Consider the following 144,179-nt stretch of genomic DNA (forward strand, 5'->3'; position numbering starts at 1 on the left):
TTCTGCATACTTCATTGCCATTATCATTATCTACAGTTCCAATACTTCTGGTATTATTACTGCTGCTATGCATCTCTGCTTGTGTGCTCCTTCTCTCACGCCCCACCCCCCTCTCCCTCTCTCTCAACCCAACCGGTCAAGGCAGATGGCCGTCCATCTTGAGTCGGGGTCTGCTCCGAGGTTTCTGCCTTCTAAAAGGCAGTTTTTCCTCGCCACTGTCGCCAAGTGCTTGTTCAAGGGGGAATGTTGGGTTCTCTATTATACAATTTAATTAAATGAGTTTGGTCTAGACCTGTTCTAATTGGAAAGTGTCATGAGATAACTTTTGTTGTGAACTGGCACTATATAAATAAACTGAATTGAATTGAATTGAAAGTTTATGCCATGTTTTCAAAAAATATTTCCTAAGGTATAAGGTGAACAGGATGGGCCAATACACTGAACCCTGTGGAACACCGAGATTAACCCTTATATGTGAAGAGGAAACATCATTAACATGAACAAAGTTAAATATATCTGATAAATATGATTTAAACCAGCCTAGTGCTGTCCCTGTGATCCTAGTCTCATGTTCTAATCTATGTAACAAAATGCTGTGATCTACAGTGTCAAAGGCAGCACTGAGATCCAGTAGAACAAGTATAGAGACAAGTCTGCGGTCTGATGCGATGAGGTCATTAGTAATTTTAACCAGCGCTGTTTCTGTACTGTGATGGGCTCTGAAACCAGACTGAAACACTTCAAACAGACAGTTCCTCAGTTAACTGACTTGCAACCACTCTCACCACCACCTGTCACATGAAGCATTCACTGCACCATTTCTTTTTGTCTTCTCTATTTTTCTTTTGGGCTTTAACCTTTATTTGGATACACTGCATTTCTTGATCCAATGTAGGAGGGGTCAGGGATATCCGAGAGAAAAGAGGAGGACAAGTTGCTGATGCCAGACAAGTTCTATCTGACCAAAATGCTGCATTTACTTCGGTTTCCATTTATCATAACAAAGCTACCTCATGTTAGTTTGAGTTGCACTGATAGAATAAGATCATTATAGCATCTACTATCTTGAATCCATACCAGCTGCAGTCATAATATTCATCCATAGTAAGCTAGGAATATTAAACTATTCCTGTTTGTTAGAAGCTCAGAATTAAAATCACAGTTTATCATGGAAAGTCTAGAACAGCAAATTGATTCTACTTACCTATAAAAAACCTTCATTGCTCTTGTCATTTCATTGTAAACTCTGTAAATTTGTCCCTGATAAGATCCTGTAGGGACAATGATTTGATCCTTTGAAGCATGCAGCATAGCAATCAGCTTTGTGATTCCAGTAAACATGAGTTAGCTGCCTAACTTACTTATCTTGCTCTGGAGCAGGAGTCTATGCTACAAAGCAATCTGTGGTTGTCACTTCTAGCAAACTTCTCTTTGCTTTCCAAACATGGGAACTGGCAAAAGTCTTGTCTTGATGTTATCTGCTGCGAATCCTTGTTTAATGACACACATAAAACCTACAGTAGATCATTGGTGCAAAACAATAGACCTGGTAAATATGGAATGTTTATAGTCCACCAATATGTTATTTCACAACATGCAATACTAACATTTAGGTCAGTCTTCATAATATGGAGGAAATACACTATCTGTCTAAGCCACTTCATTCATTTCATGAATAATAATCTATGTGAGCAGACTTGCAACTATACTGCAAAACCATTTTAGGCCTATGTCTATCAGTGGGTTATCTTTTATTATAAATCACATTCATTATGCCAATATGAGGAACTATGCTGCTGGTGTCTTTTGGGACACCCCACAGTACTGTCAACACTGCTTGAGTAATTTCAAATAGAAACTTGCGATTTGCATAATGACAATAGACAATTTATTATTACTCCAGTATTATACATTTAAAGCTCAGCTCATTATGATGTTTTTCATCCTGCTTTTTTTCACAATAACAGAGCATTTGGCAGCTCATTTCAATTTCATTCTTTTCTGTATTCTGTCAATGACATCACAGTTTTTGTGTGTCAGCAGACAACAGCCAATTATTGATTGTCTCCTCACTGACCCAAGCAAGCATGGTAACTAACATGATATACTTTGTGTATTTATTCATGTGTTTTTAGTTCTCCATAGTCTCCATAGGTATTTTCATTTTCCATAATATGAACTCTGAATGGGTCCTATAGGCAGTGTAAAGGCACAATAGAAGCTGAGCATCCTGTGTGACTTGTTGGTGAGCTTCAACACCTCATGACCACATGGAGTCATGACGTGGTGGATCAGATTAGTAGGAAGAAAAGCGGAGATCTGATGTTTGTTTGACTTTGGTGTGCAAAAGTATACTCTTTATTCTTATTATATATCCAACTTTATTTTGCCCCAACCCCTCCCCTCCTCCCAGCGCCCACAACTGGTGGCATTCCCATGTCACCAGTTACCATCACTGTTACAATAGCCAATCAGAGCTCACCTGCAGAAAGAAGGCAACCAAACAAAGAAAAGCAGAAAAAGGGTTACTTTCAGTTTGTTTTTTCATGTTAAATAGTAATAAATACATTGAGATGCAGTGGTTCTTACTTTATCCTTTCTCTTAAGTAGAGGGGTTAAAAAGTTTTTTTTTTAGTTATTTCTGTTTCTACTTCTTTTTTATTTCTTTATTGATCTGTGTTGGATCTTTAGCAGCAATCCGGACCAGTTGTCATGGTGATTAGCAGCACAGAGAGGAGGAGCTGTCTGGAGGAGAAACACAACAGGAGAAGGAGGAGAGGAAGAAGAGAGCGGGGAGGCAAGGAGAAGGAGGAGAAGGAGATCCCTATGACCGCAAGGAAGGCATTGGTGTCCTGTCACCCCCCCCTTCTCTCTGTACTCTGTCACAACCAGGTAGAGAGCAACAGTGGGAGGACACAAACTTTAAGAAAAAGTGGGTTTAACACATATAGGAGAGAATCCTTGAGTCCTGCCTGAATCATACATATGTTTGACACCAGTTACTCACTTCTTGATGGAGCAAGTATATGTACACTAGATATATGTATGTGTGTGCATGTATCTGCAAGTGTGTTAAGACTGCTTGTCTCCAGGAGCTGCAAATATGAATATACGGTCATATGTAACCATTGTGAACATCAATATATGCTCTCCTTCTATCTACAGCCACCATATGGAGTAAGATGGAAAGGTATGGCTCCTCTCTCTTTCCTCTTCATCCTCCTTCTCCTCTCCAGGCTTAAACAATACCCAAGTAGAACACACAACTCCTCAAACCCAAGAAAAATCAAATAATATTAAACAACAACAACGATAATAATAATAATAATAATAATAATAATATAATAATAAAAACAAACTCGTCACAATCATTCCTTTCCAAATACAGTCGCAACAAAAGACAACAAACTAAAAAGGGTAAAGGAGAGCTTTCCCAGCATCCTCCTCCTTCCTCCTCCTCTCATGCAGTACAAACTGTCTCCTTCAGCACAAAGTTCACCTCTTTGTCTCTGAACTCTGGCTGTATGTGTGTAGTCGTAGTAGTTGTAGTTAAAATTGTATGGCTTTAGGGCATGGTTCAGGTTTTATCAAGAGTTGGCTGGCCCCTCCTCTGAGTCTGGCCTCCCTCTGCCCCCCGCAGCAGGATTATTGTTGTTGGAGGCAGGGTAGTAGTCTTCAGGGGGCGGTGCTTGTGGCCCTGGGGCGGTGGGGGCCGTCCGAGTCCGGAAGGCAGACAGTCCAATTGGCAGAGCAAGGGGCAGAGAGGCAGAGCCAAACTGAGAGGCCTCCATGGAAGACACCGCCCCCAGGTGGTGCAGCCCTAGGGACACGCCCACATCCATGCTGTCACTCATCTGAGGCGAGGATCCCTGCTGGCCCCCCCCTCCAACAATGCCTGTCTGTCCACCTTGTCGCGGGCCACGCCCACCATTCCCGTGGTGGGAGTAAGTTGGGTGGGGGTGGTGTGGCGGGTCAAGGAAATGGCGCTGGTGTTGTTGAGAGGCAGCAGGCTTGTGGAGCAGCAACTGGGTGTACGCTGGGTCCTGACCCCCACCTCCACCATCACTGCCTGGCCACATCCTCAACTGCTGCTGGGAGGGAGCCTGGTGTGGGAGAGTCGAGGGCAAAAACACAGAGGTGAGAGATATTCAGCGTAATAGCCAACTATAATGGAGGAACAAAAAGAAACCTAATGTAACTCAAAATATAACTCTTGTCTCTGCCTGTCTTTTGTTTCCATTATTCTCCGGTTGCTGCTGTGGTTCAGATGGGAAGATGGTCATCCACCAGCCTAAAGGTTTGTAGTTCGAGCCCCAACTCCTGCATTCTACCCCTCAAAATCTTTCAATATCACAAATAATGTCAGTGCCAGCTCTATTTAAGGGTGCTCCAATTGGAGGGTCACTGATCGTAATTGGTTAATAATCACTATAAATAATTTGATCTTTGAAAAAAAAAGGGCAGTGTGCCTCTTCTCACGTTGTACTATTGTTACACTGGTTGGCTATTTTGTGTAAGACCTATGAAAAACATGACTATTCTGAAATGTTCCAGAGGTATTGGTCCATCTATCCCCTCAGTCATAAATGGCTTGCTGGCAGGACTGCAAAAATGGCTAATAAATTAGTCATTATACAACACGGGGTTGTACAATGAAATGTAAGTTATAGTCATTTTATCCTGCTCTTAATTAATTAATTAAAAGTAATAAAAATTAAAATTATTATTTGTAGTGCCTGAAGGAAGAAGCTGTTCTGAGGTATCATGATATGGCAGCAGATACATCTGTATCCCTTCCCAGATGTCAGCTGGGAAAACAGACTGTGGCTGAGATGGGTGTTGTCTTTTAGTATTCTTTGGACTCTGTGGAGACACCTCACCTCACACTGATGCATTGCAGATGGGTACCAATGTTCTGTGTCATTTTAGCTACCAACTGCTTAGCTCTGTGCACCACATTGCAAGATTTCTTGTTAATGTGAATTTTCATTATTGTTTATAATCCAGCAAATGATGTGTCATCCACAAACTTCACAACAGAGTTATTTCCATATTGGCCTGAAATGCACTGGTGTTTAACACTAGTGTGGAAGAAGTGTGGCTGCCAGTCTGAAGTGTCTGAGATCTGTTTATGAGGAAGTTCTGTTTCCAAATGCAGAGTTGGTACTCGAGACCAGAGTGCTAAATTTGCAGTCAGTTTCGTAGGAGAGATCTTGAATGCTGAGCTGAAATCAACAAAATGCATTCTAATGTAGGTGTTGTAACTTCATATAAGTGTGTATGTAAGGCTTGTCAATGATGCAGGGCTGTGTGTACCTGAGGGCTGGTCATCTCATAGTCTGAATGTGTAACAGCAGAATTGTAGTAGCGGTTACTGTAGCGGTAGTTGCGGTTGTCATTGGAAGAACCACTAGAGCCACCTGGAAATACAACAGACCAGCATTAAATTTGCACTACTCACACTTCATTAATTTAGTCTTTTTTGATGTCTTGTTTGGACACTGCTTAGACCACTAGTGTGGGTGCCTGTTGGAGTAGGAATAAATCACAGTGATTTGTCATTCCTTGAAGTTTATATAAGCAGAAAAAAAAGAAATCGTTGATCGATCGAAATCGATCTTAATTCTGGCACATTTTGTGTTCACAAGACATTCCAAACAGACCAAGAAATGTAATAATGGACACATATGGACTGACAGTTAATTTATTCATTGGACAATTTGAGTGTGATTTGTCATGCTGCAGGGTGTTACTTTAGCTACTGAAAGCAAGTTGTGCATGCTGTGAGTAACTTTATTTAATCTGTCAGGTGTCACATTTAGCCCACCAAATAACAGTTGTAAAGTTATTAGCTCTGTCATGAACAAATTCACACTGCTGGAAAGAGGTCAAACACAAGGCATCTTACATCACAGCAATAAATCTATTTATTTTATGGTTCAAATTCATACATGTGTCTATCACCACAGGATTTTGTGGTGGGCTACCCAAGCACCACAAAGATACCATTAATTAACTGTAGCTGGGTACAGTTCTTTAAAGGCTCTTTATTGTCGGTTGCACCAGAAGATCAGATTGTCCTCCCTCTGGTAAAAAGGAATCCTCTCATCCCTGTTAAGCTACACCCAGCTACACACTCTTTCGATTATTGTTTACAATAATTGTATAAGGATAATAATTTGACTAAGGTCCCAGGAGACAAGGTCAACATGTGTACTTCTTATGCCAGCCATTTCACTGGACAACAACCTAATGGCACATAAAAGAGACATATTCCCTTTATTTTTCCTTTTCATGGCACACCTAACACTGTAGCAGCCTGAGTCATTTTCTTGCACATCAGTGAGGTAAATGAATTTAAATCATATAAATAAATTTAAAAATCTAAGACAACTAATGCCTTTTGAGGTTTAATCATTTTCATGGAGCTGGAAAACTATGTTAGAGAAGAAGAAAGAGATGGTGATAAACTGCAAAGAGTGGAAAAGTGTCTGTGTGTTGGGAATGTGTGCAAGCATGTGCACTTTACCAGAGCTAGAAACAGAGCTAGTAGTGGAGGTTGAATGAGAGTGGTCCATGGCAGGAGAGGTGGATGTAGATGAACTGGTATTGGTTCCTTCATCTGTGGTCTTCTTGAAAAAATTGTGCTGCAGGGCGTAGAATGGTGTGATACGGCTTTTTGGGTCATAGTCCAGCATACGCAGGATCAGGTCTGAAAGAGGACAAACAGGACCCTGATGATGTGCAGTTCTACTTAACCTCAAGCAGATGGCGATTTTGACCATTACCCTACATGATAATCATGTGATAAGACAAGATGAACTTTACCGATCCCACAGTGGGGAAATTCACTTGTCGTGGCAGCTCACAAGAACAGAAAAAGAGTTAAAAAGTGTGCAAAAACAGTTACAAAAAATCTAGAGATAAAAAATGAACAATTTACAAGTACAGTAAGCACAGTACAATATACAGCTATATATATGTCATCATAAGGGAGGAAAAGAGGACTAGACTGTTGAATTATATAGTCTAACAGGAATGAAGGTATGTGGTAGCGCTCCTTCAGACACTGCGGATGTAGCAGTCTGCCGCTGAAGGAGCTGCTCAGAGCCTCCACCGTCTGATGCAGAGGGTGAGAGGTGTTGTCCATGATGGATGTCAGCTTGGCTAACATCCTCCTCTCACCCACCTGCTCCACAGAGTCCAGTGGGCAGCCCAGGACAGAGCTGGCCCTCCTGACCAGCTTATTTAGTCTCTTCCTGTCCCGGACCGTGCTGCCTGGTCCCCAACATACCACAGCATAGTGAATAGCAGAGGCTACCACAGAGTCGTAAAAAGTCCTTAGCAGGGGCCTGCACACCAAAGGACCTCAGTCTCCTCAGTTTAGCCCTTCTTGCATCGGTGTTATCTAACCAATCAAATTTATGGTTGAGGCAGACACCCAGATACTTAAAACTGTCCACCATCTCAATGTCCGAGCCCTAAGTTTGTGGACAACACCACTGTGGTGGGTCTCATATCTAACAATGATGTGACCCACTACAGAGACGAGATCCAGTACCTGACACAGTGGTGTTCCAGGAACAACCTCATCCTGAACATCAGCAAGACCAAGGAGGTCATAGTGGATTACATTAGGTCCAGGAAGACTGAAAACGCTCCCGTCTGTATACTTGGGGAGGCGGCGGAGTGGGTGGACAGCATTAAGTTCCTGGGCATCCACATTTCCTCTGACCTCTCCTGGTCAGTGAACACCTCACACCTGGTGAAAAAGGCCCAACAATGGCTTTTCTTTCTCAGAAAGTTGAAGCGGACAGGACTTTTTTTCTCAGCTGCTGGCAAACTTTTACAGGGCCACAATTGAAAGCATCCTGTGCCTCAGTGTGACTGTGTGGTATGGCAGTTGCACAGCACAGGACAGGCAGGACTTACAGGGGATTGTGGGCTGCCGTTTACCAGATCTGGGCTCAGTTTATGCTGCCCAATCCAGAAAAAGGCCAGACGCATTGCTACAAATCCCACCCACCCGGGCAACGAACTGTTTGTATCGCTTCCATCAGGAAAACGGTACAGGAGCATTAAAATAAGCACAAACAGACTCAGGGACAGCTTCTTCCCCAGAGCTGTAAAAGCAATAGCCACCCTGCAGTGAAACACTCACATCCCATCCCCCTACAGGACACACATGCACCCTCCCCCCTGTTGCCATATACACACACCTTCTCGCACACACACAATCAAACACTCACAGCATACCATAGACTGGCACTAAGTGCACTTTATTTACTTTACCTTGTGTTTTATATTTTTATATTTTTGGTGTTCATTTTGTATTTTTTTTTGGTGCTATTTATATGTGCGCCTTTAAGCCGAGAATCTTTACAAAATTTCGTTATGCTCGCATAATGACAATAAAGACTCTTGAATCTTCTTGAATCTTGAATATTGAATCTTCTGGATGTTCACCGGTGTAAGTGGTAATGTCCTTCTCCGGAAGTCAATCACCATCTCCTTTGTTTTACTGGTGTTTAACTGGTGGTTGCACTCACACCAGTCCACAAAGTCCACAATGACTCCGTCTCATTCCCCTCAGACAGACAGCCAACAATGGCGTCGTCGGATAACTTCTGGAGGTGACATCTGCTGGTGTTGTAGGTGAAGTCCGAAGTGTAAAGAGTGAAGAGGAAAGATGAGAGCACTGTTCCCTGGGGGGCCCCCGTGCTGCAGACCACCACATTAGACACACAGTTATGCAGTCGTGGGGGCAGCCGTGGCCTAGAGGTTGGAGAAGCGGCTTGTGATCGGAGGGTCACCGGTTCGATTCCTCCACCGGACGGGCAGGAATAATTTGGGTGTGGTGGAGTGATTAATGCGATAAAATGCCCCCCCCCTTCATTAGCCGGCTGATGTGCCCTTGAGCAAGGCACTTAACCCCCCAATATGCTCCCCGGGCGCTTGATGCTGCCCACTGCTCCTGTGTGTGTTTCACTGCATGTGGGGTGTTGCATGTGTGTGTTCAACTAAGGATGGGATAAATGCAGTAGTAAAATTCAGTATGTGTATGTAAAAATATATATATACTGCCAATAAAAGTTGATTCGTCTTAAAAAAAAATGTGGCCTGCTGGTGAGGTAGTTGATGATCCAAGCAGCCAAATGTCTGTCCACTCCTGCTCTTCTCAGCTTCCCTCTCAGCAGCACGAGTTGAATTGTATTGAATGCGCTTGAGAAGTCAAAAAACATGATTCTCACAGCGCTCCCAGCACTCTCCAGGTGAGTCAGCGCCCGGTGCAGCAGGTAGATGACAGCGTCATCCATCCCGATGTTTGGCCTTTGGGCAAACTGCAGCATGTCCATCGTTGTACTCACCACAGGGTGAAGGTGGTTGAGGATGAGCCTCTCCATGGTCTTCATCAGGTGAAGGTCAAGGCAACAGGCCTGTAGTGGTTTGGCTCCGTGGGGTGTGCAGTCTTAGGAAATGGAACCACACAGGAGATCTTCCACAGGACAGGGACCCTCTCCAGACTAAGGCTCAGGTTGAAGATGTACATGACCACCTCACAGAGCTGGTCAGCACAGTCCCTAAGTAGGGGATGGGGGGGCTGATAGTGGTAGACGGGGCTGGTGTGAAATGGTGTGAAGACAGGGGGGTGATGGGAGGTGAAGTAGAAGACAAGTGATGGTCAGGTGATGGTGGTAGTGTCTGCTGGCCTGGAGATGTGTGAAGAGGGGAGAGGAAGGGTGGCAGAGGAGGTGGGGTTGGAATTAAACCTGTTTTTCAACACTTGCCCAGCGCTCGTAGCCTTCAGCTGTCCGTCTGGCTCCACTCTGTCCATGTCCTGAGATGGTCTTCAGGCCCCTCCACACATCTCGTGTGTTGTTCTGCTCCAGCCACTCCTCCAGCTTCTTCCTATAGCTGTTCTTGGCCTGTCTGATTGCATACTTGAGTTCACACTGAACTCTCTTCTGCTCCACTCTGTCCCCAGACAAGAAAGCCCTCTTCTTCTGGTTCAGCAGGGCTTTTAGCTCAGGGGTCACCCAGGGCTTGTTGCTGGAGAAACACTTCTGTGTGTGTTCTCCACACAGAAGTTAATGTAGTCTGTGTTGCACTCGGTAAGGCCATTGATGTTATCACCATGAGAGCTATAAAGTGTCTCCCAGTCTGTAGTTTGGAAACAGTCTCTCACTGGCCTCATCAGTCCACACCTTCACAGACATCTCTTGTTAATAAACACTGCCAGCCCCAGGCCTTTCTGCTTACCACAGTCCTCCACTCTCCGGTCAGCACGCACAAGTTTAAAATCATCCAGGGAAACTACAGAGTCCGGTATCAGTCCATTCAGCCAGGTCTCAGTGAAACACATAAGGCTGTGCTCCCTGTACTCCCTCTGCAGCCAGATCAGCGGCGTAAGCTCGTCGGTCTTATTGGAGAGGGAATGGACATTTCCCATAATAATGGAGGGTAGATATGGTCTGTACCTCCGATCCCTCTCCTGGATGTTTCATCAAGCTCTGCAGCCTCTCCTTCTCCTCCGTATTTCCGCAGGAATCTCTGGTTTCTCCACATAGAGAAGAGCAGGGCCGCATAGAGCTAACAGCTGATCCCTGGTGTAAACAATAGAGCCATGGCTGAAGCTGAAGTCCCTCAGTGGAGTGCCAAAAAGGTCAAAAAACAGCAAAAAGCAAAAACAAAACTGATAAAAGTGGTGTCCCTGTGTGCACATTTGCATCAGGAATCCATCACATTAAACAAAACAGGTAAAACATGCCAAAAAAAAAGTAGAAAAAAATAAAAAGAAGAGAAGGGGGCAGAGCTGCCACAACTTGCATTCCTGCAGCCCCATCATTACTTGCTGAGGTGTATGGTAACACATTTGACTAAATTAATTAAAACTTTTGTGTAAACTTTATAAACCATCTTGTTCAGCAAGTTCTGATGCCACACACAGTCTAACAGCTAGTAGCTATACTTAGACGGTTGTCTAAATGAGATGTAACCTTCCATTTCTTCATTCCCTCTTATCACTTTTACAAACTTTCCAGCTCACAGTGGTTATAATGAAACTTCACAAAGTGTTCGTAAGTGTGATATGTAATAATTAATTCACCATGAGACATTATAGCACAGGTAATTCCACCTAACCTTTACTAGTGAACAGAGTGAAGAAGGGCATCATTTTGCATGTTTTTTTTTGGACCGACTGAAAATGGAGCACACAGATGGTAATAGATTCTTTTGAACCCAGCCTGTCATCATCAAGTTGTTCTCATTGTTTGAAAGTCCATTTAGTTAAATACCACATATTTCAAGGGACTTTCATTGTCATTTCTATGGAATTCATCAGTATCATATTGTTGTATTTATACTGATGTCGATACATCTCAGTAATATAAATAAATTATGTTTTGACTGTTTTTGATAAACCAATATAGTGTCTAACCCTGAAGATCAATATCAAGTGTTGACTTACCTTTAAACTTCAGATAGTCACAGGGGGCGTGTCCTGGCTCCCCTGCCCTCCGCCCCCCAGGGCCACCAGTCTCAACACCCAAAATCTCATGAAGACGCCTTGTGGCTGGGGGCTTATACTCCTGGAACACACACACACATGCACACCTTTAGATATAGAAAAATATGACTTCAGTGAACTTGATGCTGATAACACTAATGGAGGATACAATACTTTCCTCCGTTATCACTATAAACAATCGACAAGAGACTTACTGCTCTGACATAGGCACACATTTGTATTTTAGCACTACTTATATATATATTTTGCTCTTAAGAGAGGTGACGAGGTTTTAAATTAGGTTTTTTGCCGCAAAAAAACTAAGCCGAATTAAAAGACAATACAGACTTTTCCTTCAACAGAAAGTAGTTTCCAATGGAAGATTAATAGTTCGTTTTGTTATACTTTTCACCCAAAACCGCAGAACCAAAACACCTTTAGAATTAGGTACTTTTCACTTTCACATTTACATATCAGTAGAGAAAGTGCTTCAGCTCGAGTAGACACAGAGATCACAGTGTCATTCGATGCTGGCATTCTACTGTTTTAAACACAAGTAAAAGTTGTATTTTTTGCCAGTGTAGCTTTATATTATATAGAATAACTGGAGATACCATGTTGGATTCTTGTGCGTCATGTTATGACAACAGTTAAAAGACACAGGTTTAAAGGTAAAAGTTGATGATTTAATAAAAAAATAAATGATTCTGACAACAAATACCTTCTTAATGTCCTTGTTCTTCTTCACTGTCCAGAGACCATCTGACAGCTTGTCAAAGTACTTCCTAGCTTTAGGAGCTGCATCCAGCATGTGGCTGGGTGGGACCCCCAGAACCTCCACAATCTTATTCATCTGATCCACCTACACACACACACACACACACACACACACTTTCTTTGAAACTAGAGGAGACACACAGAATCACTTTGTGTCCTTATTAGGGATGTCCAAATGTTTGAACGGGAGGTTTAAACTTAAACTAAGTAACTAAAATTAAGAAAAAAGAAAAAAATAATTGTACATTTAATCTGCAACATTAAATGCTATCCAAAATAATATTGTGTACATTATAAGAGCCTTTTGAAACTGTTCAATCACATTCTTCAGTAACATCTGAAGCATATTTCTTAAGTTAAAAAATCTGAATCAGGATCAGAATCAGAATTCCTTTGGGTCTCTCTGATCACTGCATGGTCCATCTCATCCCAACCTACAGGCAGAAGTTAAAATCAGCAAAGCCTGTGGTGAGGACAATTAAGAGATGGACAACTGAGTCAAAGCTGGAGTTACAGGCCTGTTTTGACTGCACTGACTGGAGTGTCTTCGAGGCTGCTACCACAGACCTGGATGAACTGACTGACACTGTGACATCCTACATCAGTTTTTGTGAGGACTCATGTGTGCAGACCAAAACCTTCTGCACATACAACAACAATAAACCATGGTTCACCAATAAACTCAGCAAGCTGCGCCAGGCTAAAGAGGAGGCCCACAGAAATGGGAACAGGGCCCTGTACAAACAGGCCAGGAACACACTGACGAGGGAGATCAGAGCTGCAAAGAGGTGCTACTCTGAGAAGCTGAAAAACAGGTTTTCAGCCAACGACCCTACTTCAGTGTGGAAGGGCCTGAGAGACATCACCAACTACAGGAGCATCCATCCCCCCACCCTGTGGGTAACAAGGTACTGGCAGAGGAGCTGATCAGCTTCTACTGCCGTTTTTCACACCCTTCTCCCACCCCATCCACAACACTCAACCTCTGTGCCATACCTGACACCTCCCCCTCCCCCCTCAACTCAGACATCCTACCAGCACTGAAGGTCAATGTGGAGGAGGTGCATCGGCTCTTCCAGCGGCTGAAGACCAGGAAGGCTCCAGGACCTGATGGAGTGTCCCCCTCCTGCCTGAGAATCTGCGCTGACCTGCTGGCACCCATCTTCACCTAGATCTTCAACAGATCTCTGGAGCTGTGTGAAGTACCCTCCTGCTTCAAACGTTACATCATCATCCCAGTCCCCAAAAAACCCACCATCACGGGGTTGAATGACTACAGACCCGTCGCCCTGACGTCTGTGGTCATGAAATCCTTTGAGAGGCTGGTGCTGAACCACCTGAAGTTCATCACAGGCCCCCCGGCTTGACCCCCTGCAGTTTGCCTACCGGGCAAACCGGTCGGTGGATGACGCAGTCAACATGGGACTGCACTTCATCCTCCATCACCTTAACACCCCAGGGACATATGCCAGGATCCTGTTTGTGGACTTCAGCTCTGCATTCAACACCATCATCCCAGAAATCCTCACAGCTCACAGTGCCGACCTCCACCTCTCAGTGGATCTACAACTTCCTCACTGACAGGAGGCAGCAGGTGAGGCTGGGGAGCATCACCTCTAGCACCAGAACCATCAGTACCAGCGCGCCCCAGGGGTGTGTTCTTTCCCCGCTGCTCTTCTCCCTATACACTAACAACTGCTCCTCAGGGGACCCGTCCGTTAAACTACTTAAGTTTGCGGACGACACAACAGTAGTTGGCCTCATCAGGGACGGTGATGAGGCTGCCTACAGACGTGAAGTAGACCAGCTGGTCCTCTGGTGTGGTTGGAACAACCTGGAGCTAAACCCGCTCAAGACTGTGGAGATGACAGTGGACTTTAGGAAGAACCCATCCACCTTACCTCCCCTTACCATTCTCAACAACACAGTGTCTACTGTGGACTCCTTTAAGTTCCTGGGAACCACAATCGCCTGGGATCTCAAGTGGAAGTCCCACGTAGACCTAATCAGGAAAAAGGCCCAGCAGAGGTTGTATTTTCTGCGACAGCTGAAGAAGTTCAACCTGCCTCAGGAGCTGCTGACCATCTTTTACACCTCCATCGTCCAGTCTGTTCTCTGCACTTCCATCACTGTCTGGTTTGGATCGGCCACCAAACAGGACAGAAACAGACTGCAACGGACAATCAGATCTGCAGAAAAAATCATCGGGGCCGACCTGCCCTCCATCCAGGACTTAAACCAGTCCAGGGTCAAAAAAAGGGCAGGAAGTATCACTGCAGACCCCTCACGCCCTGCACACAAACTGTTTGATCTGCTTCCCTCTGGTAGGCGTTACAGAGCTCTGTATGCCACGACTACCAGACACAAAAACAGTTTCTTCCCCCAGGCTGTCTCCCTGATCTCCCCGTAAACCAACTGCCATTGTGTGAACCATCACACTGTTTGCACTACATCATTCCACTGTTTGCACTACATGTATATATATATATATATATATATTATTTTTTTTTTTTTCTTTTTCTCCTTTCTTGTAAATACTTTTTCTTCATTTTTATTATTATTATTGCTATTTTGTATTTTGTATGGTGCACAGGACAGAGAAAAATCCGGAGTCAAATTCCTTGTATGGTCACACATACTTGGCAAATAAAGCTGATTCTGATTCTGATTCTGAAATTCTTTAAACTCAAAACGTATGCTGTCCACCTGAGTGGATATGTGGAAAATTCCTTAAAAAAAATGAAGTTTAAAAAAATATTTAGTTTTTCCTTTTTTCATGCCCTAAAAAAATAAAAACACTAAGGAAAAAAATACTGGCTGAAGATTTCATAATTCATACATGAAAGGGTTAAAGCCACTGAGAGGCTGTATAGACAGGCCAATAGCTGACATACTCATGGCAGAATCTGACTTCAGCTTCTTAGCTTTGATGGAATATTCATTGCTTACCTTGTGTAACATGTAAAAATCTATGACCTTTGTCCATAAATTTCCATACAGCTAAAAATTTCATCAATACAGCAACACAGCGTTCACCTAATGTAGCACTCAAAAAACTAACTGCACTCCTCCATCCAGCAAGACCTGTCCCCTGAGTGAAAGTTCATGCATGTATTGTAAGTGACCCAAAGCACAAGGGTTGCTTTGGGTTTATTATCCTACATACACTTAGCTCTAGAAATGGCTCCTAAATGTACATTGCTAGAATGACAACAACTGACAAAAAATTCAGGTGTTGACTGGTGAGTGTAGCAATATTTAAATTCACCTAAAAGTCACCTAAATGCACACATCACTAGTGCTCATCCATAGTGCTCACTACTTAAACAAGTCTTGTCAGAACCTGTGAATGAGAAAAGGCAACAAGGATGTGATGTCAAGAAGCAAAATATATTATTTTTTATTCATCTATTATGTAAAAAATTCAATAATTCAACAATTCTTCCTGTGATGTATTATGATATTGTTAACTATATGAATTGATAAAATGAAATGTACAGTACAGGTATATTGTAGTGGTGGCAAGTTCCTCTCTTTTTACTGAATCGAATCATTCACTCTCGAACAGTAAATTTAATGAATCTTTTTTTGAGTCATTTCGTTAATTTTTACAACAGGTGGCGCTGTAGCCCTCTTGTGGGCGTTGTAAAAAAGGTCGCGGTTCACAAGCACTAAATACAGAAGGCAACATGGTTTGCTTCAGCTGACAAAGTATACAAAATGCCACAAGCAATTCAAACTATGTGAAAACCTGGGAAAGCAAATACACACCACAATAAAGTGACTTGTGTCCTGCATCCTCTCTGCCATATTTGTTTAACAGCGCGACAGTGACTAGGCGCCTGTCAACAACTGAACGAGAGACTGATCCAAAAACGAACGTACTGTTCGAACTTACAGCATCATTCACAAACGATGAACAAGAACGATGAACGAATGTACTGCCCACCACACAGCCTGAGCTGTGAATGATGAACGAGAACGAGAACAAATTGCTTCTTACACAGCCTGCACTGCCTGTCACGTGACAGCTGGCAGAGGACAAGTGAATGTAAAACTCATTTTGAAAATTAGTGAGACAATAAAAACAAAAAGTAACAATTAATAAGTTCCCCAAAATGTTTACATGGTGCATTTATTGTGTCCAAAACGTGGCATTATTATTATTATTGTATTTATTATTGTTATTATTATTATATTTAATTATTTTGTGGCAGATTATAACAATCAATATGTTGATATAATTTTCAAAAGTATTTATTTACAAACACACTTTACATTATACACACAATAACACTATACACATCTACAAGAACAGAAGACCACTAATAAATTATGATTTGATGAATAAATAATGTATGTCGGGTGTTACGTCACAAATAGATATCAGACATCACTCATTTCCTTGTTCGTTTCTCAGTCCACAGCCCTGTAGCTGAGCTACAGCTGTCACATGACAAATGAACAAAAGAACGAAAGAACGATCGATATGAACGACCCGTGAACGAACTGTAGTGCTTGCTACTTGCCACACAGCCTGAGGATGCACAGTTGAATGAGTCGTGAACTAATCATTTCTGTTTCCTGTCCTGCTGACAGAGCTTATGCAGCTGCCTGTCAAGTAGCGAGAGAAGGCACTACATGAAAATGAACGAATCGCTCACTGAGAGGACTTATTACTCCCAAGTCATATAAAAGTTTAGTTCATACTGAACGAATTGTTCACGAACGAAACATCACTAGTCTATTGGCACATTGAATCAAATGTCAGTGTGAATAAAGCTACTTATTAACAAATAGTGCTGTCATTTTTACCTCATTAGAGCCACTGAAGAGGGGCTCTCCTGTGTGCATCTCCACCAGGATGCATCCTAGAGACCACATGTCGATGGCCAGGTCATATGGCATTCCCAACAGAACTTCAGGAGAGCGGTAAAACCTGCTCTGGATGTACTGATAGATCTGAGGCGAGGATGAGACAGAAATGGAGAGGATATTAGAGACTCAACAATAACATGCAGAGAAGTTGAGTTGAGTTCAGCTACTTTTGTTGCACCTTTTCTTTTTCTCATATCCAACCTATTCACCTATGATGTAAATCAAATATTTCACCATTAACACCTTCTTAACACACTTTATTACAGGTTCAATTAAATTAAAACATACTTATGTCAGTGTACCTGCCCACGCTAAGGAACACTGTTGCCCTCAGTGCAATGAGAGACCACCATTCTCCCTAGGTAGTTTTTCAGGCTGAGATGTGGTTTCTTCCCGTGCCAAATAAATCTTGAAATAGCCTTATCAATATCAGTTATTTATCTTCAAAGGGAGCATTTGCATTGGGTACAGGATTCTCGGAAGAACATTCATTCTGATCAAACTCACTCTACCCATCAAGGAGAAGCGGAGGTCAAACCATCTGAGCAAATCACTTTTAATGGAAGATAAAATGGGGAAAAAAATTAAGCTTACACATATTGTTCAGATTGGCAGAGATCTTAATGCCCAGATATATGAAACCAGAATCCGACCATTTAATGGGAAAACTGGGCATTGCACCCCTACTGCCAAAATCACCCAACGGCAGTGCTTGAGATTTGTCAAAATTAATTTTGTAACCTGAGAACGTGCCAAATGACTGTATAGTGGAGATGAGAGCAGGAACGGAAGAATGAGGTTGAGTTAGAAAGAGAATAACATCATCTGCGTAAAGTGCCAGTTTATGAAGAGTTCCACAGAGACTAACACCAAAAATATTGTCTGATATATTGTCTGCACACCTCATTGCCTCAGCCAGTGGCTCAATAGCCAAAGCAAATAGCAGAGGGCACAGGGGGCAGCCCTGTCTCGTGCCTCGACCAAGAGGAAAGGCCTCAGAAGCAATAACATTAACCAGCACTCTTGCCATAGGGGTGCTATACAGCAGCCTAACCCACTTGATAAATTCAGGCCCAAATCCAAACCTCTGAAGGATCTCAAACAGATATACAAATTCCACTTTGTCAAACACCTTAGACGCGTCAAGCGCTCAAGGGCACATCAGCTGGGGGGTGGGGGGTTGGGACATTATCACTCCACCACACTCAAATTTTTCCTGCCTCCCCCAAAGAAAGGAGAACTCCCTGTCAGGGAATCGAACCCCGGTCTTCCGCGTGACAGGCGGAGATACTGTCCACTATACTAACGAGGAGACAAAGATTTCGCCCCCGATGAGTTATGTGGGAGAAAAAGGTATAGTCGTTCGTTCGTTTTAGAGTTCACTATTCTCCAACCATCATATAAATTTAAATCACAGCATAGTGCCTTGGTGGCTATCACCATTCTAGATGGACATGTGGATTTCACAGGATGCTGGTCCAGTTCTGGTTCCAAACAAGGCATTCATGTCCCCACCAAGAACTGTGAGAGGTGATGTATTAGAAGACAAATCGGCTAACAATTTGGAATAGAAAGAGGCCTCAAGTGTGTTGGGGGAATATACACATCCCAAAATGAGCCTGAAATTATTACATATCTACCTTCCTGATCCTATTTCAAGTGTAAAAGGCAGCCTCTTATGAAGTAAAATCGCCACGCTCCTACTCTTGGAGTTAAAGGAAGAATAGAAAACTTGACCCACCTAATCTCTTCTCAATTTCACATGTTCAAGGTCACTTGGGGGTTTCTTGTATTAAAGCTATGTGGGCCCCCTCCTTTTTGAGGGAAGAGAGAGTTTTATGCCTCTTAACTAAATTCTTAATTCCCTTTACATTCCATGTAATCAATTTAGTGAAACTCATCTAAACTGTGTATTTCCCATGTACATGAACATTGGTGTCCACAAAAACCTGTTGTTCTTAAACACTGAAAAGAACAAAAAATGAAAAAAGCTGTCATGTGAAAAATGGGCGTCTCCAAACGACGACCACAAATTAATCCACCCAAAACAAAAAGACAAATTCAAGTAAGACCAGCAGGGCTCAAATACCCATGGGGTCTTACAAAAGGACGAGATGCTGAAGAGGGACATCACTCCAGAGAGGGCACAGAAGAAAAAGAGAAAACACAAACCCCCCCCCCCCCCTAAAAAAAAAAGAACCCTGCCCCAATCCCAAAGTGGCAAAAATGTGATTAGACAGCACCTGGACAAAGAAGCCCTGTAACCAGGTGAGCATGACCTTCCAGGCTGCTGCCGATTTTGTCCAGTGCGTCGGTTAGTTTCGAAAGCTTCTGCTCCATTATTTCACTTATGTTTTCAGTAACCCTCCGCACCAGCTTGGACATGTCCATACCGCTAGCTTCCGTAGAGCATGTAGCCACCATGCTAGGCAACGACGGGTGATCAGTAATCTTGGACTGAACTGTTTGCCCCAATTTAGCCGGTCTTTCTCTCTGAGGCTGCCTGCCAGGTTTAGTAGCCATATTATAGTATCGTTAGAGAAGTGTCAGGTTAGTTAAGAGGTGCCTATAAGATAAATATTGGGATCAGAGGGAGCTCTGCGAAAACGCAACCTTCAGCCAGCCATCGTCACGCCCCTCCAGCTTAATTTTTAACTGTGGAAATACGAACAAAGATGGTTTTGGCAAGTTTTTTTTTGTTGCAACAAGTTAACGAGGTAATTCAATATCGTAAAAGAGAAGCTTTAATTCAGAAAGTGTACATTTGTTCTTCTTCACTTGTTCTTTTTCTTCTCTTTAGTAAGGAAAATAGATCTAAGAATATTTAACTTCAATTTAAGTTTTTGTGACTTTGTTGTGTTGCTACAGTGGAAGGGGTGGGGGGGGGCTTTGTCACTATTGTCTTTGAATCTACAGGGCGGCATTATCAGACAGAAGGAGACTAGCTGATTAACATGCTCATTATCTCGGCAACACGATACATGGTATTTGACATAACTTGAACACTTTTAAATGTTTTATATTAAAATTATGGCCATTTCTGGGGGCTCTGTGAAGTGTTGAGCATGTAAGACACATCTGCAGGTGTTCCGCAGGAATGTGGCTGTTTTAACTTGTTTTTGCACCTTTTATAACGTTATTTTGTGACAGCGAGAATTATTAGTAACATCTCGAAACCACAGCAAACCGAGGAAAATACAATGCTGCTAAAACAGGTTGAAGCAAGCATCGCCTCTCACCTTGGCCCAGGCTTGCTCCCAAACCTGATGCTAACAAGCAGCTGCTAGCGTGCATCGAGGCAATGATGAGGACAAGCGCTCAGACATGGTGACCAGATTTGCGCAGGTTGTATCCAAGACAGTTAAGAGGGAGATTTATCATTGCGGACCTTGAGCACTCTGATCTCTAGCCTGGAGACTACAGTGGCTACGCTAACTGCCCTGGCTTACTCGTTATCCAAGAATTGTAAGGATTTGGAGGGACAGTCTAAAGTGAACAATGTGTGTCTGGTCGGGGCCCCGGAAGGGTCTGACGGACCCCGTCCAACCGACTTATTTTCTTTATTTGCTGTTATAGCCAGTCCTGTAGTACTACATCATGCGGTCCCTGTATGAATAAGAATTTCCCTCCAGGGATAAATAAAGGAATTCTGATTCTGATTCTGATTCTGAATAAGCCAGTTTGCAAGCCATGGCTGTTGTTACTGTGTATGATGGACAACAGTCAAATTCCTTGTTATTCAATTTCATTTATACTCATACAGTGTCTTTTTCTGGCTAAGGTAATGTTAAGGTGCAATTAGATTTATGCTTATCATATTCCTTATGGAGGAGTAAGGCTCTCTTTTCTTGTTGTTTGGTTTTTTTGAGCGGGGACGGTGAGGGGTGAGGGGTGTGAGTGTTTCTGCGAGATGTTCAGGGTGTTCTTCATGTTCTTTGTTTTTTGTTTACCCGTTACGCCTTTTTGTTTATTTAATGTTATCACTCTTCCTGTTCTGTTTTGTCACCTACGTGCCCAGATGACTCGTTACAATTTTTATTAGTAGTTATAACTTGTCATATCTTCATGTTTGATAGGATTGCATCTCCAGTTTACCAGTTTTAAATGCAAGGGGCTTAACAACCCTGTCAAAAGCAGTAAGTTTCTACACCATCTCCATCAGCTGGGAGCCCAAAAACTGAAGAAGGGCTGGGTAGGCCAAATATGCTATTCATCTTTCTCTGGTAGGGCTAGAGGAGCAGCCATTCTTTTGCACAAATCTGTTCCTTCTGTTTGCAACCAGATTATTCCGGACCCCAATGGCAGATATATTATTGTTACTGGTGTAATCAAAAGTGTCTGTGTTATGCTAGCTAACGTCTATGCACCTAAATGTGATGACGAAATGTTCTTTAGGCATTTCTTCTCTCTCCTCCCAGATATGTCATTGTATCATTTGATACTAGGTGGTGAAGTTAATTGCTGGCTCAACTCTGAGCTAGACTGCTCATCCCTGAAACCAGCTTTCTTTCACAGACAGCAATTCATTCATTCTCATTTTCTTAATCCTTTAAAAAGAGAATACTATTTTTTTTCGGCAATGCATCATACATTTACACATATTGATCTCTTTCTAAGTGATAATAGATTACTGTCATCCTTAGCTTTGTGTAGATATGAGGTCATTGTTTTCTCCAACCATGCTCCGCTTCTAATGAATATTAAATTATTTCCCTGACATCTGAACGTCCACTTTGGTGACTAAACACACGTCTTCTCTGATTGCTTCATTGATTTCATATCAAAACAGATTGACTTTTTTCTCTCCACCAAAAGAACACTGGGGATATCTGCTTCTCTTCTTCGGGAGTCAATGAAGGCTTTTATACCGCCGGCTCATACCGCCCTAGAAGTATTTTGAATGTTGATTTTAAAGTATTATCCAAAGTCCTGGCCCTGTGTCTTTAAACTGTTATGCCCACTGTTGTGGACCAGACCAGGTTTATTCAGAACAGACACTCCTTTTCTAACACCATACAGCTTTTTAACATCATCTATAATAACTCATCTAACAGTACCCAGGAAGCAGTTAATTCATTAGATGCAGAAAAAGCCTTCGACCATGTAGAATGGTCATATCTGTTCTACATGGTCAAAAAATTTGGCCTTGGGGACGCCTGTTTATCCTGGATCAAGTTACTTTATTCTAATCCACAAGGTTCAGTTAGGACCAGTAATACTACCAGTAATAATAATCAAATTACTTTTCTTTTTATTGCTCAACAAGACAAGGGTTACCACTAAGCCCTCTCTTATTTGCATTAGCTATTGAGTCTCTTGTGATCGCTCTTCATTCTAATCCATGTATTGTGGGAATACGGCGACATGGCTTGGTTGCAAAAGTCTCACTTTACGCCGATGAGTTACTTCTATTTGTTTCGAATCTTCCCGCTGCTTTGCGTTTACTTTCAGATTTTGGCCAGCTCTTCGGGTATATGTTGAATTTAGGTAAAAGTGAGTTATTTCCTATTAATCTGGCTGCTAGGGCTTTCCCCTTAGGTACGTTATCTTTTAAAATAGCTGACACCTGCTTTTACATATTTGGGAATTCAGGTTACCCATAAACTAGAACATTTATTTAAAGCCAATTTTTCTCCACTTTTATCAAAAGTTAAGGAAAATTGTGAGCATTGGTCTTTACTTAAACTGTCTTTGGTGGCGAGTATTAATTGTGTAAAAATTAATATTCTCCCCGTTTTCTTTATCGTCTTCCATCCATCCATCCATCCATCCATCCATCTTCTTCCGCTTTATCGTCTTCCGTGTGTCCCAATTTTTCTAACTAGCTCCTTCTTCAAACAGGTAGATTCTCTCATTTCAGACTTTCTTTGGAATAGGAAGGCTCAACTCAGGGACCCAACTCAGGTGCTATTTTGGTTTGCAACTTCTCTCTCCTCATGCACCTCTAGCAGCAAACCACATCTTTCTATCTCCTCTCTCAGAGAAGGCTTTTACAGCCTGGTCTAACCTTGGTATCAGGACTTTTAAGGACTTGTTTATTGATTATATTTTTGCTACTTACCAACAACCTACAGTTAAATTTGCCCTTACTTCTCAACATTTCTCAACAAGTCCACTGTTTTGTTCGCAGTAATTTTCCTACTTTTCCTAGTTTACTTTAGGACTCTGATCTAGAGGCTTTGCTTTTGCCCATTCCTAGACTGAAAGGTTCCATCTCGGTTCTCTACAATCAAACAGCTTCAATGCATACAGAGTCTTTAAGTTCAATAAGGACCCTCTGGGAGGGAGACATAGGGGAGAATATATCTGATGAGCTCTGGTCACAAATCTTAACACAGGTGCCTAAGTTCTCCATATGTGCAAGACATTCTCTGATTCAGTGTAAACTTGTTCACTGTGTCTACTACAGCAAGGTTCGCTTAACTAAAACATACAGCTTTGTTTCCCCAGCTTGTGATAGGTGCCATCAGTCTCCCGCAGACCTTATACATATGTTTTGGTTGTGTCCTTGGCTGCACAGCTATTGGAGTGAGGTGTTTGCTGTTGTTTCAGATGTGATTGGTAGGAAAATTGACCCAAACCCCCTATGTGCTTTGTTTGGGGTGTTCTCAGGATCATCACCTTTGTTCTCAAAAAGATTCTTTGTCCTTTATGACTATTTTGGTTAGGAGGGTCATTTTACTTGAAAGGAAGTGACCACAGCCTCCCTCTCACATACACTGGCTCAGGGATACTCTTTACTCTCTCAAACATGAAAGAATAAGAATGTCATTATGGGGGTCTTCCGATAATTATAAATATGGTGGCCATTCCTACAATTAGCTGGACAAGCTAACTTTTCTTCTGTCCCAGACTAGTTTTATTTCTTTTCTTTTTGTTTTCTTTCTTTCTTTCTTTTTTTCTCTTCTTTCTTTTTCTTTTTATACATTGTACTCTGGGCATTACAAGGAGTGAACCTTATTATGTTGTATAGTATGTACGAATCTAGTTGACACAAATTTACACAAGCTTGTAGTAGGAGTGGCTGGAAGATTTTTGTGTGGGATGTTTGTTTTCTGAAAGACTGTACAGTATATTTCATGTTTTACATTGTGGAAGACTTGTATGACTGTGCAATTTTTGTACAACTAAATAAACAAAGTTTGAAAAAAAAACCAGAATGCACCTTTAAATGTTTGTAATTCACAGATAAATTATTGTACTTATATGTAATTTTTTATTCCCATTTTATCAGCTTTGGCATTTTATCAGCTTTGGCAACAATGTATTGCTCAATCCAGATGGAGGAGCTGCGAAAACCATAGATGACTGTTAATATGTGGATTTATTAATCCTATCAAGGCACAGTTCTTGCTTTAGATCCCATAGCAGCAAAAAACATGGTAAATTATGTGACAACTCCTTGAGTAGGCCTCTCACTCCAGGAGCCTGATGGGTGGAGTAGTGTCATCATGGAGATTGAACCATTGTTTGGTTTTGTTGTATTTAGCTTGTCTTCATATTCATTTCCATTTTACTAATGTAATATAAACTTATTTGTTTTTAAAAGTGTCTTATCTTTCTTTATCTAACATCGGAGGCAGGTTGTGACAACTTTTAATAAGTGTATAGTTAACTGTTAATAAATGCTCATAAAGTATGTACTAACCTTAACAGCAAAGCTTAGTAAAGGTTTAACAATGGCATAATAGGTAGCTAAACTCAATAAATATGGTTGTAATGCTACTGTTAACAATCACAAGAAAGTCATAAGTTTCTTGCTATAAGTTTCTATAATGTCTTGAAATCCAACTATAAATGAGTCTATCAAGCTATTACTGTGATGCCAACACTTATATAGTTTTATTAACAGATAATGTTAATAAAAATCTTATAGGGACTTATTAGGGCCTTATTATCTATTAACTAACACTTACTACAAGGAACTTAGTATGTTGTGTTACCCACTTGTTCATCAGTCATCTCCTTTGCTCCACCCCGCCACAAGAACCAATTCACCAAAGCAATTCTCTTTAATTTTAAATGATGTAAACTGACAAGGGTGTGTGTGTGTGTGTGTGTGTGTATGTATGTGTGGGTTGATAAATGTGTGTGGATGCTGCTTACCCTCTGTCCAAGCTGGCAGGAGGATCCAAAATCAACTATCTTGATGGCAGATCTCTTGGGGTTACACAGCAGGATGTTTTCTGGTTTCAGGTCGCAGTGGATGATTGACAGCTCTGGAGTGGCCAGAAATAATAAAGCTGTGGACAAAAAACAAACCAACCAAACAAATAAAAAAAACAACAACAACATTATTTTACATTTACATTGTGGACTACGATTGAGACCTTAATAGTTGTTGTTGTAAAAATCTGAGATCTATTTTAACATTAAGTATATTACATGTTTCTTGAAATTCCAGCAGTAATAAAAAAAACATTTATTGACATAAACAAAGCACTCCCACATTAAAGGGAAAAGAGAACTAGTTTCTACCATCATCCTAATATGCACTGCCATAAAGACCATCTTATGTCCTTTGTTCTCCATATTACAGCTGCACTGATAAGTTTTGTATTGGACACTTTAGGACAGACAACCAGCCAAAAATTGAGAGTGAACTTTTATGCCGAGTTTAGTAGTGAACAGAAGAAATCATTAATTTTATGTTAATAATAATAATATTAATAAGAATAATTTAATAATAATATTCTCGAAAATCTGTTCATATTTGCATTAAATCTGGATGGAACGCTAGTTAATGTGAGCCCAACTTGACGGAAAGTATGGGTGTCAGATGCAACATCCTGCCAAAAAGCTAAGCATACTTACAAAGAACCCTGCAATCCTGAACAGATTTGGTGCGTGAGAAGGTCACTCACTTTAGATCTGTGTCATTTCTCAAGAAGAAACCCCAGTTTCTGAGGACACAATATTACCGATGTGGAAAGACAAAAAGTACCTCTCTCTAAGTCTTATTAAAAAACTGATGGAAATTCAACCTTCCTCTGCATTTTTTTCTTAAACACTTACAAATTAGACAATGGGTTCAAGAAATAGACAGACCTTTCCCCAGATATCCCAAATCAATTCTATTCAATTCAGTTCAATTCAGTTTATTTGTATAGCACCAATTCACAACAAAAGTTATCTCATGACACTTTCCAATTAGAACAGGTCTAGACTAAACTCTTTAACTAAATTTAATTTATTTAATTTATTTATTTTTTATTTATTACATTTATTTATTTATTTATTTTTTCATAAATTTCAAATAACAATCTCATTTTGAAACATACCTGAATAACAGTGAGAGGATTTACATCTTTTAGAAATGGTATGTTATAACACCCACAAAAGGAAAATGAGAAACACATTTAGGCTTTAATTATGATCAGAAGGATTGGCATAATCTATTAGAGCAGGCTGTATTAAATAAAAAAAACATGGTGAAATTCAGTTCAATACATCATATTATACACAAAACAGATTAAAGCCCCTACATGAAATTGACAGCAATATTTTTCCCATGTGTCAGAGATGTAAACTGATGAAAGAAGATCTCTCGGAACTGCTCAATCATAGAAAAATTTTGTTTCAGTTTTGCAATATGGTATCGCAGTAATTTTAAAAATAGGTAAGATAACTCACCAGGCCCCCAAACTATAGATAATGTGGTAATGTGTGATAAGTTAGCTCAGTTAGTATGAACCAATACAAGCAAATACTTTATTTAGTTATCTGGCACTGCAGTGGAAAAATGCATTCTAACCAATTTATTGCTATTGTTTTTTCATCTTAATTGCTGAAGGAGAAACAAAAATCATCTGCACTGAATTGAATGCAGATCACCTTGGAAAAAATCCCTGCCCATGTATGTTTTAACCATCTAGCTAGACCAGCTGGCCCAAGTGCCACTGATGGTGTGACCACTCTAGGAACAGAAGGAAGAGAGCCAGAGTAAGAGCCAAGATAACACAGTTTGGACTGCTTATGGGTCATGGAGATTCGTCTGTGTGCCTCAGTAGTTATAGAGTCTACATCATTGATGCTTAATGCTTGAAGTCAATGGAAATGTTTCATAGATTTTAATGTATAATGTTTTAACCTTCAAAGGCTAACCATATTAACACTATCTTCTTGCTGTTTACATTCGCCCAGATGCAAATACAAAAAATGCACAACAGAATTATTACTTTACTACATGCATATAAATAAGTGTACTCCCTCCATCCATCCATCCATTTTCTATACCACTTATCTGACAGGGTCGAGGGGGGACTGGAGCCTATCCCAGCTGACTACGGGCGAGAGGCGGGGTACACCCTGGACTGGTCGCCAGTCAATCGCAGGGCCGACACACAAAGACAGACAACCACACACTCACACCTAGGGGCAATGGAGAGTAGCCAATTAACCTAAAGTACATGTTTTGGGGATTGTGGGAGGAGGCCAGAGTACCCGGAGAAAACCCACGCAGGCACAGGGAGAACATGCAAACTCCACACAGAAGGGCCCAGATCGGGATTCGAACTTCGAATCCTCTTGCTATGAGTGCTCTATGAGTGCTAACCACTGCATGGTGCAGTGATTAGCACTGTTTATTTTATTCTTAGTGGGGCTATAACTTGAATCTCATTCTGTGTTGTAAAATAACAAATAAATAACCTTGATTTCCTGATATCAGAAGGTCCCCCATGAGGAACAGGGAACAGGTCATACTTTTTATTGTCAAATGTAAGAAAAAAATCTGCAATCTTTCCAAAAATTATTAGGATTTTATTGCTTTAGTTTTACCTCATTGATTCTTCCTTTACTGCTTATGTCTGGTGCATGTGTGTTTTAATGCATGTGTACGTACATTAGGGGAATGCATTTTTTTATTTTTTACTTATTTAAGGTAATATTTATTTATTTAGGTTTATTTATTTATGTATATACATGTTCATTACCACTACAGTAGGTTAGGTTATTATTAGTAATATGTCACATATGTTATTAACACGTGTTATGCGGTCTGAATCCAACGTCACTGTTTCCATGCACTCACCTGTACAGAGCTGCTGTGCAAATTTCCTGGTGAGGTTGAGCGAGACTCCTCTAAAGTTGGTGTTCCTCAGTAGATCATACAGGTTGTAGCTCAGTAACTCAAACACCAAACATAGATGGTTCCTAAACATAAAGTGACGCTTCAGGTGGACTGCAGAGAGACAAATTGACAGAGAGGCACACACAGAGAGACAGATGGGACATATCATGCCATATCATTAATAAAATAATAATAATATTAATAATGTTTTTTATTTAAACTGAAAAGATCCACACAATTCCATTCTTACAGCTGCCCATATTAATGAAGGTCTCACAGACTGTATATTCAAGAAACATGAACACAACCACGCACACAACCATTGTAATAAAAACTAAGTCATAACAGTTAAGTTGTACATGTCTCCAACCTCTCTGAAACATGTGTGTGTGTTGTCAGCGCTAGTGCCATGAGGGTGTTGTAAAGTCATGTCAAAATTAGTTTTTGTGCCCCCAAAAATTTCCTAATTCATTGTATTATAACCATCTATCCAGTGGCAGCAGGATCAGCAGGGAATTCCAAGTGTCTCACTTCTGCGCAATGTTTTCCAGCTCCTCCTGAGGGATCCCAAGGCATTCCCAGTCCAGACGGGATATGTAATCCGTTCAGTTAGTTCTGGGTCTACCTCGGTGTCTCCTCCTTGTTGGACACGCCCAGAAAACCTTGAAAGGAAGGTGCCCAGGAGGCATCCCTATCAGATGCCCAAACCACCTCAACTGGCTCTTTGTTGACACAAAGAAGCAGCAGCTATAAAATAATAACACTAAACACTAAATATGACAAAAATGTATTGATAAATAATGGAAACTATTAATTTTGAGACCTTAAAACACGTCCTCATCACTAAATGTTGAACATGATGCATGTTTCACGTTCAATGAAGATAGCTAGCAAAATTTAACAAAATGAACATGAAGAAATTATTCAAAATCTCATCTGCACCAGAATCTATACTTCAGTTTTCAAATCCTAGGTGACTTCTCACAATTACTCTCTCCCTGCTGCACAGCAAGCGAGCCATTAATTCCAACTCCAATGTAGCAACTTCCTCAGCTAGCACGTACAGTACCAACTCAACATCTGGACCAGAGATTCCACCACCAACAACTACTCAGTCTGAGAATCTGGGTTGCGAAAAGCCAAATCAGACGAAATCTGATAAGCCATATATGACACAGTTTGATGTCATATAAGACCTTGTAAACCCCAGATGCTGAAAGCCAAAACAAAAAAAAAAAACAAAAAAAAAAAAAGCTCATGTAGTCAGTAATACACTAATACAAGTAATAGAAGTTCTTGCTCATGGGGGATTTGTTAGGTCTCTCTGAACCAAAAGTTAAAGAATTTGGTCTAGACCTACTCTAAATGGAAAGTGTAATGAGAGAGTGCCAGCACTGTGTGTTGTCCATCTTACCAATGTAATATTTCATCTCAGTGTCATGCTTGTTCATGAGCTCCAGTAGGCGTAGTTCAATCTGTGCCTGGTTTAGAAATGCCTTTTTGTTCTTGATTATCTTAATGGCAACCCATTCCTGTTCATGGTGATCATAAGCCTTCACCACCTGTGGACATATCAATAGGCTTTGTCATCACATGCAATGACAGACACACATAATTTGAGTTTTTCATTTTCTATATTAGACGGGGAATAACTGTGACCTGAATAAAGACAGTTCTACAGTATATAGTATGTGAGTGAGTCCCAACATCCCATGCTTTTATTAAAGCTAATGTATAAATGTGTGTATATATACTGAAATGCAAAAGAATACAGCATAAACTTTAAGCATAAATTGTGCTTATTTACTTTCTGTTCATGTTCAAATGAATTTGAATTTCCTTCAGGATCAATAAAGTATCTATCTATCTATGAAACAAACAAGATACAACATGATATCATAACAAAGGAATTATATTCAGAATTTATCAGAAGAAAGGGTTACTAGCAACACCACAGCAGTGAATGTGAGAAATATAAAGTTATTTTAGTTTTCAAATTGTTTCATGGCAATTATATATATATACAGAATTTTGTGTGAATACAACCAAAGTGGACAAGATGAAACTGCATGTTTCATCTTGTCCACTGTTTGTCTGCCTTTTTCTGAAGCTGTTCATGACAGACCAGAGAGAGTAGACACCAGACACAGCAATATAAACAAAATAAGAAAATACTAAAGACAAGCAGACAGAGACACCATAATAAATTAATAAGTGATCGTGAGAGAATATTTTTGTCCATTATGTCAGTCCATAAAATGTCTAAATGTCTAATTCTAATTGAGTGCAGAGTGTCAGTTAAAGTACTTCCAGTTAAATTGTCTGTTCACTGTCCTAAATGAATGCACTGGCTGCAGATACCTCGATATTAGAAATACATTACATTAAAAAAATCTGAACTGCAACACTAGGTGCTTCATCTCATCACAGGATGGCGATGTAAAACACAAACTGAGAGCAACCTACATTTCCTATCTGAACTTAATTGCAGACTACTTTTGAGATTATCTAACATCCCATTCACTATTCAACTACTTCAGGCTGCAGCCAAGAGTACACATGGGCATCATTTTCTGATTTGACTGATTTGGGGACAATGACTTGGCTGGATAGGATTCTGGTTAAACTAAAGTAGTGGAAGACTGCACAGCCATTGGCTTATTCTGTTGCATCCCACAGATTATCGATCAACCGTGGAGTTTGCGGGCTGTTGTGTCCTTTTCGAAATATGACAGGGTACATTGTCCAACTGGGACTGGTCTGGTCTGCAGTGTTTAGGCGGGTGGTGTGTGTCAGAGAACATCCACATATTTGTCAGATCCAAAGGTTTTTCACAGAACATTGGATTGTAAAAAGATAATTAATGTTTGTGTATGTCATGGCTGATCAGTGTATATTTACTGTTTCTCAAGAGACGCACTTATATTGACACTAAATCTTGCTAGCATAACATTAGCTTTCAGTCTCACAGCTCAGACATTAGATGGACAGCCATCCTCTCATCTTACTCACAGTAACAATGCAAAATGTATTTTCCAAACTCCTGAGCCATACCTTTACAGGTTACTGTAAACTCACTGATTTCACTCACTCTAACCTTTTACTGGCTGCAGGAACAAGTGATAAACAGATCGATCATTATCTGCCAATATTTAGTAAAAATGTTGGAATCAGTGCTTTCTAGTCATGATCCCTGGTTGTGGATAGGGCGGGGGTCAGCGACTAGTGAATTAGCGACTACCCAGCTTTCCCATATATGTTTTAAGTTACCTGTGTTCATGTCAAAGAGAGGTTGTACCATTTGCTAATTTTTAGAAGTTAAGTTACTAGGCTGGTCTGAAAAATTGCTAAATCTAGCAAGAAGACATGGAGCTAATTACCTGAACACAACCTATTAATACATCATGCTGCCTTATGACAGCACACCTTATGAGAACAATTAAATATATATATTACGATACCTTCTGGGTGCTTGCAGCAGCTGCATCTATGATTTAAATGCAATTTTCCAAACAGGCAATACATGGATAAACTGAACACATACTGGGAAACTAAACAGTTATTTCCTTGACTTATAGACTAAGAAAGTGATACAAGACAGTCCTACAGCAAAAAATTACAGCTTCAGTCTGGCCACTGGTGCTGGCTGTTTGGTTTATGTGCTTCCCCCCTTAAAATACTATGAAATGATTAGCTGAAATAAAAACTTGTTCGGGCAGCAGAATGGTGAATTTAGTTTTTGACTGACAGAGGATTTTAAACCTCTGATGGGCCAATTCAAAAAGAGATACACAGTTACCCAGGGAAGCATGGCATAAAGATTGGGCAAAATATTTTTTTGTCATTAAAGGATAGATAGATGTTGTATATACCTGTAAAATGTGCTAATTTTTTTCTGAAGCATGATGTTGTAGAATTATGTACCAGCAATCGCTTATCAGTGTCGACTGATACTGCTTCCAGCGATTGGTGATCGGCCCTAAAAATCCTGACTAGTGCACCCTTACTTGAGACATCAAACAAATGAACTGCAATTTGCTGTATTTTTTCAGCGTTCGTCCATTGATCAATTCAGATTTTTCAACTCAGAGACAGCCGTTTCTTGATAAGACAGCTACAACTGTTGATGTTTATACGAAACCATGACTGTATGTGAGGAAGGTATAATAAACTAGCAATAAGCAAAGATTCTGTTTTCACACTGACATTTATTTTGTTAACTTCACCTGTCCAAAGGAGCCCTTCCCGATCAATGAGTCTATCTCATAGCGGTCCAGCCACTTTTCTCCATTTTTGACAATGTAGTCATAGTTGTCATCATCATAGCCATCATTGTAGACTTTTCTCTCCTTCTTGGTGCTGCTGTCCTCTGGAGGGACTTGCTGGGCCCGCCGCTTCTTCTTTGTATAGTACACCTGTGAATGAAAAAGCAGCTTCTGTTCCCAGCTCTACTTCATCATCCATTGAAAGAACAAACCCCAAGTCATCTGGATCCCAGCAACTATAACTCTTTCATTACTGGATATTAGGTGCTAGGAATTTATGCTAATAACAGCAAAACAGACTGACGAAGTTTATTACTGTGGCATTAAGTAGGGTTTTCAATTTAGATGTAAATTATTTATTAAAAAATATGTCACATCATCTTCCTTAAACTCCCCTCATCTGAGTCTTCAGTGATTTGACAGATGTTGTAGGAAGTTCACTGTCTGACACACCTATGGCCACTACAGCTGTTCCTGGTGTAAAGCAGAATCTCCTTATGTTCACACCAGTTATGCATAGGTACAGAACACCCAAATGTAATGGCCCCACAGAAACCTCTAGTGTTCAGGATCAGCTAACTCCTGCTTTCTCTACTCATAGAACTTGGACACTAAATCACAGAATGGCTCACAATTAGTGATAATCATCAGATAATATTAATAATAAATTCAATGACCTCATAATACTCTGATTTCAACTTATTCAAAATGCAGACAGTTTATGTGGTTACAAACTTTACTGCCGAATAACGGTAACACCATGAAGAAATTTCTGTTACATGGTGAATTTTACCTTTGAGCGAATCATTTCTTGGATTGCAAGGCAAGGCATTGGTATTGGAATTAATTTAAAATAATTGTTTTTAAGTATATTTTTATTTGGTTGACAGTGCTGAGTCAAACATGGTTCCATGCCCTAAAAACAAACCCCAAAATGATTAACCCTTCTGACAGCTAAGTATTCCTAAAGATGATTTATCCCAGGTTTGGTTTGACCTCAAGATCATTAAACATCACTAATGACAGAGAAAACAAACAAAAACATTGAAAACCAAAGTCAAAAGAAAAAAATGTGAACAGGTGGTATGTGAACAGGTAGTATGACCTGTGTCATACCTCATTAATGTGCTTGTAAGTTTTGATGAGGTCAACAGAGAGTTTCCTCAGTGGGGCGCTGGAAGGGTCTCTGAAACTTGGGGGGATCCTCCGCTGGAGTATGGTCATATCAGACAGCACCTACAGAGAACAGCAACACTTCATACACGTTTGAAGTTTGAATTATCCGTATGAAAATCAAACAAGAAAGAGTGTGGTTGTGTGAGACAAGTCACCCTGTAACATCAATGCTTTACTGCAGACATTTAGGGTTAGAGCTTTAAAATGGGGTTATTTAAAAGTGAAAGCACTGTGTATATTCTATAAATAATTTCAAACATACTTTATGCAGTTCACCTTTGCAGCAGCAGAGTTTATGCCAAATTATAATCAATAAAGTTGATACTATGAATGTTGCTACCATCACTAAATGGCATCAGAAATACTAGTAAGTTATTATTATTTTTTATTTTTGTAGGTGTAGAAGTCATTTCTAAAGCTAAGTGTATTACACTAAAAAGACCCAATGACACCATTGGACCACTTTAGAGTAATACATACACTTAGCTTTAGAAATCATTGTGCTTGGGGTCCCTGACATTATAGGTAGAAACTTTCTTAAGGGTGTTGCTGGATGGAGGAGCACAAATAGCTTTTCTGAGTGCTATGCTTGGCAAACACGGTTTTATTTTATTGGTAAAATTTTGGCTCTATGGAGATTTATAGACAAGGGTTATGGATTCTTACATGCAACACAAAGAACATCGAAGGTAAGCAATAATTATTCCATTAAAGACAACGTTAGACTCTTCCGCAAGTAAGTCAGCTTGCCTGCCTATGCAACCCCTTAGTGGCTTTAAGTGCCGCTACAGTACACAATTAAATTACATTCTGACATAATTTGCGCTGAAATGTCATGTATTTGTAGTCAAATGTTGATTTATAAAATACAAGTATCTGTTACCAATGTTACCAACATTGGTTAGCTGTTGTATCTAAGAGGTTATTGAAGAATGACTCTCATAATGTCCACAATATATTTTTGTTGGCTGTTTAATATTACAGATCAAATTGTGCATTTTCTTTTTCCACTAGTTGACTTGTCTAAGTTCAAATAATTTCAACATCAGGGAAATTAGTGAGAACATCCCTTGCTAATATTCTTGCATTTACCTCAGACACTACATTATATTGGCATACACATCATATAGATTATTAAATCAGTAACCAATAACAGTCCATCTCCTCTGAGGTAAAAAAAAAAAAAGCTATGCTACACATAGTGCAGCATGCCAGCTTTTGGGGAACAAAGAAAAAAAAAACAGGACAAAGAGATATCAGAGGTGCTGCACATCTTAGAGGTTTACGCTAAAGGGTGTGGAGGACGATTTAAGGACAAAGGCAATGAATAATGTCCGGTCTGGCCTAGGCCAAAGTGAGGATACCAAATTATGTCATTAACTGCTGAGTGGACACAGTACTCAAAGGGCTTGCTCACTTGAAATATAGTTGGCAGTGTTTGTCAGATTTGGTTGCTTGAACCACCTTGATCTGCTTTCAGAATAAGAAGGAGTCACAGCTTCTCACTCTTTCACGCAGTGTGTGGTTATTTGCAATTACCTGTACAAAAACATCATATAGGCCGTCATCATCGTCTTACTGTCTTATCCACCACCAAAACTTGTAAGCAGAAGTGAGCATTGGAATGAGGATGGACAAACAGAGCTTTGCCTCATAGTACAGCTATGTTGGGCATTGTTGGGCATCAACAAGACAATCCAATACTAAGACTGCAACCCTGCAGCCTATTTTATTAACCCACTGTAAGATACCATAAGTCCTGCATATAAGGCAGCTACCTACCCTCACCTGCAATACATGTTGCTATGACAGATTGTTGTTGTATGTGTGTTAAATTAAATTAAATTAATTTATTAAATTATTTCGGCGATTCTTATTCTATGTGTATGCTTCACCAATTGCTTATTTTTTACTCAAATAAGTTGAAATTTGTACTGAACATCCAAGGAACACTAAGAATAATTTGCAAAATGTTTGACAATGAACAAATTAATAATAATAAAAAAATATTTACCTGAAATTTTTTTAAATTTTCAATTCTGTCTACTTTTCACTTTTTGACTTTTGATTTTTAATTATGTGTAGTATCAATAAAGATCACATCAAGATATTATTTAGTCCTGCATAAAAAAATTGTATGCCACTGATCTATGGATGGAAGTCATGAATTACATTTACTCACATTACCATAATTAAGTCACTTTTGTGTACTTTTACTTTTCAAATCCATTTTTCCCCAATAATAATAATGATAACAATAATTAACATTTTTACAAGAAAAACCATCCGCAAAGGCCAGTGACAGCGGTAGTGGCAAGGAGAAGGAGAGTGGCTGCAGCTCTTGAGAACTGATACATCTCAACTTTTCAACTTGCCACCACAACTCTCTGTGTGACCAAGGCAACCACAGAAACCTGCGAGGAGAACAACATAGAGGCTGATTCTACTGGCATTTCAGTTTCCTAACTTAAAGACCTCTTAAGCAACAGAAAGCAGACAGATCAGTGAGGAGAAACAGACCAGATTATCTGGTCAGCAACAGCAGCAGTACTGCACCCTCCAACTGCAGATTTCAAATACAGAACACTGATCGTGCCAGTCATAACCGCTTACTATCTGAGGACCTTAAAGTGTACCCTAGTAGAGGAGCAAGGTGTGACTGGAGCACTTGCATAATGATGCTGGCATCTATTACTGCAGAAATCTACAAACCTCTGCAAACCCTCTGTTAAGGGGTACTGTCCAGTTCTGTTCAATTGTTTTTCTATTTTTCTTCTCGTCCCCCCCTTCTCTCTATGTTGTCTGACTGTGAGTGTGCATGTGTTATGGTTAAAGCCAATCCAGAGCGGAGCCGGGAGTTCCTGGGAAACTTACCTGTAATCATCATCTCCACACAACTGTGTCTCATTTACCTGCAATCAACTCCTCCTGCTTCAAAAGACTGGCTCTCCTGTTCATCGCAAACAGATTGTGTTCAGCTCTGTTGCGCAATCACGTCAGGTTATTTGAGAGATGAGAATCTGATGTTTGAAGATTTTTCCTGTTGTTACCTTAACTTACCTTGTTCTCTGCTCTGCTCAGGTTCACCAACTCTGTCTGCTTTTTGGGGTTCTTATTTGTACAATACAGTACAATCAGGCCAAAGAAATGGACCCTGAAGACACACATTCTGAACCATCTAGTTACCATCAAGCCTAGTTCGACCACGGTGTCCTGATGGGCAAGCACAGTCAGGCCTTAAATTCCAATTAAAGAGTTACCAACAACTATCTAATCAGATATCTGTACTGTCTCTCAAGGTGTCGCAACTCACCCGATCTCCATCAACATCTGCTCCGGTCCAGTGCGCCACCATGCTGGCTCAGCTCACCACTCACTCCGTCACCAGGGACTTCCACAGATACTATGCCTTATTCTGTTGAGCTAAACTGCTGTCGCAGCTTTCTGTTACAATGCTCTGTGGTGTTCAGATAAAGAGCTCTCACTTTTCCTTCAGATCAAACCAAAGTCAACCACTATGACTACTCAGAGGAAGAGCTTTGGCATGGACAGAGGCAGTACTTTCTGGTGGACCTGACTTACTCAATTCTTCTTCTTACTCAAGTCTTTTTGTCTCATTTTAAATCTGGTTTTGATCATCTCGATTTTCTTGGCAATATTTCTCAACTGATTGGTGTGCCTCTCACATTGTTAGTTGGAGCTCATGTTGTCACTCAGTTTGTCTCCCTTCAGCTCAACCACCTGCTTGGTGTAATGTTGAAACTGTTATCTCCTCCAATGAGGAGACTGATTTATCTAGTGTGATTGTATGTATCACAATCTGAAGAAGGTTTTGATAAAGAGTAAAGCCTTGTTTTTGCCCTCTCATTGGCCATATAATTGTGGCACTGACTGGAGGTTGCTTAGCATTCTAGTAGACTGTACAATCTGCTGAGGGATAAACCAGAGGCGATGGATAATTACATTAAGGATTCACTAGCTGCTGAGATTATCCGCCCATCCTCCTCACCACTTGGGTCAGGGTTTTTCCTTCATGTCTAAGAAATATGGCTCACTTCGCCCTTGTATTGACTAACAAAGTGTAAAAAACAACAACAAATACCTGTTACCACTCATAGCTCCACTTTTGAGCCTTTGCAGGGAGCCAGAGTGTTTTCCAAACTAGACCTTGGGAATGTGTATCATTTAGTGTGGATCAGAAAAGGGGATGAATAGACATGAATGGACACCTCTTGGGCACTTTGAATAATCGGTGAGGCCATTCAGCCTCACTAGTGTGCTGGCGATGTTCTCAGGGATTTTTTGGTTTCTTTCTGTATATCATGATGATATATAAATTTTTTCCAAAAGTTTGGAAGAACATGTCATCCATGTCTATTCTGTGCTTAAGAGGTTGTTGGAGAAGAAACTCTATGCGAAAGCTGAAAAGTGTGAGTTCCATGCTTCCTCAGTCAGTTTCCTGGGTTATATTATTTCTGATGGCCAGATTCAGACAGATCCTGCAAAAGGGCAGGCGGTTACTAATTGGCCTAGACTGCAGACCCATAAATGGTTGCAATGCTTCCTGGGGTTTGCAAATTTTTACCAACGGTTTATTTGAAACTTTTGCTTGGTTTGGCTGTAACTACGCTGACTTCAGCTAAGGTTTCCTTTGCTTGGTTGTCTGAAGCAAATCAGGCTTTTGAGAAGTTGAAGTTTTTGTTCTCGTCCGCCCAGTCCTGGTTCAGTCTGACCCCTCTCTGTAGTTTATGGTTGAGGTAGATGTTTCAGGTGTTGATGTTGGGGTAGTTCTATACCTACGTTCAGGCCCTGGTCAAAAGCTGCATCCTTCAAAAGCTGCAACCGAGCATACATACCGAATGATAAGAAGTTGAACCCAAGGTTAGGTGGTCTCTGTTTTTAGGACATTTTAATTTCCTCTGACCTACAGACTAGGACGTCAAGCCAGATGCTTTTTCCTGTCAGCAAACAGGGAGAAGCATCTGGCTTGACATCCTAGTCTGTAGGTCAGACTCTATGTCCATCCTCTCAACTAAGAGAGGATACTGATGGTTGCAGTGGTATTCTGGGAAATAGAGTCCGGGAGGCCAATGGGAGTCAGATTACCGCCTGGTCGTTTATATGTCCTGGGACAAATCAGGTCTCAAGTACTCCAGTGGATCCAAACTTTGTTCGCCTGCCGTCCAGGTATGAAATTAAACCACATGGATAGAATATGCACACAATTCCCAGACCAATTCTACTATTTGAAGCATCTCAAAAATGTATTTTGTCAGACATTTTTGACAAAATAATCAATCCTTTAGTAGTTAAACTTCCTGCCTCTTCATCCTACTATTCAAGTGTCCCAGATCAAGCCTGTCACCTCCAGCCAGTTTTACCGTTTGTCCTAGGTCCCGCCACCTGCCTGGTTCATTGATGATTAACTGGAATTCACAGTTCGGCATTTGCTGGATGTCAGGCGTCGGCGTCGAGATTTGCAGTACTTGGTTGACTGGAAGCGGTATGGCCCAGAGGAGGACTCCTGGATTCCTCACTGTCTCATTTTAGATCCCAGTCTGAGTTTCACTGGGCCCACCCAGATAAGCCACGCCATGCGCCTTGACCTACTCTCTTTCCTCCCTATGCTGTCTGACTGTGAATGTTTGTGTGTGGGATGACTGGAGCCAATCCGGAGCAGAGCTGGGCCTTCCTGGGAAACTTACATGTAATCATCGTCTCCACACACCTGTGTCTCACTTACCTGCAATCAACTCCTCCCATCTGGCTGCTTCAATAGACCAGCTGTCCATCTCCGCCAAATTGTCCTCAGCTCTCCTGCTGTATCAACTCAGGTTATTTGCAGAATCTCTGATCTTTGAAGATTTTTCCTGTCCTTACCTTGTTCTCTGCCCCGCTCAAGTTCACCAACTCTGTTTACCGTCCAGCCCAGTCCACTCAAGTCTCTACTCAAGTTCGACAAGCCAGCCACGTGGGATTTTTGTTTTTTATGTTTGACCACACACACTCACCGGGAGCTTGGCTATGTCCATTTTTGGACTTGACAATGACAGTGAACTCATCTTGCAACAAACTGCTTGACTTTTGTTTCCATATTCAGTAACTTTTCAGTAAACTCTGTGAGAACTGTGCTTGAAAAACCTAACATCATCATAGGGATTCAAAGAAAGAAAACACTACTTTTTTACCTGACAAGACAAAGGTTGAGAGAGACACAAACGTTTTCATCTATATCAATGACTGAAAGAATGTAAACACATCCCTCATAGTGTTGCTAAGAAAATTAAGAGGTATGTGTTGTTACCTGCTGCTGCTCGGCCATGGAGTGGATGGAACTGAAGGAGGGGTGTGTATGTGTGTGCTGGCTGGTCATGGCTGGCTCAGCGAGGGAGAAGCCCTGGGCAGTGGAGGAGGAGGAGGAGGAGGAGGAGGAGGAGGAGGAGGAGGAGGTGGGCGGACATCCTGAGCTGCTTACACCTGGGAAGAGAGGGGGAGAGAAAGAGAGAGAGAGAGAGAGAGAGAGAGAGAGAGAGAGAAAGGGAGAGAGTGAGAGAGAGAGAGATGATTAGAGGGAAACTCCAACATTCTAATCTTTTCTTTGCCTTTGGTACAACACTGTTCTATTTTTGCAGCAAAACAATCAGAAACTACATGATCACCCTAGTCTATTACTTGCTATTACCACATCCTATCATAGATTACTATTTTCCGTATTGACCATCCATACTGTATTATCCACTACACATAGCCAAGTTTGGAGGTTTTTCCTTGCCAAGTCCAAAACCGCACCAAGCCAAACACATCAACCTCAGATTTATGCATTTGTGCAATTTCTATGAAAATAATGCTAATTAACAATGTCACCTCCATCAGGACCTCATAAACTGAAGAAAGAGTAATCTCAAGCTGGAGCCTTACTGATGCTAAAAGTAGCTATGCATAGATGCTTTTTCAATACTACACGTTTAAAACAAAACAATATCTACATTTCACACTATCAAAGCACCATGGCTGTGAGCAGTGAGAAAACAGATATTTTCCCAGCAATTAATTTTTATGAACAAAATATTGCACACATGCATAATGATCATTAGCTAATTGTAAAACAAACACTGCTTTAAAAAAGCTTGCTTGCAACTGTATGAAACATTAAATCCAAGAATATTCTTTTAAGTGTATTACTTATAAGACAATTTGTAAGTGATATACAGTTCAACTATGGCCAAATATTCTTTTCTGCCATAAATGAAGACCCTGTTCAAATATAAAGGGAGACTGATAAGATAAGAATCCCTTAATAGTCATGCAGTGGAGAAATTTACATTGTGACAGTAGCACAAGGATAGCAAATAAAGGAACAAATAAACACACACAATATTCACAGTATTTCACATTTTTTCACATTAATACATTAATGGTCACAGATCAAACGTTGCTTTCTCAGTGCTTGTTCTGTGACAATTTTTCCACCTCCAAACTCTAGCAGGTGAGAGCCTGCTTCAGTCCTGTGAAATCCTCAAGGATCCCCAGTGTATGGGTTCAGATGGATACAAACATTACTTACAAAAACAGAGTTCTGCATGATTATACAGTTAAGCCACAAAGTGTTAAATTTTTTGCAATTCTGCCTTGAATGCTGCATGTTTTACAAGCTGCCAAGTTAGTTAACCTAGAATAGAATCTAGTGTCTTCTGACTTATTTTTACAATGTTTTGGGACTCCCACAGTACATTCACAAATTCACTGTGTACGAACTTAGCCAAAACTTGAAAAACATACAGTCCAAGAACATTAAACTTAAAAAAACACTGAAAAGGAATTTACAGAATAAACTAGCCTAAACTAGTGTTTTCAGGAACAATGATTCTGTTTAGGTCATACACCTGGAATTAAATTGAGATGTTATCATACTCTGATAATAAAACTGCAACTGATACTTGCAGATGTTATGCTTTGTTTGATGATATTCTGATTAATCAGGTAGATCAAATCCCTAACAGTACTGCAACAGTGGGTCTTATCACAAATTCAACTATATTATTATTTTTCTTAAAATATTCTTTCAAGAAATAAACAGTCTTGCTTTCGTTGATGGCATACTAGACCTTTATTGTGCAACCACCTAATAGAGACAATGCTAGCAAGGTCGGCTGGTGTCACCAGATATTGAATCTTGTAAAAATTGCTGTTGTTTTTGTAGTTTCTATATGAGATGACAGTTTGAAATACTGTCGGACAATTATTATTATTATTATTATTATTATTTTACAACTTTTATTATTTTACAACGTTGCCCAATCAGAGGCTGTTTTGAGTGTGTGGCTCCACCCATCCAACCATTTTCTATACTATTTATCTGTCATGGCAGAGGGGGGGATTAGAACCTGGGACCTTCTTGCTGTGAGGCAACAGTGCTAGACCACTGCACCACCGTGCCGCCCTGTGTGCGTCATTTAGCTCTCATGGTAATTCAATACCCAAACACTCACTATGCTAACTGTGCTGCTGCTAACTGGGCAGGAAAGAGCACAGTTTAAAGCAAAGAGAGGTCATGCATACACTGTAGAGCTGGGCAGGCTCAGGGCCATTGCTCAGCCTTCCTACTACACAATTTCACGCTTTCATTGATTGTCATGTTATTTTACCACTTACAGTCTTAGGCAAAAACGCGAATGTGCTAACTTTTTAATCAGTGATTTCCAGGTGATCTATCTCTGTGTCTCAGTGAAAGCGCACTTTCACAGCTGATGTTGATTAGCTGATTAAACCACCATGATTTTGTCCCTCTTCTACCTGTCTCTCTCCTCTTGCTCCTCCTTCCACCTGAGTTTCTTCTTCCTCTTCCCTTCTTCTTCCTCTTCTGCCTCCTGTTCCATCTTTTTCCTTTTTCTCTTCTCCCTTTTCTTCTTCTGTTTGCTCTTTTAACCTCTCTTCTGTTTGTCATCTTCTTCCTTGCTCTCCTCTGCCATCTTTCTCCTTGTCCTCCAGCATTTCCTCTATCAGTATTTTCAGGCAATCTATCTCAACTTTCAGCTTTGACTCAACTTTCAGCTTTGACATAAAGTTTAACTTCCATCATTACTTGAAATGTACTTAACTCTTAGCTTCTTTAAGTATTACAGTTCAGTCTCCAATCCTGCCAGTGTTAGTTATTTATCATGTAATGCCTTTCACATTTCTGCATTTCCCGCAATACTTAATCAGATTGAAAAAAATGAAAAAAAGACAATCAGATTAACAGTCAGCATTCATGCTATATTTTCAGCAGGAAATGTACTTTTTCTAATTAAAGTTAAGTATCTTCCCAAGCTTGGCAGGTCTGCATTAACCTTATTAAATGTCAGTCCACAATTTCAACTTTTGACATCCACCTCAATCCATTTACTTTTGCAAAGGAGTTAAAAGAACTGTCTTCACTTGAGGAAACATCCAGCCAGAGTGAGGAAGGGGAATGAGAGGGATGAAATCAACATTGCAATCTTTTGAAATCACATTACACATTAGTCAATCATGAGCATTCTCACTTGATATTTGGGTGAAGGCGGGGGAATAAGTCCAGCACTTTGATCAACTGAACTCTTCTTTTACTTTTGGTCATGTTTTTGCATATTTCAGGGTGGGGGTCCTCAACCTTTTGTAACTGAAGGCCCATTTCCGATGGGACAGGCCAGTGATGTACATCACTGAATGGAGGTTGTTTGCATCTAGCAATAACATGTATTTGGTGAGCCATTATAAATGGCTTTATTATTATTGTATTTATAATTATCACATGGCATCCATTTTAAAGCTTTTGTCTCCCTCCACATTTTTGTAATGTCTAACTATTTTATACCATAAGCCCAGTGTATGACCTGTAATGTCAGTTATTGGATCCAGGTTATTTTTTGATTTTTTTATGAAACTCTTTATCTACAATCATGTTTTCTATTGGTTGTTGAGAGACTTCTTTTCCATTGTCTTTCCATTTTGCATCTGCAATATATGTATCTCAGCTGTGCAGCATAAAAGCATTCTTTTAATTTTGGTAGGGTCATTCCACCTCTGTTTTGGGGAAGCTGAAGAGTTTCACATTTTCCTGTAGGTCTTCTTGCTCAAAATTAATCTAGACATCATTTTGTCCCATTTCACAAACTGGCTTTGGGGGGCATCTACTGGAAGAGACTGAAATAAGTAAAGAAATCTGGGTAACACTTTCATCTTAATTTCAAAATTTAAATTAAAATCCAGGGGCAAGTTAGACCATCTTTCAATATCTTTTTGCACATCTTGGTTAACATTACTGAACTTTCCAATTTGAGAAGGGTTCTCCTGATATTAGCTTGGGTTTGCCTTTCATAAATCCTGTTTGGTTGTCATCTATTAAGCCTGGTAAAAATGAGTTTAGTCTTTTGAAATAATGGATGTGTATATTTTGTAATCACCATTCAGTACTGAAATAGGTCTATATTTTGCAGTTATCCATGACTGAGGTTATTGCTTCTGCCCAAGTTGGTGCTGACATTTTATTTTCTTTTTGAGTCCAGTTAAAGGATGTCTGAAGTATTGGCATCAGCTTTTATTTATAGCTTTAATCACTTTAATTAATGATTAATAATTGTTTTAATTCTTCTCTTGTGATTTCAGCTGTTACTATATCATTCTGAATGTTGCCAACTGATGGTGATTCCAATTAATTTAAAAAGTTCCCATTTCCTCTTCATCTGAAACTGGGGGCTGTGTGTATAATTCTCCATAAAATTCATGAAATATTTCTCATCTCTTCTGGATTATGAATCATCTCGCTGTGGTGTGCTGGGGAGGCAGCATCAAGAAGAGGGACGCAACACGGCTGGACAGACTGGTGCGGAGGGCAGGATCTGTGGTGGGCACAGAGCTGGACCCTAGTGTTAGTAACAGAAAAACGGACCCTGGATAAGATCCTGTCCATACTGGACAATGCCTTCCACCCTCTGCTCAGGACTCTGATCAATCAAAGGAGTGTGTTCAGTACCAGGACACTGGCCACCACAGTCTGGTAGAACATCAGCAGCAGTGTTTTGCAAATGTTAAAGGACCCCAGCCTCCTCAGGAAATACAGACGACTATGTGTTTTTCTGTGGATGGTGTCTATGTTCATTCACCAGTCCAGTCTGTCATCCAACTGCAGACCCAGGTACTTGTATGTCCTGACCACCTTCACCTCCGTGCCCTCAATCAAGACCGGTGCTGAAGTCAACCACCAACTCCTTGGTTTTGGATGTGTTGAGTTGCAGCTTGTTAGCCCTGCACCATTCAACAAAGTCCCCCACCAGGCTCCTGTACTCCCCCTCCTGTCCATCCTCAATGCATCCCATTATCACAGTATCGTGTGAGTACTTCTGCATGTGGCAGAGCTCCGACTGGTACTGGAAATCAGACGTATAGAGTGTGAACAGGACTGGGGAAAGCACTGTGCCCTGAGCTGCTCCAGTGCTGCTCAGCAGGGTGTCAGATGTGCAGTCACCCAGCTTAACAAACTGCGGCCTCTCTGAGAGGTAATCCTCGATCCGGAAGATCAGGTTTGGGTCCACTCCCATGTTGTGCAGCTTGTCTCTCAGGAGGACGGGCTGGATGGTGTTGAAAGCGCTGGAGAAGTTGAAGAACATGATCCTCACAGCACTGCTCATTGTTGAGGTGAGAGTGGGCCTTGTGCAGCAGGTACAGGATAGCGTCGTCCACCCCTACCTTTGCCTGATAGACAAACTGCAAACTGCAGTTGGAGAAGCTTCTCCCTTGACAAGGGTACCATTGCTTCTTTGCCTCTCAATTTGCACCATATCAACAGGATAGATAAAAATACACACACTAATGTGTACAAAGAGTTAAAAACAACGAAAAAAACACAATTATCAGAAAGAAGTGGACGGAGCTACTGGAGAAGTCGCCACTCACGTCGCGCCAGAGGTGGAAGTCATTCACAAACAAGGATTCAGCAGGCTTCAACATCTTAGAAAGCCCAATTTTATAAAGGATAGTACTACATGGGCTCAGAAAGACTGTTATTAATGAGCAAGCAGCTCCATCAGCTCAGCTGGCCAAAATCAAAGCTGCAGTTAGAAGCATGTTTCATGCTTCACAAAGGTGAATGAAATCACTTAAGCTAGTTCAGCTCAGTTTTAAGAAGGACTGAGACCACACATTTGTTTCATCAACACAAAGCCTGTAGTATTTCAATAACTGATAATCGCACGCTCAACTCTGTGTGCATTTTTGGGAGATAATCAGGATGTCGCAGTAAAATTAATTAAACCCATCTTGAGTTATAAGCAAATGTGTGAGAGGCTGCACTCAAGTGCATGAATCAATATTCCACTTGACATTTTGGTTAATACTTGTCCCCATAGCATGAATACATAAACTGGTGAAATTCTGTCCACTGACTTTTGAGGTACACTTTTTTGGTATTTGTGGCACCCCCTGTATGTTGGGCTCAAATTGTTTGGAAGGCCAATTCCCAAACATGATGTGTAGATATGTCCCCAGCTTTTTTAAGATTGGACAGAAACTGTAGATTAACAAGAGGAATTTTTAAAATCTCTACTTAAGGTTAGGGTTCATCAAATTCATCAACAAAAACAATCAAATCAAATGTTAGATTTTCATTATTGAAAGACATTTTTTGGCTTTCAGTCTTTATTTTGATAAACAGCTTAGACAACAGATAAGAGATGGGAGGAGAGAGATGGGGATGACATAGCAAAGGACCACAGGTTGAAATCAAAGCAACACTGCTGCTGAGGACTTAGGACCTCTGTTCATGTTCATATAACAATGTGAACTACCACGGCACTGCAAATTTGCTCTTTAAGAATGTTCATTTTTCTATTCATCTATTACAAAAGATGTGAAAAACAAAACACAACAAAACAAAAAATAAATTACTGTTTAGTTCCCAGCTGTTCCAGCCAAGATTTTTCATCAATTCATTTCACAATCTTCAGTTTTACTTTTATGGGGCTTTTTTCACTCTTTTACTGAGTTCATAATGGGTACATATTGGATGAAATGTTGAGAACCAGAATAAGTAAGTAAGTAAGTACATTCTTGAATTTCACTTGGGATCAATAAAGTATCTATCTATATATCTGACTCATCATATATTAGGGTATTTTTTACATCAAATTCAGTAAAAAATTGTCTTCTATTGCACAATCTAAGTATCTAAGCAAATACACTCACACATTTTGCTCCATGATCTTCTGAGACATGACATGAATACCATGGAGACACAACAGAAGCATCTGTTTTGATTTAACTTGCTCTATTTTCCAAATTGTTTTATGTTGCAAATAAATACATTTTAAATATGTCAATACATTCAGCAGTCTTCTTTTTCTCACGGCATCTTAATTTAGGCAAGAGCAGTTGTTTTTGAGGTTGTAAGAGAAGTATGAGAGCACCTCATCTACAATCTCAATGAAATGAAACTCTAGGCTGAGTCACACAGCTGTTAACATCACCAAGGCAACCTTTGATTGCAGCTGGGAACAGAGCTCACTGACAGCTAATTAGTGCAGTGTGGCACTCACATGTGTGAATTCACACACAGGACCTAGACATTCATTATTTGGGAAAATGTGCCTATTGAAACTAATTTCAGTATAAAATCTTAATCTATGCATAATACTTTCATTGTGAACATGTTAGAATAGCTTTATAATTGTAGGTTCCTCTTCACCACTTTTATGTTCCCTGCACATTTAGACACATTTAGACTATTCAGTACATCTCTTTCCAAATGGATCCCTGAGATTTTAATAAATCCTTGTAGCTAAATTAGGTTAAACGTGAACAGGAAAACCATTCAGCGGCTTTGAACCTCTGTGTTGAACTACATGTGTATAGTGGAGAGAGAGAATATCTGCCTAGTACTGAAAAGTCAGCATAGTCTCTTTAAGAGACTGAGAGGCACTCACAGCACTTCCTCAATCTGGCATCCCTCTTCAGACACTGCCATTGGTCAGGGCCCCCTCTTTCACTGTCAGCTGATTTGCTATTGGTATCCAAGGGATGGCTGGCCAGCACTCTATAAATAAACTCAGTGCTGTCTCAGCAGCCAACCTACAATACTCATTAGCTACTTCTCTCCCTCCTCTTCCACTTCTCTCCTACAAAGCAAGTAGTTTCCAATAGTAGGCTTTGTTCTCAGCAGTTCAACATACTCTCCCCTAGCAACCCAATCCAGAGTCACTGTCTCCTCCCCTTTTCGCTATCATCCTTCCCACTTTTGTCGAACCTCTCAACCTCTGAACCTGATTCTCTCTTCTATTTATTCATGCATCATCCATACTGCACTAATACACTAATATCTTTCCTCCTTCCTGACTACTATGAGATGACTGCTCAGTATATCTCAGTAGGTGGCACTACAATTAACCAGAAAAAAGACAAAAATAAGACAAAAGACCAACAATAAATAAAACGAGCCATGGACACCCTGGGGGGTGCAAGTGAAATTAGGATATACAAGTGAAATACCTGTCAATTAAACAGCAATACATAACATCACCAAAGCAGACAATCCAGGGATGAATGATGTATCAATATAAACTGCCCAGTGGCTGTAGCCACCAACACATTAAAGCAAAGACAGCTGCACAGTGTAGATAGAGAACTACATCTATGGTGTGGCGTGGACACATAACACTGTGTTGCAAAGCAACATAGTGGTTGTTGATGTGTCTGAGTACAAAGTGTGTGTACTCACCTATCTGAATGTGAGCCTTGTGCACAGCAATGTCGCAAAGACTTAATATTATAACTACACCTCTAAGCTTCTCTGCCCCACCGCGCTGAGTTATCAAACATTTTAAGCTGTCACAACTTTGACAGTAACTCTCAGAAATTACAGAAAGGCCTCACTTAGGGTAGAGGTTCATAAGTAATTTAGCAAATGTAGAAATCCCCACAAGAGGATGCACAGTGAGCATTTAGAATTTAACAAATCCCAATATAATCCGTTAGTAATGGAACACTGAGGTGTTGATTGGCATCACCTAGCATTTTCACTGGGTTATACATTAAATCACTGAATGATTAAGGTGAATGAAAAACACAACTTTATGCTGAACCTGCTGTGCTTGAGCCATTGTACCGAAATTTCGTTTGCAATGAAAATCCAAATGACAAATAAAGAAAGTCTAAGTCTAAGTCTAAGTCTAACTACCCTGGGCTTTATGTCCTTCCATCCATTTTCTATACAATCACATAGGGCTGTCTATCACAGGGCTGACACACAATGACAGACAACCACAGACACCCACAGTTACACCTTGGGGCAATGCAGAGTAGCCAATTAACCTAATGTACATGTTATTGTAGGAGGAAGCTGGGGTACCCGCAGAAAATCAACGCAGGCACAGAAAGAACAAGCAAACTCTGGGAGTTGGAATTCTCTTGCTGTGAGGTGACAGTGCTAACCATTGCACCATTGTGCCAATCCCTGGGCTTCATGTTCCACTTACACTAATACAGCTTGCCTGGTTACACTCGGTTTTGAACATGATAACTAGCTAATACAGCAACAGAGACTAAATACATAATTTAAGGAAAGTCTTCAAGATGATTCTCAGATGATACACTTTTGTATATGTTTGAAAATGGCTTTGTTACTGAGCTCCAAACAGTAGTTTGGAGGTTATTTAAAATACTAGGTCCTAGCTGGACAACACATACAATTCAACAGAAACATCAGCCAATCTGATCTGTCTGTGCTTTGTCATAGCTGACAAAATACTACATAATAACATGTCAAACACTGTGAGAATTTTAAAGAAATAATATAACCTCAAATCCACAATATATATCAGATTAGTAATATAAGCAAAGTTATAAGCAAACTACTACTGCTTAAGTTCTTATTTAAATCACGTAAGACTAACCCAGCCAAAAGCCATTGTGATGTGTTAGATGGAGAAAGTTTTACTGTTCCTGCTCAGTGTCATGATCCCAGGTAAATAACTCATCATGATCATCATCAGGTTTTTAAAATCAACTTTATTGCAAATAAACACAATCTGTAAATACAACACAGTCATTTCTATCTCAAGAAATGTGTTTGCACATACCCTGTTTGCGATAGGGTTTTTGGAATACCCTGGTTATATGTCACATGTAAGTGTCATATGCTGGACTAAGCCTTATCCCAGTTTTGAAAAACCTGGATGTGCTACAGGGGGTACTCAGACACAACTGCATATAAATGATCAAATAACTGGATATTGTTAGAGGGGATATGAATGACCAAGTTTTCGCATTGTACATAAGCGTTGTGTCACAAATAAGATCGAAACCACAAAGCCTATAAAAACTCTCAGTGTGATAGTCCTAGGTAAGCAGTGACACAAAGCTTTGAACTAAAGCTGTGATTCAACAACATGATTGCAAACAGATACACTCTATACATAAACCGAGGTTAAGATGCTTCTGTGCAAATTGAAAACATTTAAATGTCACCCAAAAAACTGACTGACTTCATGAATATTCACTTCATAAAAAGCAGACCTTAGCTTCACTGTTGGCTTTCAGTTGTATGCAGAAGCAGCTGAAGGAGCACAAAGAGGTGGAACAGTTGAAAGAGGGTCAAGGATGCATGATATACTATAAGCTGGGCACTATATTGTATTGTTTGACTAATGGCGGGGAGCTTAACTGCATAGCTGACTTAACTATGTCAGAAGCAGCAGCTGAAGGAATATTATGGGGCAGTCGTGGATCAGCGGTTAGGGTGTCGGACCCGTAACCGGTGGATCGCTGGTTCGATTCCCTGTACCGGTGTCCATGGCTGAGGTACCCTTGAGCAAAGTACCTAACCCCCACTTCTCCCCGGGCGCTGCACGCGGTCGCCCACTGCTGTTTGCTGTGTGTGTGTGCACGTCACTTGGGTGGGTTAAATGCAGAGCACAAATTTCATTGGAGTGAGTTCCCTCCAATGACGAAATATGTCACTTTCACTTTCTTTCATTAAAACTGGGAGCTAAACCGCAATTCATCACTATGGAGCTGCACTGCATTGCTTTACTAAGGGCAGGGAGATAAGCTGAACTGTTGGCTTTAATTTGTATGAAGGAAAGATTCTAACTACTATGAATGAGGCCGAAATATTTTCAAGTTTGAGTGGAGTTTCTATCTGAAAGTAAGAATGAGCAGCTAAGACCTCAAAGTGCTTGAAAAACTGTCTGTGTCCTTTATATGTGTGTGTGAGTGAAAGCTTATCTCAATCAGCTGTGTGCTCCCAGCTGCAGTCAAAGGTTGCCATAGTGATGTTAACTACCAGGGGTACTCCTGAATCACAGAATGAGAATAACGCATAGTCTCACTTTTCATACTTTTGCTTCTAAAGCAAAGGCAGTAACTCCTATCCCCTAAATTCTTACTGATTGACATATTTGCTGATGATATATTTGTGATAGGCTAATATTAGTTGATGACACCCCCTTATCAGATGCTTATATTCTTAAATACCAGATAAAGTTAATGCAGTCTTCATAATAAGGACCAATATCATAGTCCTGCAGCATATCCTGATTAACGCAACTCTAAGTACATTTAGAGCCTTTCCAGTGGAGTTTAAAGCTATTGCCTTATCTGGAGTGGCATTTTAAATATACGGTCATGTAAATCTGGTGGACAAAATATTAGGAACATTATACAATACAGTATTCAACAACACTTCTAGTATTGTAGTTTATCATAGCCTATCAATATAATACAACCTGCGGCTGAGGCTGTTCTGCACACCAGATGTACAGTTTCTGAGCTACATCCCTGACTAAGCCACTGACTATGTTGGCCATGACCATGGTCCCTTATCACACATTATCAAAAGCTATTTTGTTCTAGAACTTAAACACAAATACATATACTGGATAATTTTGTGAAATGGATAGCTAGAATGGATGGAGTATTTTGAGTCTAATCTTGTATAGCATTTAGGGACTGCAGAATGAAAAATAAGAGAATAGTAAACCTTATCGGAGGAACAGCAGCAGCTTCAGCCTTCCATCAGCATCCACACACAATGCAAACGCACACAGTATTGAGTGTAAATCCATGAGTTTTGGCTGCAACCACTAATTTGCCTCTTCAAAACTTGCAAGGTTCCTGCACCTTCCTAAACATCAAATTCAAGTACTTTTTAAGGACTTCCCATTCCCAGATCCCTAAATTTCAAGGTCCCGACATAGTAGTTTGAAAATCAGATACTGGAAATTTTATTTATTGAGAACTAAAAAAGCTACAGAAGTTCACAGATAGCATTAAAAAGAGAAAAAGTTTAGAATGTGTGAATGCTTCTCAGGTGTGCAGAGTTATCCTTAACTGATGACAATGTTACATTAACAATAATAAGCACAAATAAAATCTTTACTTACAGAGAAACCTTTAAAGTCCTTTACAGGCAGAAATTAAATACTGATAAAATAAAAAGTGAATGTAAAACATCAACAAATCAATTCAAATTGACACCCCCCCCGATAAAACGTTTTTATTTCCTTGGGAAGGTGGATCCAAATCCAAGCAAAGGCTCACTTATAAGGGTTGAAAGATCTGTATAGCAAGGAGCTAGACCACGAAACAGCCAATCAATAAAATGGTGAAATCCATTTTCCTGTATACAAGAAGCCAGTGTAATGGTATTTAACAAGTATAACTGGTCACACATCTTTAACTCTGATTAAAATCATGGAAGTAAGCTTCTGAAGGGGCTAACACATTTTTGGATGACAAACAGCATACAGAGACGACCATGTTAGACATATCAGCAAGTTTAGTATGTTGTCACGGGTAATAGATAGTAAAAGATGCAGTGCAACCATATGACAAGGATTTACACGGTTAAGTGTAAGATATCTAGCAATATAACTGGTCCCAAAAGTGACACTTGAGGCACACTACTTAATGAAAAAAGAGATGGTTGTTTCAAAAAAAAAAAAGAGAGAGAGAAACTGAACCTTTTATCTTACAGATTAGACCCTGTCTCCTGAGCAAAGGTAAATCACTTTATGTAGTGCCCAATATAACCACCAAACACCTAAAACCTGTGACAAAGAACGCTTTTACCAGGTGTTTCTAAGATTGCAAAGAATGGTCGTTTCAAATTGTGATGCTGCTGAAGCAACACTGAAATGTTTTAAAAAAAAAGCTGCTGTAATCCACAGTCAAAAGAGCTGTCTTGATACACTTCATTCAAAATTCAAAAGAATTACTTAGATGAGCAATACTGATCATAAAGGCCTAACACAACAAATAGCTACCAACACAGACATGAAGACTAATGCATAATACAGCTTGTCTCACTTTAGACAGTACCCCCTCAAGAATAGAATTTCCCTTCGGGGATAAATAAAGGAATTCTGATTCTGATTCAACATAGTTTTGTCATAGCAATGCTACACCCCTTCACTTTTCCAGCAGTTGGGAAAAAACACACAAGTGCTTTTATTTTGGTCTTAAGAAAGATATTCAGGGAACAGTGTAATATAATAATATTGACCACTGCAGGGTATTGTGGGTTGCCACACTTTAAATATCTGATAAAAAAAACTGATGTCTTGGTTTTTGCAGTATTTGTGTTGTGAGAGCAACAATTCTAGTGACAAGTCTCTGATCAGCCAGTGGTCTGTGGGGTTTTACCTCACTTTTTAGTACTTGAAAACTTGACCAAGGTGTTAACAAAAAAGTTCCAGTTACTAACCAAAACGGAAAACAAAAAAAGGAGTGAGTAGATTCAAGACAAGCCATGTTGTGCAGGAGGTTAGGAACCCTGACAATTGTGAGAGTGATTTATTAGAACTGTAACAAGTATCTAGAGGTTCAGTACAGTCAAACAGAAATTACACTACATAGACAAAAGTATTAAGTCACCTGACAATTACACCGACTTTAATGACCTTGAATTCTAAATACACAGACAGCTTTGCAGCTGTAACAGCTTCCACTCTTCTGAGAAAGCTTTCCACAATATTTCATGGGGGATTTTTTCCCATTCATGCCGTAGAGCAATAGTGAGGTCAGACACTGATGTTGGATGAAAAAGCCTGGCTCACAATCTCAGTTCTAGTTCATCCCAAAGGTGTTTGATGGAGTTGAGGTCAGGGCTCTGTGCGGGCCAGTCGAGTTCTTCCACACCACTCTCGTCCAACCATGCCTTTAAAGACCTTGCTTTGTGCACTGGAGCACAGTGATGCTAGCGAAGGCCATACCCTGAACTGTTGGCCCAAGGTTTGGAGTGGGGGTGGGGGGTGTTCTCAAAGCGACATGTGAAGGCATATTAGTCTGTTGCTCTGCAGAGATTACTTTTTTTGGTACAAATAATGTAAAGTCTCATCCCACTACCTATTAACCTACCATCAAAGGTTAGAACGACACAGTAAGCTGAAAGGGGATTTAAAACCAACTTTCTACAATGTCTGGAGAAAAGAACTCCAGGAAAACTGAGACTGAGACCTCAAAGATGGCTTGCAAATCACCTAGCCCACAGGAAGAAACCTCCCTGAAAACCTAACCAAGCAGTCACGGAAACAGCTAAGCTAATGGTGGCGATATCAAAATCACAAGAACTACACAACATGATTGATTCTTTGTCCACCAACATAAATGGCCAAGTCGATGCTGTCTATGTGGAGCTCATGGCTAAAATCAAACCACTAAGCGCTTGCTATGCCGCTCAGCAAGCTTGTTTGACTAGCCTTGAGGAGACCATACGCACATACACCAGCAAGGTGACTAATCTGGAGACCCAAGTCCTCCTGCTGAAGGATAAAGAGGTCAAACTTAACCAGAAGCGCCGCTGCAATATCAGAATCAGAAGGAGAGGTTTGAAGTGGGCTCTCAGCCAGCTAACTCTGTGGTTAAGCTATTTCAAGAAGTCTTGTACCTTGAATACTGCACCAACTGTGTATATCCCTCCATCTACTAATGGCAAAGTGGCCTGTGACCTTACTGCTCTCAGCTGTGAGCAGGCTGCAGACACAGCACCCCAATGCCCTCATCTCTGGAGACTTCAATCATGCCACTCCTTCACCTTCTCTAACTTCATTCACCCAGTATGTTACCTGCCACACCAAAGACAATAAAATACTGAACCTTTTCTATGCCTACACCAAGGAGGTATACACATCACTTCCCCTCCCCCCGCTGAGCAGAGCTGACCACAACCTGGTGCTCTTCCAGCCTGTGTACAAACTTCTGGTACATAGGCAGCCAGCTGTGAGGAGGATCGGAAAGGGGAAAAGGTGCTACAGGAAGAAGATGGAGGACCAGCTGCAAAACAAGAACATCAGCGGAGTCTGTCCCCCACTTCTCCTGTTGTGAACTTCATGGACTGGTCAGGAGAACCACCTCCAAGTCAACGTTGGTAAAACCAAGGAGCTGGTGGTGGACTTCAGCAGGTGGCAACTTACCCCACTTGCACTGGTGAACATCCAGGGAACAGACATCGACAGAGTCACTTCCTACAGAAGGAGAGGTACCGCCACTCCTTCTTGCCCACCGCTGTCAGACTCCACAACATTCACAGCTGATAGACTGGACGTTTAAGCTGATGAATGTGTTAACTGGACAATGAAACATGTGCAATAATGGGACAAAAGGGTCATGCCAGACCTGTGCAATAATACATGTGTAGTAATAATTGCGCAATAATCCTTACTCATGTAACACTACTACAAGGATCAGTACCTACTTACTTAGTCCCTGAAACAGATCTGTGCAATGATTAATCCATCCACTAATCATAACTTGAGGGACTCTAGTGTAAATAGTCTTTTTTCTTTTCTGTACTGTGTACAGCTGCAGGTACTTTTTCCTGTGTATTTATTCTTTGTGAATGCACACTTATTCTTTTTGAATGCAGGTACTTGTTTTCTGTGTATTTATTCTTTTTGAATGTACATCCTTCCCTTATCCTTGCATGCTTTGCACCCTCTATATCCTGTTTGCTGCTGTAATTTCCCAGTTATGGGACTAATAAAGGATTACATTATCTTATCTTATCTTCCTGGATCTGCTGCCCACAGAAGCGAAACACAGAAGAACCTTCAGAGAGGTTTAGGAGCTCCTGCACAACTGCCAAGATGTGAGATTCAGTATGCTTTGTTCAGCATGGCTCAGGATCTCGTCTCTCCATGGAGAGAAAACATTTACAAACCCAGCTGGTGCCGAAGACTAAGTTCTGACAAATTTGTTCTGGAGCAGAGACATCTTAATGATAAGTACTCTTTATCAGTCTTTTGGCTAGTTGTTAATAATTGTAGTAAACTGATGTAAACGTAAAGCTGGGTCTGGAAAATGGTGCTGACCTAATGTTGCAGCCTACCACACAGCAGAAGAAACTGTTCTTTATTTGATCCCGCTCCTTAACAGCTGAGAAATGATTATTTGTGGATTTGTATATCTTCTATCTCCATACACTGTTGTTTGTGGTGATATAATGTTTTAACACACTAATAGGATACTTACGATTGAGACTCTTTGCTGTTCTCTGCTAGGAGCTATCCAACAAGCCGAGTTCTAAGAGGTTAGGAGAAGAATAGCAGACCCTAGTTCACATGCTGCGTCATAGTTAATTTAAGATGTGGGTCGGGGTTATCTCTATGTACCACATGTCACATACACAGGTTACTCTGGTCACTCTTTTTTTCTCATTTTATGTTTTCCTAAATTATTTTTCTTTTCTAACTGTGGTATTGTGCTTTTACTACTAGTTACCATTATCTTAGCACTCACATATTATTATACAATTCAATCTTGTCTAACTAACCAGTTACGGCTATGTCTGAAAACATGATGGTAAAGCAGTATTTCCCTCCAGTACTTTCATTAAGTACTATGTTAAAGGGCTTAATAATACAGTTAAACGTAATAGAATATTTACATACCTTCAGAGTTTTAAACCAGTTATTTTATCCCTTCAAGATATTCACCTCTGGATTACAGAACAAGTTGCATTAAAGAAGAACTGGATAACTCAAATTATAATTACCATTCAAGCTTTAATTCAAGAGCTAGAGGTGTCACAATAGTCGTCAAGAAAAGCCATTTGCCTCCACTCATGTTATTTTGGTTGTTAACAGTCATTTTGTGATTTTCTTCAGGAAACTATTTAACATATCTGTTATCAAAGTTAATTTGTACACTGCCTGACCTTAATAATCACCACTTAATCTTTGGTGGTAATTTTAATTGTCTCCTCGATCCAGACCTAGATAGGTCAGGAACCAGACGATCTACCATGACCTCCAAATCAGCCATGGTTATTAAGTAATTTCTCCAAACATATAACATCATGTCATGTGATCAACCCGACGTTTAAATCCTACTCTTTTTTTTTCTCACCAGTACATCACTCATACTCAAAGATCAACTACTCTTTACTAGAAAACGTACCTCTAATACTTGTAATCCCCTGATATAAATGCTATCCTATCAAATTTGAATATCCTGATAAGTTTGTGTATCGTCCCGACAGCTCAATGGATGACATCATCACCACTGCGCTCTCACACACCTAGACAAAAAGCCCTGTGAGAGACCCCTATGTTCAAAAACTGTTCATAGACAGCTCAGCATTCAACACCATTATCCCTCAGCATCTGGTTGGAAAGCTGAGCCTGCTGAGCCTGAACACCTCCCTCTGCAACTGGATCCTGGACTTTCTAACTAACTGAGAGAACTCAGAAGGTCCAGACAGCAACAACATCTCCAGCACCACCACACTGAGCACTAGAGCCACACAAGGCTGTGTGCTCAGTTCTCGACTGTTTACACCTCTGACTCATGACTGTGTGGTACAGCATGACTATCACATCATTACGTTCGCTGATGACACAACTGTGGTAGATCTCATCAGCAAGAACAACGAGTCAGCTTGCAGAGAGGCGGTGCAAAGTCTAACGACTGGTGCAAAGTCAACAATCTGTCTCGAAAGACCAAAGAGATGGTTGTGGACTTCATAAGAGCACAGAGTGATCACTTTTCGTTGGTCCTTCAACACCAGCTCCACCGTTAAGAAAGCTCCATTTCCTGAGACAACTGAGGAAAGCTCATCTTCGTCCTCCCATCCTCTCCACTTTTTACAGGGGGACCATTGAGAGCATCCTGTGCAGCTGCATCACTGCCTGGTATGGTAAAGGACCTGCAGTGGGTAGTGAGAACAGCTGAGAAGAACATCTGGGGTCTCTCTCCCCTCCATCAAGGATATTTACACTACACACTGCATCTGCAAAGTAATCAGCATTGTGGATGACCATGCACACCCATCACACAAACTGTTCTTTTGCAATCTGGCAAAAGATAACTGAAGCATTCGGGCTCTTATAGCCTGACTATGCAACAGCTTTTTTCTCCAAGCCACAAGACTCCTCAATTCTCAGAGGCTGGGCTGATCGTCACTACACAAGACAACATTGCACATTGCCATTTTACACCTCATACTGTTACACATACAATGACTCTTCAACCTGCACTTCATACTGTTTATGCTGTTTAAGATAACTATCTTATCTGCACTTTATGGCTGTCTCATACATACTTCACACAGAACTGTGTTCTGGTCAATGTAGCTCCTTTTATGTTTACTGTTTCTCTGTTTTTGTTGTACTCTCTTGCACTGTGTATAGTCTCTGTGCACCATATATAGTCTCCAGAGTCTTTGTGCACTATGCATAGTCTTTGTGCACTGTGTATAGTCCTTGTGCATTATGTATAGTCTTGGGTTGTTTACACTATGTACAGTTATGTAAAGGCTGTATTTGACTTCTCATGTAGTGTAATGTAACACCTGGTCCCTGGAGGAATGCTGTCTTGTTTCACTGTTCACTGTACAACTGTAAACAGCTGAAATGACAATAAAAAATCACTTGACTTGACTTTGTGACATTTAAATATCAACGACAGTGGAACAGCATAAAAATTTTGTGAATAAAAAATGTTGTTAACCAGAACTATGTATGTGCAGTTGTTTGTCTTACAATACAATTTTAACTTCTAATATGTTGACTTAGTCTGACAGAAGCATTTTACATGCCAACAGAGCAAACAACAAATACTCCACATTAATCTATAACAATTAATACTGTTTGAAATATCAGCTTCATTCATTTTCATTATACAGTGTTTGGAGCCCCCAAACCTTCTGGCACTGACACACTTAGTGTGATTGCTGACTGAAGTCTGTGAGGGTTTAGTGCTTAGGGCATAGCAAGGATAGACCAATAGTAAAATATGCTTGTATGTAGCTGAAGTGTCTGCATTACCTTTTATCATGTATCATCCTCTGCTCTCTTTGTGTTACATATGAATAAGATCTGAAGGTTGGTGTCTCAGTTTGATGTGCATGTTGTCTTTCACAAAAAATTCAGTAATGTGGCACCTTTCTATTGGGTAGTGCAGAGGTGTGGGAGTGTTGTGTTGTGATATTTCCAGAAGCACTTGAAAGTTTAATGGGCTCTTTCTTGCCCCACGCTACATCTTTCCACCAAATTTCATGGAAACTGGACCTGCAACTTTTCAGTAATCTTGCTAACAAACAAACCAATAAATATTACCTGAATCAAGATGTCCTTGGCAGAGAGCTCGAAATAAATGAAAGTAATAAACAAGGAGGAAAATAATGAGTGAGAACAGGGCAGGTAGAGAAAGTTGAACAAGCAAGCCACAAAAAGTCAAGGTTCAAATTTAATTCCCAGCTGAATGTTAAGGGCCTGGAATGAAGGGTGCTACACTGAATACACGGAATCCACAGAGCCAGGTGGACCTGTGCAGTAGTAAACATTAAACCCCAAAAAATTAGAGTACACAACAGCTGAATTTCTCCTCTAGGGATCAGTAAACGCTTATCTTAAATTGTGATTGTTATACTTTTATTGGATGCACCAGTGTGTCTAAAATTTAGCAGATCTGATTAAAAAATATCTAAAAATATTTTAACAAACATGAACTGGGTGTGTAGACAGGATATTATCTTGTATGTGTGTGCATGTGTGAGACTGTGCTGTGTAGCCTATTCCTTTCACATTCCTTACATGTAAATAAGAGAAGTAGAGAGTGACATACTGTAACCTCAAAGCATCGCTCTCTTCATTTAGAATTAGGGTACTGATTATTTGTTTTGCCGTATGTACTCTCCATTACACCTTTACAACACAAGCCAGCACTCACCCATACATACTCACACACACTGCTGGAAAAGGATAGCATGCAAGATGCCACCTGCTTATAAGGAGCAATAACCATCCCCATGAACGCTCACACATACCAATGAAGAAGCCATCAATAGCAATTTGGGTTCAGCGTCTTGCCCAAGGACAGTTCTACACACACAGGGGCCAGGGAATGAACCACTGACCTTCTGATTAGTGGATGACCTCTCTATCTCCAGAGCCTCAACTGCATCGTCCTCATGCTTTCTCTGCTTTTGGTAATGTTGTGACTTCTCAGTCTTTGTTAAGAGCAGTGTACACTGTGCAAGGACCTCAATGGTCAATGGATGTGCAGGGCAATGTTTGTGTGGCCCACATACCCAGTGCTTTGAAGTACAGCTAATGAAAGAGTTGTTCTGGATATTTAGTACTTTTTAGTAAAAGTAAAAGTACTTTTTTGGAAAAAGTTGATCCACATACTAATGACCCACTCAAAATGGATATGTGGTGGTCCACATATCCTTTTAGAGTGTGGGCAAACTATTGACACAACTGACACAAACTAACAAACACCAGAAAAAAAATAAAAAAAAGTGATATCTAATATGCAAGTAGTGGTAAAGCAACACAATTGTTCAGCACAGGCAGTATGCTCACATCTCTCATCTCCCAGCTCAATATCCCCAGCTGACAACTGCCACTGTCTGTCTGACCTCAAAGGTGGTTCCTGCTGCACAATGGCAAAAGAACAAACACCCCGGGTCACACAGACATCTAGCATGAGCCAATTCAAACCAGAGCAGAAAAAATTCAGCCAAGACTGTTCACATTCAGGCTAAAAAAACTGACCAAACTGTTACACACATGCATTAATAGCATCAACGCAACCACTCAATGCCAACACATACTGAATGCACGCAGTGTCATTGCGGCATTGTCATACCGTGAATGTTCATCATACTGACATACACACACCAACAGGACATATCAACTAACCACATCCAACCTCCATAAATTACAAACAGAAATAATCATAATACTGCAATGATAAAGTGCACACAGTTTCATTAACATATTTATTCACACACATACACTCTAATGAGAGCATCAACAACCACTACAGGCTCACACACTTGTGGCTATACTATTAAGTAAAAAAGACATAATACAGTTCTCAACCAGTGATATTGTGTGTGTGTGTGTGTTTGTACTGACTTTTGTTTTTGCGTAGCAAAGCTGAGCTGATCCAGGGCTCTGATTGGACCATCCTGCAAGAGGGCACGGTCTTGTCCTCAACGGATGATGATGTGATCACCATGGAAATGCTTGGAAATTGTTCAGTCCAGCAGGGAAATTCTTTAAGTCTAAATACTTTGACAGACGTGTGATGATTGTGGCAGTTTAGGTAACTGTCATCAGATGTGTTTTCAATCCCAGAGTTCACTTCAAGTGTTTACATCCAACTGGCAGGAAATAGCAGAAAACCAACCAACCAATCAAAAGGCACCGTCTTCTCTGGCTTGTTTCTAAAAATTATTTCGCAACAGTGGTTCTTAAGGCAACCAACCGGTGTACAGGCAGCTTGTCTCTGTGAAGTAAAAATATAAAGAATGTAATGTCTGTTTTTTGTGGGGTTACGCTATAGATATAGATCTCTCATTCTTCATATATATTCTGTTTCTCTGTGGATAAAGGGAGTGGGAGAAATAGAATATTTGGTTTGTCAGGTTAGGTTTTTGTTATGTTGGTTTCAGCAGTTTCATGCATTCTTTCTGTGAAATGGAGGTCTATTCCACTCCAGATCGCTGGTGATTGATATTTTAAGTTGTTGGCCTGTTCAATTGTATGTTAAGAGAGTGTCCACAGAATAAAGGCTACTCGCTTATACTACTATTCCTTCAGACATGTTGATAGTATTCCAGCACAGGTTTTATGTTTAGAGTACAGCTAATATGCCTTGGTTACTAAAACTCCACGGTCAGTACATTTCCAAAGGAACTCATCTTAAACAGCTGAACAGTTCATAGTTCTGGAAAAAAGTTACATCTATTTCTTCTTTTTCCTCAAGACTGCATGTAAAATACATTTACTAGCTGGAAATCAAGTCCGTTCTAACCAGGCTCGACCAGCATCCTGGTAAGTGGGCTGGACGAGGTAGTGTGATAGGAGGGGAAGAAGAAAGGGAGGTAGAGGGGAGTTGGGTTTCCAGCAGCCTGTTTTTACCCCATCCCTTACGCTAAAAATAGCTCCAATTACCAGCACTTTCAGGGGAGACTCTTCACTGGACAGAGTAGGACCGTGTAGAGTGATGCTATCACTCAGATTAATCCTCTAACACACACAACCCCACACTGGCAATGTCACAGAGTCTGTGCACCCAGAGCTCCGCGAAGCCTATGTGTCTTGTGATCACTTAACTGCCCTTCACCCGCCCACAGCAGAAGGTAGCTGGAGTCTTCCTGAATGAGGAACCCTTTGAAAAGGCCAGACAATACCGTAATCCCTATATACTAAACAAGATGTCTCTGTGATGACAATCAGTCGCACAAACACATGTAAAGACGCCGCTCCGCTCCAACGTGTTGATTTCCCAGATACGTGTAACTCCGGAGAAAAGTTCCCCTAGCTGGATATCCACCACAAGACTGTTCCAGGCAGTAACACTGCAGCTCGAATGTACGCCTCTGTCTCTTAGGGGTAAAACTAGTGTCTGGGGTTATCTGCCAAATATTTTCCCGTGTTGATGAAATAGCCTCCACAAGACGTGCCGCTGATAGTCTGCATTGTATTTCCAAACTCCGATGTTGCCTTCTGCTTTCCGAATGGTATTTCAATCCATTAAGTCCGACTCTGAGATCACAATAGTAAAGAAAAACACAAAACAACGTCTGAATCGCAGCGAACCAAACTTTTGAGTCGTCTAATGGTAAACTGAAGAAACCATATCCATTGAAGTTCCTGAGTTTGCTGACACCTTCGATCGCCGTTTGACGCGTCTCTTCTTCTCCCACTCCTTTCTCGCACGATGTCCTCTTTCACTCGTTCCTCTCAGAATTGAGGATGATTTTTATTCCTTCAAGATGGAAACCTTCACAGGAGCAATTTCGACTCCAGTTTCTCGCCCGTCTCCCTTTCTGTGCTATTCCGTTAGACGGAATTTGTGTCCCCCTCCCACACGACTCCCCCCTCCTGCCACGGGGACTAAACCATATTCCTGTGGCAGGGGTCGGACCAGGCCTATCTTGCGCTGCCTCACGAAGTACTGGAATAACTAGAATAGATACACATACAGAGGACGAAAACACGAAAAACGAAATTACACAGGGTATTTCATACGGACAACCCCTCAGATGCGGGCTGATTTCTTGGAACGTTATTTACACCGAGTTAGGGAGACAGTAACCTTCCAACTAAACTCAATAGTCCGTTCCAAGCAGACCTCTCGCGTCCTGTCCATTTATAGTAACAGCGGGATATATATACTGGAACATTATACACACGCATGCATATTTAAATCTTTGATTCAATTTTATGAATAAAGTTTTGACAAAGACGGTTTGAGGGGCTGCTTCCCACGAAAATTGCTATTATTATTCTGAATTTATTTTCAACTTCATAAAATAATCTTATTCTGTGAAATAATATGAAATAAGACATTGAAAACCATTGTAAATTAAATACAGATGGGGCCAAAAAAAATATTATGGCTTGCTTACAATAAATGTTTATGGGGAACTGGGCCGGAGAGAGGGGAAAGAAGAAAACGAAGAGAAACAGGACTAGACTGACAAACGCTATTAAAATAAAATAAAAAAATATGATTAAATTTAGAGCACAATCGTTGACCATGGCGGGTTTTAATATTTTAACACTCTATGTGACTTTATTTGTACTATGCAGTACCTAAACGCTAAAAGTATTCATTCAGTTGTTCAAAAATGCTTCAGCTGCTCTGTACTTGTGTAAATGCAACCTCTCCCCTCACTATGCAGACACCCTTCGTGGGCTCTGTTGCTACCCGACGCTATGGCAGCTGAAACACAATTGGCTACATAAAGTCCCATCCCTGGCTGTCATTGGGTAACAGAAGGATCTGTGGGAGGGGCGTTCGACTCAGCTTCTCAGGCTCTTCAAACAGCGCGAGGCAGGAATGACGCGGAAATAGTTTGAAGATGTCAGGTAGAAATGGAAAGAGGGAGGGGAGGTGGAGAAAGCGGCTTCCAAAAGCACATGGTCACTGAGTGTCTCTGTACCACTGAGATGTGTGGCTTCTCCCCACAACCAAGCCAAAGCTAAAAGTTGTTGCTGTTGCTATCCACGCATTCTGGCTAAATCAGGCACTGTGCTGCCTGGGAACAGGCTCAGCACACAAACAGTGTCATAAACCAGCTGACCACTCCTTCAAGGAAATTCACCCTCAAATACAACTCACACTGCACTGAGAAATATGTGTCTGAATTCTTTTTCTTTTTATTGGGATTTAATGGGAACTTTAACCACTCGACACCATACAGCCTCCTAGCACACTCAGACTGACAGCCTTATATAAGGGTGTATGTTCAAATTACAGATTAGCACATACACTATACAAAAGTACTGGGGTGCCTGACCATACAGGGATTTTACTGATATTGAATTCTAAATACACAGACAGCTTTGCAGCTGTAACAGCTTCCACTCTTCTGAGAAAGCTTTCCACACTATTTCATGGGGGATTTTTTCCCATTCATGCCGTAGAGCAATAGTGAGGTCAGACACTGATGTTGGATGAAAAAGCCTGGCTCACAATCTCAGTTCTAGTTCATCCCAAAGGTGTTCAGTAGGGCTGATGTCAGGGCTCTGTGTGGACCAGTCAAGTTTTTCCACACCAAACTCATCGAACCAGCCCTGCTTTGTGCACTGGAGCACAGTCATGCTGTTACAGAAAAGGCCCTTCCCAAACTGTTGCCTTTAAGTTAGAAGCATAGCATTGTCCAAATGTCTTGGTAGGCTGAAGCATTAAGATTTCTCTTCACTGGAAGTAAGGGCCCTAGCCCCGTAAACACGTCTGGATACTTTTTATCTATTTAGTGTATTATTTACACAAATCAATATTAAAACCGCTGACAGGTGAAGTGAATCAGAATCAGAATCAGAATCAGAATTCCTTTATTAATCCCTGGAGGGAAATTCTTGAAAAATCAGGGGAGAGCGCGAACGCAGTCCCCCACTACCAGAAATTATGCAGTCGAGATTCCCACATTTGGGGAATTCGCAGGGGTCAGCACAACCGGAGTGCAATGGCTGAGCCTCGCCCTGGGTGAACCACCTTCTTGATCATGGTATCTCCCCTGCCAGGTAAGTATCGAATAAAATTAGTTGTACATTTACAGTGCAATGCTCTATGGGAAAACCTTGGGTTCTGACAATCATGTGTATATTCTTCTTAATCCCAACCTTATCAAGAATCTGTGGGATGCTCCAGAATAGGCCAAATCCACCCTCCCACCAGTTGAGGTCCCAGGTAAGAGGCCCCACCCTCAATGCACAACACCCAGAGGATCCAACATTCTGATGCCGGTGACTACATTATACCCCCAGAGGTGCTGTGTCCCTTCCCCTGACAGGACCGGGGGGATGTCCAGGATCTTAGGAGTTTGCAGGCTGTTATTGTGATCCTTGAGACGCCCCTGAGCTCTATTCAAAATGTGACAGGGTGTATTGTCCAGCTGTGGCAAGGCTGCTGCTGACAGGAAGTTTAGGTGGGTGGTGTGTGTCAGAAAACATCCATTTGACATCCATTCTCCATAGAACACTGCATTGTAAACATATGATTAATTTTATTCACTGAAGTGAATTATTTCATGAAACCATTAAGGTATATAATCTTAATAAATATTTACACATGCAAATAACCCTTATGAAGACCCATAAATATCTTACAGAAATAACTAAAAATTAAAAAAAACAAACAATACCGCAAAATTCCCCTCTACATACTTCCTGCTTAATGTTTATTTGTTTATTTAACTTACAAACTAATGCCATAACCATTTAATATGTTTTGCATCATTTATTACAGAGCCATGCAACATTGAGAGTGCACTTGTTTGACACCATTTAAACATATCACGCTCAAACTCTATTCAAACATCATTTCAGCTGGCGTACATGGAGGGAGAGACAGAACAATCACTTGAGATGGTCCTGCCTATTTGTATAAAACTTGTGGACAACCATACATGAATATATCAAACTGATCCTTACATTATATAAATTAATATAAATACAATATATATATATATATAAATTGCATTATAAATTTTGCTCAAATGTGTTTGCTCAGTGTGAACCTCTCCCTCTAAAAGCCTTCCATACAGTGCAGATGGACTGAGTCCAGACATCTCTTATTCTGGGAAGGAATCTCATAGCCATACAATCGAACTTAAACATCCTTCACCAGTCAGTGTGTGGTTCACTCAGCTGGGTATCAGGAACCAGGTGGATGCTGAGTGTGCAAATTACATCTCCTCTGAGATCTCAAATCCCTAGGAATACTTGAGACCTGTGACACGTGGCACTCCAAATCTATTCATCTGCCAGTAAAGGGGCATTTTTGAAAGCCTGGCCCTTTCATTGATAAAGTTTATTCATTCAAAAAATTTTCAAGGGTTAGGTCAAAAACTAACACTGAATGCTGTGACCTTCATTTACTTAGCCAACAACATGAGGCTCAGGCTACTATTTCACCACTTGGTCACTGAGTGTTTCTGATAACTTTTACTTTTGTTCTTGTAAATCATGACTGTCACGTCAGAAGTAGTATATCAGATGGTGGTGTAACACTACATGCGTTAGAACTGAAAATGTACGAAACAAATGCAGCCTGCAGAACGTTTGTGTGTGGAAGTTGATTTAGACTCTCAGTTTCATCCCTAACAACTCTCACAACTCTCACAAAGGTCATGCATGCGTTCACACACATGCATGACACAGAGAGTTAATACAGCTATGGTGAACACAGATACACCAGAGCTTGAAGCTTCTCCAGCGTCATTAAAATCTACTGTCTGAGAAAATTACGGTTTCTATCTGCACTGATGATGGAGAAAGACGTGGATCGGACGAAAATGTTATGCCTGCATTGTTCAGCTGTGATCTGGTATGTAGCTGGTTCAGTGTCAGACTTGCAATTTATTATGCTCATTTGAAACAGCATCACCCAAGCATGAACATCACAGGTACAAGGGGAAAAATGAAAAAATGAGTGGAGTCAAAATCCAGGAAATTAAAACCTTCCCTAATACCAAGAATGGGCAAGAATTTTGCTTTTAAAACTTCAACAGTTCATGTTCCTAATTCCAAAATGCTTACAGAGAGTTGGAAAACACACCCCATCCCAATTTTTTTTTTTTAATATTTTGCAGGCCTCAAAATTCAAAGAGTATGTTTAGAAAAAAAAGGTAACGTTTACCAGTTTGAACAATAAATATCTGGTTGTTATACTGTATTTAATTGAGCATTGGTCAAAAATGATTTACAATTTTGTTGCACTTTGTTTTTATTTGCATTTTACACAACATCCCAACAAACAAACCCTGTGATCTGACTTGTAAGTGGTTCTAAGGATCAAAATGCTCTAATAACTGGCGCTCTGAGGTGTTATATTTCTGCTCTCATTGCCATGCACACGGTAAAATTATCTCAGCTCCACAATTACAGAGAAATTAGGAAATGACAGGTGAAGTGTGTGAGTGTTTGTGTACGTGCTGGGGACAGGACAGTTGTATATTGCGAACACAAACAATGGCTGACCAATACAACTGTTCTGTGATTTCCCTGCTGAGACTCTATTCCCTGAAATGATTATACTGTTACCCAGTAAAAACCCTTAAAGAAAGAATAAAGTGCAACATTTCTATCTAAAAAATCACTAAACTAACATTTTGGCAACTTTCAATTCCTTTTGTAATATACAGGTTAACTGTTTGCACTGTACAGAAATCTTATTTCATTAAAAAGAGCTACCAGTTTTACAGCACAAATTATTTAAAATCATTTACTCAAGGTTATACTAAAAAGCTTAAACTTGAAATTAAACATGGATAGGAATAGTACTGATAAACATACTATCCAAGGAATAAATAAATGTACATAGGTCTATATAATAAATAAGCCCTTAATGTGCTTAAAGCTCTTTTGTGCAGTAACATAAATCATCACTATCTAAATTTGTGTCTTTGAGTTTTTCCTTTACATGTTGAGGCAGTTCTCATTCTGCTATATAATTGTTAGAATGGTTTTATTAATGATTTATTTCTTCATATACCTCTACTGACTTTGATTTTCGATTAGTTAGTAATTTGATTAGATAAGCACTAAATATTGTTCTAATAGCTTTTAAACATCGTAATAACCTCAAATTCTGCTTCAGCACATGTTAGACAATGATAAAGCACACTGCACTGACAGGAAAGCAGCTTCCCAACAGCTGACTTTAACAGGCAAGAAATTTAGATACAGTTGTTTCCTGTTGTCTGCTGAGCTGATTTTCTTTCTCTGTTCATTGTTCTGAAATGCTGTTGTGGCTATATTACTAAATATGTTAATAGACATTAGTAATTCCCTTAACAGAGTTACTGACTGGCTTCAGCTGTACTAACAACCAGACAGTGGAGATTACAATGGCAGCGCAAGAAGGCAAGTAGACTCAGAGACTCACGTGCCTTGCAGCAAAATTCCACCCGGCAACTATACACCGTACCATGGCAACAGCCCTGCCATTGGTCCCTGTTGCGTTTTCAAATGACCAATGGGATGGCCAGCCACTGGTGATGCTTGTTGCTAGGTAAACATGATGCAGAGGAAAGATAGAGGAGCAGAATTACCATGCTGCAACTGCAGGGTGCTTTCAGCAAAGAGTGGAGGAGCACTTCACACTCGTACATACCCTTCTTACTTGGCAGTGCCAAAGAGACTAAAACAAAAAAGAAACAGGAATGACAAAGGCAAAGAGGAGTAAAATTTACTATTTACCATTGCATTGTTCAAACTAAATTAACTATGATGAATTGACACAATCATTTTCAAAAATGTTGCAAACTATTCTGCGCCCACACTACATGTGATTGAAAAATAATAAACTATGAATATGAACATGATATAAATAAAACAATGACAAAAATGATGCAAAACAGTATAATTAAAATAAAACAATCTTATGTAATACTGCATAGCCTAGAGTCGGAAGTAATTTATTACAGTTAGCAGCATCAGGCAGCTATAACCCAGCAAACATCGGTCGGACATGACATCCCTGGCCATATATAGTTCTAATGTCAAAAACTGTAACATCATTATGAGTACTGACAGATACAATCAATGATTTTGAGGCAAATGGCCAGATGGTTTTCCACATACAATAATGGTTTGGTCAGACCCTCTCTTACAAACCATGCAACACTGATAATATATTTGCTATGAAAAAAGAAAATGCAGTCTTTGTTTTTTCAATATCTCCAATTCTAAAAATTTTGGGACACTGTAAAACAAGAATAAAAACAGAATGCAGTCATTTAAAAACAAACTTTGTTCACTGACAACGGTTATATGAACTGCTCCAGAGCCATCTTAAAACTGTACTAACAGCTAACGTTTGATAAAATTACCTTTGCATCCAACTAACTACTAGTAGTTTAAGACTTCATCCAGTCAAAAATGTGTTTTTCTTCTTGTTCCTACAATTGAATGTTTAAGGTTCTCTGTGAAAAAATATGTACTGTACATGGGTGTAAGGCTGTTCTCATATTCATTGCTGGAAGCATAAATTTTCTCTGTGCTCATTGAAAATCTGGTAATAAGAGGCAGGCCTATGAGCATGATTTGTGATATTAAAAATAGTTTTCAAGCCAATCCTGTTGCAATATTCAGCAGAGACAGAGTGCAACCCTTTTTACTATGCCCACTGGAGGGGAGAACAATCAGTGCCACAACATGCAACACGTGCTTAACACCTTTTCACAACATGACTCATGTGACCCTTTTGACTCACATGATTCAGGTTGGGTGGGGGAGGTCAATGACTCACACATGACTGCAATGATTCTCAAGGTGTTAATGACCCCACAAGAGGTTAAATACCTGGGACTCCCTGCAGTTGATCAGAAGTGAAGAAGTCTTTTAGATGAGAGGGGAATTGTCTTCAAGAACCTCAAGCAAGTCCAGTTGCTTTCAGCTGAACTTTCAGATACACTATGACCTGGATGACTGAGAATCTTCAGAGACTGACATAGATGCCGTTATCCAACGTTACCTGAAATATTAAGCTTTAATTCATATCACTTTTATTCATATTTCATTATCCATTCATGGGGTATTGTTGGATTAAAAACTAAATTAAAGAGTATGATCTAGACCTGCTCTATTTGGAAAGTGTCATGAGATAACTTTTGTTGTGATTTGGTGACATATAAGTAAACTGAACTGAACTGAACAGCCAGTTTCACTGGAAATACTTAGTAGGTATCAATAACTAGAAATTAACCAACACCTTGCAGCCAGAATCAATATTCCTACAGTGTATGATGTAATGGCAGTGTATCTCAGCCCAGCAGTTGGACAAGAAATGGAGCACAGTAGGCCCTGCTGAACAGCTTTATATATCATTGCTATTATATAATATATATAATATATTGTAATGTTTATGTCGGGCGGCACGGTGGTGCAGTGGTTAGCACTGTCGCCTCATTCCAGGTTCGAATCCCGGTCTGGGCCCTTCTATGTGGAGTTTGCATGTTCTCCCTGTGCCTGCGTGGGTTTTCTCCAGGTACTCCGGCTTCCTCCCACAATACCAAAAACATGCACATTAGGTTAATTGGCTACTCTACATTGCCCCTAGGTGTGAGTGTGAGAGTGTGTGGTTGTTTGTCTTTGTGTGTCGGTGTTGGTGTGTTGTTGAAATGTGCTATTTCCTCCCAAAGCTCAAAAAATCGTTTGAGGACGGCGCTCCTACTGAGCCCTCTTACTTCTGTATGGTAGTCCACATCTCAGTGTTCCGCCGCCAGCTCCTTCATAAATAGCTGGAACTGGCGATGATTCAGGCCCCGCACCGATGTGAAGTTAATTGTTTTCGTGACTGTGGCCATTATGTTATCCAGGTCCAGAACCTTGCCACACAGAGCTTCTTGGTGGACAATGTAATGTTATCAGAGGTGTGTGACAGTTTCTTTACTGCATTTTCTCCTTAGCAAGTCCAACCAAGCTAAGTGGCGCAGCAGAGTACGGGGAGCAGCTGGCAAGAGGAAACGATGTGCCCAAAACAAAAGAGACGAAAGCGGGCACGCCTGCCCAGCTAAAGGCTAGCAGGCCACCAATACAGGGGCTGCATGAAACTATTAGCTTGCTGCAGACTAGGCACCCAGAGGCCTTTTACGTGGTTGCGGGGGACTTTATTCACGTGAAACTGACGAACACTCTGCCCAGGTTTTATCAACATGTCACCGTTTCCACACGGGGAAACAATACTTTGGACTGTGTATACATCAACATCCGCGATGCATATAGAGCTCTTCCTCGCCCCCACCTTGGCCTCTCCGACCACATCTCCATCCTGCTGGTGCCAGTTTATCGCCCCCTGCTGAGACGGATCAGGCCAACAAAGAAGACTGAGTGCTCCAGGACTGCTTCCAGTGGACAGACTGGCAGATCCTCAGAGAGGCAGCTACGTATGAGAGAGAGGTGGATCTGGAGGCATATACCTCCTCGGCTTCATCTCCAAGTGTGCTGGTGATGTCGCCATCACCAGGACAGTAACCTGCTTTCCCAACCAGAAACCACAGCTGAACGCTGAGGTGAGAGCTCTCTTGAAAGCTAGGGATGTTGCGTTCAGGGCAGGTGAGGCATCAGCACTGAGAGTGGTGAGAAAAGAACTGACGGCAGGCATTACAAGGGCCAAAGCCACATATGCTTGTAAAATTCAGGGGCACCTCTCCAACGATTCCTGGAGCATGTGGAACGGCACAAAGTGCATCACGAACTACAACCTCAGAGATGCACAATGTCCAAGGGACCCCTCCCTGCCACACAAACTCAACAGGTCCCACGTTCGCTGCTGAGAGGAAGGCTCTGCAGAGGGTGGTAAAGGCTGCACAGAGGACCATGGGGAGCCTTCCCACCACCTCAGACTTCCACACAGCACGATGCAGGGGGAGGGCCCTCCGCATCATGCACTCCACCCATCCTGCACACAGATTTTTCCAACCCCTCCCCTCAGGCAGGCGGCTGAGGAGCATCCGGAGCAAGACCACCAGGCTCAGAAACAGCTTCTTCCCCGAAGCTGTCAGACTGCTGAACTCCAGCCATGCCCTGTAGTCCCCCCCCACCCCCAACAACACAGACCTGCACTACAAACACTTTACACCTACAAGTGCAATACCACAAGTGCAGACTACATACACAGACTACTTCCTGGACCACCTCATCACACACTTGCACATGCGTATTTATGCTGCACATGCTAGAACTGGCTTCTTTATTTATTAATTTCTTTTTCTCAAATGTTTAGTTTTTATATTGTATTTGCATTTATCTTATAGCTTTAGCTATATTCTATTTTTATCTAGCTTATATTTTTATTTTTATTCCACTCTTCATTTCATATTTTTATATTCTGCTTATTGCTCCCGGGACCTGAGTCCTAATTTCGTACCATAAACATGTAAATGTGAGCTGGTATGACAATAAAGTTCCTTGATCCTTGATCCTAATCCTCTCTCCACAAACTGACGGAGCACCATCAGTAGTTAGCCACATCAACTTTTCCCAGGGTAATTTCATTTTACTTACAGACTTCTACAACACACTGAAAATGCACTCCCCCTGTCATCATTCCATGCATGGAGACAATATCCAATCTCTGTGTCTCTTCAGTCAACTGTGCCACCAGATTTTCCACTAGTTCCTTAACTCTGTCTGCAATAGGGTTTCTTGACAAACTGACACCGTTAAAATTCTCTTTCTGGTCAGGGCACACATGCCTCACATACCTTTAGCATACACTGCTTTAAAAATGAATCTTCTGAAAAACATTTGGGAGGACGTATTCTTAAGCCACAATAAACCTGGCTTTCACTTATGCATCATTTTTTGCAAACGTATTCTGTAGAGACTGCCTAGAGACCATCCTACAGACAGACTGCCTTTTAATTGTTGGACCTTTTGTTGCTTTTCTTGTGGACTAAGGTTAGCATACTTAGGTTCGTGTTTCTTGAATACCGACACTGCCTCATAGCAAAGAAGACTCGCTTTCCCATGCCATGAAACTATTAACTGTCATTAAACTCAAATTTTCTTTTCTTGGATATTTTGACACTATCCATATTTTTTTCCAACCCCATCACTTAACTGAAAAAACACTTTAGGTTATGGCTGATACAGAAACTGGAGTTTGCATGTTCTCCCTGTGTCTGCATAAGTTTTCTGGCTTCCTCCCACAATTAGGTTAACGGGCTACTCTACATTGCCCCTAGATGTGGTAGATGTGTGCGTGAGTAATTGTCTGTTGTCTTTGTGTGTCAGCCCTGTGATTGACTTGCGACTAGGCTCCCACCTCTCGCCCACAGTCAGCTGGGATAGGCTCTAGCCCCACTGTGACCCTGATGGATCGGTGGTATAGAAAATGGGTGGATGGATGGAACTGTCTCAACAGCTATTGGCTGTATGGATATGACATTTGGTACAGATGTTCATGTTCCCCAGGATGGATTGTATTAATTTTGGTGATCCTCTGACTTTCACCTTGCACTATCAACTAGTGAAAATAAATCACAGGTGTTCAGTTGGACTGCGATCAGGTTAATGACCTCCCACCTGGAGGACCCACCCTCAATGCACAGGACCCAAAGGATCTAACATTTCATGCCGGTGACCACAAAATACCCGCTGAGGTCCTGTGTCCCTTTTCCTGACAGGTTAGGTGGCGCCTCCAACAGATATGAAAACAGACCAAATTGTTATTTGTAAGTGATCTGATCATATTTGTATTGCCAGCATTAACAACATTACCAGCCTATCTCTAAAAAGAGAAAACAATCAGAGAAAACACCAAGTAAAAGTAGACAGTGAAAAGGACAGGGGCAGGGGCATTTTATAGCAAGTAATAAAAGTAATAAAAACAATCTTTTGAAACCAATAAATAAGTTGCTAGATTAACTGACAACTTGAAAAATCAGCAACAGTATCTGTAATCGATAGAGATGCACTGATCATCTGGAAAGGGATTGGAATTGGCTGTTTTTCAGAGTTTTTGGCATGGACCAGATACGAGTCAATCAGTCTCCCATAGCTCCAGTTCCAAACTGGTCCGTTTTATACATGTATGTAATACACCAGTTCTTTTGTCTTTGTCACAGCACAATGTGACAAAGACCAAGGAACTGGTGGTGGACCTGAGGAGGACTAATGCTACAGTGACCCCTATCAACATCAAAGGGGCCACTGTGGAGGTGGTGGAGGAGTACAAATACCTGGGGGTGTACTTGTACCACAAACCTGACTGGTGCAAGAACGTGGACACTGTCTGCAGAAAGGGCCAGAGCCGCCTCTATTTTCTGAGGCGGCTGACTCTTACTCCCATGATGCACCACAGAGCGGCACAGGAAATCATTCCTGCCTGTCGCCATCAAACTGCTAAACTCAGCACTGTGACGGACACACTTACTTTATATATACAATGTATATATTGTTTTTACTCATGTATATACCTGTATTTTTAAATTTTAGATTTATACTTATCTTGTTTTGTTTATCGTATTTTTATACCTTTCACTTTTCTTTCTTTTTTTCATACTGCAAGTGCAATGTCTGTACGAAAAAGAATTTCCCTTCGGGAATAAATAAAGGAATTCTGATTCTGATCTGATGTGCATATGCAGAGCAGCGCAGGCAATAATGTCATAGCCGCATGATAAAGGTATGTGTCCATAGGAGAGAGATAATGCAAAGTTTAAAATTTGTCATACATGTAAAGCCAAAGTAAACCATGGGGGTCTACCACAAAAACATTCGGAACAACAAACCTAATCGGAAGAAGCCTGAAAAAGCTAGCCAGTAAAGCTAACCACAGAGCAGTGCCAGAAACAAGTTAGGAGCATGAACAGTGAACACTTTCACATACTTACAGGACGAGGACAGTTATGGAATTCATGGCACTGGATGATCAGCCACTACCTTATGCTCAGGGCCAAACAGAGAGGGTTACGGTTAACCCTCTTAATAGCCCTCATTATAACTAATGAGGACTCAGTTAGTTTGAAATTTAAATTGAATGTTTTGATAAATGTTTTGATAAAGTTTTGTTGAGTGTGTGTAAATCCAATCGCCATGGTGATAGGGAGCAGATGGAAAATAAATAAATAAATTAAAAGAAAAAAAATTAAGTCAAATACATGCAAACTACAGTAACTACAGAGTTTGTGTCACATTTATTATAGATATTTATACAAACATCATGCATGCAGTACACAGCCAGCAAAACAACATTCTCATTTAAGTATACAATTTCTTTCTTGACCTCTGGAAACAGTATCATTCAACCACATCTGATGGTTTTCATTCAATGAATTTTGGTTCCTTCATAACAGGTGGTTGCATATTGGGTAATCCCTGCCTCTGGTCAAAGATGGGCTTTGGCTTTAGGTGTTTATGTCATCCTTGATCTTTCTCTGTCTGTGCACTGACTCCTGTTCCTTTAGTGTTATCTGATTTCCAATTGTTCATATGACTGGGTTTGATTTGATGAGACTGCAAAAAATACCATAAACAAGTACATGGACTGTTGACCGTTGGCTCTCCATTACTGGCCTGTCAAACCTGTAAAATTTTACTTGAGAATGGAACCTAATCTGCAGAAGATGCAGGATCCTAGAACAGTTGGGTCAATGAACTTATCAAATTAGTATTAGTATAGCAGTAGTTGTATAGTTATTCCGTTCTACAAACACTGTGCCACCTGCACTGGTATAGATTAGTTGCACTGAGGGTGCCATGAAAACGGAGAATGCATTAAAAAAAGCAATTGGGTGGATCAAGATACAACATTATTTTTAGAAGGAATTTCAATTCATTGTTGAAATTTTATTTATAAAAATGTTAGGCACCTTAAACCTGCAGCAGACTACTAACTGATAGTGGCTAATAATTCACATTCAATGTTGAACAAAGACAAATAGGTCAAATGAAATAGCCTGACAACACGTCAGCACACAACAACATGTTTTGGATAATGAAACATGGTGAAACAATGTTAAAACCGAAGGTTGCCATACTCAGTATTCACAATACCATCTTCACAATCTAACAATTGCAACAAAGTTGTATAAATTAAATTGCCGTACAACAACTATCTAACTAAAGTCCCATCTGTTTATTGTACACATAGGGGATAGCTAACGCTATCTTGTGTGTTTCACTGCATGTAATTTGCTGGGTGTTGCATGTGTGTTCAACTAATGGGTTAAATGCAGAAGACAAATTCTGCGTGTGTATGTAAAAATATACCGCCAATAAAGCCATTCTTCTTCTTCTATTGTCAATAACATGACTAGCTGGAGTAGTTGTAATCTTATACAAAAATGAATAAGGCCTAATCTTAACTTCAAGAATCATTCTAACTTAGATTTTCTGAAATCAAGGACTATTTATTGCACAACATTTGATATACACTATCCTAAATCAATTTCCTGTTGTGTGGAGAGAGGAAGAGAGTGGGGGAGCAAATCAGTTTTCCATAAGATGTTCCTGTAAATATTTCACAATAAAAGCCATGTTAAGAAAGCATTTCAGTCCACTGAAAAGCTAGAGGTTTTTCGATTTGAAACTGGTACAGGAAGTTTCGAGTTTCACTTGATTTAAGAAGTGCATTATCTATAAAACATGGCTTCACATTAAAATATGATCAAATACAATTATCGACAAAACAAAAGATAAAGGTCTAAAGTAACAGTCATTTACACTTGAAATAAGCAGACTTTTTGATTTCTTGCTTCTCCACGGCCTAATCTTGTTTGATGAGCGAGCTAACATTTGATGGTCGACAGGTCAAGTTTGCCAAGGTTGATTCACAAATAGGTTCAGCATTTGGTCAACCTTCACTCAGGCCAACCAGACTAATCCAACATACACTCTCCTATCTTTTTCTAGCCTAACTAGCTTGCTCTTTTGCACTACATAAAATGAAGCATCACGTGGGCTGACAACAACTCATTACGTTAGGTGTAATAGCAGCTTCCCAACAAGAGTGAATTATGAATATGATCTGTGTAAAACCAAAGATGAACAGATGTCGACCACCAACACGAGAAGATGTGCTTTGTTGTGGTCAGTCTTTGTTCAGTTTGCCATTTCTAAAGTGTCTGCTCATCCTAACACATTTTCTGTCATCCCTGGCAGGGCTATGCCCTTAGGGTTTGTCTTACAGTACACTATTACATAGTATATGGTATTTTAACAACAGCACAGAGAAACTGGTTTTCTACAAATTAAAAATTATTAGCCCTAGTTCTATTATTTGTTATTATTGCTGCTGCTATGCATCTGTGTCTCACTCTTCATCTCTGTCCTGATCTCTCCCTTTCTCCTTCTCTCAAAACCTAACTGGTCAGACAGATGGTCACCCACATACAACATGGGTATGCTCAGAAATTTCAGCCCCAGAAATTTTCAGGTAGGTTTTTCCTCACCGCATTCACCAAGCTTTTGCTCGAGCACCAGTGGATGGCCTAGCTACATATTTGTTCAGTGAAAGTGACAGAATTTTCCGTAACACAGTGGAGATCGAATTTGAACAGCATGGCTAGATGGAGGTGGAAGGTCAAAAGTTAGTTTGGACCTAGAGACAAGGCTTTCAATTTATCAAGATAAGCTTTAAGTTTGGATTTTACTTGCAGATGAATCTGATTGTTACGAAATATTTGCCTGTGTTGTAAATTAGGGGACATGTTAACAAAAAATTGTCTGTTGTATGAAGTTTCTTTCTCAAGACCACCAGGCTGTAATGTGACCAATAAACGACTTGAAAACATCTTGACAAGCAAGTAACACAATGCTTATCAGCCTACACGAGCAAATGTCACAGGGCTAACAATTAAATGATATGCTATTAAGTCTATCTATATATTAAAATGACAGGTACTATCAGATTGACAGATTTTTTACAGCCCTGTTGTAAACTGGAATGGATATTGATATTTATATCAAGAGAACCTCAGATTTTTTTGGTTTTTAATGTTATGTCATACTACACACAATAAATAAATGAGTCTGGTATGTTCCACAAGTTTCAAACTGACACAACAGTAGCACCTGACTCATTCATTCTGATCCATCTTCCTTTGTTGTCCTTTAATCATTTTACAGCTGTTGCATAAGATAGGGAAATGTTTCACAATATAAGAAAGTGAAGAAATGAAGGTTTGTGTCAACTGAAACACTACAACACTACTACTTACTCTGGATAAATGGATAAACAAAGTGGTGAGTTTATATCAGCAGTAACTTTAACTTTCTGCTTAAGAAAACAGAACTAAGCACATATTACTATGACAAAATACACTCACCAGATTCAACACCTGCATGTGCTGAGAAAAAACACAAACTGATCAGAGCAACATGTCACACTCATTAAAACTGAAACCTAGTGTCACCATTAGCTTCATTAAAGCTGTTAAAGCAAAAAAGTTCAGCTTGATCATTGTTTTGCTGTTACAGCCATCCATATGAGCCTATACAGCTTTAGTCCTGTTGCAGTCAAAACTGGATAAACACATGTATACACACAGAGTGTATATGCATACAGGCACTGTTGCCAGGAGAGACAGACATTTTCAGTTTAAGAAGAAATGGACTCAGAGTCCCAGTAAGGACAGGTGGAGGTGCCACATGCAACACCTCCCTCAGAATTCCTTTATTAATCCCTGGATTATCATCATCCAAATTACCACCACGCTTACAGAGAGACAGATTGACAGACCTGAAGTGAGACAAGCCACACAAGCTGAGATTCTCCATCATAAATTGGTGTGAAGTCTATCTCTGTACTATGTATCTAACTGTAATGTAGTGTTCTTCTTAGTTGTAAATGTCTGGACTATCATTCCACAAAGCTTGAATTCCTGTGTGTGTGTGTGTGTGTGTGTGTGTGTGTGTGTGAGTGAGAGAGGGAGAGAGTGAAAGAGAAAGAAAGAGAGAGAGAGAGAGAGAGAGAGAGAGAGAGAGACTGGTAACATAGCAGGTTACTGATTTTGCCTGTCTGATATAAGAATCAGCTGAATGGGATTCGTTGGTGGAGAGGCTAGCAGCATGCAGCTAGTTAGCAGGACGTCCAGGATAACCAGTTCATTCAGCGCCACATGATGGCCCTTCCTTACATCTTGTTGTGACATACTAGAGTAGAGAGCTGTGCACACAAAGTCTAACAGATCACATTAGTCCTATGAGTTGGAGCAAGCTATGCTGTTTAATATTATGTTATATGATACAATTTTAGTACGAAGACTCATTCTGATCTGCTGAAGTTACTGCGTGTGTGTGCTGTTAATACAAACTTCCTGTATCCATTTCAAATGAATAGCCCTCTGCTGTACCTTTTTTTTCCTAACAATGCTTTAACATTTGCAGTAACATGTTGTGGAAAACTCATTGGATTGCAAGTTTCCCATATGTCAATTGTATTTTTGCACAGTTGTTAAAAGGAGTGTTGTTTTTTCATTTCACTGTGGATGCACATCCACATGTGACAAATAAAGAATTCTGATTCTGATTCTGATTCTGATGCTCTTGAAATGTATGTCTCTTTTCTCAAGCAGCAGAAGGCTGAAGCCTTATTTGTTATTTCAATTTAAAATTTTAAAAGAAAAGTAAAGTTGAATGGTTGCTGTGGGAAATAAAAACGCAATGAGATACAGGTGTCCTGAAAGGTTGTGGTGTCGCTTCCCTTCCATTCACGGGGGCTCATAAGAGTGGCTACTGAGTCTGACACCTAGTGGTAAAATTTAGTATACCGGTCTAGTCCAGCGTTTGACATAAAACCAGTTTAAAAAATTTCCTATTCAGGAACTAATACTAGACTTAATATAAGTTGACAAAAGACATTTCTTCTAATTTGTCAAAATATAAAGGCCTCCAATTTCATTTCACCACACGGCATTTAAAAAAAAAAAATCTTTTGGAAATATTTGGAATAATGCTTAAGAATAAATATGTATTGGTTCAAATTAAGTCTCTACACACACACACAAACCTCAAAGTGCGTAACTAAATTTTTCCAGTGCTTTCTGTCTCAGCAATGGAGGGCTGGAGGATGAAGTGGACAGCCATGCATCTACAGAACTGTTGGCTCAGGAGACGAACTGCAGGCAGTCAAGTAGTGAGAGTCAGTGAAGCTTTGAAGAACACCGGAGATAGCCGATAAACACCAGGGATTTAAATCGCCAGTTTCTTCATGATACAATATTATCTTGACGGTGACGCGATATTTGCTTATGTAACAAATACAATTTTGATTTGATGTAATTCAGTGAGATGACATGAGACGATATATGCCATTTAACAGAATCACTTACAGAAGAAGATGCTGCCCTTTCATTTCTTTAGGCCATAAAAGAAAAACAATATGATTGTAACTATTTGTAACCAATCAATTGCATAAAGTTTACTTTATGCAATTTTGACAGAAAGTATGTAAGATACTTTCTGTCAAAATTTGATAGATCACCTGCTCTTTGACCTTTGGTGTGAGGGCATGTTTTCATTGTTTTTAAGGTGTTTATCAGTATGTATTATTGTTGGATATCCAACCAAACAAAGGTGTCCTAAAACTTATAAACAGGAGCTGACTACTTTGATGTATAAAAATGAGGTGGCTGTATAAACATGGCTGTAATTCCTTAATGGTTAATGCTACACTATTGTCAAACCCCTTGAATTAAAGCTGAAAGTCTGAAAGTCTTAGCCACTTGAGTGTTTCATTTCAAATTCAATGTGGTGGTGTACTGAGGCCAAATGCCAAAAACATATACACTTGTTCAAATATGGACCTAACTGTATATGTCTCTGACCATCAGCTGTCTGAAAATCCCATATTTGAACCATCCATTGTACGCAATGATCACTCAGTAGACAACCCCCACCCTGGGGTGTCAGACATGGATATGAGAGGTGCAGGAGATAAATGAAAATAGTCAATGTAAACTGCTCTAATTTTCCGGAATAAATTTAACAAGCTTGAAATTAGGCAGCTAATACATCTTCCCTCTCCTAGTCCTGAACCTGATCCTTCCCCAGACCCTACTCCAGAACGTTTTCCACTTCCCGAACTTAATTATGCAGCGTTCTACAATGATGTCTCAGGCTCTGCATCTGCAGCAGGTATGTTGGAGCTAGTCTTGCAGCATGTGCAGGAGGTATAAGTTGTGCAGCTAGAGTAACGAGGGGAAAGTCTCAAAAACAACGTCTCTGTGATCACTGATCAAAAGGTGCAATCAGTGTCAGTATTTATGAATCTTGTTCAAAGAATGGTGTGATCCAATTAGGTAACTATGACCGATAGCACTCTAGAGTCAATTGTGCAGGCAGTGTGTGGTCCTCGTGGCAGTGGAAAACAAAACACAAAAGACATTCTGGACGATGAAATTATTAAGAAAAATCTGTTGCCTATACATAGTCAGCAACTCTGAAAATCAGCTGTGCTTTGCCATCAACCTACCTCTTCTCCTACATCCGTCCACCCATCTTTAATACCATACAGCCAATCCTGCTGGGTCAGAAGCTGCTGTGGATGAGTGTCAGCACATCTACAGTCTCCTAGATCTCTGACTATCTATCAGATAGGCCTCAGTGCAGCTGTACACACTGAGGCCTATCTGATAGATAGTCAGAGATCTAGGAGAGCTCCCTCTCTGATGTTACATTCAGTAACACAGAAGGGCCACAGGTGTCTCCTGTCTCCATTCTTGTTCACTCTGTACAACTTTGATTTCCAGTATCGCTAAAAGAGATACCATAGATGACTCTGCAATGGTGGGGTGTATTAAAGTACAGACACCTGATGGACAGCTTTGTGGAGTTGTGCAGCATAAATCATCTACTCCTAAATGTGAAGCAGACCAAGGAAACAGTGGCCAAATTTAGGACAAGAACTGAGACCAGACCCATAAACATCATGGGTGAGGAAGTTGATACTGTCATGAACAACAGGTATATGAGTGTCCCCTTAAACTACAGACTGGACTGGAGGGTCCACACAAGAAGGGAATGAGCAGACTCTACTTTCTGAGAGCTCACATCGTTCAATGTATGCAGCAAGATGCTGGAGATCAGCATCAGTGCAAGAGATGCCGGCAGAATGAACAAACTCATTCATGAGATCAGAAACATCATTGGAAAGAAACGTTTGTGTCAGTGAGGGAGAGGAAGTCACTGAACAAACTGCTCTCCATCATGGACAATCCATCCCACCCCTTCCACAACACACTGCAGAGACAGAGGAGGAACTCTTACTTGGAAAGACGCATTCAGCTCTGCTCCCGTAAAGAAAACTAAAAAAAGATATTCCTTCCCTTCACCATCAACCTGTACAACTGCTCACCTCTGTGTGACACGTGAACATATTTGGTGCACAAAGTCGCATAGTCTTTTTTTTTCCCCTTAACAGTTATTTTTATTGCCCCTTGTTTATATGTATATTATGTATGTATAGTGTACATATCTTGTTTTTTATCTTTCCATAAAGACACTAGCTTCTAGATTTTTAATATTTTAATACTTTTGTAACTTGCTGTTTTTATTCAGTTGCTGTTGATGTTACTGTAACACAACAATTTTCCTTATGTAATCAATAAAGTATAGCTCCAGGAACAGGTCTAAACATTATTCAGATGCCTCTATCTAGTGGTTGGAGTGGGTGTCGCATTATATAAAAAATCTTGTTCAATACGCTGTGAACTTGGCTGCCCCAAATGTTTCTCACCGTCTGAAGTTAATCCCTTGTCAGACACTCTTATGAAGTTTTATGCGACCTGTGAGGAAAAACTGCTGAAACTGTGATTGAAAATGTGAAAATTGTCAACTTTATGCAAATGAGCAGGGTCTGGCCCTGCTGAATGCCCCACAAAATTCAAAAAAGGCATTAATTTCCATTAAAGATCTAAAATGAATATATATTAAAAATGGCATGATTCTGATCTGATTTATTTCTTGCCTAAAATATTTTTAGAAACACATTTTGCTGAACTAATTTCAAGATAAGAGCAAAAGCTTTGAGCCACCATATTGGTTCATTTTGAAATCCTTGAGCAGACAGCCAACACTTGAAAACGTTTAGCCAATCAGATTCAGCCAGCAAGAATTTTCTTTTATGGATTGGTTTCCTGTTTGGGATCATCATCTACTGACACCGACTACTGGCATGCCGATAGCATGCAATTTTGGGAAGCAATGTGACCCCTCACGTTGAAAATGCTTCTAGTGTACACACAACATGAGCATGAGGTAGTTCCTCCAGCATGAGGTAGTTCCTCCAGCATTAGAATGCCCCTCAACCTTTAGAACCCAGTGAAGCGCTGTATGGCAGAAGAACCTGTATGGCCCACCTTCTGGCACACTGCCCACAAAAATGAGCAGATCCATTATGTACCCTTGGGGTTATACTTCCTGTTCTGCCTAATAGAACTTGTAAAAGCAAATTAACCATGGCCCTCTGTTACACATGTGCAGGCACCAACAATCAGACTGGTCCATGCAGACATAACAACGAAGAGAATTTAATCTGGCACCTGGACCACCCGTGAATTTGTAAAGGCTCTGGACAGCAGAATTGAATTTCTTTGTCCTTTTTTTCTACATGATTCGCAGACAATGACAATCATAATATTTGGTTACAAGAAGAAGAAGTGCATGAAGCATCTGTGCAACAACTGTATTTTTTTTTAAATCAAACTCTGATTCTATGATACCATTTTTTAATCACATTGTCCCTGTAGCTAAATATCACATCTTTATAACACAACCCACAAGCTCTTTGACATAAGTAACGCACACAGTGTTGTCCACACTCGTAGGATAGTTCTTGTTGAAGCTGGCGGTTAAGATAAAGCATAGTCTTTATTACTCGCTGATTTTCCAGGAAACGTTTTTAGGGTAATATTCAAATGCAGGGCTGAATACAAAAGACTCAAACAAGTTGGCCCTTCCCTCTTTTTCCAGAGTGAGAGCCAAGTAGTGTTCTCCCGAGGTTCTCGAGGGTGTGTGTTGACGACACAGTAAGTAGGTGGGTTCTGTGCCCAGACCCCACAGAATACCCTTCCCAGCAGAAAGTTCTGGAGTGTTTCAAGTAAACCACTAGCACTTGTCATTAAGAATTTATTCCCAAAGTGGACTCATAAGCAGCATAGGTTAACAGTGTGAGGTAAGCGTCTGAGTCCTGAATCTCATCTCAAGTTACTACTGGATATTGGGGATAGAGCTCCCAACGTCTTCATCCAGGTTCAGATTAAAAACAAACAAGGTACAGCCCTCCCCCAAGTTTTAGCGCTTGATGATACACAGAAGTAAATTTTCATGATGTCTTCCGGAGGAGGTAAACAGGTTATAAAACTCTCTAATGAAAATGCTGTTGTTAACTTGAGGCTGAAAGGTTTTGGAAGGAATATTGTTATCCATCTTGACACAGGCCCAGATATTCAGCAAAGTAAGCAAAGTTGAGAGGTGAAAGTTCTCTTCTACCAGTGAATGCACTGTGATGATGATTCCCAGAAAAAGGTTCTCCTGGTTGCATATTCTGGTGTTCAGAGGGATGGAATAGGTTTTAGCCTTAATCCAGGATAAGGGATAGTGGGCGTTCCCTTTCATCAGGGCTGCTGAGTGACCCAGACACACAGTTGAATTAGCTACTTTTTTCCAGAAAGAGATAAACTCCTAGTATATTTTGTTTAAAATCTGTGTTGGCCTGACTCACTTTATGAAGTGCCACTCACCCTGGTCAACTTGATCCCCAGGTCTAAGCTGTTCAAAAGAGGGCATTCGCAGAAGAAGATGGTTGAGTGTAGAGGGCAATTTGATCGAGGCGGCACTGAACTTAGCCCTCTGAAACAGGCCTCTGGTGGTACCCTCCTGCGCCACTAAGGGGGGTTTCCATAGCCCCTGCAGTGTTGTTGTAAAACAAGCCTTGTGACGTAAAAGTGTATTTAAAAATAAATGAAATTAGGAGAATACATGTCTGGACCTCTTCCTCTTAGATCTTTTTTTCTGGACTAATTTAGTCTGATCAGAGGGTTTGCACCTTTTATGACCCCTTACACAGACCACTGGGGGGGTCCCTTACCAGGTCTTCAAACAAAAAGCATAAGCCTGTCTCCTTCCTGAGCATTTGTGTCTGAAGCTTGATTGCTACTCACTCATTGTACAATGCATCTAACTACATCCGATGGTATAGTTGCTGCTGTGTCTTTAAGATGAGGCTTGGCAATGGTAAAACCTTTTTTAACCAGTGGTGTAATAAAACAAAGTGGTTTTGAGAATATAGACCCTAGTCCTTTACATCATCATCATAGAAGCCCTACAGAAGCCCAGCGTTTCCCACTTGGCTTTCATAGCAACTTACAAATTGATACTTCTTGGTTAGGTTTTGGGCCTGTCATGACAACAAATTTTGCTGGACAATGAATTGTCACAAAAATTATCACGACAAATGATAATATTATCGTTTGTAACATGTATGTTGCAGATGTGCATGTGCATCATCAACCAGCTGATGTTGAACCAGACTGGTATACAGAACAAGTGAGAAAAGGCGGGTGAGGGGAGAGTTTACATGGCCCTGACTGCACTTCAACCACTGTGAGGGAGTCAACCCTCCATGTATGACAACAATGGGAAAACCCCCCCAAAAACCAAGCAAAATAGTGGCAGCTGGTTGTCCAACAAAACATCTTTTTATAATGGTTAGCGCTTAGAGAGATGTCAGACTATATCTTTTTACTCACACACTAGCCTTTTTCAATCAACGCATGCTCAACATGCCCTCATACCCCAAATCAAGGGTCAAAGGTCAGGTAATCCACCATGTTTTGACAGAAAGTATCTTACATACTATTTTCACATGGTTTGTGCTGATTGTTGTTGAAAGGGTGTTTCTTCTAGAGAGATGCATTTGTGAATTTATTCTCATAGTGCAGCAGCCTCTCTCCATTAGCACTACATCACAAGCATCACAGATAGTTTTAGCACCAGGCTTAACAATAGGCCTGCTAGTGCTAGCACTAGTGTAGCCTCATTGGCAGTTGGTATAGCGATTGTCCCTGTGAGTTCTTGCTAGCCCTGTTGTTCCCTGCCGACCTGCGTCACATGCCTCTCCCACCAACAGGATTAAAGAACACATGCTAGTATAGTTTAAAGAGTTGATAGTTCCCTACAGACTCAATAGAATCATCAAGAAGGCCAGTCATGTTGTGGGAGAGGAACTGGACTCTCTGACAGTGGTGTCTGAGAGGAGGATGTTGTCCAAAATAAGAACTATACTGGACTTTCCCTCTCACCCCCTCCACAATGTGCTGATCGGCTACAGGAGCTCGTTCAGCAACAGACTCATACTCCCACGATGCACCACAGAGCGACACAGGAAATCATTCCTGCCTGTCGCCATCAAACTGTTAAACTCAGCACTGTGATGGACACACTCACTGTATATATACAATGTACATATTGGCTTTTTACACATGCACATACCTGTATTTTAAATTTTCTTAAAAATTTGAATACAGTTTTTTGTAAATACCTGTACTTTGAGATTTTAGTTTTGTTATCCTATCTTTATTAAGTTTATCCTATTTTTTATACTCTGCACTTCTCTCCATTCTTGGTCGGGAATACTGCATGTGCAATGTCTGTAAAAAACAAGAATTTCCCTCCAGGGATTAATAAAGGAATTCTGATTCTGATTCTGATTCTGATTATTACCCCACCAGAGCTTTGCGTTCCCAAAATGCAGGGCTACTTGTGGTTCCTAGAGTCCTCAAAAGTAGATTGGGAACCAGAGCCTTTAGTTATCAAGTTTCTCTACTATGGAACCATCTTCCGGTTTTGGTCCGGGAGGCAGACACCCTCTCTACATTTAAGAGTAGACTAAAAACTTTCCTGTTTGATAAAGCTTATAGTTTGGGCTGGCCTAGGCTGGCCCCTAGTTATGCTGCTATAGGCTTAGACTGCCGGGGGTCCTCCCATGACGCACTGAGCTCTTTCTTCCTCTCCCTCTCCTTCTGCACACATTCATGTCCCATTAATGCATATTACTAATCCAATTTCTTCCCCAGAGTTCTTGTGCTTTCTAGTCTCGCAGGTTCCCATGGATTGTGGTCAGACCTCCTGCTGCGGTCCTGCTCGAAACTTACTGCAATTACTACTGTTTAGTCATAATCTATTTTAATTCTATTACTACTCTGCTGCAACTGCTACCATTATTATTGTTACTAATATTGCTATCATAATCACCATAGTACCTTCTCTTTATTCAGTTTAATGATATAGCGCCAATTCACAACAAAAGTTATCTCATGACACTTTCCAATTAGAGCAGGTCTAGACCAAACTCTTTAATTAAATTGTAATACAGAGAGCCCAACATTCCCCCTTGAGCAAGCACTTGGCGACAGTGGCGAGGAAAAACTGCCTTTTAGAAGGCAGAAACCTCGGAGCAGACCCCGGCTCAAGATGGACGGCCATCTGCCTTGGTGGGGTGGGGCATGAGAGAAGAGGCACACAAGCAGAGATGCATAGCAGCAGTAATAATACTAGAAATATTGGAACTGTAGATAATGATAATGACAATGAAGTAAAGCCGCAAAGAATCTATAAAGACTCTCCAGCTAATCCAGAATGCTGCTGCAAGATTACTCACAAGAACCAGCATGAGAGATCATATTTCTGTTCTTCTTTCTTCCACAGGTAAGTGCACCCTGCCATCCACACAGTAGAAAAGAAAATGTGATTCATCGGTCCAGGCCACCTTGTTCCATTGCTCCATAGTTTAGTTGTGAGTTGTGTGTTGTTTTGGTGGGGGGAACAGGTCAGCATGGGCACCCTGACTGGTCTGCAGCTATGCAGCCCCATATGGAACAAGCTGCAAAGCACTGTGTATAACACACAGTGTTTTCCAGCATGTCCCACCTTTCTGCTGGAGGTAGCATTAACTTGTTCAGCTATTTGACCTACAGGAGCTCTTCTATTGCAACATGGCAGACTTTTCACTCCCCACGTGCATCAGTGAGCCTTGGCTGCCCATGACCCTGTAACTTCTTCACTGGTTTTCCTTCCTTGGCCCACTTTTGGTAGATCCTGACCACTGCAGACTGGGAACATTCCACAAGAGCTGCACTCCAGGGTATGCTGTGACCCAGTCATCTAGCCATCACAATTTGGCCCTTGTCAAAGTCACTCAAATCCTTATGCTTGCCCATGTTTTTCTGCTCCCAACACATCAACTTCAAGGACAAAATGTTAGCTTGTTGACTAATGAGAGCTGGCTCAGTCCTGGGCTGCTTCCTGGACTCAGTGGATGAGGTGGGTGACAGGAGGATGATAGCCAAGCTGTCGTCCATGCTGGAGACCCCCTCCCACCCCATGCAGGACGCTCTGACAGCACTGGGCAGCTCCTTCGGTGACAGACTGCTACACCTGCGCTGTGTGAAGGAGAGGTACCGCCGCTACTTCCTACCCACTGCTGTCAGACTCCACAACATTCACAGCTGAATGACTGGACACTTGAGCTGATGAGCTGATGAATGTGTTAACTGGACAATAATGCATGTGCCAGACCTGTGCAATGATACATGTGGAATAATAATTGTGCAATAATCTTTGCTCCTGTAAACACTACTACAAGGATCAGTACCTACTTAATCCATCCACTAATCATAACCTGAGGGACTCTAGTGTAAATAGTCATTTATTCATTTTCTTTTCTGTACAGCTGTACAGGTACAGTGTACAGCTGCAGGTACTTGTTTCCTGTGTATTTATTCTTTCTGAATGCACATTTATTCTTTTTGAAAGCAGGTACTTATTTCCTGTGTATTTTTTTTTTTTTTTTTTTTTGAATGCACATCCCTCTCTTATCCTTGCATGCTTCGCACCCTCTATATCCTGTTTGCTGCTGTAACACTGCAATTTCCCAGTTATGGGACTAATAAAGGATTATCTTATCTTCTCTTAATATATCCCACCCACTGCAAGGTGCCATTGTAATGAGATAATCAATGTTATTCACTTCAACTGTCAATAGTAATAATGTTATGGCTGATCGGTGTATAATGTAAATGTGTATTTTGGTCCCTTAGTCACTTTGTTTTCAATTTATGCTGATTAGCAAAAACTCCATCATGGAAATTTTCAGGGTCAGGCCATTTTGCAATCAAAATTAACACTGCATGTATGTATTGCATACATTCCATTGTATGTTTGAGACCAGACATTTGTTTCAACATCATAGTACCTGTAGCATTTCGGTAGCTATGCTAATAATCAATACTTGGGTTTAAGCAGATTACATTTGAATGCTTGTTTTTTATTTAACTTTTAAAAAAGAAAACACACTGCACGAGTTACAACATAATTGGCAAGTAGAACCCTTGACCATTCCAAAAAGGCAACTTACTAAATGCACTACTGGAGAGATGTCATTAACAGACACGTTCTTACAAGATGAGGCTATGACATCAAATTAGCAAAACTTAGGAAAACTTGATATATTGTCTTATCTGGTTTCAGCCCCAAAATCACCCACTCACTCGCCTCCTGGACTACCTGCCAACCAAACTGTTTCTCTCTGGCCATCACTGGGACCAACAATGCTGCATACTGTTAATTTAAATGTTTAATCTGGTGCTGTCCCCATTGGCTTTAAGACTGCTGTGGTTAAACCTATACCTAAGAAACCACACCTTTGATCCGAGGCTTTGTTTATCCTATTTTTAAACCTTTCACTTATCTTTCTTGGACGGGAATACTGCAAGTGCAACGTCTGTACGGAAAAGAATTTCCCTTCGGGGATAAATAAAGGAATTCTGATTCTGATCTCCAAATACATATAGAGCAGTCACTGTCCTTTCATTCTTTTCAAAAGTATGACAAGTTCTCTGCAACTTAACAAATTAACAGTAGACTTTAAAAACATCTGCATGCAGGGCCTGTCATTCCACAACTGCTCTTATTAAAGTGGTTAAAGACATTTTATTATCATACCGATTCAAATTCTACCTCTGTAATTTGGTTACTGCATCTCCACGCAGTAGTTCAAACCACAGATCACGACATACTCTTAGACTATGATGAAAGCCAAATTGGCACTTACAACCTGACTGTGACTTGGATTATCTATCTGAAAGGCTACAGTTGTCTTTCCTGTAAAAAAAAAAAATACATCAATATTTATTGATGTGACATTTGAATTCTCTCAGGGCTCTGTTCTTGGCCTTTTGCTCTTCTCTCGCCAAATCTCACAGTTATGGAATACTATTTCCATTTCTATGCTGAAGATGTACGTACAAGGAAAGGCAGACAGTCATTCTCAAATTACAAATTCAGCTGCTGGTCATTAGCCCAGCTCAACACAGACACCAATTTTATCAAGTAACACCAACCTTTAATAACTGTGTGATTTCTCAGAGTTAACTGCCACAAATCTTGGTGTTACATTTGATCAGCACATTAAAGAAATTACAAAAGAAATGATAAAAGACTGCATTTTTTCACTTGTATAACAGCTTAGGTCTTTCCTATGCAGAAACGTTATTTTATGTCTTTTCATCCATACGTAATTATGTTTTGTTGTCTGGTCTACCACACGCTAGCACTTCCCATTCATGTCAGATGAGGCTTTATTTTAATTACCTAAAAAAATGAATTAGGCTAGCCTGACCTGATCCCATTAAACCATAGGTCCCATCTAGTGGATCACACTCTTGCAATATAGGGCACCTGTCTGTCAGGGTTAAAAAAGTCTGAGCTAAAAAAATCTCAGCTGGCTGCAGGGCCCTATCATGCTCCACCAGATATTATGACTGTACTGAGGACTTTAAATCTAACTCACAATAAAACTTAACTTTTAATTAGTGTTGCTCTTGACTGGTTGAACCCTCATACCAGTTACCCTTACTTTTTCCATGGGTTATTCAGTCTCAATGTCTCTCTTCACGATATTGCATATAGCTCATGTTTATCCTGCCAATGAGAATACAACACACTGTAAACCATAACACAACAATTTGGCTAACTCGAGACGCCCACCTTAATGGTGGTAGACCCAACAGAAATTCATGTATGCATTTTGCTTCATCACATACCTCAATAAATTCTCCAGCAATGTGTTTTATCATCCTTTAAAACAAAATTTTGTATTGTCTTACATTTGCTTTGTTTAGCATAGCTGTTCTACCATTTGTGAAACCTATTCAGTTAATAAGCAAACGCTTTTGCAGTAAGCTTAGCTACCTATTTTTCAGTTTACTTAAGTGATCACCAGGTGTAGCATATACCAAGTTGATGCACTATCCCCACTGCTGCTCTGCACAGGCCTGAACCCCCTCAGCCAGATCATCACAAAAAGGGGCTACAGATACCGGTTCCGATGTGGAGCAACAATCACTTACCTCCTCAAGAGCATCCACTGGTCACCTTTTCTACATGGATGACATAAAGCTGTATACCAAAAATAAGGGCAACGTTAACTCGTTGATCCACAGCAGAATCTACAGCAATTACTTAAGAATGTCATTCAGAATAGATAAGTGTGATCACACGGTGTCAAAGAGAGGGGAGATGCCCTCAGTGCTCTGATTATCACTGGCACGACTGTTGCTTTTTTTACTTGCCACATCTTTTCTAGCTCTTCTTTCACCCCTTGGTATTTTTCAAGCATCTCATGTGCCTTATTCTTGATGTTGCTGTTGCTTTGGATTGCTACATCTATCACCACTGCCTTCTTCTGTTGTTTGTCGAGCACCACAACGTCTGGCTGGTTTGCCATCACCACCTTCCGTGTTCCACAGGATGTTACTTGCTGTTATGTGCTGAACTGCCTCAAGGACATCTTTGCAAAGTCTGCATCTGGGGTCCTGCCTGGTGTGGTAGACCCCAGCCCCTACTGATCTTGTACTAAGTGCTTGTTCTTGTGGTTACTGATATTTCCATCACCTGTGAGTATCTGGTCTCTTTCTTTCTTCACTGAGTCTTTACTGTTTCATTTTGGCAATCCAGTGGTGCTTTTGGAAAGCAACAGCTCCCTGCCCTCTCTGGGGGCAATTATATACATACTCCCTTTAAGAGATATGACATATCAACAGTTCCTTTAGTGAATGCAAAAACATGTAACTTTAGAAACACAAAATAAAGAGTGTCATGTGACAATCTTGATTAGATGTGGAACTTCAATGGGAGAAGACAGTGGGAATGAGAAGCAAACTGTTAAAAAAAAATGAGGTTTCTAGATAAATGCCAAATTACAATGCTGCTTTTAAAAGTTTGTGACCCCTTTAAAACTTTCTATATTTCTGCAAAAAATGAACTCAAAACATCAGCAGATTTTTACATAAGTCCTGAATGTAGACAAAGAAAACCCAATGAAACAAATGAGACAGAAACATTGTACTTGTGCATTTATTTATTCAGGACAATGATCCAATATTACATATCTGTGAGTTGCAAAAGTATGTGGCCTGGGATTAGCAGTTAATTTAAAGGCCAAATTAGAGTCCATGTGTTCAGAAGTTTGTCCAGTCAATGGGATAAAAGTCATGTCATTCAGTGCCCTGTTTTATTAAAAAAAAAAAACACAACAAAAAAAACAGGCAGTCAGAGTCTGATCATCACAACAATTCTTTCACACAACACAACTTTCTGAGGACCTCATAAAAAGAGCTGTTGCTGATCATGCTCGAGAAACCATCTCTTTGGACTCCACAAATCCACGGTCAGATTGTGCACAAATGGAAGAGATTCAAGAGCACATCCTCCCCACGAGTGGCCCACCAACAAAGATCACTCCAAAAGATACACATGTAATATTTTGAGAGGTCACAAAGGAACCCAGGGTAACTGCCAAGCAACTGAAGGCCTCGCTCACAACCATGGACTGCATGGCAAAGAGAAAGCCACTACTCTACAAAAATTTTTGCCTGTATGCAGTTTGTTTAACATCATGTGAACATGCCAGAAGACTGCCATGAAAATGTGTGATTTGTGAGACTGGTGAGACCAAAATATGGTTGTTTGGTTTAAACAAGAAGTGTCATGTTGAGAGAACCCCTCCCTCGCATTACGAAATACGAAACATGGGGGTGGTAATGTCCTTGTTTGGGCCTGTTTTGCTGCATCTGGGCCAGGACGGCTTGCCAATATTGATGGAACAACGAATTCTGAATTACACCGGGAAATTCTAAAGGAAAATGTCAGCACGTTTGTCTGTGAGCTGAATCTCAGACAAGAGACAAGACAGACAAGACAACAACCCCAAGCACGCGTTCAAAATTAATGTTTTGAAAAGTCCATTCTGAGTAATTTACAATCAGAAATATAGAAAATTCCAAAGAGATCACAAACTTTTGAGCAGCATCGTAAATCCTGACATATAACAATGCTAATTCATTTCTGTCATTTGTGTGACAATCTGAGGAGTTTTTTGGCTGTTACAAAAAGTAACTACATGATTTACTGCTTGTTTTAAACATAAAGCATAAATTAGCACATAAAGACATCTTTTAACCATCTCTTTATTTTGAGATCTTTTAACCAACTTCATTCCTACTTATTACCCCAATACACGTTGGAATTTATGGTCTTTACATCTCACTTATCTGAAACAATACAGTTTCCATAAGTGTCCACACACTCTGCTTGCACAGCCCAAGACTCTCTCTCAGAAATGTTCTCATTATTCTTTTTTCTAGGAAAATCTGTTGGAAGTCTGACATATTTAAATCTCTATTTGAAGTCATAATGTCCAGTGAAAATAACTCCCTTCACCAAAGATGAAGAAGTTTTTGCATGCTGGGTATATACAAAGTTTATGCACAGCATACCAGTGATTCCTCACTGGCGCTGGTGGGAGCTGGCTGCTGGTCACAGCAGCTCCAGCTTTTCTTCCTTTTCCACTTTTTCACACCTTTTCTCTAACTTTTTAGCTTTTTTGCTATTTGTACGTTGTAAATAATTTTTCTTGACTATACAACCTGCTGCTTATTTTTGAACTCACTGTATTTGGTCTAATTATCTGTTAAAACTATGATGTGTGTGGGACCCGTTGCAAGGTCTACAGCCGGGAACAGCTGTTGGCGCTGCGGAATGTGGTGATGTTTCACCGGGATAGGGATCTGATCCTCGCAGAGGTGATGCGGAAGACCCGCTGAAGCCGCCGTGCTGAATGTAAACTCTGTCCTCCCCTCTGTCGTCATTGGAAATGTTAGATTCCTTTCTAACAAGACAAATGAACTGGCCGCGCTCACGAGGTACCAGCGGGAGTACCGGGAGTGCAGCGTCATGCTTTTCACAGAGACGTGCTTATCCCCTCACATCCCTGACTCAGCTGTTTCTATGGATAATTTCCACTTGCTGCGTGCGGACAGAATTGAGGACAGAGGTAAGAGGCAGGGAGGTGGTTTGGCTGTTTAGTAATGTGAGATGATGCAAGCCTGGACACTGTACATTGAAGGAGCAACTGTGTAGCAGACACTGAACTGTTAGCAGTCAGCATGCGGCCATTCTATTTGCCGCGGGAATTCACGCACGTGATTGTGATCGCGGTGTACGTGCCACCCTCTGCTAACGCGGACTAAGCCCGTGATACGTTTCTCTCTTTTACCAGCAGGCTGCAGGCACATCACCCACAGGCCCTGTTCCTCATCTCAGGGGACTTCAACCGTGCCTCTGTCCTCCCCACACACTTGTTTTATGCCAACACCAAGGAGGCATACTCTTCATTCCCACTCCCTCCTCTGGGGGAGCTGACCACAGGATCCACACCACTGGCAGCCTGTGTATATACCTGTTGTGCACAGGCAGTCCTGTGTGGTGAAGAGGTGGACTGCTGAGAGCGAGAAGGCTCTGAGGGACTGCTTCAGCACTACCATGTGGACTGAGCTCTGTGACCCACATGGAGAGGACATCAATGCTATTGCAGACTGCATCACTGCCTATATTAACTTCTGCTCTGAAAACACCATACCCTCCCGTACATCGGAATTCCTTTATTTATACCCGAAGGGAAAAGGAATTTTCAGAGTATGGTGTTTTCCAAAAAACAAACCATGGATTACTCCTGATGTCAAAGCTCTCCTGAAGGAAGAGAGTTTTCAGATCAGGGAACAAGGACGAACTGAGGGCTGTACAGAAGGAGCTGAGGAGGAAGATCACGGAGGAGAAGGCCAACTACAGGAGGAAGATGGAGGAGCAGCTACAACGACAGAATGTCAGCGGGGTGTCGCGAAGCCTAAAGACCATCTCAGGCTTCAAAGCATCCCACGTCCAGGCTGAGGGGGACCTACAGTGGATGAATGATCTCAATCTGCATTTCTTAAGATTTGATCAATCTCCCTCTCTTCCCCCCACATGGCTGCATCCCCCACCCTAACACCTGGACCAGGCCCCACTACGTTAGCCCTTCACATCCCTGGCCCAGCCCAACTTGGGACATCTGGACAATGTCACTTCACAGCTTCAAGCACTCATCCACTCCCCCCAGCCCCCTGCCCATTCCTGTCCTTCACATCAGCCCAGGTGAGAAGAGAGCTGAAAAGGATCAAAGCCAGGAAGGCACCTGGACCAGACGGCATCAGCTCCAGGCTCCTTAAGTCCTGTACAGTTGAACTGCGTGGAGTAATGGAGTGTGTCTTCAACCTGAGCCTTAAACTGAGGCTGGTAGCACAACTCTAGAAGACCTCCTGTGTGGTATCAGTACCCAAGACACCGCACGCTAAAGACCTCAACAGCTTTAGGCCTGTGACTCTCATGTCCCATCTGATGAAGACACTGGAGAAACGGGTCCTGGGCCACCTCCGCTCCATGGTGGGCTCTGCGATGGGCCCACTGCAATTCGCCTACCGCGCTGGCATCGGAGTGGAGGACACGGCCACCTACCTGCTTCACCGCACTCTCTCTCACCTGGAGAAGTCCGGCAGCTCTGTGAAAAGCTTATTCTTTGATCTCTCCAGTGCGTTCAACACCATACAGCCGGTGCTCCTGAGGGGCAAGCTGGAGGTGGCAAGGGTGGGCTCTGACCTGACAGAGTGGATCCTGAATTACCCCAGTGCAGGAAGGGCCAAAACAAGCTCTATCTTCTGAGGAAACTGTGGTCTTTGGGAGTGAGGGGGCCACTCCTGAAGACCTTCTATGACTAGGTGGTGGCGTCCGCCGTCATGTGTGGTCTGCTAGAGCAGCAGCATTACAGAGAGGGAGAGAAAGACACTGGACAAGATCATCAAGAAGTCCAGCTCGGTCCTGGGCTGTCCTCCGAACAGGAGGTGGGGGACAAAAGGGTCCTGACTAAACTAACATCTATGCTGGACCATGAGTCTCACCCCGTGCAGGACACCCTGTCTGCTCTGGAGAGCAGTTTCAGTGACAGACTGATTCACCCTCACTGTGCGAAGGAGATATTCCACAAGTCTTTCCTTCCTCCTGCTGTCAGGCACTACAATGACCTCTGTTATCCATCTGCAGTCACCAAGTGCAATACTGTTAGTTGATTACTGTTAGTCTCTCACTGTACAGTAATTATTAGAACTTTGTAGCTGAGTTCTGTCAGATAGGTAGGTTTATTTGATATTTATTTTTATATTTCTTTCTATTTTTAATTAAGATAAGAAAATCTACTCTTATTCTTCATTTCTTATATATATTTCTGATTGTAACTCTTATGCCAGTGCTGTTCTTGTACCCTGCTGTTGTAACACTGCAATTTCCCCTTTGTGGGACAAATAAAGGTTTTCTTATCTTTATTGTATCTTATTTCTGTCATTATCTCAGCTTACAGGTCGATTGTCAGATGCACCAAAGTGGTCTTGAAGCAAGTGAAAACCTGGACAGCAGAAGCCATCTGCAACCGACAGCAACCACACCAACTTGGAGGAGTATGCATCATCAGTGGCTAGCTACTTGGCAAGTACATCGCCAACGCCACTGTCTTCAAGACCATCACCACACATGTCGAACAGGATGACTGTAGAAGTCCATATGCTGCTGAGGACATCAGACAGAGCCCTCAAACCTGGTGACCAGGCATCAATGAGTCAAACTGTCGTGGGCCATCAGTGCAAAGCGTGCACACGGCCACAGAATTCGTGACCACTTCACTATTGCACTTCACTATTGCACGGCACCGCTCAACGGATGATATCATCACCACTGCACTTTACCTGGCTTTCACACACCTAGACAAAAAGGACTCCTATGTTCGAATGTTGTTCATATTTTTCAGTTCAGCATTAAACACCATTATCCTTAAACATCTGGTTGGAAAGCTGTGCATGCTGGCCCTGAACATCTCCTGAACACCAGAATCCTGGACTTTCTAATTGAGAGACCACAGTCCGGATAGACAGCAACATCTCCAGCACCACCGCACTGAGCACTGGAGCCCCACAAATCTGTGTGCTTAGCCCTCAGCTGTTCACACTGCTCATGACTCATGACCATGTGGCAATGCACAGCATGAATCGCATCATTAAGTTCGCTGATGACACGACTGTGATGGATCTCATCAGCAAGAACATCAGATCAGCTTACAGAGAAGAGATGCAATGTACAATGAACTTGTGCAAAGTCAACAACATGTCTCTGAAGGCCAAAGAGATGGTTGTGGACTTCAGAAGAGTACAGAGTGACCACTCTCCACTGAACCTCAACAGCTCCACATACAGATCGTCAAAAGCACCAAATTCCTCTGTGCCCATTTGGCAGAGAACCTCATCTGTTCCCTCAACACCAGTTTTGAATATATTTTGTAATAAAATAATATACAGCACAACATCTAAGCTAAACGTAAAAATTTAACTTGAAAGTGCTTTATCCACCTTAGCAAAACAATATAAGTTAACATGCCTTGCAACTAAGATAATGTTATGGTCTAGAGCTGCAATAAATAGTTGATTAATCATTTACTTATAACTGGCTGCAAAAACTTTGAGGAACGATGAATCATTTCCATTGTTTTTCAAGAAATATTCAAGATTCAAAGCTTTTATTGTCATATGCACATTAAGGAAGCAGGTTTCCCTGTACAGTTAAGTAAATATGGCAAAGATTTGAGGTTCCTACGGTTTAAAAGTAAGGATTTTCTGCTTTTCTTTGTCATTTTATGATAGTAAATGACAAGTCTTCGGGTTTGTACTGTTGGACAAAAGAAGCAATTCAAAGGTGTGAATTGCTTTGGGCTTTGGGCTCTGAAACTGGAATGAACTTTTTTCACAGCTTTTTGAGATTTTATAGACTTAATGATTAGCATACTAAACATGAAAATAAACAGTAGATTAATCGATAATGAAAATAAATGCTACTTGCAGCCCAGGTATGCTCTGGTAATCGGATGGTATGTTATCACCTGAAGGACTTTATATCATTGTGTCATTCTACATCTTTTATCAATAACTCATACAGGATGTTGAAGTTCATCATGAAGACAAGAAAAAGAAAAGCAAAGAAAGAAGCATAATCTCAGTTTGTTTGACTGTCCTGTTGTAGACTCTGTTCACTGGTCGTAGTAACTGAATGTTTGCAAGAACATGAAGGAGGAGGTGGAAAAAAATGATGCTTTATCAAGCTTTAAGTCAGCTATAAGATGTCATTTTGGGCATCAAACAGGATTCCTACAAGAGGAAAATGGAGGAATACCTGACGGACAACAAACCACGGCAGATGTAGAGGGGCATCCAGGCCCTAATCAACTACAAAGGCCACCCCCTCCTACATCCTCCAGCAGCAGCACACTGGCAGAGAAGCTGAACAGCTTGTTTGCCCAGTTTGAGACCACCAACACTCACCTGCAGTCACCGCCTCCCCCTGGTTCCCGCACCTCATCCCTCTCTCTCCAGGAACATGAGGTGAGGAAAAACGTGAAAGTAATGAACCCCAGGAAAGCTGCTGGCCCTGATGGTATCCCGGAGGCAGCGATCAAAGGATGTGTAGACCAACTGGCAGGGATCCTCATCAAGCTCTTCAACCTCTCTCTGACACATGCCACCATCCCCACATCTGAAGGCTTCCGTCATTGTCCCATCCCCAAAAAACCTGCCATTGACAGCCTCTATGGTTACAGACCCATAGCCCTGACATCTGTAATCATGAAATGCTTGGAGCGATCAGTTTCCCAGCACATCAAAGACTGCCTCCTTCCCTCCCTCGACCCACACCACTTTGCATACAGGGCAAACCGGTCCACAGAGGACACCGTCGCCCTAACTCTTCACACAGCGCTGCACCACCTGGAGAACAAGAAGAACTATGTGAGGATGCTCTTCGTGGATTACAGCTCAGCATTCAGTACAATCATTCTGGACATCCTCTTCAACAAACTCCTGCAGAGATCCCCCTCCCCACCTGCACCCGGATTAAAAACTCCCTGTCGAGCCACCCACAGTCTGTGAAACTTGGGTCCCACCACTCCCCGACACTCAGCACCGGCTCACCTCAAGGCGTCTTGAACCCTCTACTGTACACCCTGTAAACCTACGACTGCTCTCCAACTCACCCAACCAACCACATCATTAAATATGCTGATGACACCACTGCGGTTGGACTTATCTGCGATGAGGAAGAGACAGCATACAGGGCTGAGATAGAGAAACTGTCACTCTGGTGCTCAGAAAACAACCTGACCCTGAACGCCCATAAGACAGAGGAACTTATTATGGACTTCAGGAAGCACAGACAGGACCACACCCCTGTCCTCATAAATGGAGAACAGATGGAAACTGTCACCATCTTCAGGTTCCTGGGCACAATGATCTCCGAAGACCATTCCTGGACCTACAACATCAAGACCCTGGCTAAGAAGGTTCAGCAGCGGCTACACATCCTGCGTGTCCTCAGGAAGAACAACCTGGACTTGGAGCTGCTGCTGGCCTTTTATCACTCCTCTGTGGAGAGCGTGCTAACATACTGTCTGAGTATGTGGTACACATGCTCCACAACTGAGGACAGGAAGGTGGTGCAGAGGATCATAAACACTGCCCAAAGATCACCAGCTGCCCTCTGCCCACCCTGGAACACATCTCCACATCCTGCTGCCTCAGGAACACCAAGGCCATCATGGGAGACCCCACACATCCCGCCCAGACCTTGTTTGACCTGTTATCCTCTGGTAGGCGTTTCAGATCAATCAAGTCCCACACCAGCAGACTGAAAAACAGCTTCTTCCCCTGAGCCATACGGACTGCCAATACCCATGGACACACACATATGGACTCCTATAAGACCCTCCCCCCAACAGTACTGAACAACAACCACAACCTACCTCCTTCTGCCTCTTAATGTTTACAGTTCCTTAACCTGCGCAAATTTGTTTTCATTATGTTCCATTTCACACTGCACTATTGTCTATACGTATATATATATAATTTCATTGCATATTGCACTATTTGTTTACAGTTTTTCATAGCATACTGCACTATTTGTCTACAGTTTTTGGTACACATCCTCTTGTTGCCAGAGATGTCCTGTGACATTTCTGTTTTTCTGTTATGTTGTTTTTGATATTTATTTATTTTCTTTTTTAATTATTCTTTGTAGTGTACAGTGGCTCTTTGGAAGCACTCCCCTCGCTTTCGTTGTACCATGCACAATGACAATAAAGACTATTCTATTCTATTCTTTTCCAGCATATGAACACAAGAAAATGGTAACAGGATGTGGAGTGAAAGAATGTGCATGAGTGCATGATGGCTTACACAACAGCTAACATCTAACATATTCCTCTATCTACAACACCATCGTGAGGACAAACTACAGTTGTCACCTGACAAATGAGCAAAATGCCAAACAACTCTTAAGCATGCGGCTCTTCTTTTGGCAATAAGTCAGCACGCAAATAACAAAAGCCCTGGTATTTTCATTATCAAAGACTTAAGTCTATGTTTCGTAGTCAAGAACATGAATCTTGAAAACTTGTGACATGGGGTCCCAAATGTGACATTCCTTCCTGTACACAGTTGTACAAATCTGTAGGTCTTGCCATGTGTGAGGGTGAGAAGTTAAAGGCTAAAAAAAGCTTTCCAAAAGGCTTAGTGACTCAAAACAACTACAGACATGACTATCACAGCCCCCATCAACAACAATCATTTCCGAACAGCAGGACATGTTGTGAACTATTGATGCTGTGAACGGTCAAATTGGCTGTGGATTTTCAACAGAAGATCAGACATTAGTCAAATTCTTCATATGTGTAAACTTGTCAATAAACTAGATTCTTCAGGACACTTTATAAACTTTACTCTTATTTGCTCTAATTTGTCATCCAAGTTTCAAGAAGACAGGGATTTGCTTGTTTACTCACGTCTCAACAGTAAAAGTTGCCATTGACAACCATTTTGAGAAACTGGCAATCAATTATTTGGCCTTTTATTAATGACTTTTTAATTTAAAACAGGGACCACAAACAGCAGCAACTTACATTTCAATGCTGCTGTGACAATCGAAGAACCAGATAACTCTGTGTGTGACAATGCTGCACGCACTGGTGCGTTTACTCAAGTGTGCACTGCTTTAGAGTCAGTCAGCTTAAGATGTTTGTGGGATGAAAGTTTGAAGTTTGGGTAATCTGCCTGCATCACAAACAAACTCATTAAAATGTGGGAAAAAACTGAACTTCATTCAACTTTCTACTTATACTCCACTGCAATTCATATCAACATATTGGACTTTTTACTCCATTTGATGGCTTAAAGAATGTTTTATTTTAAATTAAACTAGTCAATAATATAGTACAGCTGAAATAATCAGTAGATTCATACCTTGCCATATAAGGTGACAAGAAAGGGAAACCATACTCTTAGTTTCAGCAACTATAAGATGATGCCTTCTTGCAAGCCTGGCAAACACTTTAAAAAGTTAGGGTTGAGCCTATCACAAAAATACAATTTTTCTTTAAATTAAGAGATTTTTGCATTTTGCAATCTAGTCTACAGAATAAGGGAAAGGCTGCAAAAAATAAAAACCACTTTTAAACATTAGTGTTCAGCTTGTCACAGAAATGCACATTTTTTTTGAGTTAAGACATTTTGATATATTAATTGTGCATTTTGCACTATAGTCTGCAGAATAAGGAAAAGACTGCAAGAAACTACAATTACCATCTTGCAGTTGTATGCTTCTTCACACCAGTCAACTTACCGGTCTCGTTAAAGTGAAGGTGTCCACATTGATGATGCATATGTGAGGTCATAGTGACCTTGATGTTTGACAAACAAAATCTAATCAGTTCATCCTTGAGTCCAGTTGGTCATTTTGTCAGACCCAACAACCACCCAAGAACATGATGCTTGACTGGAGAACCAAGGCTATCACTGGTGCAGAGGAATTAAAAAAGAAATGGTTGAAATACATGCCATACATACAAGAAGGAATAGATAAAATCTCTCAGACCTTAGTTTGTTTTCATTCTTACTTTGATGATCACATTATGATTGCACAGAATCTAATGTCTATCAAAGTGCATCCTGAGTTTCATTCCTAGTAGATAGATGGATAGATAGATACTTTATTGATCCCAAGGGAAATTCAAGTAGCAGATGTTACAAAAATGTTACAAGTTAGATTACCAGATATATTTCCCCGCCACCTTTGATTTCTACAGGGATTGGTTGATCTTCAATAAAACACCATTTTTGAATGCTGTATTACTTTACAATAAAGAGAAAACATCTGACCTCGGGTGTACTGACATTCTCCATACACCTTAGTCAGCCACCAACCCCAATTTGCATAAGTAATGTGGTGAATGCTGCCATTCACTTGCATTATTTAACATGAGCAACATTAAGAGGAAGCAAGAATGTGTGTCTAGTTAATGGACAGATGCAAACAGATTCAGATCCAGATTAGGCTGTGGCAACTGAAGCAAAGGCACGTCCCCTCAGAATTAAAGAAGTTTCAGCTGAATGGATGTAGAGATGTACATGCAGAGGAACAAGACCATGAGAGAAACTAAAGAATAAAGAGAAAAATAAGTCATGTTGAAGTTCACTGTAATTTTTGGATTCTGAAGTTGTAAAACTCATGTGTCAAAGATGTCACACAGTGTGAGCTTGTCACAGATGCGATGTCATTCGGGGAAAAAGGCCATTGTCTCTGACTTTTGTGGTTAAAAGACAGACTGTTAAAATCACTCCAGTGGTAAAAACAAGCCAAAACTTTACTTAACATTGTTCTTGTTGGATACAAGATTACCTGAGAGTCAGAGAACACTAAAGGTCTGGCACTGAAATAAAGCTATTTCTAAATGATCCACTCCCACTGTGCACGAAGTTTGGGATCTAATTGACAAGATCCGACTTGATATTACAACCTATTTTTGAGTTGGTGACACATATCCATGTGTATTGTGAAATATCTGACATATTATAATGATAATGTCATTTTACACCACAATTTACAATATTTCAGTGTAACATAAACAACAAGGAGCAACAACATAAACATAACACAAAACAATATTGCTTTAGTCCTCTGTAGCTCAATGACACTGCAGTTGTGTGGATTACATGCAATTAGCTATGCACATCCTCACTGGTGTGTAAGACTTTTTTAATAGAAGGATTATCTTAGTAAATTTATCCTTTCTCCAATCTCTCCATTAGGGCCTATTGATTAAGTGGACAAATGATTCAACAACACTACATGCAAATAGCTTAATATTTCCAACACCTGATTTAAAAACAGAAAGAACTAAAATATGAAGTAAAGCAGAAGTGTTTTGTAAGAAAGGTCCAAGAAAAACAGTAACCCCACTGTCTGTCAAATAGGCAACAATTTCAAATCACATCATCTTTGGTTGAGCAACGACAGAAGGGGACCTCGGAGACGCATACAGACAGTGACAAAGGTCATGATTTTTCCCGCTGTGCATCAGCACTAGTCTCATCTGAGCCCTGTTCCTTATCTTGGGGCATCCATCGCCCAGCAACTGAGTGACCATGTCCCTCACCTCCACGGCAGGGTAAGGGCTGTGGTTGATGCAGTAGCTATGCTACCGTCAGCTGCCATACATAGCAGATAAAACGCTGCAGCTCCACAGAGGACAATCGGGGGTTGCTAGCTGCTTTGACACCTAAAGCCTTTGCTACTCACGCGACACACAAGGATAAACCCAAATACTGCACAGTAAAGGATACCAACACCTTTCGTTCATGCAGCAACACACCCATTCATCTCCTATCCCTCCCTCCGGTTTGGTCCGCCGGTAACCTCCCCCACTCGCTGTCTTGCGTTAACTTAAGCAGGTGGTGATGCTATTGAAACTTGCCCAGATACACATACGCATCGATCATTATTTGACTCGCTATTCGGTTACCTGTTAGAAATTGCTCAGTCGAAAGGTGGACCAAACGGGTAGAGGTTTGGTAACGGTTGACTTGGAGGACACCACGTTATTAAAACGGGATAACGTTATGTAGTCCATTATAATGCACTTCGGGGTATTTGAATGTCTCAATTGTTAAACGGGGTCCACTGCCAAACACCGACGTTAACCCACATATTCCATCAGAGACTGCCCCTACCCCACTGGCCATCTTAACAGCAGTGGCGGAGAAATTGGGGACACGAGGCCGCCTGACGGGGGCGAATAACGTAGGAATTATCTTGCACTGTTACCACTGATAGAACGTCAAGGCTTTAACACATATTGCAGACAGGAACCAGCTGCAGCTTGCTCCGTATTCACACATTAACAAAAGAGACAACTCGACCGGCTAATTCTTACCTCAGGCGGTGTGTCTAACCAAGTTCCGCGTAGCAGCCATGTTCGGAACCCTCTATCTCCCTCCGTCCAAACGAACCGAACCCCCTCCCCCAGATCAGTTGTCCCTCGTTCACAGCAGAAATCCAAGTAATGTGGTGTAGAACTTTTGTCGATAAAATCCCGATTAAATTTGTTTCCAGTAATGATGCGTTATTCGTCCGAGCTCAGAGAGGTTGTCGATAGGAACTGACTGCCGAGGAAGTACAACTAGACGTGCTTAAGGGGAGGTGGGCAACCAGCCGCCTCATCCACGGACACCTCGAACTCGGTTTTCTTTCTGATCAGCAAACGTAATTTATTTGACTTTTCTCAGATATACAACAGGCCACCTTTCAGATAACGTAGGCCAGCTGGATTAGTAAACCCGTCAGCTTGTTCAATTAATTTAAAAGCAACGAGCTAACGTTAGCTTAGATAGCTATTTGCTAACATGCTAACAGCTGGATGTCTAATAAAACACTGCCATTGGAATTTGGAGGAAGACAGTCCGCACACAGCAGGCTGCTTGACGGGCGACGGCCAGCCGATGGTCTGCAAGAGAAACTAGGCAGACGGTATGAAAAACTAATTTTTTTGCAGGCACAGCTACAACTAGCTATGCTGGCCATCCCCTCCGTGATGTTAATGTCGGTCAAAGGAGAGGGGCTGCATTGAGAGCGCACTCCCGACACCAGGCAAGTACGGCCCAGCGCGTTCCAGAGAAATTTCCCACAAAATGGCTGCCAAAACAAATCTACCGCGGACACTACACAGTCGGTTAATCTTCTAATGGAAATGTGTTTGAGTAGTTTTCATGTAACAGAAAATAGCATCTGAAAGCACATCGTTCGAACAATATTGTGCAGGCTAAAGATAAATAGGCACATTCGGTGCAAGCTGAAAAACTTAACTGAACAAAACTAAATCGATTCCTCTGCGCGTAGTTTCTGTCGGTAGCAATGTATAAACTCGTCTGTCTCAAAAGTCAATATCCCCCAAACAAAGGGCTGCAGCCAGTTCCACACCCAGTTCTGACTAATACTAGCATAGAAAATTTGTTCATTTCAGATGGAGGTGACGGTCCTGCACTAACAATGGGGACCACTTCTGGAAAAGGAAACTGCAACAGGAGGTCGTTATATGCATTTAGAACCAAAAACATGTTCACCGTGAATGCCTGACAAAATGCCAAATTTTATTTACAGTTTAAACGTAAACAACTGCTGTAGGTAGCCATACAAGACCATTTTGTCAAAGATTACAACCAGTCAAAAACAATAATCAAACATTTTATTAAGACAAAATTCGGTTATGTGAAAGAGTTTCAAGAATACATTGTACATTAAAGCCATTCAATTTCACACTTTGTCAACACTCACTGTATATTACTGGTATCAAATTATTGGGAGAGGAGGGCAATAGACAACACAAATGGTACAAAACAGAGATGGTGCTTAAAAAATGGCCATTGGTTTTCCCGCACTTTTTTCCCCACACCTCACTTCTTCTGTTTTGGTGGAGGTCTGAGGAGAAGAAAAAACGCATGTTAACAAACAATGAGTAAGAGCAGGAACTATATAGAGCTGGCTACAGCACTACAGGATCTTAACATATCTGTCAACCTGTCACTATAACTCAGTTCTGGGAACATTATTGAGGAAATTTCTTCTAGTAGATGTCAAAATGTTGAAAAACTCCAAGTTTAGTAAATATATTTAAGAGACACTTAGAGTGGTAAAATTACCCCAAACGTCAACTGTAAACATCAACCCAACATTCCAGAGTTTTCTCATTTTACCACTAAATAAAGTGGTTCAGATAATATGGTTTCCAACTAGTCTGAATGTTTCAGTGCTTGTATTTTGTGGTTTTAAGGAAATCACTGTTTTCACTGATCTTTGCAAATGACTAGGTACATTTATCTTTTTAATAAATATAAATAGAGAATAATTTATAATCTTAAACCAACAATTTTGACAAAATTCAGACATATTCAAATCCTGCAAGAGGTAGGCAACAATTCCCTGTGTTAAATCTTTTGCATAAATAATTAGTTGAGACACAACCAAGTGAAGGAGCCAGACAAACAACACAGCCCAATAGCCGACTATCCTCTAAGCACAATGACATTATTCTATTGCTCAAAAACAGAAATTGTATGTTTACTTTATGTAGAAGAAACAGTCCACCAGATGGAGCTATTTAACCCAATTAATGCAGGAACTGTATGTTGTTAACAGAGCCATCATATTCAACTCATGCTGTCATGCTCTGTTTTTACCCCCCCCAGAGGGAGGTTCGTTCTCCCACTTTTGACAAACTTTAATCTGCAAGTGTTCAACTATAAAGCTACTATTCATTTCAAAATGTTTGAAAAACATAGGAGCCCTGAGGGACAGAGAGGTTATGCTGACTGGTTATAATGTGACAGACAGACTGAGTGGACTGGTTACAGTGTGCACTGAAAATGGGTCATATAGAGAAACTTAACCAAGAGTAGGGTGAAGACTTCATGGTGCACAATACTCACAGACTAACATTCAGACAGGTGAGTATATCCAATGCACTGCCTAGCAGCATGCAATGCAGTATGTAAAACTCTGCAGCACTCTTTACAGCATAGTGGCACACATTTCTGTATAGCTTTTTGCACCTGCTATTGTGCTCATAGCCTGTTTTTAGTCATGGCCTTATGTTAAAATATCTGAGTTTGGAGACGTTTTATGGCTAGGCTTAACTGTACTAAGACTATACAAAGGAAGACAGTTGTATGTTAATAATTAATCATAGGGATGGAACAGGCTGCAAAATCTGAACAAAAGGACTTAATTGACAGTCTGGACAAAGGTCCTGGGTGGCATGATGTTCCACTAGTGTTGGCGGATTGACCCTGAATGAAATACTGAATAATCATTTCCAAAATGTAATGTAGTAACTTTTTCTCTGACATTTTAACTGACTTTTTACCTTTTCCAAGTAGATTTTTAGTCAAGTAATGTAACTTGTACTTCAGTAAGATTTCTTACCAGTACTTTAACTTGAATATAATACTGTAATATTCCCTACAACTCATCATTCACCCCATTCACAATCAACTGACATACTGTATATGCATCATATATTAGATGTCATGTATTGGGATAAATACACAATAAAGATATCTGGACAGATTTTAACTGGTGACCTTACAGTCACAGGGGATCTCTCTTAGACCACATATTTTATTTTTTTTATATTAATGGTCAGTAAACACTGAGTTCCAGATACAACCAAATTATTATCTTGTGATTTCAAAGCAGCAGTTTACCAATTACCTGTAAAACTTAATAATTAAAACAAATTATTGTGCTGGTAATCAGTATGCCATGAGTTTGGAAAAGAGTGAAATACTTGCATGAGCTGAACATGGGTTTATGTGCCCCAAACATTCTTGCAGCAGATATACGGTACTTGAATTAGCTGAGGTGAAGCCTAGCAGAGAGCCTATGGCTAACTCTCACTCAAAGCTGCCATGCCCTTACTTTTTCACAACTGTCAGCCTTAATGCAACACAGACTAACAATGTTTCTGTACTAGGCTGTTAGCATGTTTATTTTTGCTGCAAAATTGGGCATTTTAGTGTTATAGGCACTGACTTGACCATTTGAGGAACTGCAGTTATTCATACTTCCACATTTGCTTTATTTTTCAGCCAAAGAGGTTGTAGGATGCTTGCCCCTGCAAATTGAATTCATTAATATATTTTCACATCAGTTTAATCATTGATGGTAATAGAGAGTGAATTCTGATGGCTGTATCTGCCAAGATGGTGCTGCAGCAGCAGCAGCAAGTTGTGGCAGCTCTGCCCCCTCTTCTCTTTGTTTTAGTATTTTCTATCGTCTCTTGGTTTGTTTTACTTGTTTTCTTTAATGTGGTCAAATCTTGTCACAAATGTACACACATGGAGACTACTTTTATTAGTTTTGTGTTTTGGTTGTTGCCATTTTTTGACTTTTTTGGCACTGCACTGGGGAACCCCTTCAGCTTCAGCGATGGCTCTATTGTTTACACCAGGGATCAGCTGTTAGCTCTATGCGGCCCTGTTCTTCTCTACACAGAGAAAACAGAGATTCCTACAGAGATACGGAGGAGAAGGAGAGGCTCCAGAGTGGGACAGAAGATCCAGGAGAGGAAACAGAGGTACAGACCCTCCATTATTATGGGAAATGTCTGTTCCCTTTCCAATAAGATAGACGAGCTGGATGGATTTAAACTTGTGCATGTTGACCAGAGAGTGGAGGACTGTGGTGAGCGAAAAGGCAGAGGGGCTGGCAGTGTTTATTTATGAGAGATGGATCCAACCCAGGAGAAGTCTCTATAAAGGAACAAGTCTGAATTAAAGACATTGAGTTACTTGCAGTTGGCATTCTGCCTTATTACATCCCAAGGGAGTTTTCACACATTACTGTGTTTATTATATACATTCCTCCCTTGACTGACAAAGGAGCCACCTGCGAGTTGCTCCACAGCGCTGGGACCAGGATGCAGACACAGCACCCCGGTCCCTCCTGCTCATCAGTGGACACTTCAAGCCTCTCTATCTTCCACTCTCCCCACATTCACACAGTATGTGAAATGCCACGCCAAGGACAACAGGACGCTGTACCTTTCATATGTTAATGTCAAGGACACATACACCTCTGTCCCCTACCCCTGCTTGGATGCTCTGATCACTGTCTTGTCTCCCTGAATACACACCCAGGGTTAAAAGAGAGCCTGCACAGAAGTAGTCTGTGAAAGTGTGGACTGATGAAGCCAGCCTGGAGACACTTTACAGCTCTCATGGTGATGACATCAATGGCCTTACCAACTGCATGACAGACTACATCAACTTCTGTGTGGAGAAAACTTGACCAACCCTGAGGGTACGGTGTTTCTCCAACAACAAGCCCTGGGTGACCCCTGAGCCCTGCTGAACCAGAAGAAGAGGGCTTTCATTTCTCGGGACAGAGTGGAGCAGAAGAGAGTTCAGTGTGAGCTCAAGTACTCAATCAGGTGGACCAAGGACAGCTACAAGAAGAAGCCAGAGGAGCAGCTGGAGCAGAACAACACAAGAGATGTGTGGACAGGCCAAAGACCGTCTCATGGATCATGAATATGGAATGAGTGAAGCCAGAGGGACGGCTGAAGGTGACCAGCGCTGGGCAAGTGAATTAAACCTGTTTTTCAACAGATTTAATTCCAACCCCATCACCTCTGCCACCCTTCCTCTCCCCTCTTCACACATCTCCAGTCCAGCGGACACTACCACCACCACCCGACCATCACCATCTTCACCTCCCGTCACCCACGTCTTCACACCACACCAGAGCGCTGTGAGATTCAGGTTTTTTGACTTCTCAAGCGCATTCAACACCATTCAACCAGTGCTACTTAGAGAGAAGCCGAAGAGAGCAGGAGTGGACATACATTTGGCTGCTTGGACCATGTACTACCTTACCAATAAGGCCACAGTATGTGAGACTGCGAAACTGTGTGTCTGAGATGGTGGTCTGCAGCACGGGGGCACCTCAGGGAACAGCGCTCTCACCTTTCACACTTCGGACTGCACCCACAACACCAGCTGATGTCACCTCTAGAAGTTCTCTGATGACTCAGCCATTATTGGTTGTGTGTTTGAGAGGAATGAGATGGAATACAGGTCAGTCATAATGGACTTTGTGGACTGGTGTGAGCACAACCCCCTGTGCTTAAACACCAGTAAAACAAAGGAGATGGTGATTGACTTCCGGAGAAGGACACTACCACATACACAAGTGAACATCCAGGGCTCGGACATTGAGATGGTGGACAGTTTTAAGTATCTGGCCGTTTACCTTGAATTGGACTGGTCACATAACACTGATGACCTGTACAAGAAGGGCCAAAGTTACCTCCACCTTCTGAGGAGACTGAGGTCCTTTGGAGAGTGCAGGCCCCTGCTACGGACATTTTATGACTCCGTGGTAGCCTCTGCTATTCACTACGCTGTGGGCTGTTGGGGAACGGGCAGCACTGACCAGACAGGAAGAGACTGAGCAAGCTGGTCAGGAGGGACAGCTCTGTCCTGGGCTGCCCACTGAACCCTGTGGAGGAGGTGGGTGAGGAGGATGTCAGCCTGGCTAATATCCATTCACCACACGCTGCACCCGCAAAGCCCTCAGCATTGTGGATGATCCTGCACACCCATCACACAAACTGTTCACTCTTCTGCAGTATGGGAAAAGATACCAAAGCCTTCAGTCCTCAACAGCTTCTTCCCCCAAGCCACAAGCCTCCATTCTCAGAGGTTGGACTGAGTTCACTACACAACAAAACATGCACATTGTCACCTTATACCTTGTAATGTAATTACAGCAACTGTTGCACTATACTGTTTACACTGTCTACAATATTGTCCCTACCTGCACTTTATGGCTGTCTCAGACATTCCATATCTGGACCATGTTCTGGTTGGTGCTGCTCTTTGTTGTATCTATAGTCTTTGTGCAATATGTGTAGTCTTCACAGTCCTTGTGCGCTATGTATAGTCCTGTACCTTAGTCTTGTGCCGGCCTGCACTATGTACAGTATCATAGTTTGTCACTAAACAGCTGAAATGACAATAAAAAAAAAAAACCTCGACTCGACTTATTTACAGAGATCTTATAAGGCGGGCCAAGACACGTCTCTTTCTTTGCTCTGGTTTGTGTAGATTTAACCATGTACATATGGGACTGAATCTCTAGGAATCTCAATGTCAGCCAGTACTGTTTGTTTCATCATTTGTTTAATATCTCTCCTGATGACTGCTCTCAATGACAGTGTGAAAAGTATTCACATTGTACTATTTACACCTTTGTCTCACAAAGATCATCTATTCTGAAAACTTAAAAACTCATGCAACCACAGTCTTTGTTGAATATAAATAAGAGTTTTGCTAATTAACTTAAGAAATGTTACAAAAAATATATATATATAAAAATGTGTGTAATGTATGACTTTGTAACCGACAATTGGTCATAATGAAGCAAAAAACTTTAGCAAATTTTTCAACTTGTTTTATAAATATAATGACCTCTTTAGGACCTCACCTTGACAACATTTTGAGTTTCTTTTTATGATAATAAAGCCCTCTCTTTCATAAATAAGCAAATTTAGGTCATTTTGATTTAACAGCAGAAATTAATTTTGTCAATTCTGAGATATATACACTTCACCCATCAGTGGTTTCCATTTTGTGGTCGATTGGTGTATATTGTTATACAATAATCAGTTCAAGTGGGGGAAAAAAAATCATTACCACACTGATAAACAATTTTTCACACACGAGGAAACAGCAAGCTGAGCTGTCGGGCCTTTGTTTGCACAGAAATGATCTGTGTTCAACTTGTGAGTTCTAAAAACAGCTGGCTGCACTTGTGATAATTTTGGTGTCATGGGGGCTGATATTTGAGTTGGTTAGAGAAACCACTCCAATATTGGTATACCTGTAAACGCCCACCACCACAGCATGGTCTCTCTCATAGGGCTCCAGTGTAAGCTGTTCTTGTGGTTTCATGTTCTCCGCACTCATCTTTTTCACTTCTGAGGCAAACACTGCCTCTGGAGCCGCTGTCGAGTCTATACAGTTAGCCTAAAAAAGATTTAAAAAAAAATAAATAAATAGACATCAGATTCAAATTGTAAAATGTATATATTAAATGAAAACACATTTGATGTTTGATCCATAAAAACAGTCTTGCCAGTCCAGACTATCAAAATCAGCCATATCTCAGTTGAGACTAAAACCAAGCTTAAAAACCAAGTTTACCACAGAAATACTTGAGTTAGTTAGTTGAAGTATTTAAGGTGAGAAGACCCGTCATTCGTCAATGCAGTCATCAACATACCTTGATGGATATAACAAAGTGTCCTCCGTTCTTCAGAAAGTTGTGAGCGTTCAAAGCAACAATCCTTGTCTGGTCAGGCTGGGCAACATCAGCAAAAATCACATCCACCATGCCTAGAAAGGGACAGACCATTACTGCCTGGACCTACAGTATCAATTTAAATATGTTAGTAGGGACCCAGTCTGATTTAATAGATGTAGATGTCATAAATAATGTGCTTTTCCCACTGCCATTTTCAGTGAGAATAAAAAGCAGATTTATCAAGACAATTCACAAATCACAATTCAATTTAAAGGTTTTTACCAATATTTACAAAGTGTTAGCCAGCCCCAATTCCAAAGTAAATACACAGTACTGTCAATGTTTTACCTCATCAACTTCATTTATTTTTGGATATATTCTTATTCTGAATTTGTGGGGTGGGGAAAGAAGCAGCAAATGACTGACAATCATCCTCATGGAGAGGAAGTCTGTCATTCATGACATAAACTGTGAATATCAAAACCAACGTTGTAGTGAATCACACAACCAGGTGTCCAAGCTTTAAACCAGTGGCATAAGTTGGTCAGTGGTCAATCAGTGCATTTACCTGAGGAACGCAATACAGCAAATGGCCTCTCTCTGTTTCTCTGCAGAGCATGTATGATTATCATTAAGGGACGGCTAAAGCAAAAGGGAGATTGTCCACTATTGCAACATTCAACAAAAAATGTGGCTTCAGTTAGTGAGGAAAAACTGTTTTATTAATGGTGCAAAAGCTTGGATTAGCTCCCTATCTATAGTCAGCGCCTGCGCTGTGGTTTCTGCATGTCACCAGTCACTAAGTGCCCGTTCAAGGGGGGGATGTTGGGTCTCTGTTTTGAAGACTATATCGAAGAATGTGGTCTAGACCTCCTGTATTTGGAAAGCGTCATGAGATAACTTTTGCTTTTATCTTGCACTCTTTAAATAAGTTTAATTGAATAGTCATCTGTCACATTGCAAGTACTTTGATGCTGATTTGAGTGACAAGAAAACCCAAATAGAGGTGGATCTGTATAAGTACATCTAGTTTTGCATTTCACACCACCCACAAATGTGGCTTGAATTCCATTTGCAAGATCACATTTCATGTGGGTATTTGCTATCCAGACTTTCTAAAAGAAATTTGGATGCAATCTATTTAAACCAAAAAATGGATTTGGGCTGGCAGTCTGAACAAGGCAAATTGCCTTCTGCCAATCTCCCAATCTGTACTGTTACTGCCATGGAATAGAACTACCTACCAACCAGCATGCGGTATTTGTGTGGGTGGCGAGCGTCTTCTATTATTGGAATGATGTTGGTGCGTTTCTTTGCCACATTGAGAAGGTCACGACCTGATCGATGGGAAAACTCCACAGCGTAGACCAGACCTTCCTGTGACACACAACAATATACATATAAATATATATATATATATATATATGTGTATATACACACACACACATACACAGTGACAATTCCTACAACAATATAACAGAGGGGGAGAAAGAGAGTACTCACCGGTCCAACTATGTCAGAAACATGGGACACTGTGGTGCCAGAGGCTGCTCCAAGGTACATGACCTTTGCTCCAGGCTTGATATGGATCTGGTCTACTCCTCCCAAGATAGCTGCTGCCAGCTTGGAGCGAAATGGATTCCAGGCTCTGTATTCAATTTTTGACTCTCCTTCCTATCAGAAAGAATAAGAAAACAGAATCCCAATTACAACACTAGAGGGAACCGCTGTTGATTCCACAAGACCTGGGGTCATATTTATAACCAATGGGTACACACAAAATAGGGCCTGAAAGAGGCTTACACCACTTTGTATAGCCATAACTATTCTATAAGCACCTTTAAAAACCTACATTCTGAAATCAAAGTTTGCTCAGCATTTAATCAACACTGTCACCACCACATGCTCCACCCCTTGAGAGCAGAGAGAACTGGAATGTATGGTGACTAACTGATGAAATTATCAGCAGTAACATGAAAAAGGATTAAAGAATTGCAGAACAGAGCATCAATAGCAGCAACTATCTTTTAAGACTGGGCATACATCGTCAGGTACCATTTTGGTTTTAATAGTTTATGTGTAAATGGCTGCAATAAATACATCTGTGTTGTCAACGCATAGACGACTCAATGGAAACAGCACAGTGTTTTCCATACACATTCTGCCTGCTCCATATAACCCACACCCAGCACATCTTTTACACCTGTACATAAACCTGTACTTAAACTGCATTCACTCAAACGCATATTTTTAAATGATATCCTAAAGTGGAGGATACCACTGATTGTTGTGATCGAGCATAAATAAGCAGTGACACTGTGGTTATGCTGGAGTATGGATACACAGACGCACATTGGCTTTGCACTGTCAATCACTATGGAGTTTGGAGCATTATAACCTCCACAGAGTCACTGATCAGCAGGCTTATTACTATGCATTGAACATTTATGGTTGAATGTGGGCGTGTAAAATGCAGAATATATAATATATAATAATAATAATAATATAATAAGACTGATCAATGCAAGCACATTTCCACGTGGTCTGGGATTTATTAAGTTCTGCACACACATGGTTTTATAAATCTGGTTCTAAATCTAATTTTTGGGACACACTATATTTGGCTTTTGTGCGTATGTACTCTTAATATGGATTCTACACACTGTTTCATAAATGAGTCCCCAGGACTCCAACACTTCAAGAATGATGATGAGCATCATATCTGACAGAATAGTAATTTGATAGTAATTTTGCCATTATGTAACTAAGCACTAAGTAAAGCAATTAATGTTTTAATGCAATATTGATGTGCTACCTTCACTGAACACTGGGCTACTGAGAAATACAATCTCACCTCCACACTGATCCTCTTTTCTCCATACACAGACTCTCCTACCACCATGTTCTTAGTCACCAGGGCATCTTCCTTCCCTCTGGAAATGAACACACCTGGCGTACACACACGCACGCAAACACACACGTCAGTGTTTCATGGTCAGCCTGAATTATTAAAATATTATTTGTAACCACACAGGAAAAAAAGTGCCAGACATACACAGATACAAATGCTAAAAGAAAGGGTGTTGCAGTACTGGCAATTACTTTAATTTTTTAAAAAATGAAATAATTAATTCATGTTAGTAACAGCAAAATGGAGTTGGAATATTGTTGATGGTATTTATGCAGAAATGAATAGTACATAATGAAAGTAATCCTGTCATTCAAGTCTCCATTAAAGATGTCCTAGTTAGTGGATTCCAGGCAGTCTTGCAGCTGTATGATGGCATCCTCTGACCATTGTGGAACACTATGATTTTTAAAGAGCAACTAAACCCCAGACTGGTGACTTAACTTCTGCCATCGATGAAATTCAAAAAATGCATCTAGAACTTGACCCATCTTGCCACTAACTAACGAATACTAAAAGTAGCTGATGCTAATCAAACAACTCTCTAAAATACACAAAACATCCCCTGCCTCCAGCTCAGCCAGTCACAGAATACAGTTGTAATAGCCAGGTTTCAACCTGTAGAGGGCAGTCACTATGCATATTTATAATCCAAAATGGAAAATTCCAAAAAAAACTTCTCACTAAAATGTCAGGATTTGGACCTGAATCAATCAGTCACCCTTCTAAACACCTAATTAAATTAATGTTCAACAGAAAAAGGTGGTTTAGGGGTTTAGTTACTCTGTAAGTTCCCATCTGAATAATGCTGTATTGTAAATAAAGAAGTAATTAAAAAAAAATAATAATCATGGACAGCTAACAGTAACTGTTTAAAAAAGGAAAATGTATACAGCATCATCAAAGTCCCCAAAAAAGATTCTGTGATTCAAGGCTGGATTACAAAGTTTCTGAATTATCACACAATTAGTTTCTGGGAAAGTCCCATTTGCAGCTTTTAAGAGGTATTTGGCATTATTTTAGTTATGGCAGATTTTTTTTTCCACCAGCCCTGCACTTAGTGACTGCATCTTGAACAATATTTCAGAATAAATACAGAAGTAATAAAAACCTTCATGTCTGTGTGGTTCAACCAAAACCTTCTTCCCTCCTCCAAAGCCTCCTCTGCTGTTGCCCCTCCCTCCTCTACCACCTCTTCCCCTTGGGGTGCCTCTGCCACCCCCGCGGCCACGAAATCCTCCACCATCTGGGGACCTGAATCCTCCGCCTGAAAAACAGACATTTTACAGACTACTCAGGTTAAAATTATAACTGATGCTTGATGTGATAATACAAATGAGATAATGTTTACAACACTTGATACTCTTATCCACTTCCTCACCTCTTCCTCCTCTGAATCCTCCTCGTCCCCCCCTGTCACCGAATCCTCCTCTACCTCCACCTCGTCCTCCACCTCTCCCTCCCCGGTCCCCACGAGGACTGAACCCTGAAAACCAAACAGATAATAAACATTTCAGCTGAATTTACACAAATGCATTAAAACAACAGAGCCTTCAGATGTTGCTGGAATTACTGTACACCTCTTCAAAATGAATGTCAGGGCTACCAAGACAACACATAAAAGGCACTTTACACCCGTTTAGTTTGATTAAAATGCACAGGTCAACACTTCTCTTGCGTGAAAGTTGTCAATCGAACCCTGGTGCTGACCAAACAACTGTGTTGAGTTTGCTTGAAAAGGTGGGTCTCGGTCCGCTGCCAAGCAGTCTCGGGTATAGTTTATTTGTGGTGTGTGAGCAAACCAACCAACTAGAGGATTTTACGATTTTAGGACTGTTTGAAAAGTTAACTCCTTATAAATCCATCTGCTGATGGTGAAACCATGGAGAAAGCAATCTTATAATTTATAATTTATCAACCATATTTAATTAATTTAATTTTTAATTTCTCAACCACACTCAATTTTTTTCCTGCCCGTCCGGTGGGGGAATCGAAACGGCAACCTTCCGATCACAAGCCAATTCTCCAACCTCTAGGCCAGGGCTGCCCCCAGTTTTCCCTGATTAATAGGTCAAAAGCAGAGCTTGTATCCCACTCCCTATACTTTGTCAATTTATTACATTCATTAAAAGGTGCATGATGACAATCCCACAGTAATAAGTATTAAAACAGTTTTGCAGAATAACCCCCCTCTTTGCCTTGTTTGCACCCATTAGTCATTAATCAACATATTCAATATAAGTATGTGTCAATTCTGGGCTGGGCTCAACAGACAGACTTGTCCATGACTGAGTGGTGAAGTTGTATGATTGGGCCAGCTAGCCCAAGAATTGCCCTTTCCCCATTGGGCACTTTCAACATTAAGGAATGGAAATGTGACCTCATCAACGGCAAATCATCAATTTATGGAGGATACCAGCTATCACCTATACACTATCATGACTCATTTAGTCAGTGTTACTCAGTCAAACTTGGACTCCCAACATAGTCAGTAAACACTGTTCTATAGTGCATTTTGCCACACAGATTTAACAATCAGTTCAGTTATAAAATCCCAGCACACATCTTTTTCAAAAAGAAAAAAAAAAATCACTTCTACCTTTTTGTTTTTTTTTTTAGATATTTTGTTTGATCAGTTCCAGATTTATTGATCAATTAATCTGAAACTGATGTTCAGTAGTTAAATCTGAACATTGCTAATTTCCAATAGGGTCAATTTTTTCACATGGTGGGGCTGATATCAGACAATTAATGAGCTGTTGACATTTTCCTGCTGCAATACGTCATCAATACATCAGCCTTTGAATATCCTACATTGGTTGACCTCCACTACAAATCCCCCATCATGAGCTTTGGGTGTGAGTGCAAAACAAAATGTCTCTTCAAGGAAACAGTCGTGGAAAAACTGCATGTTATGTGTTTTTACCACACAAATGAGAACTTACTGAATCTCAGTTCATAAATGACTAGGTAAGTTTTCATATCAATGTTAGATTTTCCCCACGAGTTCTCTTGGTTTATTAATACCATGTTGTGAGATTACATATTACTTCATTTAACTGCTTTGTAGTAAACAACAATTTCAATTAGGTTTCAACGACTAGCATCAATGTAAATTCAATATTTCTGCCAGACAATTTTTCACTGTTGATTCAATAATATTTCGCTGTCTGATAAAAATCTTTGAGCTGTGTGGGTATGGGACGTGGACCTGAGCTTGTTACATTTTTGCGGCCCGAGCTCATGTTAGCAGTAGCTATAAGTTAGGTGAATTTTGATCTTTAAAATCGTGGTACAAATCAGGGAAATAACTTTAGACGTCTGACACAGATGACACATTTACACCACTGCCGATACACGAAATAATGTCAGAGAAGATATATTTGTCGTCATATGTTAGGAATGGTTGTTCCTACTGTTTTGTTCTGCTGAACGAACGCTCAACACGTGCTCGGCAACGCGAGGACAACAGCATGCTGGTGGCGAAGACTGATCTTTTCAAACTTAGATACGGTTGCTACAGTTGGAGCACGAACTTAACGTTACAATCACATTTTTAACTTACCTGATGCCTATTTTAAAGAACAAAGTATTAACATACTAGGCAGCAGTCTTCTGTAATGTGCTGCAGTTTACTGTAAGGTTAACTGTGCGACATGGCGTTCAGGCCGAGCATGCATCACCTTTAACTTAAAACTCATAGATATCAGGTTGAAAAAGTACACAATTTAACGTTACTTACAAACGCCACCACAAGCCATGTGCAATTAGTTGTACTGTACCTGGCCTCATGTTATCTGATGTAAAACGTATACGCCGAACTGTTCTTCCTCCTCTACTGAATCACTGAAGGGACGCAATTTTAACCCACGTGCAACTTCTTCACAACTACTTCTAGTACCGCTTCGTGTTTTACGACGATGGGTGCATTACCGCCACCAACTGGTGTGGAGTGAGTAATCAGAAGCCTCTCGCCACAGTGCAATTCTGGACAGACCTCTAGGGTGGAAAAGCTGATATGGACAGAACTTCCTCACGAAGTATGCGTGAATTTGCTTTGCTCTGAACTCTTTAATTAAGTTGAAATGACAGCAGACAGCTTTCTCTCTTGTGAAGGAGGGTTGCTGGAAACTGGGAGATGCTCTGAATGGGAGGTCCGTGAGCCGTATATACTTTTTAAAATGTTTTTTTTTTTAAATAATAATAATAATTTTTCATAACCTTAATTTAGATATAAACGTTATAAGCATACAATTATTTTGAAATAAGAATAAGAAAAGGGGTAAGTATACATTTAGAGTAAAAATTAAAAAGAGGATTTTAAGACTTTCTAGACAGTTATAGTTTGCGTTGCTTTCTGGTTCAATAGTCCTTCCACTGTTTCAAAACAAATTTTCATCTCAGTTTTGAATTGGTGGCTGTTAGGTTTCCTTTCAGTCCATTTGCATTTATGGATGTGAAACTTGTAGGATGAGAAAAAAATTATAACATATATATATATATATAAAGAGAGAGAGAGAGATATATAGCTCTATATATCAGAATCAGAATTGACTTTATTGCCATGTAAGTGAAGAGGTTTCACATTACTTGGAATTTGTCTTAGTGATTGGTGCATACATAAAATGTAAGAACAAGTAACATATAATAATAGAATAAAATATAGATAAAATATAGATCCATCCATTTTCTATACCGCTTATCCGTCAGGGTCGCGGGGGAGCTGGAGCCTATCCCAGCTGACTACGGGCGAGAGGCGGGGTACACCCTGGACTGGTCGCCAGTCAATCGCAGGGCCAACACACAAAGACAAACAACCACACACTCACACCTAGGGGCAATTTAGAGTAGCCAATTAACCTAATGTGCATGTTTTTGGTATTGTGGGAGGAAGCCGGAGTACCCGGAGAAAACCCACGCAGGCACAGGGAGAACATGCAAACTCCACATAGAAGGGCCCAGACCGGGACTCGAACCTGGAACCCTCTTGCTATGAGGCGGCAGTGCTAACCACTGCACCACCGTGCCGCCCCATAAAATATAGATATAAGATAAAATAAAATCGAATAGAATAAAGTAAAACAAAATAAAATAAGTAAAATAAATGTGGTTCTGGAGGTAGTACAAAAGTGAGGTAGTACAGAATGGAAGTAGTGAAAGTAAGTGAGGTAAACAGTGTAAATGGTCAGCAGGTGGATCATGACATGAGCATAGATCAGTGTCTGTAATGAAGTTTGGTGTGTGTGTGGTCTGGGTGTCTGAGACATTCTTCCCCAGCCTCACATACTGTTTCCTGTCTGTCAGGAAGTCAGTGATCCACCAGCAGATGGGGTCAGGCATGTTCAGCAGGGACAGCTTGTCCTGAGCTGATTGTATTGAAGGGAGAGCTGAAGTCCACAAACAAGATCCTAACATAGGTTTCCAGGGAGTCCAGATGCTGCAGGATGAAGAGCAGGGTTAAGTTGACTGCATCGTCTACAGACCTGTTGGCTCTGTAGGCAAACTGCAGGGGGCCCAGGAGGGGGGTTGTGATGGACTTGAGATGGGACAGAACCAGGCGCTCAGTGCCACAGGTCTGTAGTCATTAAGTCCAGTGATCCTCGGCTTCTTGGGGACTGGAACTATGGTGAAGGATTTGACGGATTTGACCGTCTGGTCCAGGTGTCTTGTGAGGGTTCAGTTTCCTGAACAGCTTGTTAACATCCTCCTACAGGATAAAGAGGGCTGTGGTGGAGGAGGAGGGGTCCGAGGTGGACACTGGTGGGGTGTGTTCTGGGGTGTGAGGGGTGTGAATGACCGTGTTGATGGGGTGTGTGGAGGAGTCAGGGCCAGCAGATAGTCCATCAAAGCGTCAGTAGAACTCGTTCAGACTGTTGGCTAGTCGCAGGTCGTCAGTAGAGTGGGGAGCTTTAGGCTTGTAGTTGGTGATTTGCCTAAGCCCTTTCCACACAGAGGCCGAGTCATTAGCTGAGAATTGCTGTTGAAGTTTCTCAGAGTACAGTGATTTAGCACTTCTCACCTCCTTGCTAAACCTGTACTTGGCCTCTTTGTAGTTTGTAGTTTGAGTTTAGCTGTGAACCAGGGTTTGTCATTGTTATAACTTACCCTGGTGCATGTTGGCACAATACTGTCCTTACAGTACTGGATATATGAGGTCACAGTGTCTGTATACTCATCAAGACTATCTGTAGCAGCCCTGAACACATCCCAGTCCACTGAATCCAAACAGAAATGAAGCTCTTCCACAGCCTGGCTGGTGTTGAAGCACAGTTGCTTCCCCGAGTAGGTTGATGTGAGAGAGTTAAAACAGAGTCGTTGAATAGCCTTAAAACAGAGTTATTTATTTAGAAACAAAGATCTTTGGAGATCCCACCACAGAGTACAAGTCTGTTTCAGCCAAACGGCAAGTGGGATCTAAAGCACTCAAGGAACTACAGCACCTTTCCACTCAAGCCAGAGGGGAGGGGTGGTGTATCAGTGTCCTCACCTGTCGGTCAGAGTGACTTGAGATATGGTGTCCTTCTCCTACTATGCATGATGCCTCTATCTCCCTCAGAGTGTGCAGTACTGAGACAAACAACCAGTTCTACATGATTATAACATTATGAATTATACCAAAGCACATAACAGAATAAGGCACAGTAAATATTTATTAATTCACACTGGTCCACTTTTTAGATGTGCTCACCACAGGTTTGGCGAGCTTCAGCCTCTGTCTGTATGTGGGAATCAGGTGGACCATGACGTGGTCAGATAGACCCAGAGCGGCGCGGGGCACTGCACGATATGCTCAGATTTTCTTTATTAAAGTCGCCGAGGACAATAACCAAGGAGGCCGGATATGCACTCGACAATCAACAAATTTCCCAACGCTGTCACTCAGGACCAGGGGTCAGCACCTGATCCGCGAGTACACGCTGAGCCTCGTGCACGTCCGCACTCGGCGGAATGTAAACAGCGCCCCAATATGAAGCAAACTCACGGGAGAGTAAAAAGGCTTACAATCAGTAGCGGTTTCTCATATGGGCGAATTGGGCGGCCGCCCAGGGCGGCACTTTGCTGGGGGCGGCATGTGAGGACCTCGGCCCCGCCCACCCAAAAAAAAAAAAAAGATAAAAAATACTAAAATAATTAATTAATAATTGGCGCCTCCTGGTGTTGTAATTACGCCCCCCGAGAGCGCCGCTGCAGTTACTGCAACTCTGCAAGAGGGGGGTGGAGGTGGAGGTGGGGTCACTCACCGAGGTCAAACCACTGGATTAAGGAGGAGGGGGAACGGGGATCCTCCTAATTGTTTCACAGTTATGGAATCAAAAAGCACTCAAAGTAAATTTCATTCATAACACTAGGTAGTTGCCTACTGTAGGCCTATTTCAAATTCCATACACTCTTGGTTTTCGTCTGTGGGTTGTGCGAAGGCCAATAATACAATCTGTACACCACCAATGTATTGGTTTAGTCTTGACCCCTGCTGTCCGTCACGTCAGAGGGCATTGGCATTAGCGTAACCTGTTGATTCCCGAGATGACTCTGATTCAGGTAATGAACATATTGGATAGAAAAAGGCCAAAGCTATCGGGTGCTTACTTCAGAAAGAAAAGGAAAGAAGAAGAGGAGAAACGGTCCGCAGACAAAGGCATGTAGCTGATGTTCCCTCTGTAGCGTAAGACTGTAATTACGTTATGAAAAGGGGCTAACGTTAACTGTTTAGCGGTCATTAGCTTGTTTGCTGTTTTGTGTGCTGGTTATAGTTTACCTGAACATTATCTGAGTTAACATACATACATACCAATAACTGTGTCTACACTTAAGCTATCAGCACCTTTGCTGTCATTGCTTTGTTACCATTTGGTTATCGCTGGGTACTGTATTTGGCCGTCGAGATTTTCCGTGCAGTAAGCTAGCCTTAAAAAGACGGACGTTGCCCACATTTCGCCCATTATTTTCTGTCTCAGTATAATGTTAACAGAATTTGGGCAATGTAGCATTTCTCCTAGGTTAATAGCATGTAATAAGTGTAATAACATTAAGAGATAGCTAATGTATTTAAGTGTGCCGTTCATGCATGTTTACATTGATACACTTTTCCAGCAACACTGCTAAAATATTTTGGAGCGCCTCCTGCCTAGGATGAGTCTCCAGCAACAGAGGCCTCATCTGGAGCAGAGGATCAGGAGATCCCATCCACCTCTACGGCTGTTATGGCTTCTATGGCATCTCCTGCCATGTCTCAGGAAGGCCATGAGGAGTTTGCTGCTGCTTCTCCTCAGCAGGAGCCTATAGGTGGATGGTATTTTGCTGTCATTGTGTGTGTGTGTGTGTGTGTGTGTGTGTGAGAGAGAGAGAGAGAGAGAGAGAGAGAGAGAGAGAGAGAGAAGATAGAAGTAGCAGTGTGATTTATCTGTGAATTTTACCTGCCTGTACACATTTTTTTCCTGTTAGTTGTGATTAATCCAGTTTTGCTATTTCTTAAAATCATGTTTTGTTCCACTGCTGTGTGCTTTGAATAATGTGCCAAATCAAATGTGCTGTTCTACAGAAATACCTGAACTCCCACAAAGTTCAACTGCCACTGGGGAAGAGCCTCTTTCAATAGACCCTGCAGACTGGCCATCACCTCTGACAGAGGACCGAGTTGGTACACAGAGGGCCAAGTTAGGTGGCATCAGATTTCTTTTTTCCTAAGAATGAGAGTGATGGGAGATGTTGTCACCAGAAGGGTCAGGTTTTAGTTCTGTATGTGTGAAGTATTTGTGTATTTTGACTTGTATTTTTATTGTTACTGCACATTTTCACTTTTTTAATTTTATTATTATTTTTTTACAAGCGTTCTCTATTGCAATATTTAAATGTTTTATTTACCTATTTTTTAGTAGCAGGGACATAAAGAATTTCACTGCTGTGTGCGTCGTGCTTTTCTATGCTTGTGATAAGAAATGTGTATTTTCTTTCAATTCAATTCAATTCAACTTTATTTATAAAGCACTTTAAAAACAATATATATCTTGCATATATTTATGGTTGTGCACTTTAAATTGGTTGTTTAATGTTTAGTTTGTTTTATTGTATTTCTATCTTAAAATTTATACATATACTTTTTACCCAATGTTCTCTTTGGGTTGGTGGGGGCGTGAGCCAGTGCCGGGGGGGGGGGGGGGGCCGTGTTGGGGGGCGCACCACAGGGGCTGTTCGCCCAGGGTGCCATTCAGGCTCGGACCGCCACTGCTTACAATGTATGAATAAGTACTCCAGAACAGGAGAACAGTGCTGGGAAATCACAGTCACATCGATACACCACCCACTGTTAATATAAAAACAGACACCTCCACCTTTAGTTTTGCCGGAATTTCCTTGTGACGATCCGCTCGGAGAAGTTGGAATCCCTCCAGCTGCTGCGCGCAGTCCGGTATCTGTCCACAAAGCCACGTCTCCGTGAAGCACAAAATACAAGATGACGAAAAGTCCCTGTTATTTCTCATCAGCAGTGCCAGGTCATCCATTTTGTTGCAGAGTGAGCGTGCGTTAGAGAGAAAGATCCCAGGTAACGGTGTGCGCGTTCCGCGTCTGCGGAGGCTCCTCACGTACTTTGACGAAAGTACGGAGTAAATCCGCAGCAGATGCTAAAAAAAACTGGAGATAAGTCAACGGGTGTGGAATATCTGATGCTCATGAGCTCTTCTCTGGTGTAAGAGCATGCAGACACACAATATTTGCACAAAAACAGACAATGTATGTGTGTATATATATATATATATATATATATATATATATATATGTAATCTCTGTCTACATTCTTGCATTCATAATGAAAAATAAAAAATATATGTTGGTTGATCTTAATTCCACACAATATATTAAACAGACGTTCCAGAAGAATTTCACATAAATACATCCTTAAAATAAATGTACAGTTATTTCTGTGCCAGTATTACAGGATACACAGAATTCAGAAAGATCTTTTCTATGTTTTGTGAGAAAGTGATCTCTAACTTTATTGATGACCAAATATTTGTTGCAGTAAGTCCAGCAGACCGGCCAGGGTGTCCATGCTGACCCGTGTCCACTGCCAAAAGTGCCTACAATGGGCACATGAGTATCAGAATTGGAACACAGAGCAATGGAAATAGGTGGCCTGGTCACACTACTGGTTTTTAAATTTTTTAAAAAAATATTTGTGAGTGTGTTTAATATGAGTGGCAGCAAATAAGTGAGATTTTAATATGTCCAAGACCATTATGATATGATGTTTAAAATAGAAATATTCACATCATTAGGTTGAGGTTGTGGGTGTGAGGTTGCAGTTATTAGGGCCTCCTGAGAGGCTCTTCTGGAGGTAGTCCTGCCCTTTTCTGACTAAAATGAAGAAGCATAATATTTGAAAAGTAATATGGTTGATAATAGAATATTTACATTTATGAATGCTAATAGCTTTATGATAATACACCTACTCTTTGGAGATGAATCGGGAAGCTGAAGATGGATGGAATAACACCATCTCTGAGTCTGACAATCTGACCTGTCCTATCAAAATCTCCCTGCTTAAAATGTTCACTGCAAAGCACGGATGAATCACTTGCAGTGAATCTTTCCCTCCTCAAAGCCACTTCCCACTTCTTCCTAATATCTTTGTCTTTGGGAACCCTTCAAAATGAAAACGGGAAATTTGAGACAAACATTTTACAAAGGAAGTCAAGCCTATTTTCTACCTTCTTCTTCCTGTTTTTCTATAGACAATCTTCCTATTTCCTATTTACTTCTTATTCCTATTTTCTCCCTTCAAATGTCTTAGAACCTTTCTTCAACAACATTCCTATTTTGATGTTGATAATGAACCAAAGCTGCTGAAATTGTGAGTAAGCTAGTTTGCAAACTATTGTACAGTCAGATGTTCTGTTGTCTGATTTTTCTGGTGGGCATAAATACAGTACAGTAATATTCTATTCACAAAGTAAAACCAATAATAATGTTCAGTCTTACTTGTGAAAAGTAATCCCCCAAGTTTTTAATAGTCCGCCGATTTGGACAGCAATATGCTGCACAGTGCTGTTTTGGCAGTTTATGGTAGAATGACCGGTTCAAGATGGCAGCCGCATTTCTCTTGCCCCAGCAGCCAATGCGGCGTTTACTCTTTATTATGTCTATGGATACGAGTACTCCTGTTGTTCTTGCTCTGAGATTCTCCCCTTATTTTCCAGATTCATGTTACCGTGGTCACAGACCCATAACATGTGGCCATTGGTCCAGAAGGCACAAAATGAAGGAAAGCGTGCCTACTTTATAGGAACACAAGCCCTTATTAATGGATATAACAGAATGAAGAACTTGCTCTCCTAATAAGATCTTGTATGAAGCTGTTTTGCATTTTGTCACATTAATCACTCCGCCACACCCAAATTTTTCCTGGCCGTCCGGTGGGGGAATTGAGCTGGTGACTCTCCGATCACAAGCCGCTTCTCCAACCTCTAGGCCACGGCTGGCCCCAAAAACTCTCAGTCTAGAGAGTTTTTGTTTCTTAGTTTAGTGTAGGTGTTTCCTCTTTGAAAAGTGATGTTTAGTTTGTACTTTTTGAATAAAGACTTTATTTTACAACTTTGAGAGTCGTGTGTTTGGGTTCTGGTCCATAGTTCAGTCGTAACATCTTTTTTTTTTTTTTACAGTTTCAAATTGTATAATGTTTCAGATCTTTTTTTCACTTTCAGATCTTTTTTTTTTTTTTTTTTTCATTGTCTTTGTTCATTGTCCCACAAATACTGTTCATACATGGTTGTTAATGTTGTTGTTCTTTGTATTAATTCTAAGTTTCAAGCAGGGTACAGTTACTTTTGTTGAAAAAGATATTTTTCTGACCCAAGTAAAGTGGTATCCACTGTTAATGAAACTTATCCCGGTTGAACGCATACTAGATTGTGCTACTATTAAAACATGTTGAAGGTAGTAAAGGTCATTTCCTATTATATATCTCTTATGTTGCCATATTCTAAACCAGTTACAGTATCTTCTAAATAATCATTTGTACTCTAACAGCCTGAACCTGGTATTAATAGTCTGGGTTTCTGCTAACACACATACCCCTTCCAGTCCTCTATCGAGATGTCTGTTGAAAGATCATTTTTCCATGCAGAAAGATAGGGAAAAGATAAAGAGAATTTTCTTTAGAGCCTGCAAGCAGGATGCTAGTGTGCAGTATGCTTGATAATTCTATACAACTTTATTATGTAAATGGTTTATTGCAGGACCCTCAATAGAGGACAATGGGGGCTCCAAGGTTGTACCAGTCCAGTGTGTTTATAAAACTTCTTATTTGTAGATACTTAAAAAAATATTTCCTGTTCCTGAATGTTGTTCACTCATTGTTCAAAATACATTAAAGTACCCTTATTGTATAGGTCTTTTGTCTTAATTAATCCTCTATATGACCAGAGTTTAAATCCCATGTCACTTGTTTAAAGTTATTATTACTCCAAATTGGAGAAAAACAAGAAAACTTACAGGATTCATTCAAGAAGGCACCAGACTAATATAGTATTTCTAAGGAAAGGATTTTGAGTGTATTTCACAAGTATATGAGTTTGTGCCGACAAGATGTAGTTGTTATGTTGTTATATAACTATATAACTATATATAACTTTACAATTTACAATTTTAGTTACCAAACTCCCCTCCTATGGAATCATCTTCCAGCTTAGGTCCGGGAGGCAGAAACCTTCTACTCAAGAGTAGACTTGAAACCTTCCTTTTTGATAAAGCTTAAAGTTAGGCTTTAGCCGTTCCCTAATTATGCTGCTATAGGCTTAGACTGCCAGGGATCTCCCATGATGCACTGAACCTCTAATATTGTTATTGTAAATACTGTCATTCCAGTGCTCGCTATTGTTATGCATCTCTGTCTATGTACCCCCCACTCTCTCTCTCTCTCTCTCACTCTTTTTCTCTCACAATCCAACTGGTCAAGGGAGATGGCCGTCCACATTCATGTTCATAGCTTGTATTACAAACCAGTTAAAATTTTATGAATTGTGTCAGTGTGTGTGTTGAGCATTTTGGATTAATTCTTTTGCCAAACAAATTTCTGCTGTTGTGAGACTGACAGTACTAAACCCTAAGACAAAGACAGGCTCCAAATACTCATAAATGAGAAGCTGAGACTAGAGAATGTTCTGCATTTTGCTTGAAAAATCCTGGGAATATCATAATTTGAGACTTTGGGCTTCTCCAGACAGGGGATATGCGGAACCAAATATCCTACGGTTAAGACAGTGAATACAGTGCATCCAGAAAGTATTCACACCACTTCACTTTTTGCACATTTTATTATGTTACAGTCTCATTCCAAAATGGATTCAATTTTTCCTCAAAATTCTACACAAAATACCCCATAATGACAAAGTGAAACAAATTTGCCTGAATATTTTTGCAAATTTATTAAAAATAAATATATATATATATAACATGTACATACATATTCACACCCTGTGATAAACACTTTGTTGAAACCCCTTTGGCAGCAATTATAGCCTCAAGTCTTTTTGAATATCTTCCTATATGTTCTCCCACTCTTCATTGCAGAACCTCTCAAGCTCCATCAGGTTGGATGAGGGGTGTTGGTGCATAGCCATTTTTAGATATCTCCAGAGATGGCTGCATGCTTAGGGTCATTGTCCTGTTGGAAGATAAACCAGGTTGTCAGCAACAATGTTTCTGTATATTGCTGCAGCCATCTTTCCCTCAACCCTTACTAGTATCCCAGTTCCTGCTGCCCTAAAACACCCCCACAGCATGATGCTATTACCACCATGCTTCATAGTAGGAATGGTATTGGCCAGGTGATGAGCAGTGCCTGGTTTCCTCCAGCCAAAACTCTTTGTCATTCATACCAAAGAGTTCAATCTTTGTTTCATCAGACCAGAAAATTTTGTTTCTTGTGGTCTGAGAGTCCTTCAGGTGCCGTTTGGCAAACTCCAGATGGGCTTTCATATGTATTTTACTGAGGAGTGGCTTCCATCTGGCCACTCTACCATACAGGCCTGATTGGTGGAGTATTGCAGAAATGGTTGTCCTTCTTGAAGGTTCTCTCCTCTCCACAGAGCAATGCTGGAGCATTTAAGAATTTCCCTTCAGGGATAAATAAAGGAATTCTGATTCTGATGATTCTGAGCTCTGTCAGGGTGGCCATTGGGTTGTTGGTCACCTCCCTGACTAAGTCCCTTCTACCCTAGTAGAACTCTACTCTAGTTCAGGTGGACGACCAGCTCTAGGAAGTTCCTGGTGGTTCCAAACCTCTTCCACTTACAGATTATGGCTGCTGTGCTCTTTGGGACCTTCAGTGCGGCAGAAATCTTTCTGTACCCTTCCCCAGATGTGTGCCTCGACACAATTCTGTCTCGGAGGTCTACAGACAATTCATTTGACTTCATGGCTTGGCTTGTGCACAGGTGGACTCAACTCAGGTTGTAGAAACCCCTGAAAGATGATCAATAGAAACAGGATGCACCTGAGCAAAGGGTGTGAATACTTTTGTACATGTTACATTTTCTGTTTTTCATTTACAAAAATTTCAAGTATACCGTACTCATATGAGGTATTTTGTGTAGAATTTTGAGGGAGAAATTTAATTTAATTCATTTTGGAATGAGACTAAAATAACAAAATGTGAAAAAAGCGAAACGGTGTTAATCCTTTCCGAATACACTGTATGTACAAGTACCTTGCACAGTCACACTTGAATCAAATTTAAACTATCCTTTCAGGTTAGTTAATTCAAGGCTGTGTTTTTCTTTGGCTTTAGTAGTGTTTTGGTATTCATTAACCACCCAGTATAATGCATCACTTTATTTGAGGGGATACAAAGAGGCCAAGTAATCATGACATATTGTGTAAGGGTGCAAAGAAACAATAATTAATGTTTAATTCATAATGAATGAGTTGCTTTGTACTGGATTTGTTGGAAGATGAATTAACAGATATTCATGAGCCTATTATTACCTAATGATTTATTAAAGAAGGATTTATTTATATATATTTATTAACTCATCATCTATCATATATTGATTCATTAGGAATCAATAAGAAAATACTTATTAACAAGTTTCATTAATTATCAAGGCATTCCTGATTCATTTCTCACTCAATTCTTAACTAATCATTATATAACCATTAGCACTAAAATTTGAGTTTCTCATTAACTAGTTAACTAGTTAACTAACAGTTACTTATTAATCCCTCATTTGTTCTCTCCTAACTGCTCAAAATGTTGTATACCTAACTGTAAAGTGTTACCTTCTCATTCCCTTCCCATTCAGTAAAATCCATGTATGTCAGATGTACTGATTTTGACTGTAATTAACTGAAGGATTAGGTGTTCCTTTATTGGTTGAAAAACCTGAAAGCATGAGTTTTATCAAGGGGACTCGGGGGAAAAAACAGACAAAGCAAACATTCTACAGCATGACATGTTAGCAACACCACAAAGAGGCAAATAGCACACCTTAAAATTTTACTTACCCCTGTGTTAGAGCCATTTTTATGTTTCAATCTATATTTATGTCATCTATTTATGTTAAAGGAATGAAGTAAAATTAAGCATAGTGACGTCAGGTCATTTTTAATTTAATCACCTGTGGAAAGAGGGAGGGCAGATAGGCATATGCAGGTCCTTTTGTTTGTGTAGAGCCTTTTGTGAAGCAGGGCATCGAGACGGTCTTTTGACCTCACGTTAGTAAGAATTTTTGATGTGGATAAAATGAAATAAAATTCATCAAGGAACTCAACATTTGGAATTTTTTTTAAGTTATTTTTGGAACGTGGGAGTCAGAGAAGCAGAGCCCCGATATCATGGCACCAATTTAAAATAATAAGAATGCCATAGCACCCTGTATCTTGTGTTAAATCAATTGTATTGATAAACGAAGCTTTCACACTGTAATCTGAGGAACATAAAATGATATATTATGAAGAACATAAGATAGACGAATATTTCCTGTCAGTGAGATAAATAGTTAGGTGATGCCAACAACACTTATTACTGATGGGTAGTTGGCTTCAGTGGGGGAAAACTGGAGTACGTGGTCACCACAGTCCCACAGTAATATTAGCAGTAGCACTAAACATGACCCAGCAAACATCAGATGGTGACATGGCCAAAAATGGTTGCAGTCGGCCAAATTATCTTCCCAGAAGATGAAGATTGAGACTGGTTAGCATCAGGATAAGAATATCATGGTAAGACAGTCAGAGGCAGAGTAGGGTAACTGAGTGACAGTTAATTTGCCACATAGAAGAGCTTAAACTGGGGCAACTGTACTTCAGTTTAAAAGCGAAGATGTTTCACCTCTCACCCAAAAGGCTTCTTCAGTTCTGATTAACTGGTCTGCAGTCCCAGGTATTAAAACTAGATGGTAGACCCGCTCAGCCAACATCACAGTGCGCATGCGTCGATACGTGTGCAGCCTGTTACAGGCGCTCCCTTTGCAAACTGGACTGGTGCAAGAATGTGGACACTGTTCACAGAAAGGGCCAGAGCCGCCTCTATTTTCTGAGGCGGCTGAGGTCCTTCAACATCTGCAGGACGATGCTGAGGATGTTCTATGAGTCGGTGGTGTCCAGTGTCGTCACATATGCTGTTGCCTGCTGGGGCAGCTGCCTGAGGGTGGCCAGCCATGTTGTGGGAGAGGAACTGGACTCTCTGACAGTGGAGAGGAGGATGTTGTCCAAAATAAGGACTATACTGGAATTCTGATTTTGATTCTCATTCTGATGTGTCTGCAAAGGGATAGAACACACTACACTACATACTATATGTGCGACAATTCTACCTGTCTTTGCTTTTAAACTGAAGTCCAGTTGGCCCCACTTAAGCTCTTCTATGGAAGATGACCTGGATGACTGAGAATCTACACAGACAGTTTATTTGGTTGTGAAACAGTTATGCTTATGCTGCTATTTGAACATTCAATTAAGACATTGTGTTATGATTCAAAAAAAGTTCCAAAACAGCACTGACATTACCTGCTCATCAGGTCTGACCTGAACTACTATCTACTACTAAATATAACATTACAACAAATGGGCTTATTCAGTTTTTTCACTGAAATTTATATACACATGTTCATTCAGCAGCCTTATACGTCTTAAGAACTGAAAATAAGCCTACAACCAAGCCTAAAAATAATAAGTCAGTGTAGCCCCATACATCACACAAACCACAGTCTTCCGGGTGGCTCTTACAAACACCACAGGCTTAAAAGGATGTGACAGGAATTTATATGTAGGTATATGAATTGTATTGTAGTGTCTCACTATGTCTCATTATGGTTCATGTTTTGGTAGGGGTCCCCAAGTCTACAGAGGTATCGATTTTGTAGGATGAGGAGAAGGTCTTTTCTCCCCCTCTCTTGGATTCTTGGAAACTGAGGTCATTGGACGAGTTCCAGAAGTGTACTCCTCTTTTGTTGTAAACAAGTACCCTATATAAGCATATGACTAGAGACGTTTCAGCAGAATGATCCATATTGGCTGGGATCCTCTCACATGTATGTGCTTTATTTGATGCTGAGCTTCATGTAATAAACTTTAATGCAAATAAGACGGTGTCAGTGGAGATCTCCTTCAACATCTTCACATCATTGCTATCAATTATACTACTGCACCAACATAAAGTTTCATTGAAAAACTGAAAACATATCCTCTCAATGTTAACTACACTACAGACATCAGCTTTACAAAAGATAACTTTCAGGGAAAGATAGTTAAAGGAGTCACAGCTATTGACATATTGGTGCTGGTGTTTTTTTCTGGGGTGGGGGTGGAGTACAGCTGAGCGCTGACGACGGCATAAAAAGGAGGAAGTGAAAGTATGACTGTTTGGAAACGGCTAATCTGTCGCACCGCTTTCAGAGATGGATAAGTTTAAGACAGTTCTTAACATCGCTAGCAAACAGACCAATCTTGGTTTTGGATTGGTTGCCCTACTGACAGCGGGAGGGGAGCAGATTTTCTCTTCAGTGGTATTCAAGTGCCCTTGCAATGATCTGAACTTCCTGTATGGCATGGTCTTCCTGTTGGTGCCTGCTCTGGCTCTTCTGCTGCTGGGTTACATCCTGAGTAAGAAGACATGGAAGCTGTTCACGGGTCTGTGCCAGCATAGGGCCAAGCTGTGTTCCTGGAGGGGGGTGGCTACCACTGGGATGGTCCTCATCCAGATCAGCACTACTGCTCTTGTGGCACCTTCCAGCTGGGTTGCTGTGGCTCTGCTCAATGGGAACTACTACGAGTGTTCAATGACAGGGATCAATGTGAGCGCTTACACAAAGTATCTCTGCCGCAATATGAAGTCTCTGGTCCAATGTCAGGAGGAAATGTTCAGGTTCCCTTGTGAGAGTAAGAGCACTCTACCACACTCTGACAGAGAGAATGTTCTACTCACCCTCAGAGCTCAGTCTCAGGTCAGTTCTTCTACTCTGCTTCTACGCTGCTTTTATTTCTACTTCTCCTGAAGCATTATTCTTCCTTAAAGTACTTAAAGTAGTTAAAGTGCTTCTCAATGCCTCTTACACATAAAGAAGAATGGACGCGGAAACAAAATGAATTAAATTTTGAACCTTATTATACTAAATCCTTGTTTTGTGTTAATGGTGACCACAGATTCTGGGGTGGTTGCTCATCTCGTCCATCATGTTGTCTAACCTGCTGCTGACCTGTGTGGCTCGGTGTGCCTCCCCCATCAGCTACCTACAGCTGAAGTTTTGGAAATTATACATTCAGGAGGAAAGCACCATGATTGATTCATACTCCGAAAGACATGCCAAAGAGCTTGCTGAGAGGAACCTGAAGACCTTTTTCAACCAGATACAACCTCAAAATTTCATCACTCCTTCCAACAAGGACTGGGCGAAGATCTCCTCCCTGTACAGGTTCAGCACCAAAGAACAGTACTATAGCACCTTGCACCGGTATGTGGAGAACAGTCAGGAGGGTGAAAATGAGATGATGAGGATGGCTTCTCTCAAGTCAAGTGAATCTGCTGGTGACAACCCTGCTGTTCTTGATTTTGTAGATGATGGCAGGATAGCACTGTGAGAAGGTTTTTCACTATCAAAGAATTGTCTGTGTTAGGGTGAGACCAGTGTACTGATATATGATGGTATATAATGTCACTGCACAAAGTGCAGGTCTGAGGGATAGTCCAAGGAGTCAAGGGGCACTGAGAGATGAGAGATCTGTGTATGGTGTCACAATTGCAGTCCACACACACACACACGTGCACACACACACAACATTTTTTACAACATTTTATTGCAATACATCCAACAGTGGTAACACCTCAATAGGGTCTCGGAACATTTGGATTAGTCACTAGGGAACAAATGAAGATGGATGAACCATTAGTTAATGAATTTTCGTCTAATTTTATTACGTAGTTAATGATTATTTAATTAAGAAACTAATGAGGAACAAATTAGGAAAGATTTGATAATTGATGAAAAGTTATTAAGTACTGCTACAACTACTACTACTACTACTACTACTACTACTAATGATGATGATAAGAAGAAGAAGAAGGAGAATTCTTTATGAAGGAATATATAGTAGATAATGATGAGTTACTATAGAACAGACTGGTAGATTCTACACCATTGAATCACTAAGTTCTGATTAGTTCAGGAATATTTGTGAATTGCTCCATACTGACCACTATCTCCATGAGTTTTTCCGGTTTGACTCTGAAACCACTGCTGAACGGCACAAAACTATTAATAAATGATTAATTACAAATTACTTTTTAGTTTAGTTTAAATTAGTTACATTTTTTGTGCCTTCTCAAGTAAAGAGATACATAATACTGAGTAGTTACTAAGTACACTCACTAATTACTGATTACTTAATCATTAGCTACTCTTTTTTTGTGCCTACAGAACTGGTACAGCATACTGAATAGTCACATCACAGACAAATTTATATTCAAAATATTTATTTATATTCCAATTTGTATTCTGCAGCTTTAGTGATGCTGAAAAGAACAACAGAATAATGTTATGTTACCCCAGAAATCCACATTACCAACACTGCCATCCAAGTACTACTTAAAAACTGTACTTTTGTTACAAAAGTCGACAGATTACATCAAAAGACAAATCACAGGGCACTATCACTCAATGTGTAAAGACAAACTCAAAAAACAAAAATATATATATAGGATCATATAAAGGATCACAATTCATCTGAGCCTTGAGTGCATCAAACAACTTGTTCACCATGCGTGTGGCAGCTTAAACAGGAAATCTTTCATCTTCACTACTTGAACACTTCCTGTACTGCTGATAACCTGCAGACATTCAGCATATATCCATCAGTCATGAAATTAACGTATTGTTCCAAATTTGTGACTCCTTCTACTTAGTCATTGTTAAAAATCAAAGTCTGACTATGACTTTTTGTTTGTATCAGCAGATAATGCGTAAGGGTTCATAGAGGATGTCTCAAAGCTTCCTGTATAATGCATTCAGAGTGTTTTAACTGGAGTAGTCTTGTGGAAATCGAACAGGAAAACCATGAAAAGTATGTGATCACTTCCTCATTCTACTCACTGCTGATGCTGACTGTGCCCCTTTGTCTCTGTGACAATGGTATGTTCTTTGTCAACCCATTTCAATAGGATGAATGAATTATCTCATTCTGGATGATATACTGTATGTCCGTTTCTCATATGCATGTTTTGTCATTCCAGACAAAAATTGTGGATTTGAACTTGTTCAAATTCACTGCAAAGGACTTGTTTGCTGTGTTTGGTGATTTATTTTGCATGAAGAGGAACAAATAAAGTTGTCATGCCTCTCATAAGATATAAATGAGTAACAGCTTCACATAAACATGAATGGAAACAGAAGTCTGACACTGCTTCAGTTACATTGGTGTTTTGTTTTGTTTTGTTTTTTTTGTTTTTACTAGCATGAATTGTTTCAGTTCCTGACGACATCACTGTCAAAGGAAAGCAGACTGGTAATTATAAAAACTAGACCAGCAGGATTTTTGCAAATGACTGCTTCATCATAGTTAGAGCTGGAGAGGGAAGTATGTAATGAGCAACACAAATGTGAACAGAAAAATGGAAGTGGAGAGAAGCTAAAACTTTTTTATTTATTACCACTCAGACTGTGTCTTTCCTTTTAGCAGCAGCGCTGCAGGGACTTTTCTCCACCCGTGACCTAGAGGTTGGAGAAGCAGCTTGTGATTGGAGGGTCACCGATTCGATTCCCTCACCGGACGGGCAGGAAAAATTTGGGTGTGGTGGAGTGATTAATGCAACAAATGCCCCCCCCCCATCAGCTGGCTAATGTGCCCCACTTAACCCCCAATTTGTTCCCCGGCTGTTTGATGCAGCCCACTGCTCCTGTGTGCGTTTCACTGCATGTAATTTGCCGGGTGTTGCATGTGTGTTCAACAAGGATGGGTTAAATGCAGAAGACAAATTCAGTGTGTGTATGTAAAAATATCCATCCGTCCATCCATTTTCTATACCGCTTATCCGTCAGGGCCGCGGGGGAGCTGGAGCCTATCCCAGCTGACTACGGGCGAGAGGCGGGGTACACCCTGGACTGGTCACCAATCAATCGCAGGACCAACACACAAAGACAAACAACCACACACTCACACCTAGGGGCAATTTAGAGTAGCCAATTAACCTAATGTGCATGTTTTTGATATTGTGGGAGGAAGCCGGAGTACCCGGAGAAAACCCACACAGGCACAGGGAGAACATGCAAACTCCACATAGAAGGGCCCAGACCGGGATTCGAACCTGGAACCCTCTGTGTGTGTGGAGAACACCTTGCCAACCCGGAGGGTATGGTGTTTCTCCAACAACAAGCCCTGGGTGACCCCTGAGCTGAAAGCCCTGCTGAACCAAAAGAAGAGGGCTTTCTTTTCAGGGGACAGAGTGGAGCATAAGAGAGTTCAATGTGAACTCAAGTACGCAATCAGGTGGGCCAAGAACAGCTACAGAAAGAAGCTGGAGGAGCGGCTGGAGCAGAACAACACAAGAGAGGTGTGCAGGGACCTGAAGACCATCTGAGGACATGGACAGAGTGGAGCCAGAGGGACAGCTGAAGGCAACCAGCACTGACTATCGGCGGGGTGGTTCTCCCTTGCGGGCCGAAATTGAGCTGAATTGAACTGAACTGAATTGATATGATAGTGGTTTTCAACAGAACATGAAAAATACAGAATGATACAGCATTTCATTATAATCTCATTATTATAATTTCAGTCTTGTGAAATGTTAAAATCATATTGAGGTGGTGAAAATCTTTTTGAGATTTTGTTTTATTTGTCTTTTTAGTGATGTTGTTCTCATGTTATTAACTGCTTTCCTGCCTGTACAACATCCATTGCACGTCTGCCCGTCCTGGGTGAGGGATCCCTCCTCTGTTGCTCACCCTGAGGTTTGTTCCATTTTTTCCTGTCAAAGGTTTTTTTGGGAATTTTTCCTTAGTCAATGTGAGGGTCGAAGGGAAGAGGATGTTGCTATGATGTTATGTTAAGCCCTTTGAGACAAACTGCATGTAAACATGGGCTATACAAATAAAGTTGTCTTGTCTAAGACTGCACATCCCAAGGAGCCAAACCACTACAGGCCTGTCGCCTTGACCTCTCACCTGATGAAGACCATGGAGAGGCTCATTCTCAGTCACCTTCGCTCTGTGGTGAGTACAGCGATGGACACGCTGCAGTTTGCCTACAGGCCAAACATCGGGATGGATGACGGTGTCATCTACCTGCTGCATCGGGCGCTGACTCACCTGGAGAGTGCTGGAAGCGCTGTGAGAATCATGTATTTTGACTTTAACATTTAACACAATTCAGTCGGTGCTGCTGAGAGGTAAGCTGGAGAGAGCAGCAGTCGTGGATCAGCGGTTTGGGTGTCGGACCCGTAACCGGTGGATCGCTGGTTCGATTCCCCGTCCCGGTGTCCATGGCTGAGGTACCCTTGAGCAAGGTACCTAACCCCCACTGCTCCCCGGGCTCACCCGCTGCACGCGGTCGCCCACTGCCCCGGGTTTGCTGTGTGTGTGTGCACGTCACTTGGGTGGGTTAAATGCAGAGCACGAATGACAAAATATGTCACTTTCATCTTTCATCTTTCTTTCTTTCAGCAGTGGATGGTCATTTGGCTGCTTGGATACTCGATTACCTCACCAGCAGGCCACAGTATGTGAGACTGCATAACTGTGTGTCTGAGGTGGTGGTTTGCAGCACGGGGATCCCCCAGGGAACAGTACTCTCACCTTTCCTCTTCACCCTCTACACCTCGGGCTTCATCTACAACACCAGCAGATGTCACATCCAGAACTTCTCTGATGACTCAGTTATTGTTGGCTGTGTGTCTGAGGGGAATGAGACGGCGTCCAGATCAGTTATCGTGAACTTTGTGGACTGGTCTGAGCGCAACCACCTGTGCTTAAACACCAGTAAAACAAAGGAGATGGCGATTGTACACTACCACATACACCGGTGAACATCCAGGGCTCGGACTGTTAAAGAATCTCAGGTGGTGATGGGACAGGAAGTGGGCGGTGGTGCTCACATGGGCAGGGGAGGAGACCAGGAAGTATTTAAGAGGCTGTGTGCTCTCCACAGACTCCCTTTGTTCCCTGCCATGCTGCCACACCAGTAAGTTGTGCTATGTTATCTGCTCCTTGTTTGCATGATGCTGCTTATATTTGAGTTTATTTTTCACAGTTCAATACTATTAAGTAACTTGGTTGTATATTAATTGTTTCTTTAAATAGATGGGGTGCACTCCCCTCATCCTCTGATGGATGCATAATTACATAAGAAAATTATTTTCCTTTGTTTATCTAAGATGATGTGGCATGCATGGCAGCATATGTTTATATATTTTTTCCTTTGTTTAGAAAATCATCCAATCATCCAAACCTTTGTCCACCCATCCTAATAAACGTTTGAAATGGCTCTTGGATCCAGTGTTTGAATGTGCACACCAGACAGGGGTTCAAAACCCAAAGACAGTCTTTTTCACGGACATTGAGATGGTGGACAGTTTAAGTACCTGGGTGTTCACCTCAACCATAAACTGGACTGGTCACATAACACCAATCCTCTGTACAAGAAGGGCCAAAGTCGCCTCTACCTTCTGAGCAGACTGAGGTCCTTTGGAGTGTGCAGGCCCCTCCTAAGGACTTTTTATGACTCTGTGGTAGTTTTTGCTATTCAATACACTGTGGTCTGTTGGGGAATGGGCAGCACGGACCAGGACAGGAAGAGACAAAATAAGCTAGTCAGGAGGGCCAGCTCTGTCCTGGGCTGCCCTCTGGACTCCGTGGAGGAGGTGGATGAGAGGAGGGTGTTAGCCAAGCTGACATCCATCATGGACAACACCTCTCACCCTCTGCATCAGACAGTGGAGGCTCTGAGCAGCTCCTTCAGCGGCAGACTGCTACACCCTCAGTGTAGGAAGGAGCGCTACCGCAGGTCTTTCATTCCCACTGCTGTTAGACTATATAATTCTATGATCTAGTCCTCTTTCCTACCTTAAGAGGACTTGTATATAGCAGTATATTGTACTGTTTTTACTGTACCTTGTAAATTGTTAAATTTTACCTTTATATTCTTTTGTAACTGTTTTTGCACACTTTTTGCTTTTTGCACTCCTGTTCTGTCGTTGTGAGCTGCCACAACAAGTGAATTTCCCCACTGCAAGGTCAATAAAGTACAGTAAACCTGCACTCTGTGATCTGAGTGTTCTATTAGGAATATATGGGACTATTAGATTCTGCAGTTATTGTGGAGCTAGTCCATTTAGAGCCTTATATGTAAGTAGGAGAATTTTAAAGTCCATTCTGAATTTTACCAGAAGCCAGTGAAGAGAAGCTAAGATGGGGGAGATATGATCCCTTTTACTGATTTCTGTCAAAACTCTAGCTGCTGCATTCTGGATCAGCTGCAGGCTATTAAGAGTATCTCAAGGAAATTCAATCGAATGCAACTGGACTTAGTTATTTGTCTTTGAAGACGTTTCACCTCTCATCCAAGATGAAGATGAAAGTGACATATTTCGTCATTGGAGGGAACTCACTCCAATGAAATTCGTGACATATTTTGTCATTCGTGCTCTGCATTTAACCCACCCAAGTGACATGCACACACACAGCAAACCCGGGGCAGTGGGCGACCGCGTGCAGCGCCCGGGGAGCAGTGGGGGTTAGGTACCTTGCTCAAGGGTACCTCAGCCATGGACACCGGTACGGGGAATCGAACCAGCAATCCCCCGGTTACGGGTCCGACACCCTAACCGCTGATCCACGACTGCCCCAAGAGGCTTCATCAGTTCATGCTCGCTCGACTAGGCTGGGAAACGTCAGTTGCATTCGACTGAATTTCCTTGAGATAACCATGACCTGGATGAATGAGAATATTCACAGGCTATTAATAGAGTAATTTGGACATCCTGATAATGAGTTGCAGGGATACAGCCTGGAATTAACAAAAGCATGGACAAGTTTTTCAGCATCACTCTGAGAGAGGACGCTCCTAATCTTACTAATATTATGGAGGTGAAAGAAGGCGGGCTTAGAGATCTGTTTAATGTGATGGATAAATGACACATCCTGATTGAAGATAATGCCGAGGTTCCTCACAGTTGTACTGGAGCTGAAGTAATGCTGTCCAGAGAGAGAATATTATCAGCTATTCTAGTTCTGAGATATTTGGGGCCTAGAACAATGACCTCAGTTTTGTCTGAGTTTAATAAGAAGAAATTGGAGATCCTTTATGTCCTTAAGACATGCCTGGAGCCTGGCTAACGGCTTTGTTTCTTCAGACTTTAAGGATAAGTACAGCTGAGTGTCATCAGCATAATAATGAAAGTTTATTCCATGTTTCTGAATAATATTTCCTAGAGGGAGCATGCATGAGGTGAACAGGATCGGCCTGAGCACTGAACCCTCTGGAACACTGTGATCAACCCTTGTATGTAAAGAGGAAACATTGTCATTAACATGAACAAAATGAAATCTGACTGATAAATATGATTTAAACCAGCCTAGTGCTGTCCGCACTGTGATCCGAGTCTCATGTTCTAATCTGTGTAATGAAATGCTGTGATCTACATTATCAAAGACAGCACTGAGATTCAGTAGAACAAGTATAGAGAGTCATGAGGAGGTCATTAGTAACTTTAACCAGTGCTGTTTCTGTGTTGTGATGGATTCTGAAACCAGACTGAAACACTTCAAACAGACTGTTCCTATGTGGGTGATCAGCTAACTGACTTGCAACCACCCTTTCAAGTATCTTAGAAACAAATGGGAGGTTGGATATCAGTCTATATTTTGCTAAGATGTCTGGGTTAAGTGAAGGTCTGATAACAGCCGTTTTAAACACCTGTTGTACATAACCTGTTGGTAAAGACCAGCTGATCTGATCTAATAAGAAGCGCCAATCAGAGGAAAGACGTCCTTGAGGAGCTTTCTTGGGATGGGTTGGGTTCTAAGAGACATGTATATTTATTAATGCTGGAGGTTAGCTCAGGGAGGTCTAGAGGCAGGAAGCTATGCAGAGGTGGATTAGGACTAAAAGAGGTTTCTAATGTATTACTACAGCAGCATGTAGCACTTGCAAACACATGGGGAACAGAGAAATATTCCTGGGGCTGTAACTGTGAATCATGGGACATGGCCATAGCAAATACCAGGAAGGAGGATTGGAGTTATAATCCAAAACCACAGAGATCTGAAGATTTAAAACAAAGATTATCAATGATAAAACGAGAAGGTGCACATACTGTGATAAGTAACTTACAACGCCCCAATCCTGATGACAGTGGCACCTATGTACTAGGGGGATATCAAAGCGGATACCCTCAAAACATAATACAGTTAAGACATAACTAAGAAGATAGAACCTGTAACTAACATTTACAACATCTCGACAAGATGATGATTTACGAGGATAAACTAGCTCTGGAGACAGGATACACATACAGAAATGAATGGCTTGAGTGGATGATGTTTACTGCTTGCTAGAATGGTCAGTCGAACTGTACTGCATGTGCAAAAGCCAGACCACAACTAGGAACAGCTCCATTCAGATTAAACCTTGATAGTGATCCCAGTGGCCTGGAATGCTTACAGCTATATAATGACTATTTTATCCCTAACTCCAGTGCCTGTAAAACACTTTCACTGCTGTTTCCCCCAGTCAGAAAAACAGATGTTCCACCCTCAGTTACTGCTTTTGAGGGTAATTACACATGCTTTGAACATATCAGGTCAGGAGTAAATTTTAAAAAATTCCCCTCAGGTTACTGCTAGATCACCACAAATATCACCATGGATACAGGGAATTATTTGACTTCCTGGTTTCTAAACCACACGGCTATGAGAGCTGACCTCTGGTGGCTGTGTGGAGATATGAAACTTAGGCCCAAGATCCCCTCTGATTGACATGGTAGTTGTGCACTTACTCAGTTACTCATACCAATCCATATATTCCCTACAGGTGAATTCTGAGACCTCGGAGGAAAACTTCCTGCTGATTATCTAAAGCGCTACTGTAGGTCTGACACACCAGTGGGCTCATTTAATAATAGAGTATACACTGACAGTATTGGTGTCCCAAGAGGGGTCCCGAGTTCAAACCTAGAAATCAAGTTGCTGTGGGGTTCGAATCTTTTCTTTCCTGGTGGGTAACAGTGAATAAAAATGTTGATTGGATTAATTATATTTATTACAATCAACAAAGATTTGTCAGTTACACTAGAGACACTGTGAAGGGCATTGCTGGGCAACTGGGTCCAATGTATCTTATGGCTTGGCAAAATAGAATGACTCTAGACATGTTGTTAGCAGAGAAAGGAGGTGTTTGCAAATGTTTGGAACATTCTGTTGCACTTTTATCCCAAACTATACTTCCCCAGATGGCAGTATCACCAAGGCCCTGGATGGACTTACATCGTTGTCCAAGGGAAGGGGTGTTAGAGGGTTAGAGTTGTTAGGAAAGAAGGTGCAGTTGGAAGAGATGAGTTTTCAGGTGCTTTTTAAAGGAAGAGTGGGGCGAACCTGCTCTTACTGTGGCTGGTAGGCTGTTCCACCAGCGTGGAACGTTGTCAGAGAAAAGTCTGGCTTACGAGTGCCTTGTGTGAAGGGATGGCAGAGCCAGACGAAGTTCATTTGCTGAACATAGAGCCCAAGAAGGGTTGTAAGAATAAGAATAAGAATGTTCAGGTCCCTGGGTGCAGACTCTGATGTCACTCTGTAAGCTGGCATTAGTGACTTGAATTTGATTCTGGCTACCATAGGTGACTAATGTAGTTGGATGAGTAATGGAGTGACATGAGCCTGTTTGCTCTAGCTCCTGTTTTTTGCTTCCCACTTAATTTCCTGTGTCGTCTTGTCATGCCATGTAAAGGTGGTGGCGGATGGAACCAGTACCCATATCCACTATTTGTTGTGATCTGACTTGGGGGAAGGGGGGGGGGGGTGGTCCAGGTCTGTGCAGAACAGCTAAT

The 144,179-nt window shown here is 41.0% G+C and overlaps 3 protein-coding genes and 1 non-coding gene across 7 annotated transcripts; 1 reads left to right on the plus strand and 3 right to left on the minus strand.

Moving 5' to 3' along the window:
- Positions 1–2,329: 2,329 nt before the first annotated feature.
- Positions 2,330–105,914, minus strand: dyrk1b (dual-specificity tyrosine-(Y)-phosphorylation regulated kinase 1B). Of its 4 annotated transcripts, XM_046400385.1 has the most exons (14): positions 104,822–105,914; positions 68,537–68,658; positions 39,981–40,153; positions 33,617–33,736; positions 32,462–32,650; positions 29,650–29,797; positions 28,197–28,346; positions 25,271–25,407; positions 17,102–17,248; positions 12,231–12,371; positions 11,471–11,591; positions 6,530–6,712; positions 5,317–5,420; positions 2,330–4,103 (listed from the first exon to the last, which is right to left on the minus strand). In XM_046400385.1, the coding sequence occupies exons 3-14, from the start codon at positions 40,047–40,049 to the stop codon at positions 3,588–3,590; spliced, it is 2,025 nt and encodes a 674-aa protein (XP_046256341.1). In that variant the 5' UTR covers positions 40,050–40,153; positions 68,537–68,658; positions 104,822–105,914; the 3' UTR covers positions 2,330–3,587. The 4 variants fall into 4 exon arrangements, with proteins under 4 accessions (XP_046256341.1, XP_046256339.1, XP_046256340.1 ...); XM_046400383.1 differs by lacking the exon at positions 68,537–68,658; XM_046400384.1 differs by lacking the exons at positions 68,537–68,658; positions 104,822–105,914 and adding an exon at positions 69,955–70,505.
- Positions 65,017–65,180, minus strand: LOC124065495. Its single transcript, XR_006844427.1, has one exon. It is a non-coding gene; the product is annotated as a U1 spliceosomal RNA (small nuclear RNA).
- A 198-nt stretch (positions 105,915–106,112) lies between the features above and the next one.
- On the minus strand, positions 106,113–119,553 carry fbl (fibrillarin). The gene is made up of 9 exons (XM_046400392.1): positions 119,440–119,553; positions 117,039–117,143; positions 116,769–116,924; positions 115,604–115,698; positions 114,253–114,423; positions 113,994–114,126; positions 112,729–112,841; positions 112,327–112,472; positions 106,113–106,362 (listed from the first exon to the last, which is right to left on the minus strand). The coding sequence occupies exons 1-9, from the start codon at positions 119,447–119,449 to the stop codon at positions 106,338–106,340; spliced, it is 954 nt and encodes a 317-aa protein (XP_046256348.1). The 5' UTR covers positions 119,450–119,553; the 3' UTR covers positions 106,113–106,337.
- A 13,915-nt stretch (positions 119,554–133,468) lies between these two features.
- On the plus strand, positions 133,469–136,535 carry LOC124065209 (calcium homeostasis modulator protein 6-like). The gene is made up of 2 exons (XM_046400391.1): positions 133,469–134,097; positions 134,297–136,535. The coding sequence occupies exons 1-2, from the start codon at positions 133,552–133,554 to the stop codon at positions 134,729–134,731; spliced, it is 981 nt and encodes a 326-aa protein (XP_046256347.1). The 5' UTR covers positions 133,469–133,551; the 3' UTR covers positions 134,732–136,535.
- The last annotated feature ends 7,644 nt before the right edge of the window (positions 136,536–144,179 follow it).

Source organism: Scatophagus argus, chromosome 9 (assembly GCF_020382885.2).
Source record: "Scatophagus argus isolate fScaArg1 chromosome 9, fScaArg1.pri, whole genome shotgun sequence".
NCBI lineage: Eukaryota > Metazoa > Chordata > Actinopteri > Scatophagidae > Scatophagus > Scatophagus argus.

Coding starts and splice junctions, on each gene's coding strand:
- dyrk1b (XM_046400382.1), bottom strand. CDS start 61,153: ATGGTGATCACATCATCATCCGTTGAGGACAAGACCGTGCCCTCTTGC. Junction 25,408..28,196: donor TGCACAGCAGCTCTGTACAG/GTGAGTGCATGG, acceptor TTTTGTCCACAG/CTTTATTATTTCTGGCCACT. Junction 12,372..17,101: donor TCTTCAGTGGCTCTAATGAG/GTAAAAATGACA, acceptor GTGTGTGTGTAG/GTGGATCAGATGAATAAGAT.
- fbl (XM_046400392.1), bottom strand. Junction 114,127..114,252: donor TTTCTGACATAGTTGGACCG/GTGAGTACTCTC, acceptor TGTGTGTCACAG/GAAGGTCTGGTCTACGCTGT. Junction 106,363..112,326: donor GTGGTGGTGGGCGTTTACAG/GTATACCAATAT, acceptor TCTTCTCCTCAG/ACCTCCACCAAAACAGAAGA.
- LOC124065209 (XM_046400391.1), top strand. CDS start 133,552: ATGGATAAGTTTAAGACAGTTCTTAACATCGCTAGCAAACAGACCAAT. Junction 134,098..134,296: donor CCCTCAGAGCTCAGTCTCAG/GTCAGTTCTTCT, acceptor TGGTGACCACAG/ATTCTGGGGTGGTTGCTCAT.